Here is a 131593-nt window from a genome sequence, read left to right as displayed (position 1 = left end):
TGTTAGAGTCCCTACTATCATATCGTCAACTATCTTCACCTCACTAGGGGCCTTTTGGAAAGTGATAAATGCCTCCCATAATGGAAGATAGGAAAAGAGTTTATTTATGCAACTCCTCTAGCCATCAGCACACACATCACTTTGGAGGTAGGGACAATGGCTTTTGGGAGCCCACAGGAATGAAGTGTGTACATTAGTCCATTTCATCTGCACTACAGAATGGTATTTTCCTTTCTGACATGAACTAGGAACCTCAGACAAGTTGGCACCCTTAGGTCTTTCCTTCTTGTGCCCAAGGGCAGAGTGGTTCCATCTAGACTGTGTGTTTGTATGTGTGTATATACATACCCTGGTATATCTGTAGTAGTACGTAAAGATAGTTGTAATATGTAAAGTACATATAAAAAATGTGCTTGTGTACATTCACTACATAGAGTGTCAAAATAACCAGGAAGCCTCTTCTTTCACAGAGGTCCAGTGATGACATACCTTCAGTTTCTAGGTTGTGTAATTTGGCTACTTCACAATGACATCAAAGATGCATGATCTCTCAACTTTCTGCTCTGCTGCTTTTAATGTATTGGCTCTTGCCCTCGGTGTTGCACGGAATACCCATGATGGACTTAGACTAGTAAAGGTTTGTGCACCCTGGTCGGCAATGAACAGAGAGGGTAGATGAAGGTTCCTGCCACTTACTAGCTTATTTGCAAAATATGGGCAATGACAGTAAACACTTCATAGAGTTGCTGGGAGGACTTAGTGGGCTGAAGTGCTTACAGTCCTGCCTGGACATAATAAGTGCTCAGTAAATGCTATTATCAAATAGCGTTTGTTATTAAATAGCCGTTTGTTCTACAGATGAGAAAACGCATTCAGAAGGCTTAAGTGCCCGCCTGTCAGATCTGAGACTAGAATTAATGCTTGATTGACTCCAGAGCCCACACTTTCCACCGCACCAGTTTCCCAAGTCCAAAGTGGGCAGGGATGACACCCCCTGTTCTCTTTGACAGGGTAAATGGGATGATCTGTCTGATGTGATTAAATCAGCCTTGCTTTCCAGAATTGCCCCTCTGCATGAAAATTCGGAAGCCCAAGAAAGTAGAACCTGGAACCCCTAGGATCCCGGCCTCTTACCATCTCTGCTCCTCCCAGAATGCGACGTCAGCCTTTCTCACAGGGCTGTAAGTAAAACCTCTCACAGCTGGCATTAGATTGAGGGCTCCTGTCTAGCACAGTTTGTACTGTAAGCTGATGAGCAGCTCCAGGACCCCCAGGCGCGGCTGTAGGACCCGCCCCGCAGCTGTGGCAAAGGCAGCGGGCTGGCAGGCGAGCAGAGTGGGTGGGCCAGCTGGTGTGGAGCAGTTGTGATTGACAGCAGTAGGAGTCTCTTGAGCCTCCTCCGTCTCTTGCTTCCTCAACCCAAGGAAAAGTCAGACCTCGGGAAATGTGCCCCCCAAACTGCTAACTAACCCTGGAACTTGGTTAGGTCAGCACCATGACATTCAGCTGCAAGGCCTTTCTTATACCTTTCTCTCCTCCACCCTGGGTCCTGGGCCCTCAAAGACGCTCCCTTCTCTTGGGGCCCTGCCTGGACCCCACAAAACCGCTCATAGCTGCCGCAGGTGGGCCCCAGCCCCTCCAGCTGTTGGGTGTCCTGGGATTAGTTGGCTGATGGGAGGGTCTGAGATGTGTGGGTGGGAGTGGATTCTGCTCTGTCTCAGCTCCTTAAAGCCAGGCCCCCCAGAGCCCCAGAGATTGCTGCAGCAGCCAGAACAGCAGGAGGTAAGAGAGGACTGATGTGCTGGGATGGCAGGGGAGGTTCATAGTGGGCCAGCTGGGGGCGAAAATCATAGCGGACAGAGCCGAGAGGGAGGGGGAGAAGAGAATACCCTCAGGGTTCCAGAAAGGACTGCAGCCTCAGAGGTTCAAAGTATAAATTTTGGTATCGGAGGAACTGAGTTTTGGGACACCCTAGGAGGGTGACAATGCCAAAAATAGGGATAGGACCTTGGCTTGCGCACTTACCCCCCTTGGGGGAAAGAAGAGGAATATGCCCAGATGTCTCTGTGTTGTTTTGTTTGCTCCGGGTGCCTGTGTGGGTGGTGTACACATTCATCTGCCTGCTGCCTGGAGGGGAAGGGAGCTAATGGTTATGAAGTGTCTCCCCAGTGTCAGCCACAGCGCTCAGAGTTTTACTTATGTTTCCTCATAATCCTCCCAACAACACTGTGAGGGAGGTATTTTAATCTCCACTTTAAGAGCAGAGAAGCCTGGCTCAGTGAAGCGGAGTAATTTGCCCAAGGTCATATGACAAATAAATGTGTGTATCTAAATCTGCCTGATTCCTGGGCCTGTGCTCTTTTTCACTCTGCTGTCCAAAGTTTTGAATCAGACCCAGGACCTCTTTGTGGTCAATTCTGGACCCAGAGGAAGGGAACAGGCTGGAAAGCCCGAGAGTTGTAGTAAGTTTTCAGCCCTGTCCCAGGGGATCCGGGCAACCGCCAGGAGAGGACCTTCAGCTACCCAAGTCCAGGGTCACTGTGCAGGGGCCTGTCCTCAGGGTCCCTGCATCATAACCCTGTTCCTCCATCCACGCTTTGTGGAGCCAGGAGGATTGGGCTTTTTCTGGGAAGGATTCTATAGTCCAGTCTGGTTTCTCCAGGACTCTGTTGTCTCAGCCTTGCTTGGGCTTACTGCAGATGCCCGTGCCTCCATATTATCCGAACCATCCTCCATCTGTGAGGGGCGCTTCTACCCTCTCAGTCACCAAGGCTGGAAATTTCCAAGCTATCTAGGACTAAGCCTCTTCCTCATTTCCCCGCAGCTTGTCAGCAAGCCTATTCTACTCGAAATGACTCTGGAGTTCATCCCTTAATTCTCCATTCTCGGGGCTGCCGGCTCAGCTCAGCCCTAAGCCTCTTTCACGCGGACTTCCTTGCTTCTAGAATCTCCTCCCTGCAAGGACTGAGGCCGAGGAGGCCGGGGCCGAGGGAAGGTGGTATGGAGGGCTGCTTCTGTGGCTTGCCTCCGCCCTGACCTCTCTTCCGCCCAAGGTCTGAGATGAACGGCAGTGTTGGGGACCCGGGTATCCGTGGCTGCAGGCCCTGGGATGACCCTGCTCGCTTCATCGTGGTGCCCGCGGCCTACACCTTGGCTCTGGGCCTGGGGCTGCCGGCCAATGTGGCCACCCTGGCGGTGTTCGTCCGCAGCAGCCGGCGTCTGGGTCAGGCCCTGCGGCTCTACCTGCTCAACTTGGCCCTGGCCGACGTGCTCTTCACGCTCACGCTGCCGCTCTGGCTCACCTACTACCTGGGCCCGGTCCACTGGCCCTTCCCTGACGCCGCCTGCCGCGCGGCTGGAGCCGCCTACTACGTGGCCACCGACGCGGCCGTGGCCTTCGCCGCGCTCCTCAGCTTGTGCCGCTGCGGCTCCGTCCGCGGGCCCCGGCCCAGGGCCGCCTGCCGCCTCGCGCTGCGCCGCCGAGGACCCGCGCGCGCCGCCTGCGCCGCTGCCTGGCTGGCGGGCCTGGCCAGTGCCGCGCGCTCGCTGGCCGCGCCGCACGCGCTGCACCCCGGGCCAGGGGGCGCCGCTCGGTGCCTGGGGCACGGCTGGGCGCGCGCCGGCCTGGCCTACGCCACCGTGGCCTTCTTCGCCGCCGCCTTCCTGCTGGTGCTCGCGGCCTACGTGAGCCTGGCGCGGGCGCTCGGCGCGCCTTCGGGCCCCGGCCCCGTCCCCGCCGGCCCGCACGGGCGCGCGGCCAGGACCATGGTGCTGGGGCTCCTGCTGGTGTTCGCCCTCTGCCTGGCGCCCTACCACCTGCTGCTGGCGCCCTGGGTGGCCGGGCGGGAGGGCGGGGCGAGCAGCGACGGCTTTGGGTACCGCGCCGCGTCCACCCTCGACGTCCTGCACGCCCTCAGCCTGGCGCTGTTGAGCCTCAACAGCTGCCTGGACCCGCTCATCTACTGCATCTCGGTGTGCCGCTTCGGGCAGGACTGCTGCGCGCTGGGCTCTAGTCCGGGGCTGGGAGCGCGCGGCGCGCACGCCGCCTCGCTGGCCGCCTCCTCGCGAGGCCCTGGCCTCCCACGCCTGCGGCACCCCTGCCACCCTGCGCGCAGGACACTGGATGGAGGAAGCCCTCGAAAGGACCCAGATTCCCGATCCTGACTCAACCACCGGCTAGCTGCCTCGCCGAAGGCTCCGGGCTCCCTGATGACAAGGAGATAGAACAGTCTTTGCCACGCGAATATTCCCTAGACGTTGGCATCTTTTGGATAGAGATAATATGCGGTGATCTGGCTCCTGTGTCCCGCTCAGCATTCTCGCATCTCCCTCTCTTCGTCCTCTGCCACCTCTGCCCCTCTCCGTGCGTTTAGTCACCTTCTCAGTCCCTGCAACAGACCAGTTTCCCTCCTTCAAGGCCTTTGTGCCCGACTTTCCCAGGAATGACACCCATCTCTCTCCTTCACCAAGTTAATTCCTCTTCATCCCCACGTCCACAAAAGTAACGCTTTATAGGGAAACCCTTCTTGACCAGCAACACACATGCGAGCACACACAAGATTTTTGGGTTAGATCTGATTGTTCCTTCATAGCTATTTTCACAATTGTAATCAAGCAATTAAATTTTTTAAAGACTTTTTAAAAATTTATTTGATAGACAGAGATCACAAGTAGGCAGAGAGGCACGCAGAGAGAGAGAGGAAGGGAAACAGGCTCCCCACCGAGCAGAAAGCCCGATGCGGGGCTCTATCCTAGAACCCTGGGATCATGACCCAAGCCCAAGGCAGAGGCTTTAACCCACTGAGCCACCCAGGGGCCCCTGTAATCAAGCAATTAGGTGGGGTAATTCATTTTTTCCCCCTTCTAACTTGCCAGAATTTATTTATGTTGATCCAGAAGAAGGTGCCATTTTTGTAGAGCCAGAAAGGTTGAATATTGGCCGTTGTTCTTCCAGCCCAACTTAATAAATTCTGTGTTTACCTTAGTCACTACTGTATCCCCTCTGCTTGCTACTGTGTCTTGCACACAGTAAGCCCTCAGTATATAAGGTGAATGAATGAAACCTGGAAATTATTAGCTTAAAATGCTCAAGGACTCACTCAGAAATTCCAGATTGCTAGATTTTCCTCAAGTTTTTTGGGGATTTTCCAAGCTTGTATTATCTGGATTCATTCTTAACTCAGTCTTGATGATTGCTTCCTTTTTTCTGTTGTTGAATACCTGCAATTCTGCTATCACCTCCACTGTGCCAAGACTCCTGTGCCAAGACTGGTGGTAACCAAGCTGGAGATCTATCCTGCTATTAGCTGGGACAAGGATCGGCCAGAATTGCTGCCTTCTGCTTCAGCTGAACAGGGACTTTGTTAATGTGTGCAAATCCCTGCCAATGTCACCAGCCACCAGTGTTTTCCCTTCACATGCCTTGCGGACTCAGCAGTTGGCTTCAGTTGGGGAAGGGAGCCACCTCTACTTCTCAGCCATGTTACTAGAGGCCCCCCAGCAGGACTGCTTGGCTCTCAAGGAGTTTAGAACCATGATCGGGAGCAGCATGTTCATGTTGCCAAGTGGCTGGGTTAGGAAGGGCCCCCTAATGAGCTACCGGGTCTTACTTCTGAATTTGTCTTCTAATAATAACATTTGATAAATTCCTTCTTTTCTTTTGATAAGTTACCTTTTGTTGGTCCCTTACTCCTTCTTTACATTTTTTTCTTTTACATTTTAAAAGTAATACATGTTTGAAAATAAATTCAAAGCATAGAAAAATGTGAAATAGAAAGTAAAGTTCCCCTAGTGGTAGCCATTGTTCATTTTTTTCTTCTGTGGATCTTTCTAGATTATATATTAATAGTCTTCACAAACCAACAAATGAGATAGTGTTATAAGACTCTTCTGCATTTTTTCCTCATTTAATAATTTTGTACATCTTTTTATATTTTTTTACAATAATTATATTTTGTACATCTACCTCATTCTTTTTGATAGAGACAGAGTATTCATTTTACTCAATTGGTTCACTGTGCTGGACACTTGTTTTCATTGTTGCTTCTGTAAATGAGGCAAGTGTCCACAAATCTTTGCATACTTGTAAATCTATAGAATAAATACCTGGCAATGAAATTGCTGGGTTAAGGAGCATGTGTGCACTTAAGCTGTTTAATTACATCATCTAATTACCACCAGAAATGCCGCACCAATTACACACCCATCAATAGTTCGTTGTAGTCCCTGTTTTACCACACCCTTACCGGAACTGGGTATTGTTACTGGCACTCTCTGAAATCTGGACACCTGTTTGCATAACAACTATGAGCATGGGTACTTTTTTCTCTTTTTCCTAGAAGGATGCTCAGTCTCCTCCATATTTATTTGAAACCTGGTGGGGGTGGGAGTGCAAAGGAAAGGGTGTCACCTAAGACATCATACCAGCCAAATCTTAGCCTGTCTTGCTTTTTGGAAGAATTAAACAGAAGAACAAATGAGACCCCAAAAGCACACTGGTAGGTCTGTAATTATTAGAGAGATCTCCTTTGGGGATTACGTTGGTTCAGTCCATGCAATGGGGACCAGCATCTGGGCCAAGGTCAGGAGGCACCATTAGCCCACGTCATGAATTCACTTGCTCTGGTGGGATGAATTGCTCAGCTTGGGGGTCCATGAGAAACGATCTGGTGTCCCACATTAGGGCTGGCTGAGTCTCCTAAGGCTGAATTTGATTCTGTCCAAGTAAAACATGAATCTCTATGGCCTCACCCATCCTTGTGATCTTGTACTACCTTGCTTTTAATGTGACTTTTCCTGTAGTAAAGTAGTCAGTTTCCTTTGGGAAATGTCTAACTCAGTCTTCTGTGTCTGACCTGGGGAAAAACAACTTGAGACTTCATTGCCTCTGGGAGGTCAGACCTGATGGAAAGAAAGCCACTGTCTAGAGTTACAGTGTGTGGGGATCATCTTCTTTCCTCCTTTTCCTCCTTCTGTTGACTCAGGAGAGTGGGACGTGGGGTGAGGACCCAAAGGGAAAGAGCTGGAGGGATGAAGAACAGACTGCAGTCCGTTTGGATTATTAATCCCCTTACTTATTCCAGATCTTCAAGGATTTGACCTAAGACCCTCCCTCAACCCAGGACTGAGAAGAAGGGAGCCCAGGTTGGTTCGTCCTTGATTAGATGCTAGACATCCCCTTTCTCCAGGATCTGGGGAAAACTCATCTGCCAGGTGTTTTCAATAGCTATTAATTAATATGCCCTAGACTCCCTCTACCTCTTGCAGGCCAGGAATGCCCTATCCCTGGCCCTACCCACCTAGGCCCTTTGGTGTGGCAGTCCAAACATGGTTCCAAGAAGTTGCTGCTGACACAGAAAGAATCAATCTCCTCTTCTCTGCTGGACCCCACTCCCTCAGCTTAATAACAGTCTAGATCTCTGAACCCAGCCTAAACATATTCCTGTCCTTGGCCAGGGCTGGTCCAGGTTCTTGGCTCTGCATACACCTGGCTGGGCCCCTTAACCAGCTCTGCAGTCTCTGTGACCTTACCTGTTCCCACTTGAGTCCTTACCTCCAACCCAGCTCCTTTGGCCTCTGTGGGGAAGCCCATTAGGTTTTACCTTAATTTCTCTCTCTGTCTTCAGGCCTCAAAGTGCTCTCTCTGGAACTGATGCTTTTCCCTGACATCTATTTCCCTTTCCTCGAACTCTAGAAGGATAGTCTTTTCCCCTCTGTGGCTGCAGCTATCCTTAAAAAAAATAATTAATTAATTAATTTATTTATTTGCAGTGTTTCAAGATTTATTGTTTAGGTACAACACCTAGTGCTCCATGCCCTCCTTAATACCCACCACCAGGGTCACCCATCCCCCCACCTCCCTCCCCTCCAAAACCCTCAGTTTGTTTCTTGGAGTCCATAGTCTCTCATGGTTCATCTCCGCCTCTGATTTGCTCCAATTCACTTTTCCTTTCCTTCTCCCAATGTCCTTCATGTTATTCCTTATGCTCCACAAGGAAGTGAAACCATATGGTAATTGGTTTCTCTGCTTGACTTATTTCACTCAGCATAATCTCCTCCAGTCCCGCTCATGTTGATGCAAAAGTTGGGTATTCATCCTTTTTGATGGCTGAGTTATATTCCATTGTATATATGGGCCACATCTTCTTTATCCATTGGTCTGTTGAAGGGCATCTTGGCTCTTTCCAGTTTGGCGATTGTGGCCATTGCTGCTATGAAAATTGGGGTACATATGGCTCTTCTTTTCACTACATCTGTATCTTTGGGGAAAATACCAAGTAGTGCAGTGGCTGCAACTATCCTTTACTGATCCTGAAACCACCTCCTGGACTTCATTCCAGCTTTAGAAACTACAACCCTCTTCCTCCAACAAGCACCTGTAGGGTTTTCCCAGCTCTGCCTTTACTGCTGTTGGTGTGGCATATGCCTACCACCTACACATAATAGAGACATATTGACATAAAATCTGCTTCCTCACCCCTAATTCTTAGCGAGCACTAGTCTAGTTCTGAAATGTACTTGTGGTTGGGGTGTTGGGTTCACATTGGTCCTTGGCATTTGTGGAGTGCTGGGCAAAAGTACAAATAGGGACTCATATATTATTACATCTAAATATTTAAAAGTTGTGAATTAGGTAATCTCTACACCCAATGTGAGGCTTGAACTTACACAACCCTGAAATCAAGAGTCACATTCTGTTCCGACTGAGCCAACCAAAGCTAATGCATTGTTAAATAAAATGTGTTCCATTCTCCTATTTTAACAAATATAACTTCATAATGACAGGATAGGAAAATATGTGTAAAATTGTAGTTTTTAAGAACTGAAAGTCAACAAATTATAAAAAGTGAATGAATTAAATTTGACATATTATATTTAAACACTGTGTTTGAATCTTGTATAAGACATTATTGTCATAGAAAATGTAAAATTTTTAATTTAATTTCTTGCTTGGAGTTCTTTCAGCTTTTTGGATCAATGGCTTTGTAGAGCTCATCATATTGGGACAAGTTTTGGTCATTGTTTCTTAAAATCATTTTGTGTCCTTTTCCCATTTTTCAGGTGTATTTAATAACTTTAAATTGTTCTATTGAGTCTGTTTATTTTTCCCAGTCTCTTTTTTTCCCCCTCTCTGTTCTTCATTTTGAATAATTTTTATTGTGTGTCTTCAACTTCACTGATCTTTTTTCTCCAGTGTCTAACTTGCTATTAATCTCATCCTTTTTCACATTGTAGTTTTATGTCTAGAAATTCCATTTGGTTATTTTAAAATCTTGACTTTCATTTCTCATTATGTTCATACTTTTCTCCAAGTTACTAAGTATATTTAACATAGTATGACAGTTATTTAAAGTCCTTCTTTGCTAATTCTATCATGTTTCTTATTTATGACCTTTGTTTCGATTTACTAATTTTTTTTCTTTTTATTCCTAAGATTTTTAGAATTTATTTTACAAAGAGAGCACAAGTAGGGGTAGTGGCAGGCAGAGGGAGAGGGAGAAGCAGGGTCCCAAAGTGGAGCTTGATCCCAGGACTCCAGGATCATGACCTGAGCCGAAGGCAGATGCTTAATCAACTGAGCCACCCGGGTGCCCCTAATTTTTTTTCCTTTGATTATATGTCACATTTTCCTGATTATTGTTATGTCTGTTATTTTTTGTTGGACTTGGGCATTGTGAAAGTTATGCTATTGGGTTTTGGTGTCTTCCTCTAAAAACTGTGGATTTTGTTTTATAAGATAGCTAAGTAACTTTCAGATTATATTGATCCTTTTGAGTATTATATTTATAAGTTTTATCAGGGCTAGTTTGAAGTAGCCTTTACTCTAGGGATAATTGAGCCATACTACCAGTGTATAATCCTCCTGAAATCTTAGTGAATACCATGAGTGTTCAATGATGACTCTCCACTCTGGTTTGTCAGAGCTCAAATATTCTCCCAACCTTGTGGAACTTTGATGAATTTTCAGCTTGCCAACTACTTACTTGTTCTTTGCCCTGTCTTTTGGTGTTCATCTTTGTGTGAAAGGCTTGGATGTCAGCATAAACTGAAGGAGACCCTAAGCAGATTTCTAAAGCTCTTTTCCAACAGAATTCCTCTTATTTGCAGCTACCTCAGGTTCCATGAATCCCAATTTTTGTTCTCTTCAACTAAACAAGATTTCCACACTCTGCTTGGGATCTTCTATTCTTCATTATGGTCCAGAGTGTATCCCCAGGCAGATAGCTGATGAATTTACTGGGCTCACTAGGCTTGTTTTCCTCTTTTCAGATTCACAGTGTACTATTTGTTAATGTATTTGTTAAAAAGCAGTTGTTTCTTAGTTATTTTGGTGGAAAGGTGAGCATAATCCCTATTACTCTGTCATTTTCAGAAGAAAAAGTTGAGACAGACACTGCTTTAAGATAGTGTGTAACTGGGCCAAAAATAGACAACTAGCTTGGTGGAATAGAATAGAGTGGGAGAGACAGGTCCAGACATATACAGTTCCTGATTTATATTTAAAATAATTCAGTGGAGGTAAAGGGAGGGCTTTTAAATAGATGATATAGGAGAAAATTAATCTTGATTCCTACCTCACACCATACCTAAAATTTAATTGGAGATGAAGCACAGACATACATGTGAAAGGCAAAATTATGAAGCTTCTAAAATAAGTAGGGTGAGAATATCTTCCCAGCCTTAAGGTAGGCAAAGATTTCTTAAATAAGGCATAAGAATAACTATAAAAGAAATAACGATGATTCTTTTTTTTAAAGATTTATTTATATATTTCATACAAAGAGAGAGTGTGAGTGGGGAGAGGGCAAAATGAGAGGGAGAGAATCACAAGCACACTCCCCACTGAGCATGGAGCCTAATGTGGGACTCAATCCGGATGCTGAGATCATGAGCAGATCAAGACCAAGAGTCCAGTGCTTAACTGATTGAGCCACCCAGACACCTCAGTAATATATTTTTTTACGTTTTTATTTGAGTTAAGTTGATATACAAAATTACATTAGTTTCAGAAGTACAACAGTAATTCAACAAGTCTATATGTTGTTCTCTGTTCACAAGTGTAGCTACCATCTGTCACCATATAACCCTATTGCAGCATCATTGACTATATTCCCTATGTCGTGCCTTTTTCTCCCATGACACATCCATCCCATAACTGGAAGCCTATATCTTCCTCTCTTCTTCACCCATTTTTGCTCATCCCCCACCTCCTTACCTCTGGTAACCATCAGTTTGTTCTCTGTATTTATAGGTTTGCCTGTGCTTTTTGTTTGTTTATTAATTTGTTGTTGTTGTTGTTTTTTAGATCCCAAATATGTGTGAAATCATATGGTATTTGTCTTTCTCAGTCTGACTTATTTCACTTAGCGTAATACCCACTAGGTTCACCCATGTTGTTACAAATGGCATGATCTCATCCTTTTCCATGGCTGCGTGAAAGGATGGTAATTTGACTTCATTATAATTACAAACTTCTCTTCAACAAATGACAAAATTAAGAAAGTGTGAAGACAAACCACAGATTTTTAGAGAATATTTGCAATACATAATTTGGAAAAAGCACTCTTAACGAATACATAATGAATCCCTTCAAATCAATAATTTAAAAAAAAGACAGACAACTCAAGTTTTAAAAAGACAAAAATATCAAACAGGCTGTTCACAAAAGAGGATATCCAAGTGGCTAATAAACCTTTGTAAAAGTGTTTGACATCATTATCTTTCAGGTGAAGTCAAATTAAGGCTCCAATGAGATACCATCTCCTACTTACACAATTTTAGAATGGCTAAAATTAAAAAAAACTGACAAGTTCAAGTTGTTGAAGATGTAGAGAAACTAGACGTCTTATACATTGCTCATTGGTAGTATAACTTTATATAAACATTTAGAAAACTGTTTGGCAGCATATACTAAAGCTAAACAAACATGTGCTGCGTGATTATAAACTCAGCTCCTCCGTATATGCCCAAGAGAAATGCCTGCATATGTCCACTAAAAGATATACATGTAGCACATTCATAGCAGCATTTTCTTTGCCCCAGATTGGAAGCAAAACAAATGTTAGTTAAGAGTAGAATAAACTATGATGTAGTCATATCTGGGATATTAAATAGCTATGAAAAAGATTTAACCACATTCAATAACATGGATGAATCTTACAGTTATAATGTTGAGCAAAATAGTCAGATACAGGGCCGCTTGGGTGGCTCAGTGGGTTAAGCCTCTGCCTTCAGCTTGGGTCATGGTCTTGGGGTCCTGGGATCGAGCCCCACATAGGGCTCTGCTCAGCAGGGAGCCTGCTTCCATTTCTCTCTGCCTGCCTCTCTACCTATTTGTGATATCTGTCTGTCAAATAAATAAATAAAATCTTTTAAAAAAAGAGTCAGATACAAAAAATTACACTCTGTATGGTTCTATTTTTATTTAAAGTACAGGCAAAGCTGCCTATTTTTAATCAGATTATTTGTGTTTTTTTGGTGTTGAACTGCATTAAGTTCTTTATATATTTTGGATAATATTTTGGATATTAACCCCTTATCAGATATGTCACTCGCAGATATCTTCTCCCATTCAGTAGGTTGTATTTTTGTTTTGTTCATTGTTTCCTTAGCTGCACAGAAACTTTTCATTTGTGATAATTATTTTTGACTTCCCTCATCTCGTAGTTCCCAACAAGTAATACAAGCTTGAGGATTCTGAGAAGATGGCAGAGGAAGAATCACCAGGAATCTGTCTCCCCTCTGAGAAGACAATTGCACTGGTAAAATCTGTCTGATGTAACTGTTTTGGAACTCTGGAGTCTATTGAAGCTTTGTAACATCTGGGGGGGAACTTAGGATGGTTAATTATGGTTAATTTTTGTCACTTCCAGCACTTAGTACAATAACACCATCCCTTCCCCCTCAGCTATAAGGCAGACAGCTGTGCACATGTTCTTGGAGCAAGTTGCACACAGTACATGGGAGATAGGGTAGGCAACAATGATCCTGTAACCCAAATATATCTGTGCTTTGATCCCTAATTGTTGCTTCTGATCAAAGAGGTGCAGACAAAGAGATGGGAAGTTATTGTTGTTGGACCTGTTCACCCCCTCCCACCAGCCCTACTGTTGTTGAAAACACATCTCTTCTACTGAAGTGATTTGCAGGTGAGTTAAAGGCCTGAGTTGCTTTTTCCTCTTTCACTTTTTGCTTTTCCCTTATTGGGAGCCAGACATTAAACATTAGACATTCAAAAGCAACTACATATACAGAGAAAATTAGAAAGTGACCACACTTGCCCAGAGAAAGGATCAGTAAAAACCTAAGAAGACATTAAGCTTACACCACATTCTGATCCTCAGCACTGAGACAGCCTAAAACAACAACAACAACAAAAAAAAAACACAACCCCCAGTAAACAAAAGCATAATAAAACCCAGCAAACCCTGGGGAAGAGGGAGACTCTGATTTCTTGAGTTACCACGATATTAGATTCAAATTTCTTGTGTTAAACAAAAACTGCCAAAGCACACAAAGAAACAGTGAAGTGTGGCCCTTTCAAAGAAAGAAAAATAAGCCACCACAAACTGTCCCTGAAAAACACCTAATGGCAGATCTACTAGACAAAGACTTTAAAGTAACTGTCTTAAAGTTGCTCAAAGAACTAGAGAAATATGTAGAGAAAATAAAGAAAAAGATGTATGAACAAATGAAATAACAATAAAGAGATAGAAGACCTAAAAGAAACCCAGAAGAAATTCTGGAGATGAAAAGTACACTAACTGAAATGAAAAAGTCACTAGAGGGATTCAAAGGAAGACATAAGAAGGCAGAAAAAAGAATTGAAAACTTGAAGATAGGACATTTGGAAATCATTATTATTTTTAAAGATTTTTTTTTGACAGATAAATACATAGTAAGAGAGGGAACACAAGCAGAAGGAGTGGGAGAGGGAGAAGCAGGCTTCCCACTGAGCAGGGAGCCCATGCAGGTCTCTATCCCAGGACCCTGGGATCATGACCTGAGCCAAAGGCAGACACTTAACTGACTGAACCACCCAGGCACACTGGACAATGGGGATTACTGAGGATGAGAAACAGAAAAAAGAGATAAAAGAAAAGTGAACAGAATTTCAGGGATCTGTGGGATATAAACAGGTGGACCAACATAGGTATCCTGGGAATCTTAGAAAGACTAGAGAGAGAGAAATGAGCAGAGAGAGTATTTGAGGAAATAATGGGTGAAAAATTCCCAAATTTGCTGAAAGACATGAATATAAATATCCTGGAAGCTCAATGAATCCAAGTAAAATGAATCCACGTAAAATGAATTCACAGAGACCTACACTAAGGCATATTGTAATCAAACATTTAGAAGACAGACATTCTTGAAAGCGGCAAGAGAGTTGTAAATCATCACATATAAAGAATTGTCAATAAGATTATCAGATTTTGCAGAAGATTTGCAGTCTGGAAAGTGGCCAATATATTCAAAGGGATAAAAGAAAAAAAAACTCTGTCAGTCAAGAACCCTATATTGACAAAACTGTCCTTCAAAAATGAGGGAGAAATTAAGAGATTCTCAGATAAAAGCTGAGGGTATTGGTGGCCACTAGGCCTGTCCTACAAGACAGGTGGCGTCCTGCAAGGTGAAATGAAAGACACAGTAGACAGTAACTTATTTAAAGTTGTATGAAGAAATAAAGATGCCAGGAAATGTAAATACATAGGCAATTATAAGCACTAGTATTATTGATACAATGGTTTGTAATTGTATTTTTTATTAATTTTCTACATGGTTTAAAACACTAATACACTTATTTATTTTTTAAAAAAAGACTTTTAATATTTTAGAGAGAGGAAGAGAGAGCAGGGGGAGGGGCAGAGGGAGAGACAGAACCTTAAGCAACTCTGTGTTGAGCATGGAGCCCATGTGGGGCTTGACCCCATGACACTGAGATTGTGACCTGAGCCCAAACCAAGAGTTGGATGCTCAACTGGCTGAGCCACCTGGGTGCCCCCAAACACTAATACATTTAAAGAAAAGAATTATTAATGTAAATCTTGTATTACTATAACTTTGGTTTATAACTCCAATTCTTGTTTTTTACATAATTTCGGGTACTAATGCACTCATTCGTTTATGTTTTAGGGCACATAATGTATAAAAAAACAATTTTGTGACCTCAGCAACCAAAAGGGGTGGGGGACAGAACTATAAAGGAGCAGTTTTTGTGTGTTATTGAAAATAAGCTGGTATAAATACAAATTAGAGTGTTATAACTTCAGGATGTTAAATGTAATCCCCATGGTAACCACAAAGAAAATAGCTCTAGAATATACACAAAAGGAAATGAAAAAGAAATCTAAATGTTTCCCTAAAAAAAAAAAAAATCATCTAACGAAAAGGAACATAGTAATGTAGGAAATGAGGAACCAAAAAGCTAAGAGGCATGTAGAAAACAAATAGCACAATGACATAAGTAAGTCTCATTAGCAGTCATTACTTTAAATGTAAAGAGATGAAACTCCAATCAAAAGACAGAGCTTGGTAGAATGGATAAAAACACATGACTCAATGATACAGCATCTACAAGAGACTCAGTTGAGATCCAAAGGCATAAACAGTTTGTAGGTGAAAGGAAATGGTTCCATGCCTTGCCATCCAAAATTAGCAGGAGTGGCTATACTAATATCAGATAACATCGTATTTAAATAAAATAAGTTTGCAGGAGACATAGAAGGACAGTATATGGTAGTAAATGGTTTAATGCAGTAGGAAGATATAATGATTAAAGGCATACCTCATTTTAGTGCACTTTGCTTTTCTGCACTTGAGGATCCTGTTTCTCCTGATTGAAGACTTATAGTAACCCTGCATTGAGCAAGTCTATCAGTGATATTTTTTTCCAAGCCCAGATGGTAAATAGCATTTTTTTTTAGCAATAAAGTATTTTTTTAAAAAGATTTATTTATTTTAGAGAGAGAGTATGAACAGGAGGGCTAGAGGGTGAGGGAGAGAGCATCTCAAGCAAACTCTGCACTGAGCATGGAGCCCAATGTGGGGCTGGATCCTATGACCCTGAGATCATGACCTGAGTTGAAATCAGGAGTCTGACAGTTAACTGACTGAGCCACCCAGGAGCCCCTAAATATAAATTTAATATTCACTGGGAAACCAAAAAATTTGTTTAACTCACTTTGTTGTGATATTTGTTGTATTGTGGTGGTCTGGAACATTAGCCGCATTATCTCTGAGGTGTGCCTATAAAAACTTTTCACATATAGTGACAGACGATCAAAATATATGAAGCAGAAAAGGATAGAATTGAAGGGAGAAATAGACAGTTCTACAGTCATACTGGAAATAGAAGGCTTAAATAACACAACACACCAACTGGATCCAACAGATGTATACAGAGCACTCTACCCACCAGCAGCATACAGATTCTTCTCAAGTGCATGTGCAACATTTTCCCAGACAGACTATATGTTAGGTCATACATGAAATCTCAATAGAGTTTAGGGGGCACCTGCGTGGCTCAGTGGGTTAAAGTTTCTGCCTTCGGCTTAGGTCATGATCCCAGGGTCCTGGGATCGAGCCCCACATCGGGCTCTCTGCTCAACAGGGAGCCTGCTTCTTCCTCTCTCTGTCTCTGCCTGCCTCTCTGCCTACTTCTGATCTCTGTCTGTCAAATAAATAAATAAAATATTTTTAAAAAATCTCAATAGAGTTTAAAAGATAGATATCAACAAAGTATCTCTCTAACCACCATGAGATAAGGTGAAAAAAATTTTTTTTAAAGAGTTTATTTATTTATTTGACAGACAAAGATCACAAGCAGGCAGAGGCAGGCAGAGAGTGAGAGGGAGACAGGCTCCCCACTGAGCAGAGAGTCCAATGCGGGTATTGATCTCAGGACCCTGGAATCATGACCCGAGCCAAAAGCAGAAGCTTTAACCCACTGAGCCACCCAGGGGTCCCTGATAAGGTGAAAATTAAGAAAAAACCAAAACAAAAATCTCAGGATTATGGAAATTAAATATATTTTTCAAATAATCAATGGCTCGAAGAAGAAATCACAAGGGAAATTAGAAAATACTGAGTTGAGTGAAAATAAAAATGCAATATGTTGAAAATTATGAGACAGCAAAAACAGTGGTAAGGGGAAAATTAATAGTTATAAATGCTTATTAAAAACAGGAAGGATCTCGGGGTGCCTGAGTGTTTCAGTCAGTTAAGTGTCTGACTCTTGGTTTTGGCTCAGGTCATGATTTCATGGGTTGTGGGTTAGAGCCCTGCATCGGGCTTCTCATTCAGCAAGGAGTCTGCTTGAAACCTACTCTCCCTCTGCCCCTCCCCCTGCTTATGCTTCCTCTCTCAACAATCTGTGTCTCTCTCTAAAAATAAATAAATAAATAAATAAATAAATAAATCTTTAAAAGAAAAGGCAGGAATGATCTCTCAAATCCACAACATAACTTTACAACTTAAGGAACTAGAAAAAGAAGAATGAACTAAACCCAAAGCAACCAGAAGTAAGGACACCATAAAAATTAAAGCAGAGATAAATGAAATAGAGAATAGAAAACAATAGAGAATATCAGTGAAACCAAGAGTTGTTTCTTTGAAAAGATTAACAAAAATGACAAATCTTTAGCTACATGGACTAAGAAAAAAAGAGAAATACTTGAATTACTAAAATCAGAAACAAAAGTGGGGGCATTCCTGCTGATTCTACAGAGATAAAAAAAGGTTATTGAAGAGTACTATGACCAGGGCACCTGAGTGGCTCAGTGAACTAAGCCTCTGCCTTCGGCTCAGGTCATGATCTCGGGGTCCTGGAATCAAGCCCCTCATCGGGCTCTCTGCTCGGCAGGGAGACTGCTTCCCCCTACTCTCTCTGCCTGCCTCTCTGCTTACTTGTGATTTCTCTTTCTGTCAAACAAATAAATTAAATCCTAAAAGAAAAAAGGGTACTATGAGAAAATGCATGTCAAAAAATTAGGTAGCCTAGATGAAATGGACAAATACCTAGAAACACAAAACCTACCAAGACTACATCATAAAGAAATAGAAAAATCTGAAATGTAACTATTACAGTAAGGAGATTGAATCAATAATCAAAAATCTCCCAATGAAGAAAAGTCCTGGATGTGGTGGGTTCATTGAGGAATTCCACCAAAAATTACAGAATTAGTATTATTTCTGCTCAAATTCTTCTAAAAAATTTAAGACATAACACTTCTTAATTCATTCTATGAGGCTAGAGTGACCCTGATATCAACCCAAAGGCACCAAGACAAGAAAACTACAGACCAATATCTCATATGCAAAAATTCTCAACAAAATACTAGCAAACAGTTTTCAGGACCGTATTAAAGGATTATACACCATGACCAGGTGGAATTTATTCCTGAAATGCAAGGATTGTTCAACATATGAAAATGGATCACTGTAATACTCAACATCAACACGATGAAGGGAAAAAATCCACATAATCATCTCAATTGATGCATTTGACAAAATGCAACACCTTTTCATGATAAAAATACCCAACAAACTAGGAATAGAAGGGAACAACTTCAAGGTAATAAAAGCCATAATGAAAAAACCACAGCAAACATCACGCTCAATGATGGAATACTGAAAGTTTTCCTCTAAGACTAGGAACAAGGCAAGGATGCCTAATTTCACCAGTTCTCTTCAGTATAGTACTGGAATTCTTAGAGCAATTAGGCAAGAAAAAGAATAAAAAGGCAACCTAGAGAATGGGAGAAAATATTTGCAAATCATATATCTGATAAGGGATTAATATTCAGAATATAAATAGAACTCCTAAAACCTAACCACAAAAAGCCAAGCTGATTCAAAAGTTAGGAAAGGAAGGGGGTGCCTGGCTTACTCAGTTGGAAGAATGTGAGGCTCTTGATTTCATGGTGGAGAGTTCAAGCCCCATGTTGGGTATAGAGATTATTTAAATAAATAAGTGAAATTTAGGGGTTCCTGGGTGGCTCAGTGGGTTAAGCCTCTGCCTTTGGCTCAGGTCATGATCTCAGGGTCCTGGAATCGAGCCCCACACCCGGCTCTCTGCTCAGCAGGGAGGCTGCTTCCCCATCTCTCTCTGCCTACTTGTGATCTCTGTATGTTGAATAAATAAATAAAATCTTAAAAAAAAAGTGAAATTAAAAAAAAAAAGAAACTTAGGAAAGGACTTGAATAGACATTTTCCCAAAGAACATATAGGGATGGTTAATAAGCACATGAAAAGATGCTCCACATCACTAATTCCTAGGGAAATGCAAATCAAAATTACAACGAGATACCACCCCACACCCATTAGGACGGCTACTATCAAAAAACAATAATAGCAATAAAAAATAACAAGTGTTGGCAAGTATGTGGTAAAATTGGAAGCTTTGTACACAGTTGATAGGAATATGAAATGATACAGTGCTTGCAGAAGACAACATGGAGGTTTCTCAAAAAATTAAAAATAGAATGACCATATGATCCAGCAATTTCACTCTTGGATGTATAATCAGGAGAACTGAAAGGAGGGTCTTCAAAGGATAGCTGTACGCTCATGTTCATGGCAGTGTTAGTAATAATAGCTAAAATATGGAGCGACCCATGTGTCCATCAACAGATGAAAGGATAAGCAAAATGTGACATATACATATATTATACATATGTAATAATGGACTATTACGCAGCCTTGAAAACTAGAGAAATTCTGCAGTATGCTGCAACATGAGTAAAACTTGAGGATGTTATGCTAAGTGAAAGAAGCCAGTCACAAAAAGGCAAATACTGTGAGACTCTATTTAAATGAGGTACAAAGAATAGTCAAAATCTTAGAAACAGAATGTGTAATGGTGGTTTCCAGGGACCATCCAGAAGGCAGAATAAGAACTTATTGTTTAATAGGTATAGTGTTTCAGGGCGCCTGGGTGGCTCAGTCGTTAAGTGTCTGCCTTTAGCTCAGGTCATGATCCCAGGGTCCCGGAGTGGAGCCTGACATCGGGCTCCCCACTCAAAGGGAAGCCTGCTTCTCCCTCACCCACTCCCCCTGCTTGTGTTTCCTGTCTCACTGTGTCTCTCTCTGTGATATAAATAAATAAATAAATAAATAAATCATTAAAAAAATAGGTATAGAGTTTCAGTTTTATAAGATGAAAAGAGTTATAGGGATGTATAGTGGTGAAGGTTTCCCAGCAAAGTGAATATATTTAATATCTATGAAATGTACACTAAAAATGGTTAAGATGGCAAAGTTTGTACTATGTGTGTTTTATTATAAAAAAGGAAAAAGTTTGTTGTTCAATGTGACTTTTGTTCCTGTACAATCTAGTTGAATGAAATAATATTTACTTTTTGAAATTTTCTATGTAATTTCTTCTCTCACAATATTGCCCATTATATTACTAATCTCATTTTGAACTCTGTATCAGAAGTGATTATTCATTTTGTCATTACTATTTTTTTTCCATCATACGTGTTTGCCCATTCTATAATCAAATTTCAAAATCATCTCTACTATACCCAGAAAATATCTATTAATTTCTGGAAATAATAATAATTAATTGATGTTAGTAACATATCTAAATATAGTATTATTTTTTTAAGAATATCATGCCAACATTCTTTATCAACATTCATATTTGGTTTGTGCTATCAATTGTTGCTCCTTTTTTCCTTTTTAAAAGATTTTATTTATGTATTTCACAGAGAGAGAGAGATCACAGGTAGGCAGAGAGGCAGGCAGAGAGAGGGGGAAGCAGGCTCCCCGCTGAGCAGAGAACCCATGTGGGACTCGATCCCAGGACCCTGAGATCACGACCCGAGTGGAAGGCAGATGCCCACCTGACTGAGCCACCCAGGCGCCCCAGTTGCTCCTTTGTTCAAGACATCTTATTAGATATAATTTCAACAGTTCTCAACCCAGAGTGACTGAGGTACACATGTGTTATTTAATAAATTGTGTGTGTGTGTGTGTGTGTGTGTGTGTGGTGTGTAAGACTCTCCAAAACACAGGGACCAGAAATGGACTTATTTTTCTTCAATTTAAGGAGGGTTCTCTCTGAATCTGTGTTGTCTTTCCTAACATTTGGTCTGTCATAAGAAATTTTAAGTGTCCCAATACAGACAACAGTCCTCATTTCAAATATTTAGACCTATTGTCCCCATAAGTGGGAATAGCCAGAATTTACTAAGTGTTTCCTATAACTCAGGCACTGTTCCATACATTTTATACTTATGTCTTAGCAAGAACTCTATAAAAGTAGGTACTGCGATTAGCCCTATTTTAAGAGGAGGAGACTAAGGATAGAGAGGCTACACAAATTGCTTAAAACATTAAAGTATCTCAAGAATGTCAACACTCTGGTATTAAAATTTTCTCTCTTGAATCTAGGAGAAGCACGAAAACTCTTAGCATGGTTCCCAGTTCTTGTTTCAAAAAGTAAATCGAATTGATCTATCTCCAATATTTCCCTGGAGTTTTCCTACCGCGGGTCCACCTGAGTACTAGAGACAGTCTCCTGGGAGTCCCATGGGTATCTCCAACTCAATATGTTTAAAATCATACCAATAGTTTTCTCCTCCAGTTTTGATTTTCCTCCTGTGATTTTTATTTCAGGGAATGGCCCTGCTCAGTCATCTGAGTCATATCCTGGGGTGATCTCAGGCTCTTCCTTTCTTCTCCAAGTCCTCCTTATTTAAACATATACTTTAGTGCTGTTAATGTGCTGTTTCTTGATTAGGACTGGTTATAGGCATGTTTACTTTGTGACGTATTTGTCAAGTGAACCACTTACAATTTCTTCATTGTATATAGGTATTACATATGCATGCACATTATCTATAACTCAGTTGCAATTCAATAGAATCATTTTATAAATTTGAAGATGTAATTTATTTAACATTTAATAAAGAAAAATTTACTTTTCTTTTTAGAGAGGGAGAGACAGAGGGAAAGGGACAGAGAGGATCCTAGGCAGATTACATGCCAAGGATGGAGCTAGACGCACGTCTCGAACCCACAACCCTGAGATCATGATCTGAACTGAAACCAAGAGTCAGGCACTTAACCGAATGAACCACCCAGGTGCCCCAAGAAAAATTTGCTTTTGAAAAATATCTTATAGGGCGCCTGGGTGGCTCAGTGGGTTAAGCTGCTGCCTTCGGCTCAGGTCATGATCTCAGGGTCTTGGGATCGAGTCCCGCATCGGGCTCTCTGCTCAGCAGGGAGCCTGCTTCCTCCTCTCTCTCTCTGCCTGCCTCTCTGCCTACTTGTGATCTCTCTCTGTCAAATAAATAAATAAAATCTTTAAAAAAATATATCTTATAAACTGCCCTAAAGTGATATAAGTGTCACCGAATGTCATGGTTGGGTATGAACTGGGGCTCAGGTGTTTCTGAGAAAGGTTAGGCAAATCCTAATCTCTTTGTAACCATTCACATCTAGCGATTTACACAAGGCCTGAGGAGCCCCTTGGAGAGAAGCCCTGAATTCTTTTCAGAGATATACAAATATGGCCAATGGGAGACGTGACCCTAACAGAAGCCAGATGATAGGGAAGGAGACTGGAAGACACGGAGGGAAAACTCCCTATAAAAATGGGAAAAGTTGTTGAGCACATATGTAAACCAACTCCAACAATAGGTCACAAGTACAGAGAGGAGTTCTGGTTCCAGGCAGAGAACAGTGGCTGAGATCGTGAGACAGTGGCTCGCAGATCAGAGACAGTGGCTGAGCCAGTCCAACGGCTCTCGTGGCAGGTGTGCATCCTGGGAAACATGGATTATGAGTTTGAATTGGAAGAGTTAGAGCATTGATCTCTAAAACACCAGGGGGCTCCATCCACCTTGCTGTGGCTCCCCTTTTCTCTTCCCCTGAGCATTTCTCAGCAGAGTCTCTTACTTCCGAGGAGTGAAGACATGGACTTTCTGCCTCGAGTGGCAATGCAGTGTCTAAGTTTCATGAGCTTCTGATTATAACTGAATTCTAGCTCTGCCAGCATGTGGCACAGCCGAGTTCCTGCTCCACTGGTTCCTAGGGGTGATGGTGGAGATAATATCCATAGGAAAGGAGTTTCAGTAGAAGTATGACTCTTGTGGAGACATTAGGTCCTGAGGTTATGGAGTCCCTGCCTGGATGTCTGTGGCAGTAAGTGAAAGGATAGGACGAACAGCTCAAGCAATTTCACTGCAGGACCTCGCCAGCGGAGCATGACATAGAAAGAGCATTCTCTCTGTTTCACAAGAGATAACTTTAATCTCAAGCAACAAGCCAAAGCAGCAGCATTTCAGCCCCACTCACAATGGTTCATGGCAATGATGGGAGCCAGTTGCCACTGTGGAGTGGCACTTCCAGGAATGACTGAGCCTTGAGCGTGCGGGTTTCTGGCTTGGCTCACCATGGGCTGATGCTCCCACATTTTGTTTGCTTGCAGAAATTCTGGGTTTTAATAAAGTGACCAGGATATAGTCATGAATGTTGATGGGTGACATTTGTATTCACCAACTGGCAAAAGTTGAGATTTCTGATTATCTTTGTGCATTACGTATGTGTTTGCACGTGCATGTGTGTGTGTATTAAATTTGGTCTATACCCACGCTCTTGTTAGCGTGTTGTTTCTTAAAACAAATTTGATCATTTCAGTCTTGCTTACATAAAAACTCTTCACTGACTCCTTTTTGCTTAGTAGTTCAGCTCCTCAGCGAGGGTCACTGGACCCTCCGTAATCTTTACTCTTGCTTGTATCATTAATCTTATCTCTTGTGGGTATCCCCACGCAGTCCAATTAGCCTGAAACTTGGATTCCCACTTTCATTGAAGGTCTCTTATTTAAATTTTTCTACAACTATTTTGGAAGTTACATACTCTCTTTCTGTCCTTTTGTAGATTACTCTTGAAATTTTTAGGTATTTATTTATCCAGGTCTGAAGTTAATCTCCTTATCCTCCTTCTCCCAAATACAAGGACCTTCGACACTTGAACCCTACCTTTTCCTTTTCAAAGATATAGGTTACTGTTGTATGTTTTTTTTTTTTAAAGATTTTATTTATTTATGTGACAGAGAGAGAGATCACAAGTAGGCAGAGAGGCAGGCAGAGAGGGGGGGGCAGACTCCCTGCCGAGCAGAGAGCCTGATGAGGGGCTTGACCCCAGGACCCTGAGATCATGACCTGAGCTGAAGGCAGAGGCTTAACCCACTGAGCTACCCAGGCACCCCCTGTCGTATGTCTTAATCCCATCTTTGAAAACTCACCGGAGCATGTTATTACTATTTTATAAAGTTATAGTTTCTTTATGTGTACCCACATATTTGCCATTGCTTTGTTCTTTTTTTTTTTTAAGATTTTATTTATTTATTTGACAGACAGAGATTACAAGTAGGCAGAGAAGCAGACAGAGAGAGAGGAGGAAGAAGGCTCCCTGCTGAGTAGAGAGCTCGATGAGGGGCTCGATCCCAGGACACTGGGATCATGACCTGAGCCGAAGGCAGAGGCTTTAACCCACTGAGCCACCCAGGCGCCCCTGCGTTGTTCTTTATTACTTCTTGCATCCTAGACCTTCCATCTGAGATCACTTCTTACACATGGAATCATATTTTGTCCAAAGAACTTCCTTTATAATTTTCTTTAGGGAGGGTGAGCTAATGGCAGTCTTTTGAATTTTTTCTTTGGTGCAGTCTCTTTATTTCACCACAATTCCTGAAAAGTCTTTTTAACTGTGCATAGATCTCTAGGCTGACTGCTCTGTTCCCTCAGCACATTGGACATACCATTCCACTGTCCTTGGGGTGTCTGTTGTTGCTTCGTGAAGTCAGTTGTCAGTTTATCTATTGTTTGTTTGAAGGCAAACTTTCTTTTCTTTGGCTGCTTTTAAATTCTTCTCTGTATCCTTGATTTTGCAGTTTTCAAAAAAAGATTTTATTTATTTATTTGAGAGAGAGAATGAGACAATGAGTGGGGTGAGGGGGAGAGGGAAAGGGAGAAGCAGACTCCCCATTGAGCACGGAGTCTGACGTGGGACTTAATCCCAGGACCCTGAGATCATGACCTAAGCCCAAAACTGACTGAATAACTATATTCAGGCTATAACTTGATTTTGCAGTTTTAACATGATGTCATAGATGTGGATTTATTTTTTATTTATCCTATTTGAAATTTGTTGGGCATCTGTTGTTTATCTTTATCAATTCTGTAAAGTCATCGGCTGCTAGCTCTTCACATTTTGCCTCTGTTCCATTGTCTACCTCTTTTGGGGAGGCTTCTGACTTTATGCATGTTTGTCCATCTCATATTACCCTTCCTGTTTTGTGACCTTTCTCGGAGCTTTCTCTTTCTATAATCCCTTGCACATATATTCAACTCTTTCTGTTCACGGATTCTATTAGCACCTGCATCCAGTTGGCTGTAAAAACCCATTTATTGAGTTTCTAATTATAGTTATTATATTTTTCATTTCTAGAAGTTATATTTAGTTCCTTTTCCTATCTACTTGATCATTCGTTAAAATTCCAGTTCTTTGCTCATATTTCAAAATTGTCTTTTATTTTTTAATGAGTCTGAGACACACAGAATCAGATGGATCTTAATTCTAGGTTCATGGTCACTCACGGTCATCATTGGACATAGACCTCTTATTTTGAATATGAATGTATGTATGTATGTATGTGTATATATTTATAAAAGAAGGTAATGAATGCTTGTAATCCCACCATCCAACCTAAAAACTAGAAGAGTGACCTATTTTCTTCTTCCCACCCTATAATTCTGCTTCCCCCTTCTGAAGTTTGTGATTATCATTCACTTTTTAAAAAATGGTTTTATCAGGGCACCTGGGTGGCTCAGTGGGTTAAGCCGCTGCCTTCGGCTCAGGTCATGATCTCAGGGTCTTGGGATCGAGTCCCACATCAGACTCTCTGCTCAGCAGGGAGCCTGCTTCCTCCTCTCTCTCTGCCTGCCTCTCTGCCTACTTGTGATCTCTCTCTGTCAAATAAATAAATAAAATCTTTAAAAAATATATAAAAAAATAAAAAATGGTTTTATCAAATATATGTGTGACCTAAATATATTGTTCAGTTTGAATAGTTTCTGAATTTTGTGAAAAGAGTATTATGGCGGGTTGCCTGGGTGGCTCAGTCATTATGCGTCTGCCTTCAGCTCAGGTCATGATCCCAGAGTCCTGGAATCCAGGCCCGCAGTGGGCTCGCTGCTCAGAGGGAAGCCTGCTTCTCCCTTTCCCACTCCCCTGCTTGTGTTCCTTCTCTCACTGTGTCTCTCTCAGTCAAATAAATAAATTAAATCTTTAAAAAAAGAGTATTATGGCATATATAATCTTCTGGGACTTTAAAAAATATCTACATTATATTAACCAAGACTTTTCCATATTTTTGCATACTCTATGTAATTTTCCATCGTGTGACTATTCCATGGTTATTTTATCCATTCTTCTCTTTGTGAGCATTTTGGTTGTTTCTACTTTTTTTTTCTATTACCAACAGTCATGCTATGAATATTCCTGTATCTATGTCTTGATAAACATGACCAGAAGTTTCCACCAGGCACATAACTAGGGGTGGAATGTCGAATTGTAGTATGTGAGACAAATAGCCGATACACATCAGTAGAGCTACTGGCTAATATCCAGTCTGGTTGGCCAGGCATCTGCTCTGACTGGTCAGTATCCATGTGGTATTGGTTATGAATACTTAGAATATTATCCCTAAGGGTCTATGAATGGCAAGCGTCATGATCTAATGCCCACTTATTTTAAATGGTTATTCTAATTAATACTTCTACTAAAAATATATGAGATCCTATTGATCCACATGATCGCCAACATTTGGAATTGTAAGATATCTCAATTCTTGCCACCCGATGGATATGGATTGGTATTTCATTCTGGTCTTGATTTGCATTTTGTTTACTGGTAATTTCATGCATCTCTTTGGTTCTATGCATTTCCTCTGAGAATTCCCTGCTCATATATCTTTCTCATGTATCTTACTCATATATCATGTACTTTTCTATTCGATTGTCTTTTTCTTATTAATTGGAAGGGGGGTTTATATGAAGACATTTAAAAATCCTTGGTGCCAATTCTTTGCCAGTTATTTATGTTATGAATATCTCTGCCCCCTTTGTATTTTTTCACTTTCTTTAAGATGATTTATGAAATAAAAAAGTAATCAAAAATAAAAAATTTATTTATGAATAGAAATTCTTCACTTTAATATAGTCAAATGTATCAATCTTTTCTAGATAGTACTTTCTGTATGTCTTGCTTAAGAAAATCTTCCGGGGGTGCCTGGGTGGCTCAGTCAGCTGGGTGACTGACTCTTGATTACAGCCTAGGCCATGATTTCCAGATCGTGAGACTGAGCCTACACTGGGCTCCACACTGAGTATGAAGCCTGCTTGGGATTCTCTCTCTCCCTCTCCCTCTGTTCTCTCCCTGCTCCCCCTGCCTTAGCCTGTGCATATTTGTGAGCATATGTGCACACACTCTCTCTCTCTTTCTCAAAAACAAACAAACAAACAAACAAACAAAAAACAAAAAAAAAACCTTCCCAATCCAAGTTCAGAAAGATATTTACCTATATTTCTGTGAGTTGTTACATTGATTTTATGGGTCAACATGACTGGATCATGTGCTACTCAGGTATTTGGTTAAATATTACTTCTGGGTGTGTCTGTGAAGGTGTTTCGGGATGAGATTAACATTTCAGTAAAGCAAATTGCCTTCCCCAATCTGCTTTACTGAAATGTAAATGTACCCCAAACTCAATGACGTGAGTCCACCTCATCCAGTACATTGAAGCCTGAACAGAATGAAAAGGCTGAATAAGAAAGAATGGTCCGTGTCTGCTTGTCTTCAAGCTAGGACATGAGATTTTTGCCTTTGGACTTGGACTACAACTGGAACTTATGCCATCCACTCTCCTGGTTTTCAGACCTTTGGACTTGGACTAGAACTATACCATTAGTTTTCTTGGGTCTCCGTTTGTCTACAGTAGATCTTGGGACCTTTAGGTCTCCATAATTGCATGTGCCAATTACTTATAATAAATTTATATATATGTATATGCTTAATAAATATGTAAATTATATAATTATATATTCATAGCTAGATACTTATATAACTCATAAACATATATATTTGAATATTTAAAACATATTGAAATATATTTTGATATGTTGAATATATTTTTATATTATTTGAAGATCTTTTTGTTTTTAAGTAATCTCTACATCCAATGTGGGGCTTGAACTCACTACACTGAGATCAAGAGTCTCATGCTCTACCAATTTAACCAGCTAGGTTTACTGGTCTCATATATTTATGTATCTTTAATAAATTTAGTAAATGCACTTTAAAATAAGAAAAATATATATATAAGAATATATATCTATATATCTACATATATCTATATATCTCCTATGGATTCTGTGTCTTTGGAGAACCCTGACTAATACAACTTCTATTAAGACATTTGAGTTTGTTTGACATGTAAGTCTTTAATCTAACTGGAGTTGAATTTTGTGTATTAGGTAGAGTAGGGATCTAATTAAATTATTTTTCTAAATAGATCATCAGGTCTCTTCCTTTTCCTACTTATCTGCTTTGTCACCTCTGTTATACATCTAAATGCTATATAGAAATCTGTTTTGAACAGTCCGATCATTTTGTCTCTCTGAGCCAGCACCACATGGTCTTGATGTTATACCTTCTTAATAAGTCCTGGTATCTGATAGGGCAAATCACAGCTCTTTATTCTCTTCTTTAGAAGTGTTTAAAGTAATTAACTAAATCTCTTAGTACCCAGTTTGGAGCTTTTAATACATTTTAATATTAAAAGAACCCTGGATTCTTGGAAAAATGGCTATTTTTCATATCTGAATAGAAAAATGTACAAAAGGAGTTGAAACACTTTCTAATAATAGAAAATGAGGAAATTACAAATATCTCTGGAATTGCAAATGACCCAGTAGCCAACTTGAACCTTGGTCAAAGATGGGGAAAATAAAGCATAAATAAAATAACTTTAACAGATTAAAATACATCAAATATGTTTAAATCCACAAGCATGTAATGACCCTAAAAAACCCTTTGGAATATGCTAATGAACCATTACTTTTATTTGGTTATCTTAACTTTGTATTGGGCTAAAAAAGACACAGTAAAATGCATCTTATATATATAGCTCTTAATATATATAATCTAAATGTATCATCTAAAGTGGATAGCTTGATAAAATTTACATTTATATGCATCTATTTAACTATCACTCAAAAGAAGGTAAAGAGTTATTCTTCTCAGCTCCTAATATGCGTATGAATCAACTGATGATTTTCAAATTCTGATTCAGTGGGACTACTGTGAGACCTTGGATCTTGCATTTTTAAAAAACATTTAATTTATTTATTTATTTGAGGGAAAGAGCATAAGAGAGAACAGAGAGCACAAGCAGGATCGGGGAGGCAGAGGGAGAGGAAGAAGCAGCCCCCCCACACACATTGAGTGGGAAGCCCAATGCAGGGTTCGATTCCAGGACCCTGAGATCATGACCTGAGCTGAAGCAGATGCTCCACCGACTGAGTCACCCAGATGCACACAAATCCCACAATTTTAACAAGTGCTCAGGTGATGCCAATACTGCTGATCTGTGGACCACATTTGAGAAGTCAGGATATAAATTCTCCTAGTTGTAGTTTGTAGTAGTAGTAGTTTGTTTTTTGGTGAATGATATTCATCTGTTAATAGAATTCATATCCTTACATTTATTAATTTATTTTCCATTGATGGTCAATTTGTTTCCAGTCTTAGGCCATTATGAATTAAACTGCCATGAACATTCTTGTACATGTATTTAGGTGGACATATACACTTATTTGGTCGGGAGTATATATCTAGGAGTAGAATTGCTGGGTCATAGGGTCTACATATATTTTTCTTTAGTAGATGTTGTCAAACAGTTTTCCAAAATGGCTGTAACATTTCACTCTTATCAGCAAGGTACCAGAAGTCTTGTTGGTCTACAATTCACCAACAGTTGGTGTTGTTCTTGTTAAAATATAGTCTTTCTGTTGAGTGTGTGGTGGTATCCAGTTGAGGTTTTTTTTGGTTAGTGGGAGATCCTCTTTTGAAGTTCCCACTCAAGTTTTTTTTTTCCCATTAAAATTATTGGCTTTTTTGTTTTATATTGATTCATAGGGATTCTCCATATATTCTGGATTTGAGTTCTTAATTGAATACATGTATTGTAAATATCTTTTCCCAGTCTATGGTTTGTTTCATCACTATCTTTAAAGACCTTTTAATGAACATAAATTTAATTTTAACAATAGCTAATTTGTCAGTATTTTTTTCTTCAACCTTGGAAAGTTATGGTAAAATTCATATAACATAAAAAGTACCATCTTCACCATTTTTAAAAAAGATTTTATTTATTTATTTGACAGACATTACAAGTAGACAGAGAGGATGAGAGAGAGAAGTGGGGGGAAGCAGGCTCCCTGCTGAGCAGAGAGCCTGACGTGGCACTTTATCCCAGGACCCTGAGATCATTACCTGAGCTAAAAGCAGAGGCTTAGCCCACTGAGCCACCCAGGCGCCCCCATCTTCACCATTTATAAGTGTACAATCAGTGGTGTTAAGTACATTCATACTGTTGTGTAATCATCACTACCATCCATTTCCAGGACTCTTTTCCCCTTGCAAAACTGAAATTTCATACCCATTAAACAACTACTTCCCATTCCCTTCTTCCCTCAGTCTCTCGTAATCACCATTCTACTTTCTGTCTCTATGATTTTGATTACTCTTAGTACCTCATGTAAGTGGAATCAGACACTTACACTTATGGAATAATGCAGTATTTGTCTTTCTATGACCAGCTTATTTCACTTAGCATAATGTTTTTCTTTGTCTCTTGTAAGGATTTTTTTTCTTTTAAAGCTTTTATTTATTTGTTTGTGTGTGTGTGTGGGAGAGAGAGAGAGTGAGCACAAGTAGGAGGAGTGAGAGACAGAGGGAGAAGCAGGCTCCCCGCTGAGGAAGGAGCCCGATGTGGGACTCAATCCCAGGACCCTGAGATCATGAGCCAAAGGCCGATGCTCAACCAACTGAGCCACCCGGGATCCCTTCTTGTAATGTTTTTTGGATTTAAAGTTCATTTTGTTTAATATTAACATAGCCATTCCTGCTCTTATATTTACTGTCCTCTCTTGTGTTTAGTTGTTTTTTGTAGTGAAATGCTTACATTCCTTTCTCACTTTCTATTGTGTAAATTTTGGAGCTCCTTTCTTTGTGATTACTATGGGGATTTCATTTAAAAATTTAAAGTTATAGCACTCTAATTAGAATTTATACCAGCTTAACTTTAATGACACACAGAAAGCTCTGTCACCACAATTTTGGTTGTTGACATCACAAAATTATATCTTGATATATGGTGTGTCCCCAAGCAAGAACTAATAATTATTTTAAATGCATTAGTCTTCTAAATTATGTAGAAAACAAGACTTGAAGTTACAAACTAAAGTTACAGTAATACAAGCTTTTACACCACTATGTCTTTCTTGAAGTGTATTAGTCTCCAAAGTCAAGTAGAAAACAAACAGAAAATGCAGTTACAAACCACTGTCACAATAATACCAGCTTTTATGATTGCTCATGTTTTTACCTTTATTGAGACCTTTATTTCTCCACACAGCTTTGAGCTCCTATCTAGTATCCTTTCATTTCAATCTGCAGGACTCCCTCAAGCATTTTTTTGTAGGGAAGGTCTACTGGTTAAAAACTTCCTCAGCTTTTGTTTATCTGGGAGTGTTTTAATTTCCGCCTCACTTTAATTTAATTTATTAAAAAAAAGTTTTAAAAAATTTATTTAGAGAGAGGGGGTGGAGGGACAGGGACAAGCAGGCTCTGTGCTGAGCATGGAGCCCACTAGGGGGCTCAGTCTCATGACCTTGAGATCATGACCTAAGCTGAAAACAAAAGTTGGACGTTTAACGAACTAAGTCACTCAGGTGCCCCTACCTCCTCACTTTTAAAAAACAGTTTTGTTAAGGGTGAGCTTTTAAACTGACAGTTTTTTAAAAAAGATTTTATTTATTTATATGACAGACAGAGATCACAGGTAGGCAGAGAGGCAGGCAGAGAGAGGAGGAAGCAGGCTCCCTGCTGAGCAGAAAGCCCAATGCAGGACTCCATCCCAGGACCCTGGGATCATGACCTGAGCTGAAGGCAGAGGCTTTAACCCACTGAGCCACCCAGGTGCCCTAACAGTTTTTTTTTCTTTTAACACTTTTGATATATTGACTACTCTATTCTCATTTCCGGAGTTTCTGATAAGGAGTCTGCTTATGATCTTATTGAGGACTCCTTGGAATGTGACAGGTTACTTCTTTCTTGTGCCTTCAGAATTATTTCTTTTTTGTCTTTTGGCAGTGTGAATATAATGTGTCTCAGTGTGGGTCTCTTTGAGTTCCTCTTAGATTCATTGAGCATCTTGAATATTTATATTCATGGCTTTCACCAAATTTGGGAAGTTTTCAGCCAATATTTCTTCAAATATTCTCTCTGCCCTTTTCTTTTTTTTTTTTTTTATCTCCTTCTGTGACTCCCACAATATATATGTTGGTCCCTTTGATGGTATCCCACAGGTTCCTTAGACTCTGTTAAAATAGCTTTTCAGGTTTTCTGTTTATGATATTTCCATTTTGTCCATGCATAATTTTTTAAAAACTTTCTCCACATATTTCTTTAGTTTTTTGAGCATCTTTAAAATAGTTGTTTTAAAGTCTTTGTCTAGTAGAGCTTCCATTAGGACTTTTTCAGGAACAGTTTCTGTTGGTTTATTATTTTTCTTTGAATGAGTCATACTTTTCTGTTTCTTTGTATGCTTTGTGATATATTGTTGAAAACTTGACATTTGTATCTAATAATGTGGTAACTCTGGAAATCAGAGTTGTCCCCTATTCCCAGGGTTTGCTCCTTCCTTCTTTCCTTTCCAGAGAGCATGCAAGTGGGGGCAGAGGGAGACGGAGAGAATTTTTTTTTTTTAAATTTTCAAACACTGTATTTATTCCCAGCAACATCCACCTGAATTAGGTCTATTATTTTTAAAAATTAAATTAATTTATTTATTTTCAGAAAACCAGTATTCATTATTTTTTTTACCACACCCAGTGCTCCATGAAATCTGTGCCCTCTAAAATACCCACCACCTGTTACCCCAACCTCCCACACCCCCTGCCACTTCAAACCCCTCAGTTGTTTTTCAGAGTCCATAGTGTCTCATGATTCACCTCCCCTTCCAATTTACCCCAACTCCCTTCTCCTCTCTAAGACCACTGGTCCTCCATGATATTTGTTATGCTCCACAAATAAGTGAAACCATATGATAGTTGACTCTCTCTGCTTGACTTATTTCACTCAGCATAATCTCTTCCAGTCCTGTCCATGTTGCTACAAAAGTTGGGTATTCTTCCTTTCTGGTGGAGGCATAATACTCCATAGTGTATATGGACCACATCTTCCTTATCCATTCATCCATTGAAGGGCATCTTGTTTTTTTCCACAGTTTGGCGACCATGGCCATTGCTGCTATAAACATTGGGGTACAGATGGCCCTTCTTTTCACGACATCTGTATCTTTGGGGTAAATACCCAGGAGTGCAATGGCAGGGTCATAGGGAAGTTGTATTTTTAATTTCTTGAGGCATCTCCACACTGTTCTCCAAAGAGGCTGCACCAACTTGCATTCCCACCAACAGTGGAAGAGGGTTCCCCTTTTTCCACATCCTCTCCAATACATGTTGTTTCCTGTTTTGCTGATTTTGGCCATTCTAACTGGTGTAAGGTGATATCTCAATGTGGCTTTAATTTGAATCTCCCTGAGGGCTAGTGATGATGAACATTTTTTCATGTGTCTGATAGCCATTTGTATGTCTTCACTGGAGAAGTATCTCTTCATATCTTCTGTCCATTTTTTGATATGTTTGCCCGTTTTGTGTGTGTTGAGTTTGAGGAGTTCATTATAGATCCTGGATATCAACCTTTTGTCTGTACTGTCATTTGCAAATATCTTCTCCCATTCCGTGGGTTGCCTCTTTGTTTTTTTGACTGTTTCCTTTGCTGTGCAGAAGCTTTTGATTTTGATGAAGTCCCAAAAGTTTATTTTTGCTTTTGTTTCCTTTGCCTTTGGAGACATATCTTGAAAGAATTTGCTGTGGCTGATATCGAAGAGATTACTGCCTATGTTCTCCTCTAGGATTCTGATGGATTCCTATTTCGCATTGAGGTCTTTTATCCATTTTGAGTTTATCTTTGTGTACAGTGTAAGAGAATGGTCGAGTTTCATTCTTCTACTTATAGCTGTCCAGTTTTCCCAGCACCATTTATTGAAGAGACTGTCTTTTTTCCACTGTATATATATTTTTAAAGATTTTATTTATTTATTTGACAGAGAGAGATCACAAGTAGGCAGAGAGGCAGGAAGAGAGAGAGAGGAGGAAGCAGGATCCCTGCTGAGCAGAGAGCCCGATGCAGGACTCGATCCCAGGACCCTGAGATCATGACCTGAGCCGAAGGCAGTGGCTTAACCCACTGAGCCACCCAGGCGCCCCTTCCACTGTATATTTTATCCTGTTTTGTCAAAGATTAATTGACCATAGAGTTGAGGGTCCATTTCTGGGCTCTCTACTCTAGAGACGGAGAGAATCTTAAGCAGACTCCATGCTGAGCACAGAGCTCAATGGGGCTCAATCTCATGACCTCAATCTCAGGTCATGACCTGAGCCATAATCAAGAGTCAGACACCCAACCAACTCAGCCACCCAGCAGTACCCTCCCCCTTTTCTTTAAACATAAATTCTTGTAAGCTGTTTCTGTGCCAAGGATCAACCTGAGGTCTAAACTTTAGGTCCTCTCAGCTGTTTTCTGAAGGTGTGTCTCTTTCTGGACACACACAGTGGTAGTCTAATTTCTCTTGTATATGTAGTTGCTTTTGAATAGCGTAGTCTTTAATATCTGGTTCCCAAAAAAGGAAAAAAGAAAAATGAAGGGAGAAAAAAGGCTCTAGACACTTAAATCCCCTGGAAGTCACTTTAGCCAGGGTTTAGGAGGGTGTCTTGCAACAATGGGACGAAGCCCAAAAACAATGGCCACCTCCTCTTTGTCTATATCCTGTTATTAGAAGTAACTTTCAGTGGTTGAGCATAGATTCCTGATATTTGAAAAAAGGGTCCTTTTGGCACTTTGGCTTCTGCAAGATGCTCCAAGAACATATGTATAGCTGCCTGTCACTCTTCTGGAGGTGGGGGATAGGCAAATGCTACTGTGCTAAAATTGCTGAATTTGACCAAAGTTAATAGCAATTCACTGTCAAAGTTTTTCATGGAAGCTGCAAACCTTTCAATAAACGCCAGAGTTCCAAAAATAGTTACATCAGACAGATTCACCTATGCAATTGTTTCCTAGTTGAGAAGACAGGTTCTCTCTCTCTTTTTAAAGATTTTATTTATTTGAGAGAGAGAAATTGAGAGAAGGGGCAGACAGAGAAGCAGATTTCTCTGATGCAGGACTTGATCCCAGAACCCTGGCATCATGACCTGAGCTGAAGGCAGACGTTTAACCAACTGAGCCACCCAGGCGCCTGAGGAAGCAGGTTCTTGGTGCTTTCTACTCTATCATCTTCCTAGAATCCTCTGTCAATATTTTATTATATAGTTATCATCTTTTTTATCCTGCTTAAGACTTTCCCACTCCAAGCTCATAAAGATATTTGCTTATATTTTCACCCAGAAATTTTAACATTTTACCATTTGTATTTAGTTCTATAATCCATTTTGAATTGATTTTTTGTACTCAAGGTTTTTTTTTTGTTTTTTTGTTTTTCATATGTTTTGAGGTCAAGGTTAATTTTTAACCAACTTATTATTTTTCAAACTTAAAACTAAAGGAAACAAATCAACTGCTTTCTTGTTTTTCCTATATGAATATACATTAAGGTAATAAAATAATTGAGGAGAGAAGTTTCTCTTCACAGAAGTGTTGCAGCTAATAATTGATGAGGGAATTAAATAATTAGTATACCACCATTTTGCAAACTTTAATTCATAGAAGAGAGACATCATAAAAGAAAAGATTTCCAGATACAGTCCACCTACTGATGGAAATATACAACATTACCTATAAAGAACTGTTGCCCCTGAATTGAACTTGAATCTAATCAAACCTCTAGATCTATTTACTAAATTATAAGAAATATGGAGGTTAGAGAAATGTGACAACTCTGCAAACAAAACTCATCAACTATAGGAAATTCTCAAGATAAACAATCTTCTTTCTGCAACAAATACATTTGCTGAAAAAAAAATAGACGGAATCTGTAGATTAAAAGACTTAAGTGACATCAATCATTTACAATGTATGAAAATCAGAGAAATTTGACTGCATATTTTACTAAATATTTGATTATATTTGATGAGTAAGGGATTATTGTTAAAGTTTTAGGTATGATGATCATATTATATTGAACAAAAAAGCTTGTATTTTAGAGATACATACTAAAATATTTGTTGAAAAGATACTATGGGGGCACCTGGGTGGCTCAGTGGGTTAAAGCCTCTGCCTCTGGCTCGGGTCATGGTCCCAGGGTCCTGGGATCGAGCCCCGCGTTGGGCTCTCTGCCTACCTGTGATCTCTCTCTGTCAAATAAATAAATAAAATCTTAAAAAAAAAAAGAAAAGAAAAGATACTATGTCTAGGACTTGCTTCAAAATAATACAAAGAGAGGGAAGAGTGGAAGATATAAATTAAACAAGATTGGCCAGGAATTTATTATAAACGAATTGGATAATTGAATAGATAAATGGGGGGGGGTATTGTATTATTCTTGCTTCTACATTTTTGGTATTGTGTGTTTGTGTTTGAATTTTATTGTGATAAAAAGTTTAAAAATTATGCCTCAGTCATTCTTGTTTGTTAACTTTTTCATATTGATTTTACAACCAGCTTATCAAATTACATGGTTTTTTTATTGAAATTGCATCGAATCTAGGGATCAATACAAAAAGAACTGACATCATTATAAAGTTATAATTTTTTAATTCATGTATGTGAATTATCTTTCCATTGATTAGGTCTTTTTAAATGACTTTCAATAAATATTTATACTTTCATATATCTTAGATTTTTTTTTTAAGATTTTATTTATTTATTTTTATTATTATTTATTTGACAGAGAGAAATCACAAGTAGATGGAGAGGCAGGCAGAGAGAGAGAAAGAGGGAAGCAGGCTCCCTGCCGAGCAGAGAGCCCGATGCGGGACTCGATCCCAGGACCCTGAGATCATGACCTGAGCCGAAGGCAGCGGCTTAACCCACTGAGCCACCCAGGCACCCTCATATATCTTAGATTTATTATTAAATATCTAACATCATGTAGATATTGTAAATGATGTACTTTTGCAAATTACATGTTTTACTATTGTGCTAATGGAAAAACATGCAAATGACTTTTTTATACTTATCTTCTATCCAGGCATCTTGTTAAATAGAGTTGCATCTAAAAATTTGTCTTTAGATTTAAAAATAAAATGATTTTATTTGTTTATTTGACAGAGAGAGACACAGCGAGAGAGGGAACTCAAGCAGGGGGAGTGTGAGGGAGAAGCAGGCTTCCCGCTGAAAAGGCAGCCGGGTGTGGAGCTATCCCAGGACCCTGGGATCATGACCTGAGCCAAAGACAGATGCTTAACAACTGAGCCACCCAAGAGCCCTGTCTTTAGATTTTTTTTGTATTACCTAGGTAAACAATTATGTCATCTGAGAATAATGTTAGTTTTATTTTCCCTCTTTAATCCTAGCATGCGTGTGCCTAACAAACTGCCCTAGAATACGTAAAGGAAATTTGAAAGGGCTACAATAGATATGAAATAAACAAATCCACCATCACACTGAGAGATTTCAATACATTTCCTTAGATCATTGATAAGTCAAGTAGATAAAAATTTACTATGTTGAAGACATGAACAATAAAACTGAATAGCAGAGACTTGACATAAACATAATTCTGCTTCTTATGATTAGTACAAAATATTCTCCAGAACTCTCTTATTAGCTATTGTTGCACAAATTCAGTAGTGTAAAAAAAAAAAAGCATAAAAAAAAATCTCAATGTCTGTGGGTCAGGAATTCAGAAGAAGATTGACTGGGTAGTTTTGGCTCAATATTTCTCATGAGATTCACAGAGATATTGTTAGTGACTGCAGTAATCTGATAGCTTGACTGAAGCAGGAGTATCTCCTTTCAAACTGATTCACCCAAATAATTAGTAAGTTGGTGCTAGTGGTTTGAAGAAGCCTCATTTCCTCATCATGTAAGTCTTTTCACAGTCTTACTGGAATATCTTCATGACATGGCAGCTGGTTTCCCTTAGGGTGAGCAAACTCAGACAGCAAGGTGGAAGCTGCCAGGTGTTTTATGACTTAGCCTCAGAAGCCACATGCTATCATTTCTTCTATGTCCTATTGCTTGTACATATCAGCCTTATTATTCAATGTGGGAGGGGACTACCCAAAATATCTTGAGATGAGAATAATAAATAATTGAGAATAATAATAACTTGAAAACTGATAACCATAAACACACGGATTAGATTTACAAACACTGATTATATATTAGCCACAGAGCAAGTTTCAACAAATTTCAAAGAATAAGTATCATAAAGGCAAGGTTCTTTGATCACAATGCAATTAAATTATAATTTAGTGACAAAAATATACACTAAATACTGCTATTTGTAAATGAAAAATACACTTTCAACTAACTCATGTATTAAAGAAGAAATCATAATGGAAATTTTAAAATACTCAGAACTGAATGATAATAAAACATGTGAGGTACAGTGCAAATAGTTCTTCAAGGATAACTTGTAGCATTACATATTTACACAAAAAAAGGAGAAAAGCTGAAGATTAAGAAACCAAGTTTCCAGTTTAAGTGGTAAGTTAAAGAATGAGTAAATCCAAAGAAAGTAGAAGTAAGTAGGTAAGAAAAATCAGAGCAGAAATCAAGAAATTAGAAGAGATTAGCAAAACTAACAAATCTTTACAATGATTAAAATATGGACAAATCTCTGTCAAAGAGAATCACAAAAATACAGAATCACAAATAAATATTATAAGGTGGGCACAATTACAGGGGAAGCAGAGATTCAAATGATAATGAGAGAATTTTGTCAACAACTTTATGGGAATATATTTGAAAACCTAGACAAAATAGACATAGTATTAGAAAAAATAACTTATTAAAACTGACTCAAAAAGAAATAGAAAACCTGAAATAGTCCTTAAATAGTCCTGTTAAAGAAACAGAAACAATAGTAAAACAAAACAAAAAACTTCCATAAAGAAATCACTAGTTCCAGGTGGTTCTGCCAATGTGTTTCACCAAACTTAGAAATATCAGATCATTCTAACCTTACATAAACTTTTTCAGAGAAAAGAAAAATAAAGATAGTACTCTTCCAACTCATTCTATAAAGCTTAGCTACCAAATAACTTAGATACCAAATCCTAATAACAAAAAAATGAAAGCATCAGACTTGTTTTATTCATTAACACAGATGCAACAATCCAAAACAAATATTACCTGATCAAATCCAATGATATATGTACAATATATAACAAAATTCCTTGAGTAAGTTGAGTTTACTTCAGGAAACAAAATTTAAATATTGGGAAAATCTCTAAATGTAATTGGTCACAACAGATTACAGGAGAAAAAAAATATGGTCACGTCAAAAGATGCAGAAAAAGCCCTTGATAAAATTCAATGTCCATTCAATTAAAATTATATAAATTAGAACTAAAATTGAACTTCCTTTACTTGATCAAGAGGTTTCTCCAAAAACTCTACAATAAATACCATCCTAAAGAAGAAATGTCAGAGCATTAAAATTAGAAACAAGACAAACATACTCACCATTACCACTTCTTTCTAACATTGTGCTTTAGGATCTGGCCAGAACATTAAGAAAAGGAAAATAAGCCAAAGGCAACAAGATTATTTTAATTTTCTAAGTATATTAAACATGATTATTTTGTATTCCAGGTCTTATAGTTTTAATTTGAATTATTTGCAGATGTCTTTCTGCTATTTGTTGTTTTAGCTGGTTCTTGTTCTCTATGTCATGTTTTCTTGTGTGTTTGGTGATCTTTGATTGTGTTCATTCATTTCCTTTGGAACTTTATCTGTGGAATTTATTTGAAACCTTAGATTTATATTGGCTTCTGCCAGGTACATGGGACACTACCAGTTTGGGACCATTGTATACTAAATTCTTGGTCTGAGGTTTTTCAGATCTTCTATATTTGATCGCATATGGATTGAGGTTTAAGTTGTAGTTACGGAGTCTTAGAAGGTGATTCTTCTTTCCTATACTCATTGCTATTGCTGAGGCTTAAAACAGTAATTTTGGAGGCACCTGGGTGGCTCAATTATTTAAATGTAAGACTCTTTATTTTGGCTTAGGTCATGATCTCAGAGTTGGAGGATAGAGCCCTGCCTCGGGCTCCCTGCTCTCTATCAAATAGATAAATAAATAAATAAATAAATAAACAAACAGACAAAATCTGGAGAAAAAACCCAATAGTAATTTTCTTGCAATTTCCTGGATATGGGTATAGGGCAAGTTTTTTGTACTTCACCTGTACCTTAGAGTAGAGAGAGCCCTTTGGGATTCTAAATTAATGCAGGGGAGTGTTTGCCCAAGTTGGGAAGACCCTGTGCTTTATCTTCTTTCCCATATGCCCTGAGAGATCATGAAAACTGAAGTTCAATTTCATCTGTTAGCAAGTACCCCTATATCAGTTATTTATTGTCACAAAGTTATGGCATAACATACCATCAAAAAATTCAGTGGCTTAAATTAATAAGCATTTATTATTGCTCAAGAGTCCTCAAATTCATGGATGGTTCTTCTCATTCAGCAGGTCTCACTTAAGTGTCTGTAGTCAGCTATAGTCAGCTATATACCTCTGTTGCTCTTGGCTGGGCCCTCTCATGTTTGCAGGTCAGCCAGCTATACATGATCAAGAGATGGTTGTTCAGGGCACCTGGGTGGCTCAGTGGGTTAAAGCCTCTGCCTTTTGCTCAGGTCATGGTCCCAGGGTCCTGGGATTGAGCCCCACATCGGGCTCTCTGCTTGGTAGGAAGCCTGCTTCCTCCTCTCTCTCTCTCTCTCTGCCTGCCTCTCTGCCTACTTGTGATCTCTGTCAAATAAATAAATAAAATCTTAAAAAAAAAAAAAAAAGAAATGGTTGTTCTGATGGTCTCTTCAAGGAAAGCATGACTCTCTTGCACTTTGTCTCTTATCTCCAGCAGACTATCCCAGGCTTATACCTATAGTGGAGGCAAGACTTCAAGAGAAAGACTAGAAGTTTGCAAGCTCTAAAGCTTAGGCTTAGAACTGGCACACCATGACATCCTCTCCATTCAATTGGCCAAAGCAAGTCACAAGTCAGATTCAAGGTGTGGAAAAGTAGAGTCCATCTCTTGATGCAGGGAGTTCCAAGTCATATGGCAAGGGACATGGATTCAAGGAGAGGTGAACTGGTGTCATTTTTGTAACCAATGGATCACAGCCCCCAAGACCAAAGTTGGCTTCAGTGCTCTGCATACTTCTCTGATTCTGCCTTCACTTAGATTTTGGCTGGGGTGTTTTTTATTTTCTTGCCAGCTCATTGATGCATTTAAGAAGATTAAAACTTTTTTTTTTAATCTACCATTTTTTAACACTTAACATGTTTCTGGTGGGAAGATCAGCTAAGCACTTAGTCTGCCATACTGCTTGAATGACAGACAGTTTGATGAGTTCTTGTCTCTGCACCTGTGTGGTTCTCTCCCCTAATTCTCTCTCCCAACTTGGAAATCTCCAAGGCCTCCTTTATGCTTCTTTGCTTCTCTTCACTGAGGCAGAGCTGACTGTTGCCTCTAGACTCCAAGTATTTTGTGCCCATCTCTATTAAGACATGGGATCCCTAACACAGCAATCATAATTTGTGAAGTTCAGGGCCCGTTGTTAAGAAATTATTAAGAATCTCAAGAAAGTGACAGCACAGCATTAAACCAAGAGCGGAGCCTTTTTAAGTGTGGGGTTTTATGTGACTACATAGCTCACACTCCTACGAAGCTGGTTCTGAAAGTAATTATTGGTTACATCTCCATCTCCTTATACATTACTGGATGGCTGTGAAAGAACACTGCCCAGGATAAGCCTGTTTGATTAATCTTAATCAGTAAATGGTTGTTGAATTAACAAATGAGAACTACACCATGTTCTCAATTCTAAAACACGTCAACCCTTGCTTGGGTAACGGCTTTTAGAGGAGAAATAGAAAACCGTATTAAATGTCCCTATCCATTGTAAGATGTGTTCTAATTTCAGAATAGTTAGCAAAATGTACATCTTGGAACTCAGAAAACGTGGTGGTGCTTCTGGTGTCCTACCTGATGGCTGGTCTTACACTTCATGGGAAGCAAAATGGTTTTTTCAGTGCTAAAGTGGGTTCCTGGGACCAAGTTTCTACTTTATTTTCTGTCATATGTGTTCTTGCCTGGTCCCTGGGCTGGAAATGATCTGTAACCTTAGCTCATGATTGAAAAGCCTTGTTGGAACCAGTCTTGTGGGCAGCAAGATAGGTAACCGTTCTGCCAGCGCCCCCCACACCGACTTCTAGATTTCCTTGGGGGAAGGGCTTCCCAAACTCCTTTATGTCATTTATGTCATGTGGCATTTTTAAACATTTCTCTGGGGAGGGGGATAGGGCTTAGCTCCCAGCTTTAACTCCTTTGAGCCTGTGACTTCTACTTTCCTTGCCTCAGTTTCCTCCTTTAAACAAGGAAGAGATCCAGCAACCCCAAAGGGTTACAGGGAAAAGGGAGTTGTTGGGTGAATGTTGAATCATAACTACTTCAAAGGTCTGTTCCTGGAGAGAAGGACAGTTGGTCTCCCAAGGCTCCCAAGCCCTCAATTCACCATCCCAAAGCTTTCAAGACCAGAAAACGTGGAGGAGGAAAGAGGGCTTTAAGGATACAGTCCTCTCCACCCCAACTTTCAGCGCCTGAGGCAATGTTCCCTCACACCCACCCTGGAAAATCGGAATCCAGGACCAGCCCTTTCCCCTCCATTTTCAGCCCCTCCCCCTGCGGCTTCCCCAATGCGCCCCCCCCCCCCCAACCATTACAGCATCGCTTTGGGCGCCAAGACGGATTCCAGCCAGGAACTGCTGCAGTCAGCTTTCCTCCGCCTCTCCTGGCTCCTGCAGCCTGTGTCCTGGCTCTGCAGCCTCGGGCTGTGCTTCGGACAGTCCTCTTTCCCTTGCCCACCAACCCCGCCCCCGCCATGGCACAAACCCTGGCTCAGGGCCTAGAGGTGGGCGGGCACAGTGGGAACGGGTGGGGGCCCCAGCAAAGTCGGCAGGTATAGCGGGGTTCTCCCTCCACACTGGGAATGCCTGGGCTCTGCGGACTGTGGGTGGGGGACTCCTGTCTGTGGCTCTGAGGCCAGGCACAGCGACCCATTCTGGCGGGAGCTGGGGCAGAGAAAGGGGGCTCCTTGAACCCAGGCCAGGAGCCGAAGTCGGGTAGCTGACCGGGAAAACCCGAAGAGTCTCCTAAGGGGATGTGTATAGGGCGCTGTGTGTGACATTCAGGGTGTGACTGTGCCTCGGTGGGCGCGAGCCCGTGCCTGTGAGGCTGTGCGACTGTCTCCCCAACCGCCCGCCGCTGGGCTTGGGTCCCTGTGCCCAGGTCCGGCTGTGCGTGGTCGTGACACCGTGCGCCTGTTCCTGAGTCCGGCGGACGCGGACTTGGTGGTCCCCGGGGAGGGGAGCTGGTTGGCACCCCGGAGCTGGGCCTCCCCAGCGCTATCGCTCAGCCCGGCGGGCGCTCCTCGGAGACCCCGGCGGCCGTCGGCCGGCTGCGACCTCGGCCCTACTGGGTCCGGTGCGGGGGCAGGGAGCTCGGTCCCCCTCCCTCTCCCGGGCTCCGAGCTCGGCAGCCCTGCGCGGGGGCGGGGGCGGGGGCGGAGCGCGCGGGCGGGATCCCCCCGCCTCCCCTTCCTGGTCCCCGGGAAATCCAGCCTCCGTGGCTTGGCCGCCTCCCGCTCCCGCGCCCGCTGCCGCTCGGCGCTCGCTCGGGGCTCCGCAGCCGGCGCGGCCCCTCCGCTGGGGGCTCCGCAGTGCCGGGCCCCGTCCCTGGCCGCCCACCCGCCGCCGCAGCGCCCCCGGCCCGGGCCGCCGGCACCATGTAACCCGGCCGGAGCCCGAGCCGGGCCAGGTAAGCCGCGGGGAGGGGTGGGGACGGGGCCGCGCTCGCGGCGCCCTCTGCAGCGCCCCCCAGCCTCGGCCTGGATGCGGCCCCGGCGCCGCCCACGCCCCGGGCTCCCGCGGCCTCGGCTCCGGGCCCCGGGAGGGTGGGGGTGGCTGGGCCTCCTCCGCCGCCCCCGCCCCCGCCCCGGCCTGGCGGCCCCCGGCCTGACCCCGAGCACCCGCGGGAGGACCACGCGGAGCACGGACCGGCTCTCCCGGGTAGAGCCGCGGGGGCCGGCCAGCCCCGGCCCAGTTTTGGCCGGGGCTGGAGGCTCGGTTTTGGGAGGAGTAGCCAGCCGGTTTGTGGGGGGAAGTGATAGTGCTGGGGAGATCCGGAGAGAAGTTTCCTTTGCAGGTGTGTGAGTGTGAGTGCGTGTCACTGTGCCTGTGATGAGTGTGTGAGTGTGTCACCGTGTGGGTCTCTGGGTGATTGTGTATGCTAGTGAGTGTATGCAGTGTGTGCGTGTGTCATTGTGGGTGGGTGTGCGTGTCAGTGGGTGTATGCAGTGTGAGTATGGAGTGTGTTACTGTGAATGTATCTGTAGACATGTGTGTGAATTAGTGTGTGTGTTGTCACCGTATGTGCCTGTGTATGTCTCTGTGAGTGTGTGTGTGTGAATAGGATGTGTGTGGGTCAGTGTGACTGTGAGTGGGTCCAGGTATCTGTGGCCTCTGTGTGTGTGTGTGTGTTGGCTGTGTGAGAATGTATCTGAGCAGGGTTCACTCTGAATCACTGACACCTAGGCTTTGTCCCTCCTTCCCCCCAGGGGATTCCTGGTGGTGGTCCTGGAGTCAAGGGACGGGGAGATCAGACTTTCTGAAGTCAGATCATCCCTCCTCCCCGGGGACTCCTCACCCCCAACTCAGGCAAAATCTGCATTGATCTCCCCCCCGCCTTGATCCTCACCTTCACCTACCTCCAGGGGTACCCTCTGTGATGCTATTCCTCTGTGCTTCCTGCCTGCTGGGGCCCCTGGTGGTCGTAGGGCCAGGGGTGAGCTGGAGTGTGTGTGCTGCTTCTTGGGGCCTAGGAACTTGTGTCATCCCAGTAATGTTCACCAAGGGCCCTTTAGTGCCAGTAGCTGAGGAGGCCAGGTGCAAGCTTCTGTCCTGCTGTTAGTCATCAGAGCAGGTGGCTGTCTCCCAGACTTCCAAGTCCTAAATTTCCAAGTTCTGGGTCATTTGTTCAGTCCCTGGGCTCCAGGTGGGTCTGGGCTAAAGCTCTTTGAAGTAATAATAGTAAGAAGACAATGCCCTTGTATCAGTCCATGGCTTTTGAAAAATACTCCACTCTCACCTCCTTCTTATCGCCCCAGTAGCCTCGGAAGCAAGCAGGACAGGGTAAGGCATATGAAATTGCCAGTATTCAACTGTTTTTCTTTTTTACCTACCAAAACAGCAATTTCATGTAGTTCAACTTAATATAACGCCAATTTACAGATGAGGATGTTGAGGCTCAAGAGGGAAGTTGTGTTTCTCATGATTTCACCCTCGCTCATCAGTAAGACAGAAAGACTCCAACCCAGGTCTTTGGGTGATTCAGAGTTGGGCTGAGCCAAGGTGAAAGAGTGGTGTGTTCTCTCTGACCCTAGGGGCACTGATTTCCCACTTCCACCCAGCTTTTCCTGAGTGCTGGGGCTACTTCTGCACCCAGCTGCCAAGGCCTAAAAGGGAGAGAGGGGGAGAAGAGAGGAGGGAGGGAAGGGAGAGAGGCTTCGTGAGTTGGCAGTGAATCAGGGTCTAAAAAGGGAGCTGGGAGGGCTAGGGTGGCAGGTGTTTCTAAAAGGAACATGAACATAGGATGAACAGCGTCAGATTAAAAACCCTGCAACCCCACCCCCACTGCCCCACTGATCTAGCAGGCAGTGCCCACTGCATTTTATGCCAGGGGGCTCACGTCCAAGGAGTGAGCTTGTATATAGGAGAGGAATCTTATAATTGACTTGGCCTAATCCTTTCATTATAAAGTGAGGACACTGAAGCCCAGAGAAGGGAGGGGACTTGCCCAAGGTCACACAGCAAACTTGTGTGCTCCTGGCTAGTCTTAGCCCAGGAACTTTCCAACCCTCCATGTTACTTTCCATTCCTGGAACTCCCACCCCGCACCCCCGCCTCCATCCATGCCCATCAGAGCTGAGAAGAGGGGATTTGAGGAGAAGAATCAAAGACTCAATAAGCCTAAGGCTCTAAATCTTCTAACCTGGGACCCTTTTTAAAGAGAGAGCTAGATGTTATTAGGGATGGGGATTCATAACCATACCCACCACTGACTAAGCCATGGGTTTGTCTTGATTTCTGCCAGTGAGGGGTTGGAGCTGCTAAAGGCCAGACTCCCAGACTTTCTTCTGGGCAGTGCCTGCTTTCAGCTGCTGCCTGGCATCTCACATCATCTTTCTCCAGCTTTTGTTGGGGCTTGAGCTGGCTGAGCTCCATTTTCCTTCATCCCACCCAGTTTCTGATGCATTTTGCCTCTAGTTGGACCGACAATTCCTTATTTCATGGGTTCCCATTGGGTGGAGAAACTTCTGGGGCTTTTCTGGGTTTGGAAGGGTCTGTAATTGCCCTTAAACCCTTTCTAATCAAACTTCCAGGAGTCTAGGGTAAATGATGAGATAATTGTCCCCATTTTACAGATGGGAACACTGAAATTCAGAGAGGGGTCTTCTATCGGGTTGTTTTTTTTTCCTCTTAATTCACTAAGATCAGTAGAAGTTCTTGGAGGGAGGGGATGAAGGAGGAAAACGACAACAGAACCTTTTGTCTAGAGGGGCTTCTATAGACTCTTTCTAGTGTATTATACATCTCCACAGTCAGGAAACCTTTCCCTAGTCTGATTTTATTCCCACTTGGTGGATTCAACGTGTTATCTCAGTGGGAGTTGGAAGAACAGCTGTGTACCCTCCACTATACAAGCATTATGTCTTGATTCCTTCTTTACCCACCTGCCCCCCCCCCCCCCAGTCTGAAGACTGCTGGCTCAGCGGGCCTCCTGCTGTCTGGGGAGTCTGGGTTTGAGCTGGGGTGAGGCAGTGGCACCATCGTTATGGTAACGAGCTGCCAGCTCATTGTTGCTAATAACTTGTCAAGTCCCTGGGCTCAGATGCAGCATGCCCTCCCACCAGCCCTTCTCCCCATGTCACAGAAAGAAAAAGTGAGGCTGTGAGGGAGGGGCCGACAAATAAGGGTGTGTGTGGGGGCAGTGGAAGGCCTTGTCCTTGGGTTACAGCTTGAGAGCGAGGGGTAGGTCCCTTAGGGGCTGATTTGCACATTTGATTACATAAGTTTGTGTATGATTGCAGGGGCTGTTATGGTGAATACATCCAGAACATACTTGTATAGACCTGTACATGCTAGCTGACATGTTCATGTGCTTTTACACAGCAACCCACATGTAAACATACTTCCAAGCATCAGAACATGCTTGTGCATGAATACTGCCTCTACCATCTGCACATAAGGCACCCAAGCAATCTGGGTTTGTGGGGGTGTCCAGGTATGTGGGTGGGGATCTGATCTTTTTCTGAGGCAGCTTCAAAGTGTCTTGTTAACAAAGGGACAGAATGGTACCAGGGTTCCTTCTTCCTTCCAGTCAAGAGCTCAGAATGGGAGTGGGCTGGGAATGATGTGAGGGGCTCAAGCATCTAGCTCCTGAAGGCCCCTGCCTCTGTGTCCTTTGAGCTCAGGTATCCCCTGCTCTCCCTCCCGCCCCCCACTCTCTGTTCTTTCTCATCCTCTCCTCTTTCTATGTGTAAATATTAAAGAGCTGAGCCTGCAGGGCTGATGTAGACATGGGGAGAGAATGAAATTAAAAAGGATTCCCTTGCCCCCATCCCGACACCCCCACCCTCCAGTCCCCCGCTCCTGCCTCCTCCCCTTTCCCTTCTCCCCTCCCCTCAATCAGTGCTTCCACATGTCTCTCCTCCCCCCAGTCCAGATGGGAGCTGGCTCCTTCAGAAAGGGGGCTCAGATCAGGGTGTGGGGAGCTACCTCTCTCTGCCTCCCCCCACCACATCTGCCTCCAGGGCTGGGAGCCCCCACGTGAGTATTTCTCTTATCTTTGGGGTGCTGGTTAAGAAGGAAAAGTGGTTTTTAGGACCAGCTGTGAGTGGCGTTGAGAGGCTCTGGGCTTAAAGGAGGTGGGTGGGGTCCTCTCTCTAGGCTCCCTCAGGGAAGCCTCGTGTCTGGGTTTCTTTTCTCTCTTTGGACACAGGCAAGGGAGCAACACCAGGTGCTCCGGTGGATGGGCGCGAATGTGGGACGGGCAGGGGAGAGGGGCTTCTGTTCTGAAGAGCACCGGTGTGTGGTTGGGTAAATCTGGCATCCTGGGTTTCTGGCAGTGCCGCCAGGGCAGTGGCGACAGGAGTGGCGCTGGGAGCTGTCCCGAGTGCTGAACGGGACACTGCAGGGATTTGCTCCTTCCGAACTGTCTTGGGTCTTGAATGGAGCTGCATTGGGACCCGATGATGGAAATGTGATTAGGCAGTGCTGAGGGCTCACTAGAAAAAATTCTCCCAGATGACCCATTTTCCAAGGACGGAGTCCCTGGATGGAAAGATAGATTTTGGGATCCTCCTTCTGGCTTTAGGCCTCACAGTTAGTTATTAGTGGTATTTGAAAACAAACAAACAAACAAACAAACAAAACTCTTTTCCTGTTTCAGTCCCCCCCCCTTCCCCCAATCAGCTTTCTGTTAGTGTGGGGGTAGGAATGTGGCTGTAAGCTCTCTTCTCCTGGATAGTTTTTAGTGCAACAAGCTTAGGAGTACGGCCACCAGCTTTTCTCCTACTGGGTCCCACAAGTTCAGGCTCAAGGCAGTTCTGGATTAGGAGAGTTTAGGTTTTGCTATTTAGGCCTCGGGTAGATAGGGCTCAGGAGTTCAGGACAATTTGATTGACTTTGTGGCACCCCTCTGCCCTCTGCCCAGCATACTTTGGAGTTGAGGACAAGGGACAGTGAAATATTCTGCAAGCCTGTCTCATTCTCTGCCCACCCAAGCCACAGCTCAGAGCAGCATTTGGGAGAGACTTTTGTTGGGGAGGAAGATTTTCAAGCAAAGGATTCAAGGAGTGGGTGGGGTTGTTCAATGCCATGGAGCAGAGAAGGAGGAGGCTAGTGGAGACAGGGCAATGGGAAAAGAGGAAGATCTGGGGAAGAAAAAAAAAAACCTTGCAAATTAGGGGATGGGGTCTAGGTTTCAATCTTCAACTTCTTTGGAAATCTTTTCCTCACTAACCTAATATCATCTTAATTTTCTGGATTCTTGTGCTTTGTCTTTGTAACTCTGAAAGGAATAGAGCAAGGAGTTATTTCTCTCAGGCCCTTCCCTTGTCATCTCAGGGGGATGAGAGCCAAATGTCAGGATATGCAGATGAGACTGTGGGGAACAACAGGCAGGAAGGGTTGATGGCAGCTTCACCTCCCATCCCAAGAGCACAATCAAATATTCAAATGGGTTCCTTCTTGAGTGTAGAGCAGAGAGGATTTCCAGATGATGCTGGGCAAAAATTGGGTGTGGCAGGGAGTTCAAGGAAAGGGGGAAGTATCTGGGGACCCCAAACCAAGCCACTTCATTCTTTCCCAGATGTTTCCTTCTAGTTAATAAGGAGCCCATCACCCATCTTGTTTTTGATGTAACTCATGAAGACGATTCTTCTCTCCTCTAGCTGCTGGGGAGGAGCTGAGTTTTCCTATGCTGTGGGTGCTGGGAGGTGGTGGGTGTGGGTGTGGGTGCCTGTTTGGGGAGGGGAGGTGTTTGTGCTCCACTAAGCTCCTTTGGTTATATAACAGCTTTGATAAGACTTTACTTTGGAGCTGCTACTGCCTGAAGCAGTCACCCCTCCACCCCCACATGGAATACTGGATGTCCACCCCCCTGTCCCTGGCCCCTTGGAGAGTCCTGCTCTTCATGATCCAATGTTCCAGCCGCCACTTTCCTGCTGGGAGTTGCCTTCAGTTCCCCTCTCTGCTCCCTGCCCAGCTTCTGTCTTTTAAACCTTGCTTCTTTTGTTATCTTGAGCCAAGGTCATCACCTTTACATTTTTAAGCCTTATGGTCTGGCCTCTCTTTGACAGGGTCTTTGGACTGGGATAGAAGGGGTACACTGGACCTCATGAAGTTGTCCTCTAGGGAAGAAGAGAGGCATCCCAGGAGGTTTTAGGGCCCAGAGATAATTTTCTGACTGTTCCCTCCTGTGCCCCAGTAACTGTTTTGGAGCCTGGGAGCAGTGGACTATACCCAGAGGTACTGGGAGGAAAAACTCTGGTCTTGATATTTTCTTTTGATTTCTCCTTGTTGGATTAAAGACTTGCAAATATTTGTGGGGGGTGGGGGTGGGGGTTGCCTCTTGGGTGGAGAAGAAGTGCACTTATTCCAAGGTGCACCTGTTTCGTTGCTGCAGATGCCCCAGGTTGTCTGAGGAAATATTGGTTACTACAGGCGTGGGACAAGGGGATAACAGCCCATTTTTAGAATGACTTTTTTTTTTTTTTCCCTGAGAGTGGGTGGGAATGGGGTGTGTCCAGGAGTGGGGCATATCCTATTGATAGTAGGAACAACTTTCCAAATGGAGAAGTGGGAGCCTGGCAAGAAAAAGAGAAAGTGCAAACTTGCGATGCCGCTTGGAAAGAATATGGACTCCTGGCTTTGTGCGCAGGATAGGAACCAGGGGAGGAGCTGGATAGCTCTGCTATTCTGGTGCAGATGCATGTGTATTGCTGCCCATGAGTGGGTCCGTGACTGTGCATATGTACACACATATGCATGAGTAAGCTGTGTGAATGTGTTCAGACACATTTATGATTTTGTGTAGAAGGTGGTCATGTGTATACATATAACTTTATGTGTGCGTCCATGTATTTATGGGACTTTGGAGGCAATGGCTTAATTAAACCTGTGTGTGTGTGTGTGTGTGTGTGTGCGCGCGCGCATGTGTGTGTTGGGGTGCTCACCCAACAATGCATATAGGTGAGTGTTTACATGTGATCATATCTGTGGGGACACATATGTGCACCCATGAATTAATAGCATGTGAATATATCTCCATAAGCTAGGTCATGTGAATTAATGTGGCAGAGAGAAAGAATGAGAGAGAGAGAGTGAGCGATTTGGGCTGAATATTGGAGCTGTCCAAAAGCTGTTTTCCCACACACTTGAATTTGATCCACTCTGATGCCTGTGGCTCTTCTCCAGAAAGCAGTCTCCTGAGGTGTCTCAAATTCTCATGTCACAGGGACCCAGCGGTTCCTCACTGCCATCCATGTGATGGGGATTTGTTGAGGAGAAACCCATCCAGGCCTTGAGGACAGTGCAGTGAGGGAACCCAACCCAAGGCTGATCAGATGCCATGGTACTGAGGAGCGTATGTGGGGAGAGGGTCTGGGAACTTAAACGTTAACATGATGACAAACACTTTAAGAATCAAGCAGAACAAGGGGGAGCTTCATGGGTGAAGGGAGCAGGAATATTAGAGAGGCCTAAATGTGCGTATGAGTCTCACACCTGGCAGGGCATGTGTTGATACATATGTACAATGAATGGTATTTGTCTAGGCTTTAATATGTTTATCTTGACATGAATGCACTTTCTAACATGTACACGCATGAACGAATCCATAGGAATGTATATATCAACAGAGGGCTTGTCTACAGGTCATGCAGGCTAACAAACATATACATATGAAGGGAGTGTGCTGAAATACGTAGGTATATGCTAATGTTGGCCTGATGGCAACTGGTGAGCGCACACCTGTGACCTCACTCACCCACTCACATGTTAACAGTCTGCAAATTGTCCCTTTTCTACCACCTGTACCTCACCCAATGCCTCCATTCATTCAGCCAGTGTTTATTTTATGCCTGTGATCTGCTACATTGTGTGCTGGCCACTGGGGATGGTCCTCGACCTCAGGTAACTTATAATCTAGAGAGGGTAAAAGACCTACAACCAATTAAGAGAGTGTTAAGGAAAGTAGGAGGACATAAGTGTTCACTGGGGGGTGCCGGGGACCTATAGAGAGGTTGGTCAGTTCTGGAGCCTGGAAAGGAGGGGTTTGGAAAAGGATCCATGGGAAAGGAGGCCTTTGAGCCACAGCTTGAATTTGGAACAGGAGTCCCCCGGGTGGACAACTGCAGGAAAAGGTGTTTCAGTGACAGGAAATGGCCCAACTGGTCTCCCTACTCCCACCGTTGTCGGCCCCTCCTCCACAGATTCTCCCCTGCAAAAGCAGCCTGAGTACGATGAAGTCATGCCTTTCCAATGGCTTTTCATCTCAGAGGGAAATCCAGAATGTTTAGTGGGGCGTGAGGAACAGAAGTACTGTGTGTGAAGTAGCCTCCAGTGACCTCCCTGATCTCAGGTGCAGCCCCTACAAGGGCTTCCTTTTGGTTCCAGAAAGATGGTAAGCACAGTCCCCCCCCCCCCAAGGCCATTGTACTCATTTTTGCCTCAGCTTGAAATGTTCTTCCCCCAGGTAGCCATATGATTTGCTCTCTCACTTTATTCATCTTTGCTCAAAAGTCACTTTTTTTTTTTTTTTTTTTTTGGAGAGGCCTCACCCATGGTCTTAGATATCCCCTTGTCTTTCTGTCCCCTCACCCCACTCCATTACTAAATATATTTGAGTCGAGCCCAAGGCTGATCAGATGCTGTGGTGCTCAGGGATGTATGTAAGGAATATACGTCCTCTACAGTCTAATACATGTTCTGTACTAGAAAATGAACTTCTTCAGAATGGGGCTTTGTCCGTCGTGTTCACTGCTCTACTCCTGTGTCCAGAGGAGTGCGTGGCTCCGCTCATACTCAATACGTATTTGTCGAATCAACACTTTTTAGGGAGATGAGGCTAGCAGCCCACGAGGAGAACAGGTGGGTTTGGACCAAGATGCGGGGCAGGGAGACCAGTGAGGAACCCTCTGACATAGCTTTGGTGAGAACTCGGGAGGAGGGCCGCTTTGATGTCAAACACTGGAGGTGGAGAAAAGGAGATGGAACGTGAGCGCTCTCACACACACGTGTGCACACGTATGATTTTTAGCCAGATCTGTTGTCTTAGCTGGAGAAGGCTAAGGAAGAAAGTAAAAATGTCTTTATGTGTGTGCAGTGTGTATGTCAGGAACACCCCAGGGCAAGCTGGACAGCCTCCAGCTAACCTTGGCTGACCACTCTCCCATCCTTTTGGATCTTGGCACCACCACCACACCTATGCCCACCCCTACCAGCCAGGCGGCAGAGGGCTGCCGTGTAGGGGTCCCTCTGGTTCCATTTGGTCAGTGATACAGGGCTCCTGCCTTAGGGAACAACGTCCTGAACAGTGGGAGGGGTCTTAGGAAGACTTAGGTACACTGGGACAGAGGCATGCGGACCCCCAGAGGAGTGCTCAGAGCCCTTGAGCTCAGGCGTGGTCCACACTTTCTGAGGCGGGATGTGGAGGGAGGAAGGGCAGCCTGTTCAGACAGCATTTTCCCTCCTCTCTTCCTCTCCCTGCTCCATTAGGGGCCCTCACTCCTGGTGGGGTGGGTGCCTTGGCCAAGTATGGGCTCAGGAGTGAGTGCCCCCCCGCCCCGGCTGTGATGTGAATTCAGGTGTGTGGGGGTACCCGCGGAAAAGGGAGACGATTTCCAGAGCACAGGCCAGGGGTTTGGGGGTAGGGGAGGAATATCTCTTAGAGTCTCAACTTTGGCCGTTATCCTCTCTCCCAAGAGACATGGGGACTCGCGCTCGCGTAGCACAGTGAGGGACTGAGGTTAGACCTCAGGCGGGGCCAATAGGCGGCTAGCGGGAAGGGACAGAGACTTGAGGCGCGGGGAAAGCTGGGAGGAGGGCCGGCTGAGAAAGGGAAGAAATGGGAGTGGTGGGTCAGCCCCGCCCGGCGCGGCTCCCCGACCTGGGGTGGGGGCGGTGGAGGCCTTAAATCCTCTTTGAGGGTTCCTCCCCCAGACCTCCAGGCTTGCGCCGGCGTTGCCTCATTGCCCCAGAGGCCAGGGCTAGAGCTCCTCGCAGGTTTTAGGTGTCTGGGGGCCTTCTGCCGGTCTCCTCTCCATCTGGACCAGGGGCGGGGGCGCTGCCGCCGCTCCCCTCCCACCTGGGCTCGGAGCTTGGGGGTTGGGCCGGAGCTGCCGCCAGAGCCGCCCACCTGCCCGCGGTGTCATGGCAACGACTCTGCCCACGTGGACGAAGAGGAAAGGGAGAAGAGAGGAGAGGAGGTATCACGACAGACAGGAGGATGGGAGGAGGCTCCTCGGGGTCCTGCGTGCTGGAGCCCCCACCCTGCCAGTGGTCCGGTCCTAGCTGCTTTCACCCCAGGGCCCCCAGGGCAGGGTGGGGCTTGAGCTCCAGCCCCGGCCTCAGAGCGCGCATGTCCTTGGGAGTCCTGAGTAATGCTGATGACCTTGGCCTCCTGTGCTGGGGGCCTCCCCGGGCAGCCTCCTGGGGGAGATGGGGCTCTGGCATGTGCAGATCTCTCCTCTCCCTACCCTGCAAGTCGGGGATGGGGCCTGGGGCTGAGGGGATGAGAGCCCGACCTACTTCTCCATTTTCTCACTATTTTTCAAAAGGAAAATGACCCACTTTTCAGCCAATGGGACTGGGGCCTGCTCCCAGGCTGATTCCCTGAGCCCCCCTGCCCGGGCCTCTGCCCCATCCTCAGCCTATTAGCCACGTGCTGGACCCACTTCTGAAGGAAGCAGGTGCACCTGTGTGGAGGGGTCCTTCTCTGCCATCTGCACCAGGGTGGGGAGGGGCCTGCTCTGAGTGAGGCAGGGGTGTGCCAGGGCCCTACTGATCCTATGTCAGCTCCACTTTGGGTGGACCCCATTGGCAGCCACAGTTCTGTGCAGTTTGAGAGTCCTGCCTGCCATCTCCATACACTCCCAGGATGCATCTCCGGAGGGGCAGGAAGGCTCTGGGAGGGTTAGAGGAGGGCCACTCTGTATTAGTGGATGGCAGTATGCTCTTTTCTCAAGCGTGGACAGGAAAGGCCTGCGGCCCTTGAGAGCCATGTCTGTCTGTCTCTCTGCCTGCCTGCTAGAGCTCCTCCCAGAGAACACTCCTAGAGGGTTATGTCTGTGCTTTTCTTCCTAAGCCCCTCCCCCTTTCTAGGATATTGGTCTGGGCCTCAGAGCCCCCTCCCTCCCTCAGCTATATTGGCCTGGGCTGGCTTGGGGGGTGATTAGGGATTTAATTATTTAGTTTCTCCAGCTCAATAGATTAATTCCATCCATCACAGGCAGGCTGAATCTTCTCCCCCTTTCATGGCTGCCTGGCCAACCCCAGAAGGAGGGAGCATCATTGCTCACCTGGGCCTAGTACTGGATCTGGGAACGATGGATAACGTTCTTGTTGGGGGAGGCTTTGGTGTATGACGTTGAGCAGATGTGGGTGCCTACATGATGCGAAATGGACATGTATATTTGTTGTATGGGGATAAACACACGAATGAACAGGTATGCAAGGTTTGTATCTGGGCAGCTTCTGTGCGTACAAAGCATCAACATCCACTGGATGAAAGTGCAGAAGTTTGTGAACCCTTGTGGGCATGTGTTCGTGTGTATCTTTGCATGTTACGTGGTGATGACTGTACATATGACAAGTGCCACGTGAGTTGTGTCGGATGATCTGCATGGCTTTGTAATCTGACATATGTTCAACTGTGAATAAGCAGCACATGCCGGTGTGCGAGGGAGGGACGGCAGGGATGGAGGTTTTCTGAGGCTGAGTGATGAGTCGGCACCCTGGGGGTCCACTGGGGGGCCCTCATCAAACCATGCCGGTCAGAGAGCCATACTACTTTTGACCTGCCAGGGCTTGGTCTCTCCGTGGTTGAGAATGTTGGGCCTGGTCTCAGACCAGATTCCCATCCTTCTTCCACTACCTTGGTGACCTTGGGCAATTTTCTTTGCATTTCTAAGCCTCAGTGCCTCATCTGTAAAATGGAAATAAAAATGCTAGCTCCTACAAAGGAGAGTTTGTGAGGGCGACACGAAGAAGTCCAACAAAAGTGCTTGACCCCATGCCTTTTTAGTTGTAGGCACTCAAAGAGCTGTACCTCAGACTCCAGAGTTGAAAGGCTCCAGGGATTGTCTGTCTGAGATGTGGTCAGCGCTTGAGTTCATTCTATAGCATCCACCAAAGCAGCCCTCCCTCCAGCCTCTGCTTGCATGCCTCACTAGATAGGACATGCCCAGTTCTTCTGGAAGCCCACTACCCTGGAGCAGCTCTGCCTGCTGGGGAGTTCTGGTGCAGCCATACACAGTCATTTCCCCCTGCCTTCTTCTGTTGCTCTTCTACTCCTGTGCCCCAGCTGAGGATTATTCCTTCTTGATAGCGCAATCACAGATCCTGAACTTATTGAGCACCTACTGTATGCCAGGTCTTGTCCATACCAAGACAGATCAGATGGATTTGGTTTTCAAGGAGCTCACAATCTGCAGACAGTGTTTTGCAGGTTAAAGTAGGTGTTGAAGTATGGATCTTAAGATGAGGTAGCAACTGCTGTGTCCTGGGATTGATGGCAGGGTGGAGGGGATTCACTCATCGGTAAGTTTTCTTGGAAGAGCACCTCAGAGGGCAAATTGGGGAGGACAGGCCATCCATACAGAAGGCTCTCTTCTCTCCATGCTGTCTCCCCCTGTGGTCCTGGCTCCTGCTAAGCCCAGAAGTCCGGAGAGGAGAGCAGAGGCTAAGATAACCTGGAGGCTGGGACAGGATCAAGCAGAGCTGAGAGAAGTGGGAGGTGTTACCCCATGAACCTGGCAGCCTGCCAACCAACCAGCATTCATGGGGCCCTGCAGGGCCTAGCCCTGTGTGTGACTCCCCTGTAGGAGAGGCCCAGAGGCGGAACCAGGCCCTGACGCAGGCAGGCCTTGTCTAAGTTCACACAGATTGCCTACGGGATGGTGTGTTAACCCCAGAGGCAGACCTAAACTCTGGTCTCCCATCAGACAGCTGGGCCAGAGTGTAGGAAAGGCCATGGACCTGCCTGAGAAGCTGCTGCCCAGGGGATCGTTGCCATGGCCTTGGGATCCTACCTGTTGTTCTCTGATGGCTCTGGCAGGAGGAAATCTGGAGGCCAGAGCAGCAGTGGCAGCCCAAATTTCATCAAACACATACAAATCACAGAAGGCTGTAGGGTGCCAAAGTCAGGAGAAGCCAACATATGGAAACCTATGTGTCCATTGCCTTGGATGGATCAGCTTATTTTCTTATTGCCACAACCTCAGAAGGTACATATCCCTGTACAGATGAGCCCACTGAGACTCAGATAAACAAGTATTTCAGGGTCACGCACATAGGCTGCAATACAATAGTTGGAGACAGATGACTGTCTTTCCAATACCCAGCAATAGGGTCACTGGGCTTTCCCTTCTGGATCCCAGCCGGAGGAGACACCACCATCCCTGGCTGCAGGAATCGGTGGGGCCTGCAAATCAAGGGCCTCTAGTTGTCTCAGGTGCCACTACCTTGGACCACCAGGGCTGCTGTGTTATCTTCAGCATGCTTAAGGTGCAGAGGGTCTTCAAAAGGAGCTCAGGCATGGGTGAAACATGAAACAATTGAGTGTTCAGAGCACCCATTTTTTTTTTTAAGATTTTATTTATTTATTTGACAGAGAGAAATCACAAGTAGATGGAGAGGCAGGCAGAGAGAGAGAGAGAGAGAGGGAAGCAGGCTCCCCGCTGAGCAGGGAGCCCGATGTGGGACTCGATCCCAGGACCCTGAGATCATGACCTGAGCCGAAGGCAGCGGCTTAACCCACTGAGCCACCCTGGCGCCCCAGAACACCCATTTTTGATCTAAACCCAAGTCAGGCATGGCTATAGCCTCTGCCCAAGGCCATTTGAGAAATCCTCTTAGAGACCCTGCTTCCGGACCTCACACATTTTAGCGACCCTCCCCCCTCCATTGTTAATAGCACTGATGGACATTTTACCTGCACTATATCAATCCTCGTGATGTCTTGATGAGAAGGGAACCCTTCTTGCTCCCATGTGGAACTTGAAGAACCTGAACTCAAGAAGATAAAGGGCCTTTCCTTAAGCCCCATGTCTAGTAAGTTGTGGACCCAGGACAGGAACCCACATAGTTAAACTTGAGACCCACAGTCTCTCTCACTCACTGCCCCTGACGAGGGTCCTATAGGAGTCTGGTCCTGGGAGTCCTGCTTTGCAGCTGTGGGCAGGGATGATTTCCCCAAGAAGACTTCTGGAGACCTTCAGGAGGGAGAACGTGGACATGACAAGAAGAGCTGGAGAATTGGTTCATTTGGCAGAAAGGGAAGAACAGGCCAAAAGCAGTTGGCCATGGCTGCAATTAGGGAGCATGAGATGGTGTTGGGGTTCAGGCTGAATTGTGCCTTGTGGGGCCTTTGGCAGCCCTGGAGGAGGAGGAGGAAGCCTGAACTTTGCTTCTGGTATCTCTTGGCTATGTGGCCTTGGCTGGGAGAGGAGCTGGGGCCCAGAGAGTCTGAATGAAGGGACCTACTTTGGGATGACTGGTAGACCCCAAACCCTGGGATTCCCTCCACAGAGTCTCATTCTTCTTTGTTGTGTGGGGAGAGTCATTTCCCCGACTCTTCCTCTTTCCCCCAAACGCCTTCCTTGAACTATGCAAAGGGGCACATCTAGAGAGACCCAGGTGCAGCTGGAAAACAAACCATCAGTATCTGCCCAGTCGAGAGGGGCTAGATAAGTAAGATGAGCAGGGCTGGGTTTGGAGGCTGGGTTTCTATTACCAAATCCTTCAGGGGCTCTCTAGAGCATTTAGAGGGAAAGGAATAGAGGTCCATTCTGTGGGCTGTTGGGCCCACAGGAGACAAGTGGATGAAGGTGGCAAGTGAGACTTTCACTCCTGCAAATATAGATAACTTAAAAAAAAAATTACGTGAGAGAGAGAGAGAGAGAGAGAGAGAGCGAGCGTGTGTGCAGGAGTTGGGGGAGGGTCAGAGGGAGAGAGAATCCCAAGGAGACTCCTCTCTAGGTGTGAAGCCTGATGTGGGCTTCAGACCCTTGAGATCAGGACCTGAGCCAAAATCAAGACCCAGCCACTTAACTGGTAAGCCACCCTGGTGCCTTCAAAATAGATAATTTTTGAGCACTGATTAATGCCAGGCATTGTTTGAGACACGCAGAATCCTGTAGCCCCTGAGACAGACATAGTCCGTGTCCTGGTGGGACTTATGTTGGACTTTCAGCAGACATACTATAAACATGCAAAAGAGAAAGAAAATAATTTCAAAGAGGAGTAAGTGCTAGGAAGACAATGAAACAGGGTGATGTAGAGTGTACCTGGGGGATGGGGTTCAGCTTCTGTTAGTGAGTGGTCAGGGAAGGCCTCTCTGAGCTGAGACCTGAAAGATGAGGCAGAGGAAGCCATGGGAATATCTGGGGCAGAGCGTTCCAGCAGAGGGAACATCAAGTGCAAAGCCCCCTGACGTGGGATTTTCAAAGAGATTGTAGGTAGTGCAGCTTATTCACAGACGGAGCACTGTCCAGTGGGTCAGGAGATGGATTTAGACTTGGCTCTGCCTAAATGTCTCGAGTGTTTTGGAGCAGTAAGCCCATTTTCTGTAAAATTCCTACCCTCACACCCCCCCCCCCCCAGGAAGAGTTGATGAAATAAAGTAATAAAAGGGAATGAAAAAGACCCTGCTTCTGTCCCTCCTGCCTTCTTCTCCATCTTCTGGGGGCGGTAAGGGTAGAGGAGCTGTTTTCTGGGGTCTAAAGTCTGGGGTTGGGTACAAGACATACTGAATCTTCAGCAACAGGGCTGCTCGTGGGATTGAGAGAGGCCAGGGACAAGGGCACCAGACCAGCTACTAGAGAGCCGGCTGAAGGCAGCTGGGCCAAGCCAGGACTGGAAGGGCTCAAGGGGGCTCAGGCAGAGCTGGATGCAGAAGGAGGCAGGCAGCCGGGAGGAGGAATGCCTGGCCATGTGCAGAGGAGTATGGGCTACAGGTCCTCGGCTTTGTGTTAAGGCTCCCCAGCAGCTAGCCCTATTATAGTGGACCTAAAACCCCCACCACATATGCTGCTGTCAGGATAGGGGGTGGTGGAGAACTGGACGGGGAAACTGAGGCAGAGTCCTGGCCATTCCGGTTGGCACAGGGAAAGGTGATGGGCAGCCAAAGCCGGAAACTTTGGGGTCCCTAGAGTACACATGGCTGATGGAGGAGGCCAGGCCTGCAGCAGCAGAATGATTTCTAGGCTTCACTTGCTGCAAGTTCTGCTGTGTTGGAACTGGTATGGGAATGATCTCACAGGTTCCAGTGTGAGGGGACCAGATGGGGCTGATCCCCAGCAAGAGAGCCACTGTGCCCCTTTGCTGCCATCTGGACTATTGTGTCCAGCTTGTAGCTTGCCCGGACGCTTTGTGGGGAAGGCATAAATGGGTTAATATTCGATTTTTGGAATCTTTGTCTGCTTTGCCCAGGACATGGCCTTGTGTTAGCCTCTGAGACGTTGGCTGCCACACACTCCTGGTTCCCTGGTGCTTAGTTAGGTGTGGACAGTCTTGACTAAGACTTGCCTTTTTCCTAGCAGAATACCTTTGGTCTTACATGGTTGTCCAGGAGAGATTAAGTGACCCACCCAAGGGTCACACAGTAAGCCAATGGAGAAGTAAAAAAATAAAAAATAGGAAAGCACAGATAACGAGAAGTCCTTTCCTTAAGCATCCACCAGGTGCCCGGTACAGTACTAAGGGCTTTATGTGGTTTATCTGGTTAACGAGCACACTGTGGTTAATCGCTTTCTGTTTTGTGTGTGTTTTTTTTTTTAAATAAGTTTTTATTTATTTATTTGACAGAGATCACAAGTAGGCAGAGAGGCAGGCAGAGAGAGAGGGGGAAGCAGGCTCCCTGCTGAGCAGAGAGCCCGATGCGGGGCTCGATCCCAGGACCCTGAGATCATGACCTGAGCTGAAGGCAGAGGCTTTAACCCACTGAGCCACCCAGGTGCCCCCGTTAATTGCTTTCTGATAGCTCTAATATCACCACCATTTTACAGATGAAAAAATAGGCTAAGAGAGGAGAATCGCCTGCCCAGGTACACAGAGCTAGTGAGTGAGTGGAAACGGACTGGAACCCCGACAGTCTGACCAACAAAGGCAGCACCCATAACTGCTTTGATTCAGGGAGTTTGTGAGTTGCCAGAGTCTCAAGAAAGGAAAAGCACCTGAGTTGGCTGGACAGGGCCCTGGGGGAGAGAAGAGGAAGACACACGGACTCGATCCTCTGCAGCCCCTTTCCTTTCTCCATGTTCCATTCTTTTTCTGGAAGGTAATTGCTTGGGGCAGTGACAGCCTCCTGGCGAATTACACAGCTGGTTTCCCAGTGAGATTTGTAACAACAACCCCGCCAGCCTGGCAGCCCCCAGCAAGTTCCGGTTTAAGAAACTAATTGCTGGATTGTGTAGTTGGTGCTAAATTGGGTAATTTCTTGGTGACGGCATGCGTGCCAGTTCTTCCATTCCCAGATAGATTCGAGCTGCATCAGAGAATTTGTCATACACAGCACCCTCCCAGACTCCTCCTTCCCAGCTAGCTTAGGCTGCTTCTCTGGACCCAGAGGTTTACCATCTGGGCAGCTCTCTGTGTCCTGGGATGGTAGACAGATGCCTTGGTGCAGGAAAATGGGGGAAAATAGCACCAGCCCCCAGAGTTATCATAGGGCTTTAGGGAGCTTCCTTTATTCTGTACTTATCTGACCTTGGACTTAGAACAGACTCAGCACTCCCCTGCACAGGGGAGAAAGGGAAGCCACACTCTGGTTAACTCTGGAAGGGTATGGGTCTGGGTGAGGTTCTGTTTTTTGTTTTTTGTTTTTTTTTTCCCCTCTTTTTTCTTCTTTTAACAGATTCACTGTCATTACTGTGTTTACTTCAGAATGGCGTTTAGTAAGGTTGGCTTCTGTGGGCTAGCAGCACAAGTCAGAGGGAAGCTAAAGCTTGGGGGCGGGGGGGCAGCACTGGGTTTGACGTTGGGTTTTGCCACCACCTCTAGGACCTGGGCCTCTCTCAGCCTCAGTTTCTTTTTCTATAAAATGGAAGTGGGGGAAGGTGATATTAGGTATCTTTTGGAATAGTTGTGGGAGTTACGTAAGATGCCGTAAGTGAAAGGCTTGCATTCACCCAACAAACACCTGCCCTTGTGCTAAGCATCTTTCTAGGGGTTGGGGTGATGCGGTATGATGGATGAAACCCCTGCACTTCCCTGGAGCTTCCATTCTAGTGGGAAGGCGGACAATCTCGAAATCATGCCAAATGAAAATGGTAACAGTATAAGAGCTATACAGGGACCTTGTGCCTTGAGAGCAAACAGCAGGGAGATCTGACCTAGTCAGGGAGGCCAGAGAAAGCTGCCCCCGAGGAAGCAACAACAAGGCTGAGATCTGAAGGGTGTGTAGGAGTTAACAAGGCAGGGGTGGGCCGGCAAAGCTTTCTGGGGGGGGGGGTGTGTGGGAACAGGTCCCTGATGGGAGGGATCATGGGACTGCAGAAAGACTGGCCTGGGTGGAGCAGAGGAAGCAAGAGGGAGCATGTGATGAGAGGGTTGTTGGAAACGTAGGAAGGGCCGGACCCTGCAGGCCTTGGTGGACAGGTTATGGCGTTTTATCTTAAGAACATCAATAAACCATTGATGAGTTTTAAACAGAGAAGTGACATGATTGGATTTCTGGGACCATTTGGATTGGAAGCGGAGTAGGAAAGGGAGACTAGGTAGGAGACGGTGTTCTGAGTTAATTGGATTAGTTAGCAGTGCTCTCTACTTACAAACACAGGAAATCTGGCCAACAATGGTTTAAAGAGTTCATTCCTTACCACATTTAGGCCCAGAGGAATGCAACTGCTTGTGTTGGTTTCAGAGCTCAGTGATTCCAGGACTAGCATTTCTGTGACTCTCTAGGCCTTTCTCTCATGTTGGCAAGATAGCTGCCTTAGCTCCAGGCATCATGGTTGTATTCAAGCCTAGAAGAAAGGGGCGGAAGGATGGTACTAGCAGGCTCCACCTCTTTATCATAAAGGCGACCTATTTCCCAGAAACCATCAGATTTTTATGTGTATATGTGTGTGTGTGTGTGTGTGTGTATTTAGCCAAAAGTGAATTGTGTGGTCTCCAGTTACTGGGGGTGTTGGGAAAGGGGAAAGAAGGTTGAAAATGAGTTTTAGCTAGTCATATAGTGGATACAGCTAGTGGATATGGAAATAAGTGGGCAGATCTATTTTTAGGAAGCAAAGTCCATAGGACTTGGTGATGGGTGGAATTCTGAGTCCCATTCTTGCTTGTTTTGCCTCCCTATCGATTAGTAACAGGGAGGGAGCAGGAGAATTGGCGGCAAAGCGTACTATATAGGAGGAAGACTATATAATTCAGTCTACGTCAATGAAATGTTTTCTTTAGAAAATCAATAACCTGGGTATCTCCTTCCCTCAGTAATTTTTGTATTTGATTACAGTTTAGTATTTGGACATTGGGGATTTTGGAAATCCAGAATAAAGTCTTCACATGAGAGATTATATTGTGTAATCTTTTAGAGTTTATAAAATGGCTTGATATACATTTTATTATTTGATATGAAGATCCTGGGAGAGAGATGAGCAGGCATCATTAAGTTACTTTTCTAGTGTCACATGCCTTCTGGTGTCAGAACGTGCACTTTTTCCACCAGACACTGCTGCCCTATAGGACACGGGTAAGGGAGGTGAGAATAACTCATCTGGAGAGGAGCAATTACAGGGGCCTGTCTCCCCTGAGACTAGAGCTGGGAGAACATGGATTGATGCTAAAGAGACTGAAGTTTGATAAGATCTTGACGGCGGCTCAGAGACTTGGCAGCAGCACCTGTGTGTTGGCGGGGGACCATGGCGGGGGGGAAGCCTGGGAATGTCGACCATTGGGAAGCTCCGAGTGAGACTCCAGGTCGATGTGACCACGAACAAAGCAAATGAGATGGTCTGGGCTTCTGCCAAAGTGGCCTTTTATGCTGTGAGTCTCGAACGTGGGTTCTGCCTGGGGCAAGAGGAGGAGGACCATGATGTGGGTGAAGGACAAGCTATCAAAATTTCTTTCCAAAGCAGGGAGATGCCTTCAAGATCTTTTCCAGCAACTGCTTGTGAGGCTCTCTTGGTCTGAAGTTGCCTCTGCTTCCCCAGAGAAGGCAAGTGGAAGAGAAGAACTATTGTCTAGAGTCAGGCAGATGATGCCTCTGAGGTCACCTCCGGTTCCCTGCAGGCAAGGTAACCAATAGCTCCTTCAGTCCAGGCCACAGGGTGGGCCAGGGACAGGGTATGCCTCATCCTCTCCTCTATGGAAGATTTCCAGGACAGTCCACAATTCTCCTCATTGTCTCACATCCTTCAGGGTCAGGAAGTTCTTCCTGATGTCTGACTGTCTCTTCCACTACTATTAATCACGCCTGCAAAGCTAGCTCTTCTTCCTGACATCCTTGTGTCTAATAATGGCATCATTAGTCTTCCAGTCACGGCTGCTGCAAACTTCAGAGTCGTCTTCCTTCCTGACTCTCTCTCCCCCACTTCATCCCAGTATTTTCCAAACCCTAAGTGTCTGCTGGAACTCTCACAGCCCACCCCTAAGAATTCCTTATTTGCCCACCTCTTCTGCCTTTGTGCCTTCTGTTTCTTTCTCTGGGAATTCTCTCTCCCCCGTCGCTTTGTCTTTGGAATACACAGCCATCTTGTTCTCCATCCTGAACACATTCTTCTCTGGGAAGTCCTCCTCAATTTCCCTCCATTGGGTCTGGTCTTGTTTTCATCTGAACTAGTGTAATGTTTTGCTACCCCTTTCCAGTCCATTTATTCATCTACTTGGTGAACGTTTATTAAGGACCTGTTCTAGTCAAAGCCCTAAGTTAGGTGTTGGAGATTCAGAGATAATTAGGATATGGTTCCTACCCTGAAGAAGACCACATTCTTGCTGGGGAGACAGAAACTGAAACAGACAACTTCAGTGCAGTATTATGGTTTCTTTCATGGGGGAACCAAGGGTGTTATGAAAGCCTAATAGTGAGACATAATCCAGAATGAGAATACAGAAAGTCTTTGAGGGTAGGTGGGGTTTCATCTGAGGAAGGGTTAGCCAAGGGAAAGAGATGAGGGGAGTAGATGGAAGGAGATTCTAGGAGGAGGGTGCTGCTTGTGCAAAAATACAAGGACCTAAAATAACCCTGTCGTGTAGGATTGTTCCCTTGTTGGACTATAAGCCTCTCGATGACAGAGACCACACTTAGATCACCTCTATACACTTCTCACTCAGTCTTGCTTATGATAGCTGCTCAACAAATTTTGTGGAATGGAATGGTATTTGAGGGCAATGAAAAAGAATTGCAGTGGCTCAGCACCACGGACAGATCACACAGACACCTGCTGTTGGAGGTAGTCCAACCTGTGAGCTCATTTGCATGTATTTGCATAATGAAGCCGACTTCATTTCCCTGGGGGTCCAAAGGCTCTGCATCATGGGGGATCCAATCAGTCCTGGTTTGGGGGGTTGGGAAGGGAAACTGTCAAGGCCAGAGACTGGTCCTCTGAGGACTCTGGGACAATCTCTTCCTTCCTTGGCTCACTGCCCTTTTCTTTTCCATCAGGTGCTGGTGATCCTGAGGCCTTCTGAAGTTAGGATTTTGTCTGGGGATCCTGACACTGAGGATGGGAAGCCCCGGATGGTGAGTGGTAGGAGTCTGGGAGATGGGGAGTAGATTGAGGTTCTGAAATCAGAATCACTTGGGGCATTCTGGAAGCAGCCCGACATAGTGGGTATGGAGAGGTGGTGGTGGAGAAGAAGGGAGGCCAGGTCTTGGAGGTGCTGCTGTCTGGAGTCTTTGAGGCTGTCATCCCCTCCTAGTCAGCAGATGGCCCAGGAGCCTGGTCTGGGATGAGGGAGGGCACCGTCTGCCAGCTCCTCAGTCCCTGTCCCTCCTGCTGACACCCCCCCTGCTGTAGCTCCTGTCCTGGCAACTCTGCGGACCTGATTGGAGGCGGTTCTTGCTGAGAGTTGACCTCTCTGTCCTGTAGCCTTGGCAAGCCTGGGATGGTGGCCAGGGGCACGGGTTTCAATGCTTTCTCTCCGTCACCTCCCTGTCTTGCCAGCCCACTGTTCCTGGGAGGAGGAACTCCTGAGTTCCAATCCCAGCGTACTGTTTAGATGCTGCTTTGGAAAGCTAGTGTTCCTCCTCTTTGGGGTTTCTCCTCCCTTGGTGACTCCCCTACCGTGGAATGGGGGTGGCCGATGGGGGTAAAAGGCAGAAGGGGAACTTTCACTGGGGAACACTTGGAACCCAGAAGACGAAGAAGCAGTCATCTTAGGTTATTTCTTCCTGTCTCAGCCCTGGAGTGGGTGGGTGGGGGGTTGTGGGAGGGAGGAGAATGAGCCTGCAGCCAGATGGAAGGAACAGGGTGTGGAAGGAAGGGGAGGGGGTGGATACGTAAATGTGGGTCCAGTATTCTGTTTGGTTACTGCTGCTGGAGGCTGTGACCCTGGGGCCTGACTCTTCACAGCGGTAGATATGGCTGGGATTGGGGCAGACGTGTGGCTCTGGATCAATTTGCTCAAAGCCAGCTTGTTTTTTTTTTTTTAAAGGTGATTTTTTATTTTTTTTATTCATTTAAAAAATATTTATTTATTTATTTATTTGGCACAGAGAGAGATCACAAGTAGGCAGAGAAGCAGGCAGAGAGAGAGAGAGGAAGGGAAGCAGGCTCCCTGCTGAGCAGAGAGCCCGATGCGGGGCTCGATCCCAGGACCCTGAGATCATGACCTGAGCTGAAGGCAGAGGCTTCAGCCCACTGAGCCACCCAGTCACCCCCCAAAGCCAGCTTGTTAAAAGCCAGTTTACCTAATGACTGGTTTCTTTAGGGAGGAAAAAAAAATGTGTGTGTGTATGTGTATATATATATATATATCTATCTATCTATCTGTATATGTGTATGTATGTATGTATATATATATATTATGTCTTTTTGGTGTCCTTTTATTTTTGGTAACCTAAGAATTTTTATAAACCCGTTTGGCTGAGGGCATTTTATCTTGTGAATAAGTACTTATCAAATTTGCAGCATTTGAGGAATGATGGCATTATTTTGTGTCCTTGTGAGTGTCTTTGTCTAGTATGACTGTTTTAAGGCATTTTAAGCTCATGTGGGGAAAGATAGTACAATTTAATCACAATAAATTGGTATGCATTACCTTTTAAAGGGATACCAGATACCTAAGAATGGAGTTTTAGGGGAAGTGACCTGTTCAGTCTGAATCTTTTTTCTCCTTATTTTCCCAGGAGGTTTCTGGGGCCTGGCCCCCAGCACTATGAAGAGCCCTTGCTGAGGCCATGAGGGGTTACCATGGCGACCGCGGTAGCCATCCCCGCCCAGCCCGCTTTGCCGACCAGCAGCATATGGACGTGGGCCCAGCTGCCAGGGCCCCGTACCTGCTGGGCTCCGGGGAGGCCTTCTCCACTGAGCCCCGCTTCTGTGCCCCGAGAGCTGGCCTGGGACACCTTTCTCCGGAAGGGCCCCTGAGCCTGAGTGAGGGGCCATCAGTAGGCCCCGAGGGAGGGCCTGGGGGGGCCGGGGTTGGGGGGGGTAGCAGCACCTTCCCCAGGATGTACCCTGGCCAGGGCCCCTTCGACACCTGTGAAGACTGTGTGGGCCACCCTCAGGGCAAGGGTGCCCCCCGCCTGCCTTCTACACTCCTGGACCAGTTTGAAAAGCAGTTGCCAGTTCAACAAGATGGCTTCCACACGCTCCCATACCAGCGAGGTCCGGCAGGGGCTGGGCCTGGGCCAGGGCCAGCATCCGGCAGTGCCCCGGAGGCCCGCAGCGAGAGCCCCAGCCGCATACGGCACCTGGTTCACTCTGTGCAGAAGCTCTTTGCCAAGTCCCACTCTTTGGAAGCCCCAGGGAAGCGGGACTATAACGGGCCCAAGGCTGAGGGAAGAGGTGGCTCTGGAGGAGACAGCTACCCTGGCCTGGGCTCTGGAGGCCCCCACACCTCCCACCACCACCATCACCACCACCACCACCACCACCACCAGTCCAGGCATGGCAAGAGGAGCAAGAGCAAGGACCGCAAGGGGGATGGGCGGCACCAGTCCAAGTCTGCTGGCTGGTGGAGCTCCGATGACAACTTGGACAGCGATAGTGGCTTCCTGGCGGGTGGGCGGCCCCCTGGGGAGCCTGGTGGTCCCTTCTGCCTGGAGGCTCCAGATGGGTCCTACCGGGACTTGAGCTTCAAGGGGCGCTCAGGCGGGTCGGAAGGCCGCTGTCTTGCCTGCACTGGCATGTCCATGTCACTGGATGGACAATCGGTCAAGCGAAGTGCCTGGCATACCATGATGGTCAACCAGGGCCGGGATGGATACCCAGGGGCCGGGCCAGGCAAGGGGCTCCTGGGTCCGGAGGCCAAGGCCAAAGCCAGGACTTATCATTATCTGCAGGTGAGGCTTTGGTGAGGGTAGGGCACAGGGTCCTCAACCTTCTGCAGTGCTGTCACCCAGTAGTTACCAAAAGGGTTGGATGGGAGTCAGTTGTCCCTGTGGTGGAGGCCTGGAGGTGGGGAGGTTCTGCCCTGCCTCACTGTGTCTCCTGGAGCCCCTTTTGGGATCTCGCTTTCCCCATTTGTACAAGGGAGGGGCCCTTCTATTCTGACATTATCTGTCACTGCCAGGAAGACTTCCCTTCGACCTACTGCTTGGACAAGCTGTGCTGGCCTCTGTCTCATGACCTCGGAGGCAGAATGAGGTTGAGGGTAGGCAGTGGACAGGACAGTGTGGCACTCCCTGGCTGTAGCTTTCCTTGAGATTGGAGGTCAGCAGTTGGAAAGCAGTTCTCCTGCCCCTAGGCCTTCTCCAGACCTCTTTTCTGCTCTGATCTGGGTGGTCCAGATACTGTTTGACTATGAAGGTCAGTTATTTCCAGAATCTGCCTCTGCTGAGGTTTGTCATGCTGGGGTGCCTGAGGTAGGACGCCATGAGGCCATGGAAGAGCTCTGGGAGCCTGTCCTGTGGGTTTTCCTGGGCTGGGGACACACCAAAGTCTGAGGCCAAGATACAACACCAGGGCGGGGCTTCCAGGGAGTGGATGGAGCAGGTGATGGATGGCATGCTGTCCCCCTCCTTTCTCGCCACTTGTTCGGTGTCTGCAGATTAGGTGAGGAGCCCCGACTCCTCCTCCTCATGGTATCCTTATCCATCCCACGCTGTCCCCTCTCCTCCTCCTTACTGAGGTGGGGTCAGGGCCCTTCTCACCATCAACCTTTCTCTTCTCTTCCTCTGGCCCCTCTCCTATTCCCCCTGGCTTGCCTTTTTTTTTTTTTTAAAGTTTTATTTATTTAAGCAATCTCTGAACCCAACATAGGGCTCAAACTCATGAACCCAGCATCAAGAGTGGCATGCTCTTCTGTCTAAGCCAGCCAGGCACCCGCTGGCTTGCTTTTTGAGGCCTCCCATAGGTTTAGGAGGAAAAGCCAACACAAGTTCTGGAAGTCCAGCAGACTTAAGAGTTGCCCCCCAAACCCCCATGCCACATATTTAATCCACAGTCATTCCCTCGGGGAGCATTTCCTGGGGGCTGAGGATGCAGAGATGACGACACAGAGGCTGCTTGTGAAGAGCTTACAGGGTTGGGGTGGGGTAGACAAGGAGGCAGGTAGAACAGAGCGATGAGGCTGTGATAGGAGAGAGCCCTCAGCGCCATGGGAGCATAGAGAAGGCACCGCACCCACCGGGGGTGGCGGCGGCTGGGGGCTGCTCAGAGCAGCTTGCGGGGGAGGAGGACGCTGGAGCTGAATCCCAGTGGAGCTGGAGTTGGTCGAGCACAGACTTGGATCAAGGGACTTCCAGAAAGAGACTACAGCATGTTCAGAGGTACAGAGAATTGACCTTGCATGTACCTTTTGGGTGTCCCTGGCCTTGTCAGTAAGTTCTTCACATGTTAGAGCTCTTCCGGGTGCAGAACTTCCGAGAGAGCTCAAGGGAAAAAACAGGGCCACGTGGAAGCAGACAGTAGGGAAGTTGGGAGACTTCTAGGATTCAGGACTTCCGGATTGCCCCCTCCCTGGGTAGAGAGGTTCTCTAAGCTGGGAATTGAAGGGTCCAGCAGAACGGGCCGAGCAGAGGACATGAACTGTCCTTCTCCCAGATCTGAGCCCTGGCCATCCCCGGAGCCTCCCTGCCACACCGCTGCTCCCTGCTGCTTCTCCAGGGCTGCCCTGACCTCTCTAGGGGCTTCCTTTTTAACATGCACCTCACAGTGTCCTGCAGAAGAGCGAGCAGCCGCAGTGGCTGTGGAGCGGGAGCCCTGCAGTGTGGCAGAGTGTGCCCTGGCTGTCCCATCTGCTGGCCTGCCTCTCTGCTCACCCAGGGCTCCTCTTTGGAGAGAGGCAGGGAAGGGAATGATCCCTCAGGGCACGGGGGTTCAAGGTATTTTAGGATTGCAAAGTCAGAGCCCTGGGTGGGGGAAGGAACGGATTTCAGGGGCCGTGCCCCAAAGCAGGGGAAGTTGCCCCCATCAGATTAGGTGTCTTTGTTGGATCCTTAACCTCTTTGTTTTGAGACCCTATTTCTCCCATTGGACCCCAGCTCTCCCTCAACCCTCTGCTGAACCCCTCCTTCTACCAGAGTCCTTGTTTCTTTATGGAGTCTTATCTCCTCCCTGTGTTCCCATCTTCTAACTGAGCTCCAGCCTCCTTGCTGAGTCATGCCCCTCTCTGTGGGTTCTGTCCATCTTGGGACCCCATTCAATCCCTGGGTCACTGATCTCATCTTGATTTCTGTCCCCTCACCTAGTTCCCCCCCCCCCCCATAGTCACTGTCCCTCCCTGAACTCTATGCTCTCTCTGGCTCTTGACCGTCTTAAAGTCTCCATCCTCACCCCATTCAACCTGTTCCTTACAACAGGTGTTTGAAATCTTCCCTACCTGCCCCAGCCCTCTCCCCATGCCTCTGCTTGTACGTCATTCTTCCTAGTGTGGGCCAACCATCACAGCCTCCCTCGCCTTCCTGTCAGCCCACCTACAGACTCATCTAGATCCCCAGCCACCCCCTTTCCCTTCCTTCTTGGCTCAGAGAAAAAGCCAGGGCCACTCATCACCATCCCATGCTGAGTCCTCCAGCAGGACTTGAGCGCATCTCCTCAGGATCCCCTCTACCCCTGAGCTGACCATTCCCTACCTCCATCCCTTTCCGCATTTAAAGACTGTCTTGGTCTTCGCTGGCTCTTTCTCTTATCCTGGAAATATGCTCAGGTCTCTCATCCTAAAAAGTCCTTCCTTCCCTCCATAGCCCCTGCCATCTCCTGTCTTCCTTTCATACCCAAGCTCTTAGAGCATAGATTCTTCATCTTCATTTCCTTTCATTCTCCCCTTGATGACAGTGTGACATCCACATCCCCTGCCCTCTAAAATGTTCTGGCAGTAGTCTCCAGTGGTCTTTTGAGGGGTCTCCTTGAAAGGCACCTTTCAATGCTTATAATAATAATAATAATAGCTAACATTTACTGGGGACTTACTATGTGCTGGGCACACTATGTTGGCTTACTTATCCTTCCCACCAGCTCTGGGGCGTTGGCATAATTGCCATTACCAGTTTGCAGACGAGGAAACTGAGAGAGTCATCATTTTTGCTCAAGTTCACCTAGGAAGTGATGGGGTGAAAATCTGAACATGGATCTAGCTCCTGAGCCCGAATTACTAACCTCTGAATGTACTGTGGCATTTGACATTATCAACTCCTTTTATTCTGGAACTGTCTCCTGTTTCCATGACATGGCATTCTCCTGACTTCCCTCCTACCCCTCTGCCCACTCTTTCTCAGGTGACTTCATAGGCTTTTCTTCCTTTCTTTGCAGTCCCCTTTTTAAATGTCAGTGGATCCCTCCCCAGCGCTCTCTCTTTCCCCTGGGCTGTTTCATTCACCCCTGTGGATTCAGCTGCTGCCCATGACTCCCACGTGTCTGCCTCCAGCCCAGATCTCTCCGCCGCTGAACTCCAGAACCGAACACCCAACCACCTGCTCAGTATTTCACTGCCAAACTTAAGATGCTCAACCCTAACCTATCACCTCTCCCCCAAACCTGTTTCTCTGGGATTCTGTGGCTCAGTGAGCGACAGCACCATCCCCCGGGTCCTCAGCCAGCAGCCTCCCAGTCATCTGCGGCTCCTCCCCGCCCCCTCGCCCCCTCGCCCCCTACGTCTAATCAGACTCACTGATGCTCCTTAACACCTCATTTCCATCTCCTCGTCCCCCTCATTGTCATGGTCTTAATTTAGGCTCATCATCTCTTGCTTGGCTAACAGCATCAGCCTCCTAATTGGTCTCCCTCCTGCCATTCCATCCCTTGCCCTGCTCCGGGCCCTACACAGTGCATCCACCCTCTGGACCGTCAGAGCACTCTTTCTGAAACAAATCTGATGGCACTTGCCTGCTTAGAGCCCTCTGTGGCTCCTCAGACAGGGAAGGGGGGAAGGGCTGGAGGATTTGGGATGTCGGCAGGTTAAGAGGAGGAAGGAGGAAGAGAGGTGAAAGGTGGGGGCTCGTGATACTTCGCTGCTGGGCTGGGTCAACAGAGGTCACTTTGGCCTCTGATCTCCATCCTCTTGGCTCCTGGCATATCACCTTAATTAAGTAGTAAGCAGTCCATGAAAGATGATGAGGCATCTCCTGTAAGGGAGAAGGGAGGGGACAGTCTGAAACCTTACCTCTGGCTCTGCTTCTGCCAGTCCCTGGGCCAGCCCTGCTCCAGCTAGCAGAGCGCCTCCTGCTGGCAGTGGGGACAGAGGGTTCTGGCTTCTAGATGTAGTAGGGACACATCCGAGAGACAGAAGCCCCTGTCCCCGCAGGTGCCGCAAGATGACTGGGGGGGTTACCCCACTGGGGGCAAGGACGGGGAGATCCCCTGCCGCAGGATGAGGAGCGGCAGCTACATCAAGGCCATGGGGGATGAGGAGAGTGGAGACTCGGATGGCAGCCCCAAGACGTCTCCCAAAGCAATGGCCCGGCGCTTCACCGCCCGCCGCTCCTCCAGCGTGGACCAGGCCCGGATCAAGTAAGGACAGGGAGGGCCAGGGCTTGGGCTGGGAAGCTGATCCTGGTGGGGGGAGGTTCCCTCCTTAGGGTTCAAGTGGGGAGTCTCACTCTGCTCCACATAAAGGGGGGGGTCCCTGGTGATCGCTCCAATCTGAGTGCCTCTTTGGGACAGTACCTTTACCCAAAAGTCTCCTGGGAGGATCCCTTTCCGAGGGATGGAACCTGCTCAGGGACCCCAATGCTGTTATTCCCGTTTCTCTCAGACCCCTGTACTGAATATGGAATTTTGTTCTCTCCCAGCTGCTGTGTCCCACCCCGGATCCATCCCCGGAGCTCCATCCCTGGCTACAGCCGTTCCCTCACCACCGGACAGGTAGAGACCATCCAGCACGACTGAAGGAAAGGGTGGGAAGTGGGCTTCACTCTCATACTCAGCCTATGCCTTAAAATCAGAGGTCCAGCCCCTGGACAGAGCACAGGTCTGGTTCTGGGGGAGCTGGGAAGCCTGCCTTGGGATTTCTGGAGCTGATTCGGACTGTGTGTGTGTGTGTGTGGGGGGGTTGTCTCAGTCACATCCTTCAAAACCACCAAGGATCCTCAAAGTGATGAGTTTGTAGGGGTGACATCAGGTCTCTGGGGTTCCCCAGCCATGTCCTGGCCTGAATAGTCTCAGCTCGCCCAGTGCAAAGGGCAGGCCTGTGGTACAGACGAGGGATAGGCAGAGATGCAGTCTGAGAAATGCCCACACTTGAGCTCTTTCCCCACCAGTCACCACCCCTGTGGGACCATTAGTGAGACCCAGCAGAGCCTCTGGTTTTTCACCTTTAAAATGACAGTAGTAATGATATTTATCTCAGGGCCTTTGCGAGAGTTCAGTGAGAACATGTATACAAACACAAGATGCCTGGCCCTCAATTGGTACTTTATAAATGTGAGTTCCTTCCCTAAGTGTGGTCTTTCCCCTTAACTAAGCAGAGGCATGCATGATTACATGCATGACATGGACTGGGATTCTAGCTCAGCCACTTACCAGCTGAGTGACCCGGGACAGATTATTTGACTTTTTTGAGCCCCACTTTCTCTATTTAAAAATAGGCATCGTAATAGCGTTCTTGGCACATAGCCAGCACTCAGGAAAGGTTAGCTATTTTTACTGTTTGCTGGGGGAAAAAAAAAAAGCAATGCAAAAAAGCAATGCAGAAGTCTGTCCGGATTGGCTTCTCTTGTTTGCTGCTGCGGTCTTTGTTACATTTCCTGAATCAGGGAATCTGACGGGCGCAGCTGTCTTTTCACATCAGACTAGCCTGTTGGCTAAACCCAATGCTCAGTCCTCGTTTTACTTGACCCATCAGCAACATCTAACATAGATGATGGCTCTCTTCTTCTTGAAACACCATACTCCGTTTGCTTCGAAGACTCCATACCTTTTAGATTCTCTTAGATTCTCACTCTGGATGTTTATGGTTCGTCTTGCTATAGGTGTCTCTCCAACTCTCCAGGATCTGAACACTGGATTTTTCTAGGGCTTAATTCCTGGACTTCTCTGGACACTCCCTCCTTAGGTGAGCTCACTCGGGCTCATGGCTTTGAATATTATTGAGGGCCTGATGACTTCCAAATGTGTATCTCCAGCCCCAGATCCTTCCATAATTGCCAGGCGTGCGTGTCTAACTGTGTATTGAAATTCATCCTTTTAGGAGCTCAGATCCAAAAGCCTGAAGTCAGTCTTGACTCCTTTCTCTTTTTCACCTCTCCCCATCCAGTCCTTCAGCAAATCCTGTTGGTCCCACCTTCCAAGCATATCCAGGATCCAAGCACTTCTCACCACCTCCATTGTCATTACTCCAGTCTAGATCACCATGGCTTCTTTCCAAGCTATTGCCCTGCCCACTAAGTGGTCTCCTGCGTGTGCCTTTGCTCCCATTCATTCTCTCTCAGCACAGCCCTGAGCGATCATTTCAAAATAGAATTGCATTCACTCAAAGCCCTCGCCTTACACAGAGGACTTTGCTATGACTTATGAAGCCCTACGTGACCTAACCCTTGCTCCCTGTTAGTCCCTCTCCTAACGCTGTTCCCTCCCTTCGTCCACTCCAGCCACGCTAGTTACCCTCTGACACCACAGGTGTGCTCCAGCTTTTTGTCTCCTTCTGTTTGAGCTTCGTCTTTCGTAAATAGTTTAAGGAATTTATCTTAAATCTACTTTGACAATTGCTTGAGGGCTTAGTACATTTATATTTATTGTGATTACTGATATGCCCGGATGTGTTGTGTTGTTTTATTTTGTACCCTATTTCTCCTGCTTTTTGGATGATGCTTTTCTACTCCTTTGCTACCTTCTTTTGTATTAGTTTCTTCGTTTTTCTTAATACCAAATCCCACACTGCTTTGTTTGGCAGTTCTGTATTCTAGTTTCATTCTTGTAGTTCCTCTTGTAATTTTCATGTGCACATCTGACTTAGCAAAGTCTAAATTTGACAATTTCTTCTATCCTTAGGACACTTCTGTTTTGACCACCTCTTCCCTTCTTACCTGTACGTGTTGTCTGGTATCTTAGTTCCACCTTCTTTTTACCTCTCCAAGTTAGTCTTTATTATTTTTGCTACATTTTATGCTCTTAGTACTTGATTACATAGACTCACATTTGTACCTCCCCCATATCTTCTCACAGGTCATTCCTTCCTTTGAAATATTCCTTAGTGATTTTTTCAGTCAGTTTCTGTTAGTATCAAACTTTGTTTTTAACAAAAAAAAAATGGAGTCTACCCTCATTATTTAACATAAATCAGCTTATTTTAGAATCTTAGGTCAACATTTATTTTCTCTCAGTGTTTTGAAGATATTCTTTTGTCATCTGTCTTCTGCTGTTGCCTTTGGGAAGTCTGCAATCAATCTAATTGTCTTTGTGGATAGTTTTCATTTCTTTCTGATTGCTGTTGAGATCTTGTGTTTGATTTTGGTGTTCTGCAGTTTCACTATGATATGTGTGTATGTTCCCTGAATCTGAAGATTAATGCTGTTCATCAAATCTGCAAAATTCTCTCATGGTTAGTGTTTGCTGGTACATCTTTTTTCTTCATTTTAATTTCAACCTACTTGCACTTTTTCAAAAAATCCAATCTAACAATTTCTGCCTTCTGAATGAGTCTTTTTTGTTCATTCACATTTAATGTGATTATTGATATGATTGGATTGTATCATGTCATTGTTTTTCCTCTGTTCGTTCTTTGCTGTCTTTTGTATCAAATAAATGTTTTAGTGTACCATTTGAATTTCTTTATTATTAATTCCTTTTTACTATATTATTTGAGTTATTAGAGTTGCTCTAGGAATTATAATATGTATCATAACCGATTAAATCTAATTAATTCTGATAAAATATAGAAACCCTGCTCCAATGTATCTCTTTTTTTTTTCTCTCCCCATTTGTGCTATTATTGTCATGTACCTTTCCTGTGTATATGTTCTAAATCTAACAATTATTATAAAAAGTAATGATGATGTTATAATAATAATTTTGTAAAATTTTGTGCCTTTCAAAGAAGTTGAGAGAAAAAAAGGAGAAGAGTATATTTACAGAGTCTTTTATGTTTGTCATTTTTTGTCCCTTTCATCTCTTCCTGTGGATTTGAGTTACCATTAAGTATCCGTTCCTTTTAGCCTGAAGAACTTCCGTGAATATTTCTTGTAAGATAGGTCTGTAACAAATTCTTCAGTCTATATGTATTTGGAAACATCTTTAATTTTACTTCATTTTTGAAGAACAGTTTTGCTGAATATAGAATTCCTGGTTGGCAGTTTTTACTTTCAGCATTTTGAATATACCATTCTACTCCCTTGATGCTTATTGTTCTGGTGAGAAGCCGGTTGTTAATCATATTACTGTCTTTTTGTGTGTGATGAATTGTTTTTCCCTTGCGCTGTTAAGATTTTCTCTTTGTCTATGGCTTTCAACATTTTGATTGCAATGTATCTGGCTATGAATCTCTTTGTATTTAACCTTGAGCTTCTTTAATCTGTAGATTAATGTTTTTTGTCACATTTGGAAAGTTTTGAGCTGTTATTTCTTCAAGTATCTTTTTCTCCCCCTTTCTCTCTTCTTCCTTTGGGATTTCTATCACATGTATACTGCCTTGCTTGTTATTGTCCCATAGGTCTCTGAGGTTCTGTTTATTTGTATTCTTTTTTTCTCTCCATTCTTCACATTGGATAATTTATACTGATCAAGTTTACTGATCATTTTTGATGCTGAGCCCTTCTAGTGAAAAAGAAGGGCACTTCAGTTGTTGTACTTTTCAGCTCCAAAATTTCCATTTGGCTCTTAAAAAAATTCTTTTTGTTGTGATTTCTTTTTAATCCATGTAGTCATTGCTGTGCTTTCTTTTAAACCTTTAAACATTTCCCTTAGTTCTTTTAACATATTTGTAATAGCTGCTTTGCAGATTTTGTCTGATAAATCAAACGTTTCAGGACATTCACATTTTCTTGTTTATTCGCATGTCTCATGATTTTTTTTGTTGTATATCGAATATTTTAAGTAATATATTGCAGTGACTTTGGATTCATATTTTACCTTTTTAAAACTTTAAAAATTTATATTCTAGTTCATTAACATACAGTGCAATATTGGTTTCAGGAGTAGAATTCAGTGATTTATCACTTACATATAACAGCTAGGACTCATCACAACAATTGCCCTCCTTAATTCCCAACACTCCTCTAGCCCATCCTCCACCCGCCTCCCTCCATTAACCCTCAGTTTGTTCTCTACTGTTAAGAGTCTCTTATTTTTTTTCTCTCTCCCTCTTTCCCCTTCCCGCCACTGTTATGTTCATCTGTTTTGCTTCTTAAATTCCACATATGAGTGAAGTCATATGGTATTTATCTTTCTCTGGTTGAATTCTTTCACTTAGCATAATACACTGTAGCTCCATCCACATAGTTGAAAATGGCAAGATTTCATTCTTTTGATGGCTGTGTAATATTCCATAGTTTATATATATACATTTGTGTGTGTGTACACACACACACGTCTTCTTTACTGATTTTTGTCAGTCAGTGGACATTTGGGCTCTCTCCATAGTTTGGCTATTGTTGACAATGCTGCTGTAAACATTAGGGTCCATGTACACCTTCAGATCTGTATTTTTTTTTTAATCCTTTGGGTAAATCCCTAGTAATGCATTTGCTAGATTGTAGGGTAGTTCTATTTTTAACTTTTTGAGGAGCCTCCAAATATTCTCGAGTGGCTGCACCAGTTTGCATTCCCACCAACAGTGCAAGAGGGTTCCTCTTTCTCCACATCCTTGCCAACACCTGTTGTTTCTTGTGTTGTTAATTTTAGCCATTCTGACTGGTGTGAGGTGGTATCTCAGCATGGTTTTGATTTGTATTTCCCTGATGATGAGTGATGTTGAGCATCTTTTCATGTGTCTATTAGCCATCTGGATGTCTTTTTTGGAAAAGTGTCTCTTCATTTCTTCTGCCCATTTCTTAACTGTATTATTTGTTTCTTGGATGTTGAGTTGGTAAGTTTTTATAGATTTTGGATACTAATCCTTGAGCATATTTGTCATTTGCAAATATCTTCTCCTATTCTGTAGGATGCCTTTTAGTTTTGTTGATTGTTTCCTTTGCTGTGCAGAAACTTTTTTTCTTGAAGAAGTCCCAGTAGTTTATTTTTGCTTTTGTTTCCCTTGCCTCTGGCAACATGTCTAGTAAGAAGTTGCTATTATGGCTGGGTGCCTGGGTGGCTCAGATGGTTAAGTGTCTTCCTTCTGCTCAGGTCATAATCCCAGGGTCCTGGGATTGAGCCCCAAGTCAGGCTCCCCGCTCAGCAGAGAGCCTGTTTCTCCTTCTCCTTTTGCTTGCTTCTCCCCCTTCTTGAGCTCACGCTCTCTCGCTGGCAAATAAATAAATAAATAAATCTTTAAAAAAAAGTTACTGTGGCCAAGGTCAAAGAGGTTGATGCCTATGTTCTCCTCTAGGATTTTGATGGTTTCCTGTCTCACGTTTCAGTCTTTCATCCATTTTGAATTTATTTCTGTGTATGGTGTAAGAAAGTGGTCTGGTTTCATTCTTCTGCATGGGGCTGTCCAGTTTTCCCAGCACCATTTGTTGGAGAGATTGCCTTTTTTCCATTGGATATCACTTCCTGTTTTGTCGAAGATCAGTTGGCCATAGAGTTGTGAGTTCTTACTTTACCTCTTGAAGATTGCTATTGCTTTGTTTATGTGTTTGTTGATCCCTGGACTAAATCTGTGAAATCGGTCTTCTTTGCTAACTGTGGCCTCTGATAGATTCACCATTTTTTTTCTTTCTTGTTTTTATTTTTAAGCCTGGTTTCCTAGGGGGTTTGCCCTTGTGTCTGCATAGCTTAGTGTTCAGCCAGAGCTTGGGTCCCAAAACCTTGAGCCAGAAAGTCTTCTCTCTGCTTATGGTTCTATGTGTGGACTAGGGAGTACAAACTTCAGACTGTTTTTCAGCCTACCCTGGATTTTAGTTTTTTCCAGGCTCTCTCTTGTCACTGCTACACATGGACACAAGCTCCACTGGCCAGAGAGGTGTTGGCAGTTCGAGGCCTCTCTGTCTCTGTTGGGCATGCACTCACCTCTGCTCAACGCAGCATATGTGGAACGCTCATCAAATCTTCTCTGGTTATCTCATGTCCTGGAACGCCTCTGTTACATCCCTGCCTAGTCTGCCAGTCCATTTCTTGCCCCAAACAGTGCTGCAATCTCAGCTTTGCCTTGCTGTGTTCCTGTTCTCCCCCTAGTTTTCCCTCTGTCCCCCACCCCCTGTGTAGTTCTTGATACCATACAACTATGTTCCAAATTAAGTGAGCCCCTTTTGGCAATGGCAGTGAAGCAGCTGGTTTTCACAGCCTGTCTCACCCTGGCTGAACTATTGCAAGGGATGGAACTGGGAATTTGAGTAATGGGAGCAGCCTCAGGCAAGGACGCCACGGACTCCTGCTGTTCCGTCACTTTCAGGTCTACGCTTCTTTGTTGTATACCTTTGATTGATTTTCAGAGTGATGAAGTGGTTGTCTTTGACAGTTTTGTCAGCTTTATAGCTGCCTTGCCTGTCACTCTGTCATGCGTGAAGTCAGAAGTCTGCAAAGTTCTCCATCAGTCTAATTAACTCTTCAGATATTGCAGCTTCTGTGTTCTATCTAGCCTCTCACCTGGAGCTCCTATTAGTTGTATGTGGGACCTTCTTACTCTTTCCTATGTGCATCTTAACCTGTTGTTCATAATTTCCATCTCTTTGCCTCTCTGTGCTGCCTTCTGGGTGAGTTCCTCAGATGTATCATCTGATTTACCAATTTTCTCTTCAGTTGTGTGTCATCTCCTATTTAGCTCATTCACTGTGCTTTTAATTTGACTTTGTTTCAGTTCTAGAAATCTGGTTTGGTTCCTTTTAAATCTTTCTAAGCTTCTTTTCAAAACTTTTATTCTCTCCTTATGTTTTCAGTTTTATCTTTTAAGTTTTAGAAGTTTTAAACATAGTTTATTTTATTTTTAAAAAGAATTTTATTTATTTATTCAGGAGAGACAGAGAGAGAGGGAGGCAGAGACAGAGGGAGAAGCAGGCTCCCCGTGGAACAGGGAGCTTGATGCAGGACTCGATTCCAGGACACTGGGATCATGACCGGAGCCAAAGGCAGAAGCTTAACCAACCAACTGAACCACCCAGGTGCCTCAGAAATTTTAAACATAGTTTAAAAGCTAATCTATTTTAGCTAAGGAAACACTAGCTGCAGTAACAGATAAAGCTTGCATTCTCAATGACTTCACTTAATAAAGCTTAGTTTTTGTTTCTATCTCAGTTTGCGTTAGTTGTCTATTGCTACACAATCTATTACTCTCAAATGTAGTGTCTTAACACAACAAATACTTATTATCTAAGCATTTCTGTGGGCCAGGAATCTGAGAGCAGCTTAGGCAGGTGCCTTCTGGGTCAGGTGACTCACATGGCTTCAGTCAAGGCGTTGGCCAGGGCTTTAGTCGTCTCAAGGCTTGACTGGGAGGAGTATCTCCTAACTCACTCACTCAAATGGCTGTTGGCAGGCCTCAGATGCTCACTGGCTATTGGCCAGGGTCATCAGTTTTTTTTGACATGTGGGACTCACCATAGGGCTACTCATAACATAGTAGCTTGCTTCTCCCAGAGCAGACTCTGAGAGAGAGTGTTCAAGGTGGAAGCCATAGTCTTTTTGTAATATAACCTCAGAAGTGACAGTCCATGTTCTATTCGTTATAGTAAGTCTAGTTCATAGTCAAGATGAGGGCCTACATGAGGGTGTTAATGGCATTAACACCCTCATGTAGGCCCTCATCTTGACTACAGTTAAGGCGAGTACACTTTACTCGCCTTAACTGTAGAGGTGGAGATCTTTAGGGGCCATGTCAGACATAGTGTACCACATGGTCTGGTGTGAACTCATTTTCAGTGGAACTTTTTTTTTTTAAATTTTTTTATTTATTTGACAGACAGAGATCACAAGTAGGCAGAGAGGCAGGCAAAGAGAGAGGGGGAAGCAGTTTTCCTGCTGAGCAGAGAGCAGGATGTGGGGCTCGATCCCAGGACTCTGGGATCATGATCTGAGCTGAAGGCAGAGGCTTTAACCCACTGAGCCATCCAGGTGCCCCTTCAGTGGAACTTTATCTGTGAGAATCTTGAACAGTCTGGGTTAGGAGTGGGTCCCTCAGAAAATATTTTGCAGTTGTTTCTGCTAGACTGTTCTTGGTTTGGGACAATTTCATGTTCATTTTTAATTTACAGGGAGGTGTCTGGGCCGTGTAGGCCCACAGGCCCACAGAGTCCCGTGTCTGTGTGAAGACCAGCTTGTGGGTACAAAAATCTTAGGAGATTAGCCTATTTTTCCCTCCCTCCAATGCTTAGACTACAGACTGGCTTCTTGTCATCAGCCTGTGCTGCTAATTGATTTCTTTTTTTTTCTTAGTCTACCATTCATGAAAGATTTTCCCTTTCCCACATTTATGGAGGTTCTCATTCCTAATGCTGTGTTTCATGTGGACCCAATGCCTTCCTCCTACACCCAAGTGGTTGTTAATACCTAAGCCCTTTGGTCCCTCAGACCAGCAAACAGTGCCCCCACCTCCCACCACCACTGGACTGTTTGCAGTACTGACTCACACAGTTAATATTCTGATTTTCTAGTCTCCTCTTTGCTTTTGTCCCCTGGGGACATATCTTTCTTTCTTGTAAGCTCAGCTATGCATATAAAACATTCCTTATGTTTTATCCAGTATTTCAGAGTGTTTTGAAATGGGAGTGCTTTCCAAGGTTAGCTAGATTATGGCATGGGTAAAGTGTACAGGACACTGTCTAGCCCCCAGAGGACCCCACTGGCTCTAGCACAGACAGTTTACAATTAGACCCAAGCCAAGTATTTTCCTCTATATGTCCCACATTCTTGGAAATGCTTACTGATCCAAAGTCTGGTTTGGACAGAGGCTAATGTTCCCATTTTCTAAGAGGATACTTTGACTTTGACTCTACTGAAAGTGGGTCTGAGGGTAGCAAGTTGGAAGGCAGTGCAGGGATAACAGGAGAATTCACAGCACAATGTTACAGTTTTAAGATCAACATGGGTGCAGTATTCCTCTGGGAGTCTATACAAGTCTGTGTTTTCCTGGGGTCCTGGTCCCTTGTGGGAACTTCAGAATCTTGTCTTCACCAATAGAGGTGGAAAGGATGTGGTCCCAGGGAGTTTCTCATCCCCTCCCTCTGTCTGCTTTGGATGGAGTTGGCCACAGGAATAGCATATGGTTGGGATTTCAAGAGCTTCAGAAATGCTGGGAAGGAGAGGCCTCTCAAAGGTATTGTCAGTGTGATTTAAGAACCTCTTACTACTACTAATAGTCTATTATGTTTATTGAGCATCTGCTATATGTCAGATATTACGCCTAACACTTCACACACAGAAGAGGCTTGGAGATACAGATACAAGCTGCAGAATGAGATTCCTTCCATTTGTGGGGTCCAAAATTGAGACCAGAATATTCTCTACTGGGTTTAGACCAACTATCATGTGCCCCAGAAGCAATCCTCTGAGCTGGATTGGTTCTGGTTGGGGAATATCTTGAGCATGACCTAGAAATAGCAGGAGTTAGATCAGCTTCTGAGCTTCAGGAAATACCCAGGCACTGCTAGTTCTTTGTACCCCAGAGGTCCAGAGATAGGAAACTGAGAGGTGGACTTGCAGAGGGTCACGATGAAAGCCATGGCTGCCCCAGGAGTGTGGCTTGTGCCACACATAGTGCAACTTCACTTCTACAGGATCTTGAATGGATTTTTCCGTGACCTGTGATTTCTCTACACTTGTAATGAAGTTCCTTTAGAATGGGGGAGCTGCAGAAAGAAGTCCATACACTCCTTTTTGATATCTGGGCCCACACTGGAACCACTGAATCTGAATTTCCAGTAAATTGTGTCCCTGAGCTTCAAGGTAGCCAAAGTGAAGAGAGGTATATAGTTAGAGAGCCCAGGGTTCAGGTCCTTGGGATGGAGCTTGAGTTAACATAGGTTTAAAAGGTCCCCAGGAGATTCTGATTCAGCCTGGCAAAAGAGCCAGAGAACCTGGCATTTGACTTCAGTTAATCACTTACAAGCTGGGCATCGTTGTCAACTCATCTGCCCCGTCTGAGCCTTAGTTTGCCCCTTGGTAGAACTGGATGGGAATTTCTACTCAGTTGGGAGTAGAATTTAGTGATATCATGTTATGCTTTGGAGGTGGAGTTATGGAAACATTGAGCTGCATTTTATACGTGGACCAAACCACTACGTTATCTGTTGATTTCACACAAATATGATGTTACGAATCCTTCCTTGGAGATGTCACAAGATGCAGCCAGGTGACATTTGCTATCGCATTTACCGTGTGGATACTGCTGAGGACCTTGTCCGAGACTTCATCCAATGCCCTCTGCACAATCACTTGGTGAGGGGAGGAGATTTCTCTCGGCCTCTGTAACAGGAATGGTTGTGGTTGTAATGAGTGGTGGCCTATTTCCAGGTAGACCCTGAGACCTTCACATGCCATTGACCAAGGGCTCGGTGTGTACCAGTACCTGCACCAAGTGCCCATGTTTTTCTTTGAGTCCCTTAGGTAGTAGCGCCCCCCATGAAGATGGTACCATTATCATTCCCATTGGGCAGGTGACTCAACAGCCCCAAAGCTTTAAGTAGTTTTCCCAGGCCACACTACTGGGTGGTAGTAGAGCCAACTCTTGAGTCTAGGTTGGTCTCCCTCCATAGGCTCTGCAGACAACCTGCAGGCTATACTCCTTGATGCTTTTGAAGCTCAGGGTCAAGTGTGCTCATATCCTGTGCTCTGGAGGTAGGGCTTCTCCCTGGGACCACCCACCTTTATTTTTCCTTTGTGCCACTTTTCTCGTATAATAGGAAAAGAAGCTGCAAACTCCATAGTACATTTAGTCTTAGTGCAGTGCTGTGGGACATGGTTCCATGAACAGAGTTTTTGTTTTGCATTTTCCTTAGTTGCTTTAATTTTTTTTTACACACCATAGATTCTGTACCACAAAATATCAAGATGAAAACAAGAACCTCAGTCAGCAATGGCTGAACTTGCCTTAGAGGATGAGCGTAGGGAAGGAACCAGTAGGCCAAATCAGAACCCTAGTCAGTGGGAGAAGGCTGGGAACACTTGAAGGTTAATAATTTTTGCTCTATCACTTACCCACTGATTTCTGTGCAGTCCCATGGTATGTGTCTCTATAGGTTGCTGTCAAGCAATTTTGTAATGGAATAGATCATAAATAATAAAATAAAAGGTGACTTTCCCTGCATTTCCCCACCTCCAGATTGGGCTGGAGGGGGACATCCCTGGTCCTCTCCCTCATGATTAGGTGAGAGAAATGTGAGGGGCTGGACTTGGTGAAGAGGAAGATGGGATGGTCCCAGGAGTATAGGAGAGGCACAGATGGAATGGAGGGAGGAGTATTTAAAGGAAAGACTAGACCCTAAGATGAGCCCCAAGGCAGGCCTGGACAGCAGCACACGGCAGTGGTGCCTCCGTCTTTCTTTGCACGGAGTGGGGGTTTCTGAGACCATACCTTACTAAGGCAAAGCGCCTCACAGATACTTGCTTCCATCCCAGCACCCCAGTAACTCTTCTCCCTACCCCTGTCCCCAGCTCAGCGACGAGCTGAACCAGCAGCTGGAGGCCGTGTGCGGGTCCGTGTTCGGGGAGCTGGAGTCCCAGGCGGTGGATGCCCTGGACCTGCCCGGCTGTTTCCGCATGCGGAGCCACAGCTACCTCCGGGCCATCCAGGCCGGCTGCTCTCAAGACGACGACTGCCTGCCCCTCCTTGCTGCCCCTGCCTCTGTCTCAGGGAGGCCCGGCTCCTGTGAGTGTGCCTTCTCTGCCCCTGGCCCGCCCCTAGCTTGGAGAGCGAGCCGACGTGCTGGTGCGGGCCCAGGCTACAGCTGTGCTGCGTGACCTTGGGCAGCCGGCTGGCCTGTCTGGGCCGGGCTCTGGGGAGAGCGAGCCTCGGCACGTGGAGTCCGCGTGCCTGCTGGGTCCTCCGGCGCCGTGGGTGTGTGTGTGTGAGGGGTCGGTCGGTGGGTGGGTGGGCCACAGACACCAGCCGGGCGCGTTTCTCACCCGCTGCGTTTCTGCGTTCACCGCCACAGCCTTCAACTTCAGAAAGGCCCCGTCCCCCATCCCGCCGGGGAGCCAGGCCCCGCCCCGCATCTCCATCACCGCCCAGAGCAGCACCGACTCCGCCCACGAGAGCTTCACGGCGGCCGAGGGCCCCGCCCGGCGCTGCAGCTCCGCGGACGGGCTGGACGGCCCGGCCATGGGCGCGCGCACCCTGGAGTTGACGCCGGTGCCACCCCGGGCCAGCCCCAAGCCCCCTACACTCATCATCAAGACCATTCCCGGCAGGGAGGAGCTGCGGAGCCTGGCGCGGCAGCGGAAGTGGCGGCCGTCCATAGGGGTGCAGGTATGGCAGCAGGAGGTGGCGAAGCAAGGTCAGGCCCTGGCCTGTGGGGGGGCGCACTGAAGGGGTTGGGGCGGTTTCTCTGAGCTGCACGTAGCCCCCGTGTCTGGCCATCAACAGGACTGTTAAAACCAGTGCCAGCCCCACTCCATTGTCTCTTGTCCTGGAGACATCACCTCTACTGGGGTTGGGGACTGGTGGCCATTTTGACGCCTCTTACCTCCTGGGTCACTTTTCTTGTTCGGGCAGACTGTCTTGGCAGAAGCTGCCCCCTGGCTTGGGGCTTAGCTTCAGCTCCCCCCGCTCCCCCATCGAGGGCTTGTATCCCAGGTCTAGTCCTGGCCACTGACTCTCGCAATCCTGCCGCCAGGTGGAGACGATCTCAGACTCAGACACTGAGAACAGGAGTCGAAGGGAGTTCCATTCCATCGGAGTCCAGGTGGAAGAGGACAAGAGGTAGGTCTGGGTGGGGCCATCTCAGCCTTCCCCGGGGAGAAGAGAGAGGACCGCCTAAGGCCCTCTGCATAAGGTCCAGCCTGCCTGCACGCCCTCTCATTCTGGAGGGGAAACCAAGCCCTTCTGATGGCGAGCAGCCACACAATATCCTCAGACCTGTTACCAGGGCAGTATTCAGACCTAAAGTGAGTTCTCCTTGTATGCATGCCTGTCCCGGCTGCTCCGAGGTGACAGGAGTGGTTGGAGGAAGGGGGAAGTAGGGAGAGGTAACAGGTAGGTGCTGAGCAGGCCTGCAACAACTGTCGTTTATGGGGGATAACAGGATTTTTCCAGTCCCTCGTTGCTTCCTGTGGTGTACAAGTATGTGAGCTCTCAAAGAAACAAATAAACATGGGGCCCCTGGCAAATGTCAGGGGCCCCTGGCAAATGTCACACTCCTCCTCACTGTGCTCCCTCAAGCATTTAACCAGACAGGGGTACCTATTATATGCCTGAGTCTGTGGTGTGCCTGAGATGGTAGAATTACTAGCAGCCACTCTTCTGGCATTACGTGGCCTCCAGAAACATGGTTTCCTTAATTTCCAGCTGAAAAATCAGCATTTTCAGCTCTGGAAGGGTTACTGGGAGGAGGCCCTTGGTCTTTGGCTTCCTGTGGGAAGACACTTGGTCTAATGGCCATGTGGCATTGCCACTGTGGCCCATCTGTCCTCGGGTGGCAGTGTCCCCAGGCCAGTGGCTCTAAGTAGGGTGTCTGTAAGGGTTTCATGGTCATCTGGACATCTGGAAAACTAGACTCCTAGCAGCAGCCCCTCATAGGTCTGTTCCCAGTTGCCATCGTTGGGTCTTTTGTCTTCCACTCAAGTTCCCCTAGCTATTTCTGGGAGTCCCTGGGAGTATGGATTGTGTGTGCCCCTGATCAAGTCTTTTTGGGGTTCCCATGGGCTTCACTATTTTTCTCCATGCATACTCCAGCTCCTTGCAGTTCCGTATGCTCCTGAGGCTGTGAATGCCTCCATCAAACGTGAAAATAGTTGCCTTGTTGGCCCTATCATTCCTGAAGGCTAGTGTCCTCCAAACTCTTTTTTTTTTTTTTAAGATTTATTTACTGAGGCACCTGGGTACTTCAGTCGGTTAAGTGTCCAACTCTCAGTTTCAGTTCAGATCGTGATCTCAGGTTCATGAGATTGAGCCCTGTGTGGGGCTCTGTGATCATCAGTGAGTCTGCCTGGCTCTCTCCCTCCCCTCCTACCCCTCCCCCATCAAATAAATAAATAAATATAAGTCTTTGAAGATCTTATTTACTTATTTAAGAGAGAGAGAGAGAATCTTCAAGCAGACTCCCTGCTGAGCCAGGAGCCCTATGCAGGGCTTGAACACATGACCCATGAGATCATGTCCTGAGCTAAAACCAAGAGTCAGATGCTCAACCGACTGAGACACCCAGGCACCCCTCTTTCAAACTCTTAATATCCCACAAAGATCTCAGAAAATTAGCACTTCATGGCAAACGCAATTCACAAGTCCATGACCTGTGTTCTTGTGAGGTGGGGTGGGAGGCATGGAGGGATGTAACTCTGTGTTGAGAACTCTTCTCCCAACTCTGGTGCTGCACCAGGGACCATCAACCAAACCCATTGCCCCCACTTAGTCTCTTATAAGGTTTCTTGGTCCTTCATCCAGTTAGGCCCCTGGGGGTCCAGGGCTTCCTCTTAACAAGCCTGAATCCTGGGAGGAGTGCAGTAGGCATTCTACTGAGATTCAGGCTAAATCAGCAAACTCTGTCATTTGTTCATTCATTCATTCAGAAAAATACTTATTGCGCATCTGTTATATGGCTGTTCCTGTTAAAGGCTCAGGGAAACATCAAAGAAATGAGTCTGTCTCTCATTAGAAGTCATGGTCTAGAAGGGAATCGAGGCAATGAATAAAGGTTTCACAACTAAAAATATGATTATACATTATGGTATAATATGTCATGGGATATTATTATATGTTATGGTAGACTATGAAAGCAGAAAGCTCAGAGAGAAGGGATCTTCTTTAGGGTGAGCGGGTGACATTTAAGCTGAGACTCGAGGATTGACAAGGAACACTTAGGTGGAGGTTGGGGGTGGAAGCGTTGCAGAAAGAGGGAATAGCATATGTGAAGGCGCTAGAGAAGGACAGAATTTGACACGCAGCAGGAACCGAAAGAAGGTTCTGGGGTGGTGTGAAATGGATGGGGCAGCGGTGAGGGAGTGGATCAGAGAAGAGGCAGGCGGTAGGTCGTGCAGAGCACGGGAGTGATAAAGAACTGGAATTTAATTATAACTGATGAGTAGCCATTAAAAGGTGAAAGGAGCATGACAGGATCTAATTTATGTTTACAAAAGATCACTAGCTGCTAAGTGGAGAATGAATTTGAGGGAAATAATAGTGAGTGTGTGGGGAGGCTAGTAAGCAGGAATGTTTCCTGATCCAGAAGAAAGGTGACAGCCTTTTGCATTATGGGGGATCTCTCTTTCTATTGTATTTTATAATTGGGCACTACTGGGGTATGGGAAGATCATAAAGCTTTATACAGCGATTTTGTATTTAACAACATTGCTGCTGTCTCTTAGTGGGACTCATAGTTTACCCGAAAATCATGATGGGTTTTAGTTAGTCATGTTTTCTGTAAATGAGGATATTTCTGTCTTTTACTTTCTAAATTTAAATTCAATTAATTAACATATCATGTATTAGTGGTTCAGAGGTAGAGGTCAGTGATTCATCAGTCTTCTATAATAATACCCAGTTCTCATTACATTACGTGCCCTCCTTAATGTCCATGACCTTGTTACCGGGGTGGGAGGGGTGGGAGACCCCTCTTCCCTCCAGCAATCCTCAGTTTGTTTCCTATGTTTAAGAGTGTTTAAGAGTCTCTTATAGTTTCTCTCCCTCTCTGATTTAGTCTTCTTTTATTTTTTCAAATGAGGATATTTCTTTCTTTCTTTCGACAGAGAGAGCATATGCACGAGTCGGGGAAAGGGCAGGAGAGGGAGAGAGAGAATCTTAAGCAGGCTCTGAGCTGGTTGTGACAGGGGTCTTGATCTCATGACCCTGAGATCATGACCTGAGCTGAAATCAAGAGTTAGATGCTTAATTGCCTGAATCACACAGGTGCCACTAGAATGATATTTCTTTTAATATCCTTTTCTTACAATAATGCATTGAATAGGACTTCTAGTTCACCGTTGAGTGGAACAGTCTTGTCCCATTCCTGACATTAGTGGATAACTTCTCAAATCCTACTCATAAGTAAAATGATGTTTGGTACAGATTTTGATGGATACTATTTATCACGTTAAGGATACTATTTATCACATTAAGTTCCTAGCAGGTTAAGAGGTTTCGCTTTTATTTCTTTTTAAACAGAAAACAAGAGTGGCATTTTATTGAATGTTTTTTCAGAATCTACTTAGATGATAATAGATTTTCTCCTTTCGTCTGTAATGTGAATTTTATTAATAGATTTTCCATGTTGATCTGTTATTTCATTCCTGGGATGAACCCTGCTTGATGCTGTTATCAGTTTGGATGAAGTTTGGCTGGAACAGGACCTCAGTAGTCTCTTCAGTGCGTTTGTCTCTCACTTAGAAAAAAAGAAGAAGCATGGATGTTGAAGTGCAGTGTCAGAATCCAGGCTTTTTCCGTCTTGCTGCCCTTTTACTCTGTGTATCATGTCCTGGGAGCTGAAGTTCAGGCTCCAGCCATCCTGTCTGCATTCTGACAAGTACCAAGGAGGAAGATTTCCTGAAAGTTACACCCTACATTCTCACTTACATGGCACTGGCTGAAACCTCATCTGGTGGTCCCATCTAGCTGCAAGGGAGTCTGTGGCATGGAGTCTTAGTTGGGAAGCAAGGCACAATGAGCAGAGCACATAGCTGAAAATCAGGGTCCTTATGGCTAAAGACAAAGAGAAGAATGGGCATATGGAATTCTAGCAGTTCTTGCCACAGTCTTGCTGTGTTATTTTTTATATATGTTAGTAGAGTTTTGAATAGCCATTACTTTGAGATTTTTGTAATCTGTGTTCATAAGTGATATTAGCTAACGATTTTGCTTTATTGTGGTTATTCAGTTCAGGTATTTAGGGGATGCTGGACTCCTGAAATGAATTTGGTAGCATTCTCTGTGTTTCTGTTCCTTGGAACAATTTGTGTAAATGAAGAATTATCTAGTTCTTAAAGGTTGAGTAAAGGTTGCCTGTAAAACTATCTAGGCCTGATGCCTTTTGGGAATAGGAGGAGCTTTTAGAATTACAGCTTCAGTTTCTTGCGTGGTTATTGACTTGCTCTTGTTTTCCTTTTCTTTTTGAGTCAATTTTGGTGATTTATATTTTTCTAAAAGATGGACCATTTTACAAAAATTGAGTTTTCAAAAATTTTTGGCACAAATATTCTTTCAGTGTTATAGTGTTATAATTTCATATGTTTTATTGTATCTGTAGCTCATGTCCCCTCTTTTCATTCCTAGTACTATATATGTATGTCTTACCTCTATTTCTTAATTAGTCTTGTCTGAGGTTTTATTATTTTATCATTTTAATATATTCTTATTTATTTATGAAAAATTATTTTATTTTTTTTAAAGAGAGAGAGTGAGTACATGTGCAAGTGGGTGGGGGATGGGTAGAGGGAGAGGGAGAAAGAGAATCTTAAGCAGGCTCTTTACCTACCATGGAGCCTGTTGTGGGGCTCAGTCTCACCACCCTGAGATCATGACCTGGGGATCATGACCCCAGCTGAAATCAAGAGTCTGGTGCTTAGCTGACTGAGCCACTGAGGCATCCCTTAATATATTTTTTAAAGTTATATTTTATCAGTCTTTAAAAACTCACCTTTGGATTTGGTTGGTGTCTCTATTGTTTCTCTGTCTTTTATCTTTTTCTTTTTCCTACTATCTTTGTCTTTTTTTTTTTTAACAGCATCTTGAACACTGTTTCTTATTTTCCACCATGTGTTTTTAAGGCTATAAATTCCCTTTTAACTATACTGCTAAGCTGATAAGTTTTGAGATGCAGTATTTCCATTGTTCAGTTCTAAATAGCTTGTAGCTATTATCATAATTTCCTTTTACACCAAGGAATTATTTTGAAGATTTTTTTTTTAAGTTTCCAAATTTTGTTGGGAGGGAGGGTTTGGGAGCTCCCTTTTCACTACTGACTTCTAAATTTGCTGCAGAATACAATGCATTCTGCATAATATTTTTATTACTTAGAATTTGTTGAGGCTTCTTCTGTTTTTTATATATATAATATATATATATGATATATAAATATATAATCTCTCTCTCTTATATAGATGGTCAGACTTAATGTATTATATTTTTCAAGTGTTTGAATTTATTTATTTATTTATTTTTGGATGTTTGATCTGCCAGTTCTGAGAGAGTTGTAAAAAATGTCTCACCATGTGGTGCCTGGGTTGCTCAGTTCATTAAGCGTCTGACTCTTGATTTTGGCTCAGGTCATGATCTCAGGGCTGTGGAGACCCAGAACAGGCTCTGGGCTGGGCATGGTGGGGCCTGCTTAAGATTCTCTCTCTCCCTCTCTGCCCCCACCCCTTTCTCTTAAAAAAAAAAAAAGTCTCACTCTGATTGTGGATATGTCATTTCCCCTGGTAATTTTATTAATTTTTTCTTTAGTTTGAAGATACTATTCATAAGTATTCAGGTTTATGATTGTTATATCTTCTTTGTGGGTTGGTTCTTTTATCATAAATAGGCTCCTTTTCATCCTTGCTCTGGGTTTTTGCCTCTAAGTCTATTTTGCTTGATTTTACTAGTATGGCTGCTTTTTTTGGTTAATTTGCCAAAATACCTTTTCCCATTTTTTGATTATCATCCTCCCCCATATCCTTATGTTGTAGATCTGTTGCTTGTAAGCCAAATGGAGCTAAAGTTCAGTAGACATATTTAATCTATTTATATATCTCTTTATTACTGATTTATTTGGACTTATTTTTATTATCTCTTTAAAAATTTTCTATTTGATATGCTCTTTCTTCCCTTTTTTTTTTTTTTCCCTTCAAGTAATCTCTATGTCCAACATGGGGCTTGAACTCACCATTCCAAGATCAAGAGTCACATGCTTCACCAACTGAGCCAGTCAAGTGTCCGGTCATGGGTTTTCTTTGCTTTCCTCCTCCCTTACTTTTCTGTCTTCTATTGAACTGACCAAAATTACTTTATTTCTCTTTGTCCTCCTCCTGGTTTGGAAGCTTACAGTTTCTATCGTGATTTTCCTCAAAATTTTAGCAAATGTACTTAATTTAATGTTTTTCTAATAAAGTCTAAAATTAGTGAGTATATCTGTCCTTCGTAGGCAAACGCCAAGAGCCTTGGAACACTTTAATTTCCTTCTTAACTTCCTCCTCCCATCTCCCATGTTGTATTTGTCTAGTATTTGGATTATACCTCTTTAAAAAAAAAAACAAAACTGCTAAATCAGTTGTTTTTATATCTTTTATGGTTTAATGGTTTAGATTTACAAACATGTCTTAACAATTTATGTGTTCACTATTACTTGTCACTGCCCACTCCTTCCTCATGGGTTCTGTGTTTTTTAAAGTACTGCTTGAGCCTGGGACCAGTTTTAGAGTTCCTGTCTCAGCTTGAGGTTTCTGCATGTCAGTGGTGGTACCCATTGGAACCCACACCCACACACAAAGCAGCCTTAATGTTCTTATTCTCAGCATCCTACTTCCTGGCCACATTCCTGGAGCATGACCCGAGTCCACGTTGTGAGTGAAATTGACCCTTCTTGGCTGCTGGCTTTATGCACAGGGTCTCCTTCCAGCGTCCCTGGATGCATGGATTTGGGGGCTCTCCTCTTATCCTCTGGGCACTACCATCTAACATATGTCTGGCCCAATATTCCTATGGCTCACTTGGCTTAGATTCCTGCTCACGTCTTAGGTTTTGATTTTCCTTTTTGTCTCTAGTACCTGAAGATATTTCTCTTCCTATATTCAAGCGTGGCCTTATAGCAGAAACACCTTTTGACTTCATTTTATCTGGCATTTCTGTGTGTTTGCGGGTGTGTGTGTGTGTGTGTGTGTGAGTGGGAGTTTCTTAAGTTAGCTCAGTCTACTGTACTGATCAGTTGTCTGGACCAGGCTGATAGCTGCAGATACAGAGAGAAGCGGACCAATTTGAGAAGCATTTTGGAGCAAAGTCACAGAAGGGTGGAGACAGGCAGAGAGTGAGGTCTTCCTTGCTCCTGTGTAGGTATTTGTGAGGTCTTGGTGGAGTGAACTGGGGAGGGGCATGTCTGAAGAACTGAATTGCCCGGCACAGGTGATCATACTGGGAAACCAAGGGGGTGACAGGTGGGTAGAGGAGAAATCTGGCACGTGTCTCTGGCCAGGCTCCCTTGCCTGTCTGCTGCAGGCATCCTAGTTATACACCTGCACTGTCCTTTCTGTCCCTTATGTCCCTGGCACTTTAAGTCTGACTTACCACACACCATGCCCCAAATGGTACATAAAAGCGAGCCATGACTACCAGCAGCCTCTCTGGGCAAATATCCAGGAGGCCCCACCTGCCGCCGCCCCATTTTCTTGGACTTTCTTATCCTGACTCCCGTCTCACTGCTCCCCGGATCTGTTGTCTGTCTCTGCACATGGGGTTTTAGAAATTGCCGGGGAGGGGGCGCCTGGTGGCTCAGTTGTTAGGTGTCTGCCTTTGGTTAAGGTTGTGATCCCAGAGTTCTGGGATCGAGCCCCACATTGGGCTCTCTGCTCGGTGGGGAACATACTTCTCCCTCTCCCACTCCCTCTGCTGTGTTCCCTCTCTTGCTGTGTCTCTCTCTGTCAAATAAATAAATAAAACCCTAAAAGGAAAAAAAAGAAATTGCCGGGGAGGAAAGATCTCTCCTTTTCTACCTTTCAGTATGTTCCCTGCCAGTCTGTTGGGTGAAGAATTCAGATTTATTGCTCCTGATAACTGTCTTTGGTGGGTTTTTGCAGTTGCCCCACCATCAGTGGTAACTTGGTTTGGAAATACACAGGGGTGGGTGTTGGTGCTTTTTTACTTCCATCTCTGCTGCACTCCCACCAAAGATTCATTTGCCCACAGATATTTATTGGGTCCCTATTATTTGTCAGGTACTTTGCTGGGCTCTGTGGATACAAAGGTACGTGGAACTAGGGGCGCCTGGGTGGCTCAGTGGGCTAGCCTCTGCCTTCGGTTCAGGTCACGATCTCAGAGTCCTGGGATCTAGCCCCACATCAGGCTCTCTGCTCAGCGAGGAGCCTACTCCCTGGCCCCCTGTCTGCCTCTCTTCCTACTTATGATCTCTGTCTGTCAAGTAAATAAAAAAAAATCTTTAAAACAAAAAAACAAACAAACAAAAAAACCCCAAAAACAAAGGTACGTGGAACCAGACAGCCCTTGCCCTGTAAAGCATACTGCCATGTTAATCTGAGGAGCTCATAAATGGTGTAGAAGTATGTCTTGGGTGGTGCTACAAAGGAGAGGTTTGTGCGCAGTGAGGGTGTATCACAGGAGACTTTGACCTATCAGAGGGGTTTGGTGTGACTTCCCTGAGGAAGTGACATTTGGGCAGAGATCTCCGTGAACAATTAATGCAATCTAACAAGGTGAACAAAAATTAACTAGGTGGAAGTGGGAGATAAGAGTGTGGCAGGTGGAGGGAATAGCATGTGCTAAGGCCCCGTGGTGGGAGGGAGCATACTTAAGGAACAGTTATCAGCACTGTCACATCCTACAGCATCTGTCTATGTAGACCCAGCATTTTATTCTGACTCTGGGTCAGAATAAAAGAATGCATCAAATATCCTTGCTAAACATTAGGAGACTATTCCTGGGGTCCTTGAAGAACATAGAAACCATGTCATTTTTGCCTCAAACTCTTAACTATAGGGATTCCCTTGTATCTTTTACCTCTAGAGCCTTCCTATTAAGACCTTATCTTAAATTCCATATTTAACAAAAACAAACAACTTAAGCAAACACCAGAATGCTCAGTTAAATTTGGGTATTAGATATGAATGTTGAAAAATTTTTTTGTAAGTAGTTCCCAAGTATTGCATGAAATATGCTAAAAAATTGTTATTTATCTGAAATTCAAATTTAAAAGGGAGTCCTGTATTTTATCTAGCAACCCTACTTATAACCAATTAAGCCCAAACAGGGCCAGCAGGAGAACTCTATGTAGGAAGGCCACCCCCTTCCCATCACTCTTTCCTTAGCATCATGATAATTTCTGGCTTTGGGCTGAAAGAAAAGGGCCCCTTGAGGCTCGGGAAGGAAGCTTCCATCCTCATGAATATTTTTTGAAAATATTTTATTTATTTGTCAGAGAGAAAGGGAGAGAGAGAGAGAGAGCATGTGCGCACACAAGGCGGGGGCCAGGAGGGTGGCAGGCAGAGGGAGAAGCAGGCTCCCTGCTGAGCAAGGACGCAAGTCCCTACTTGCAAGGATGCAAGTCCCTCAGGGCATCATGACCTGAGCCACAGGTAGACGCTTGACTGACTGAGCCACCCAGGCGCCCCTTCATGAGTTTGTACTCCCAGAACAGTCATGTGAAAGCAATGCCCTGTGGACTGACCACAAGCCGTGGGTGTGGATACTGCCTCCATTCCTCAGACTTCTACTGAAGAACAGTTCCTGACTCACTCACTCTTCCTAAATCTCCCACCCTGACCCCATCTTGGCATCACTCTCACAGACTGGGGTGACAGACTCAGGACTTGATTGATTGATCATATGTTTAAACCCTTAGATGCTTTCTCATGTAGTACTCAGCTAGTACAATGGCTGTGCCTTGCTGCAATGCTACCGCCCTTCCCCCTCCCTGCCCAGTGCCTCCTCCCTATTCCCTGCCAGCTTGCTGCCAAATACTCCTGGTAAAGCCGTTTGACAACTCCTGGATGTGGAACATTCTCTGGACACTGTGTCTCTTGGGATAAACCAGTTTTTTCCCAGAGCCCTTTGTGTTATCCCTTAGAGAATCACAGTAGAAATATCATCCTGAAATAACCAGATAAGAACTTCCAGAATCATCAGGAATGTGATCATTGTCACCCCCAAAGAGCTCGAAGGCGGGGGGGGGGACCTCCTCAACCTTGTTAAAAAGCTCGGGGAGAAAATATTGTGACAGGCCTTGTTGTGAATTAGGGATGACTCACCACGGAGGCCGGTTTCTGTCCTGTGTTTACAGCTGTTGGGAAGACCACAGCAAATACTGCCAAATCCAGAACTAGATAGGGACATAAGCTCTGGACTTCACTACCCTGAAAATTCATCTGATATCATTAGGATTAGATTTGGCTGTGAGTTACAGAAAGCTCCCAAATAAACAGAAGTTTATTTTTCTCCTGCTTAGAAGTCCAGAGATTCATTCAGAGCTGGTAGGTGCTGTGCAGTGTCAGGACCCAGCTTCCTTCTATCTTGTTCCTTCTCCATCCTCAGCACTTGGCTTCCAACTCATATTCCCAGATGGCTGCTTGAGTCCAGCCATCGTGTCTGCATTCTGGTCAGCAGGGAGGAGGAAGGAACAAAAAATGGCACATTTTCCTTTTAAGAACGTTTCCTGGAAGTTGCACATACCCTTCTGTTTATAACCTGTGAGCGAGGACTTAGCCATATGGCTATACCAGGGAAACTGGTAACAGAGTCATTACTCGAAGTGGCCATGTGTCCAGCTTCAAACTGTGGGATCCTATTACTGAGGAAAAAAGGGAGAAGGGATATTGCGGGATGAGTAGTGGTCTCTACCATCCTTCCTTCCAGCCAGCCAGTCCCACCAACCAACTCACCAACCGACCCCCACCACCCCCATCAACCAACCACTCAGCCAACATTTATGTGAGGAATGGCTCTATTTATAAGGGAGACAAATGCAAATTACTAACTATAATACAGTGTGCTTTGGAGTATAAAAGAGGTTTTATTCCGAAAGCTGTGTGAGAACAGATGGAAGTGATCAGCGGCAATCACAATAATTAATAACCACAGTGCCCTCGTTGGGTTCTCAGTGCTACATTCCCATCATTGTGTTTGTCCAGCCCCCTTTCTTTTCAGGGAGAGCTACGAACCTCCGGGCCTTTCCATATAATAGCTAACATTTACAATGGATAGGCCAGGTGCTGGTCTCCATTCTTTACAATATATTATCTCATGAGAATTCTGTGATCATTCTCCTGGGTAGACAAGGAAACCGAGGCACAAGCCGTGGAGCTGAGTTTTCACTCCAGGCAGTGCCTGTGCTTAGCTACTTTGCGGGGCGACTTCCCACCAAGCTGCTCATTCTCATTTTTCCCCTGACCCTCCCCCACTCCCACATCTCCGGCAGACCACACCTCCCCACTCACTTCACTGTAATGGTTGGAGTCATCCGGTGGGAGCTCTCTCCACTTCTGGACCAACCGCCAACTTCCTTGCCTCCCTTCCCTCGCCTCTGCCTCTGCCACCCATCCTGCCTGAGGTTTAGGCATCGTCCCCCCGGTTTCAGCCGCCCCTCTCCCTCAGTCCTGGGGAGGCAATGGAGTGAACTGGAGTGGCGAAAGCACTGGCCTCCGTAGCCGGACTGGACTAAATTGGTAACTGTCGGATCGTAAGAATCCACTTTTCCTCGTTCGCCTCTGTTCTCCCATCTGTAAATAGGGATGATACTAACACTCTTACTGTGAAACCACTTCTGAGTTTTGAGCATATGTTTATGCAAAATACTTAGTTGGACGCATACTAAGTGCTCAAAGGATGTTGGTTATTCTTTATACTCCTTATGGTTGGTCCTTGGACGACCGCCTCTTTCTTCTCCATCTTTAATCAATTTCTCTTTACAGTGCTGTGTTGGTTTCCTATTGCTACTGTAACTATCACAAGTTTGGCATCATCAAATAATACATTTTTGTTATCTTGCATTTCTAGGGGTCAGAAGTCTGAACTGTGTTTCACTGAATTAAACTCAGGTTGTTGGCAGGACTGATGCCTTTTGGAGCTCTGGGAAAAATCCGTTTTGTCACTTTTTCCTGTTTATAGAGGTTATCCACATTCCTTGGCTCGAAGCCCACTTCTTTCTTCAGAGCCCCAGTGGCAGACTGAGTCCCCACACTCCATCATTCCAACCTTGATTCTGTCATCCCATCTCCTCTGATTTGGACATACCTGTCTCCCTCTTTCACTCAAAAGAACCTTGGTGATTAAATTGGACACACCTGGAAAATCCAGACTCTTCTTGTCATGGAAAGATCCTTAACATAATCATATCTGCAGGGTCCATTTTGCCGTGGAAAGTAACCTACTCAGAGCCTCCAGGAGCTAGGATGTGGACCTCTTCAATCATTATTCTGCATACCCTGCAGTTTCTCTCCTCTCGAGATATGGAATGGGAGCACCATCCTAAATAAAACATCCCTCTCTTTCCCTCCCTCCCCCCAGCTTTATTGAGATATGATTGAAAAATAACGAAAATATTCCTCCCTTACAGGTACACTGTCTTTTCTTTTCCTCCTTTCTCAACCAAGCTCTTTGAAAGAATTGTCTTGCCTAGTTTTCTAGACCTCCTGCCAACCTCCTCCATCTGTGTCAGCCCCGTACCCCACCAAACGGACTCTTGCCTTGGTCCCCAGTGGCTTCCATTTTGCTAAATCAACGGACACCATTTTCCATGTTGATTACTTATTCCTTCTTCAGACTCTCTGTCTCTGTTCTGCTTTTAGGTGACTTTGCCCTGGTTTCCTTTCTCTTCCTCTCTGGCTTAAACGCCTGTGGGGCTACATTGTCTCCACCAGCCCCTGAAATGTCCACGTTCCCCAGGGCTTTATATCTTTGTTACATTGCTCTTTTCTTGGGTGACCACATTCCACACTGCTGGTTTTATTATTTATTTTTAATTCTGATTTTTTAAAATACTTTATTTTTAAAATAAATAACATGGGGCTCGATCCTATGACCCTGAGATCAAGAGCTGCATGCTCCACTGACTGAGCCAGCCAGGTGCTTCTCACTACTGGTTTTATTATTTTATTTTATTTTTCTTCCAAATTTTTATTTAAATTCAAGTTGGTTAACATATAGTGTAGAATTGGCTTCAGGAGTAGATTTTTCTTTTTTTAAGGTTTTTATATATTTGAGATAGAAGCACGTGACTAGGAGGGGCAGAGGGGGATGGAGAAAGAATCTGAAATTGACTCCTCGCTGAGCGGGGAGCCTGATGTGGGGTTCGATCCCACAGCCTTGAGATCATAACCTGAGCTGAAACCAAGAGACGGACACTTAACTAAGCCACACATGCATCCTTAGGAGTAGAATTTAGTGATGGATCTTTTACATACGACACCTAGTTCCCATTACCTCAAACCCTCTGTAATGCCCATCACCCATTTAGCTCATGTCCCCACCTGCACCCCCCTCCAGTGACCCTCAGTTTGTTCTCTCTAGTTAAGGGGCTCTTATGGTTTGCCTCACACTGCTGGTTTTAAATACCACTTGACAAACTCCTATTGGGACCGTGCCGATCTCTGGCCATCAGTTGGGAGTATTGGTGAAGACTGTGTTTCTAGGCATCCCATGAGCTCCTCAACTCTTTTGGTCTTCCTTGAGGTAGATATGGTGAGGAGATCTCATGGAAGTCGTGACTTGAGAACCATGAAGCGTGGGATACTTAGGCATGCTTCTGTTCCAGACCATGTGGCCTGTCACCATCCAGACCGGATGTGATCTTCTCAGGACTCTGAGAGGCTAGGTGGAAGGCAGCACATGCAGTGGGGCTGAGAGACAGATCCATGTTTTGTGAGGGAGACCAGGGAAGCAGACAGGGAAGGCAGGCCTTCGATGACATCTTCACTGGGGCAAGCCCCACCTTTACGTGTGTGGTTTGCACCTGCTGGAGCTCTGAAGGAGCCAAAGGCGTACCGGAGCTCAGAGGCATGAAAACATTGGCGGTAGCGCCAACGTGTCAGAACATTTCAGTTAGACACATGAGACTCTCACTGGAGACAGAGAACAAATTAAGCAGAAAAGTTGGGGCTCCTTGCACACCCAAGAAGGCTGCTGAGGGTGGTACAGTGCTAAGGACGAAATGACTTGAGTTGGAAATGGCCAGAGAGGGAGGAGGAGGAAGGCCATTCTAGAAAAAGGAATAGCACGTGCAAAGGCACCGAGTCAGGGCCAATATCATCTACTTGAGGAACAAGAAGAATGTAGCGGGGGCGCCTGGGTGGCTCAGTGGGTTAAGCCGCTGCCTTCGGCTCAGGTCATGATCTCAGGGTCCTGGGATCGAGTCCCGCATCGGGCTCTCTGCTCAGCAGGGAGCCTGCTTCCTCCTCTCTCTCTCTGCCTGCCTCTCTGCCTACTTGTGATCTCTCTCTGTCAAATAAATAAATAAATCTTTAAAAAAAAAAAAAAAGAAGAATGTAGCGAGGGGCCGGGGGGCGTTAAGGTTGGAGAGGAGGACTGCTTCCAGACTAGATGTCAGCATTGGGTGAATGCCAGCAGAGGGAGATTGAACTTTTTCTTTTGGCAGCAGGGAGCTGGGGAAAAGTTTTGGGCTGGGGAATGCCCTGGGCAAAGGGCAGCTTTAGGAAGACTGCTCTGGATTGGTGGGGGAATGTTGGGCCCCTGATCTGCAAATATGAAAAGGATAATTTTTGAGAGAGGTAATACTTTGGTGATTACTGGTCCATTTCTATCATTTTAGGTAGTATGTATGTGTGCGTGTGTATTTATACATAGTCATATCTCATGTAATATATTTTACACACACACACACACAGACACACACACACTAGATGGAAGGTGAGCGACTTCCCAAAGGCGCACAGCAACAGAGCCAGCATTAGAACTCAGATCTCACTCCTCGTCCGGTGCTTTCCTTTTGTGCTGAGTGGAGGCAGAAGTGTCTTGAAAGGAGGCTGATTCCATGGCAAGGCAGAGAGTGGAACTAATCCTGACCAGGGCAGGACAGGGTGGATGCCGGGGTGAAGACCATGTGGGAGGCAGTGAGGATATGTTCTCGCTTTCTCTCTCTCTCTCTCTCTGGGTGGGGGTGGGGACACAGGGCTTGTTGGAGACTGCACATGAGTGCATCTCTCTTTCCTGGGTCCTGCAGCATCCTTCTGGGCCTGGTTTCTATGACAACAGGCTCCCAGCAGGCAGCCCGCCAGCTGGAGGGAAGCAGGCAGGCAAGGCAGGCAGGGAGAGAAGGCCTGGGCAGCAGGAGGAAGGCTGAAGTTGTGGGGGTTGGAGGACACTCCAGGGAAGCTAGAGGGGTCCCCCAAGACCGCCTCACTCCCTCTCTTTTCAGACCATAATGGGATGGAGGTGGCTTAGGACAGATGGGTCTGTCTTTTATGCTCCTGAAATTTCCAGATGTCCAACTTTTGTTTACCTCTCCCCACCACCCCCACATCTCCTGACTCCCACTTCTTCAAGGATTGTCTGACCCCAGCTCCATGGCTTCAGGGACCATGGGCTTCCGCATAGGAAAGAACTCTGAACTGGGGGGGGGGGGGTGACATAGAACAAGGCCAACTGACATTCTGTTTTGCAGAGGATTTGCATATTAACTCAAAGACAAGAAATTTCCAGGCCCCATGTCATTCCTGCCAACAACTTAATTCACCTCCACTGGCTCTGGCTGACTGTGTCTGGCCAGGCTCTGGGCTGGGCTGTGGGGGTCCCTAGAGGAGCAGTCCTTTCAGCTGCGAGCTCTTCCCACTCTCGAGCCTCTCCCAGGCAGTTCTTCCTGATGTTCTAGCAGCTGGTGTGGTGGGAAGTGCTTGGGCTGTGAAGTCAGCCACGCTGGGTAGCTACTCTGTAGCGAGGTGACCACAGTCCTCTCCCCGTTCTAGTTTACCCATTTCTGAAGACAAACTCCTGCCGTTGGTGCAAACTAGCAAAGGGTTACTGTTTGTTAAAATGCTGAAATCCTTCTGTGGTCACTGGGAAAGAGCTGCTAACCAGGCCCTTCTCTCGCCTCTTGGCTCTGCCCCACAGTCCAGCTTCTGGAGGTCCTGCTCCGTCCCTCTGGGTGTGTCCATTCTGATTTGGTCGGTGGTGCCAGCATCTCTTCTGCCCCTGGAGTACAGATCGTTAGATATTTTAAATATCAGCCCTGTCCAGAGGCAGTGCAGCAGGAATTCTGTACCCCCCCTGCAGGGACTCTGTATTTAAAGGTCAAGAGTTAATGTCCATCCCACTGTAGGTTTCTTTTCTCATTCCTTTTCCTTTTGGCCTGGGGCGGGGCGAGGGGAGGTTGCCAGGGGTGGGGGGCGGGGATGTGACTGGGCAGGAGCAGCGATGACAGCCACTTCTCTCACCAGGCGGGCAAGGTTCAAGCGCTCCAACAGTGTGACCGCGGGTGTGCAGGCGGACCTGGAGCTGGAGGGCCTGGCCGGCCTGGCCACAGTGGCCACAGAAGACAAGGCCCTGCAGTTTGGACGCTCCTTCCAGAGGCACGCTTCTGAGCCCCAGCCCGGGCCCCGGGCCCCCACCTACTCAGTCTTCCGCACGGTCCACACGCAGGGCCAGTGGGCCTACCGCGAGGGCTACCCACTGCCGTATGAGCCGCCGGCCACTGATGGGTCGCCAGGCCCTGCCCCTGCCCCCACCCCCGGCCCTGGGTCCAGCCGCCGTGACTCCTGGATGGAGCGCGGCTCACGTAGCCTCCCCGACTCAGGCCGCACGTCCCCTTGCCCGCGGGACGGCGAGTGGTTCATCAAGATGCTGAGGGCGGAGGTGGAGAAGCTGGAGCACTGGTGCCAGCAGATGGAGCGGGAGGCGGAGGACTATGAGCTGCCCGAGGAGAGTGAGTGAGGGGCTCTGCGTGCGCGAAGGGATCGTGGCTGGGGCTGCGTGGTGAGCAGTGGACCGGGAGAGCCCTCCGCCTGGGCTTGAGTGTCGTCCTCGCGTTTTGCTTCTTTGACCTGGATCTCCGTGGGTCCTCCTTGGCCGCAGGGCGTGCTGGGAGCTCTTGGAAGGAAGCGGGGAAACAGATTCAGAGAACAGGGTGGGACTGGGCAAGGGACCAGGTGGAAGGGCACGGCAGGGCCAAGTCACCCAGCCCATGGAGGTCAAGGGGACTCTGTTCCCATCTCGCTGGTGTGGGAATCCAGGACTGACCCAGGGAGAGGGACCACACTATAAGGTGGAGGGCGAGGCAGTGCACAAGGTCAGATCACTGTCTGAGGCCTAGGTGAAGGACATTCTGCCCCAAGACATAGCTCTGGACTGAGGGAGGCCACAGCCCTTGCCTGCAAGTCCATCTGAGGGGAGACACAGCCATACCTCAGAATCCCTAAGTTGATGGGATGGTGACTACGAAGATGAGAGTCATGCACATGAAATTTTCAGTAACTCTTGATGAGTCAAAGAGTCACCTACTGATGAGTGACGAAGTTCTGCCAATGGGTGGTCATTGAGCTGGTGCCTGGGTAAGCCTGGAGGGCCAGGTGGGGGCTGGTTTCCCTCGGTTCCATGACACAGGAGGAAGGGAGGACACAGGAAGCTAAGTGCTTACAAATGGAGGTTGTCTGAAGAAACGCTGGTGTCCGAGGATCCAGCCTTCTTGGTGCCGTGGGTTAGGAGCCAATTGTTAGGGACTTGGGGATGGGATGGGGAGGGGGTGGGAGGGGATAGACAAACAGAGAGTGCCAGATAAGGCAAGGTTGAGTCATTCTGGGCAGACTTCTCAGAGGCTGGGAAATGAGAGGTATCCGTTCCTCCTCTGAATCTGCTTCTGCTCCCCAGTCCTGGAGAAGATCCGCAGTGCCGTGGGCAGCACACAGCTTCTCCTGTCCCAGAAGGTTCAGCAGTTCTTCCGGCTGTGTCAGCAAAGCATGGTGAGTGCCCATGGGCTGGAGCCCCCAAGGAAGGTATATGCCTGGAGGTGAGACCAGGTGTTTGTGCCCAAGACAGAGTGGCCTGGGTTCTTTCTTGTTTCCCTACCTCCCCCTCCCCTAGACCCCATTCTCCCAGGCTGAACTTCCTGGTGGGGATGGATGGGGCTTTCTCTGGACCTGGCTGGGGTGCAGACCTTCCTGACCAGCTGTCTCTCCTCTGTCTCCCTCTGTTGAAGGACCCCACTGCGTTCCCCGTGCCCACCTTCCAGGACCTGGCGGGTTTTTGGGACCTCCTGCAGCTCTCTATAGAGGATGTGACCCTCAAGTTCCTGGAGCTACAGCAACTCAAGGCCAACAGCTGGAAACTCCTGGAGCCCAAGGTAGGGGGAGAGTCCCTTCAAGCCAAGAGGCCAGACCCTGGAAAATGCCCTTCCCCACAGAGGGCCTGTGTGGGGAGAGGAAGGGAGCCAAGGGCATTCACAGGCAGCAAAGGCAGTCCTGGATCAGTGATGGTGACCGTCTGCTTCTAATAGGACCACACTCTTGGTCATGGCCATCTGCTTGGCCTTGTGCCCATCACTGCTGAGCTGCCAGAACCCTATAGCCACCTCCGACCAGCTGTAGTCTGAGGAAGCAGAACTAAAGCTTCCAGAAGAGGGGACTGCCCTTATTTTGGACCTAGGCACGAGGAGATCTTGGGGGGCCCCTCAGCACTCACTGCACTAGACATTGTCTGTGATGAGGCCCAGATGCCTGGCAGCGAACCCCCATTGCCCTGCGTGAGTCGGGGCCAATGCATTCCTCTCGACTGGAGGGAAATCGCCACTTCCCACCCAAGTCCCTGGAGGAGCCCGGGAGGAACGTGCGCTCGGATGCGAGTTGTCGCGAACGGCGCCACCAGGGGGCGCCCGGATTCGTACTTTTTAATGAAAAGTGGCTTTTGACCTTGTCCCAGACCCACCTGGGGCTTCGGGCCGCCCTCCCGCGTCGGAGCCGCGCGGTGTCAGTCCCCTCGGGCGGCGGGGGCGCGAGCGGGGGATGGGGGGGGCCCGCCCGCAGACTGAGCCGCCAACCCCCTCTCCCGGCAGGAGGAGAAGAAGGTCCCTCCGCCGATACCAAAGAAGCCCTCGCGGGGCCGGGGCGTGCCGGTGAAGGAGCGCTCCCTGGACTCGGTGGACCGGCAGCGGCAGGAAGCGCGCAAGCGGCTCCTGGCGGCCAAGCGCGCCGCCTCCTTCCGCCACAGCTCGGCCACCGAGAGTGCGGACAGCATCGAGATCTACATCCCCGAGGCCCAGACCAGGCTGTGACCGACCCGGCCCGCCCGGCCCGGGCCCGGGCCCGCGGTTTTCTACCCGTACTGTACACCCAGCGTCGAGGTCACTGTGAACGCGGGCCGCCCCGTGCGCCCGCCCCGCCGGCACCGCACGCCCCGGCTCCTCCTGCCCGTCACACTCTCGTGGGTTTTTTACCTTCCTGACCCCACGCGAAGGCGCCCGGGCTGGGCTGGGGGCCGTGCCTCTCCGCCCTGCGCCCCCACCTGGACCCCCTTCTCTCCTGGTCCGACGCTTCGTCCCCACCTCCTCCCCACGGGCACCATCTCTGCCATTACCCCCCTTCCCCCACGGGCCAGGCCGGGCCGGGTCCCCCATCTGGGCTCTGCGTCCCCTCTCCCCACCCCGCGGGGCTGGGCTTCGTGGGGATCAAGCTTCGTGGCTTTTTATGAAGAATCCCGAACCCCACCTAGGAGCCTGCCCCACCCTCCCAGGGGCTCACCCTCAGCCCTCAGCCCATCGGGCCCAGGGACCACAGTGGCTGGACCAACCCAGGACCAGGGCGCCTGGGCCTCTCCCCTTTCCCAGCTGCTGGGGAGGGGAGATGGGGCTTCCCCTCACCACACCTGTGGCTGTTCCCACATCCCCTTGAGTATCCCAGGAAAAATAAAACGGCAGAACTGCACTCGAGCCGGCTGCTCTCTCCAGAAGGAGCCACCTCTGCCCCGTGTGTGGAAGCCAGGAGTGTGTGTGGGGTGGGTAGGAGAACGGCGGGAGGGGGGGGGGGTGGGGGGGGAGGCAGGGGGCGGGGGAATGGAGGGAAGGCAGGCCCGGAGCCACTCTCTCTGTTTGGGGAGGGCTTGGTAGCCTGGGCCAGCTGGGCAAAGGGGATTTGGCCCCCTGGAGGCCGCAGAAGGACCTGAGCCCTCCTGGAGGGACCCAAGGGCCGAGGAGGGAAGGGTTTTCTCTCTACCACTCCTAGTTCAATCCATTTCTCTTTCTGCTCCCCACTGCTCGCAGGCTTCCTCCTCCTGCCACAGGCAGCCCAGAGCCCTGGCCAACCTGCCTGTGCTCCATAAACAGGGAGTGCTGTTATTCTTAGATGCTGATGGATGCTGGTTTCCCTTCCCCTAAGCGTCTGGTGTTGCCTCTGCTCCACCCCACCTGATCAGCAGCAGAAACGCTGTTCGATTTAGTGTTATCACCTTTTTTGATAACTCCTCTGGGTGGGCACTTTGGTGGGGGTTCCCAGGGGAGAAGGAGCTTTCCTGGGAAGTTAAGTGATAACCCTGAGCTAGTAGTGCAGGCTAATGTTTTTGGGATGTTTGCTCTGGGCCAGGTGGTGGGGTGGAGGGGGGAGGGCTTTACATGAATGTAGCTCATCCTTAGGACAGGTGAGAAAGCTGCTCAGGAGGGGTTCTGTGACCTGTCCAATGTCACAGGGAGGGCTAGGAGTGGTGGACCAGGTCTGTCTCACGCCCAACCGGGAGCTTTTAGTTCTACAGCTTTCCAAGCCCAGAAGGGTTTGATGGCAGCCCCCACCTGGTCTGGCAGCCCCATCCAGTGCTTGGGGTTGATGTGTCACCCTGAGGCAGGAAGAAGAGCCACCCAAGGCTTTGACTGCCCTTCTGGGCCACACTGGACTAGGCCATTCTCATTCATTTATTCAGCAGGCGTTTATCAAGGACCACTGTTGGCACTGGCTAGCACCTGGGAGATGGCCCTGAACAAGTGTAGTTTCTACACTTATGGTGCTAACAGACAAGTAAACAAGCAGTTACAGAATAAGGGTGAGTGCTGGAAAGAGCGACTGGAGGAGGGCCAGCTCTGGGAAGAATGCTCCAAGATCAGACAACAGTTGTGCAAAGGCCAGGAGAAGAAAGCATCGGGAGTGCAGAGGCGTGACCATGCTGGGCTTTTGGGTCAACTTGAGACAGGTGGGCCTGGGTCCTCAGAGCCACGGGGAGCCATGCAGGGAAGGGTTTTGAATAGGTTTTTATGGGCCAGTGTGGGAGGCCACCTGAAAAGCAAGAAATCTTACACACACACTTATATGAGATCGCCAGAAGGTGGAGTGAACCCCATATGATCCAAATTCCCGCAAGTGAGTCAGCTTGGAGCTGCTCTCACACAGATTCCTGGGCCCTGTCTAACACTGGTAATAGACTCTCTGCCCCCAAGTGAGTTTTTAACAGGTGTGCAAGGTGGTTTTGATGGGCAGCCAGGTTTGAGACACTTAGGTTGGATGACTGTCCCAGAGTTTCCACCGGAAATGCCCATTTGTCTATTTCCCCTGGACTTGCCAAGGGAGCCTTTAGCTGGGTCACGTCACCTCTCTGAGACTGAGTTTTCCCATCTCTAAAACTGGGACATGGGCAAGGTTTGCACTAGATGTTACTCAGAGTAATCCTTGAAGCCGATATTGTTGTTACCATCATTTACAGGTGAGAAAACTAAGGCTTCGAGAGTTTAAACAACTTACCCCAAATCACAAAGCCGAGAACTGGCTGACTCTGTGTTTAACCTTCTACACTCTACAGCTCTTTATGGGTCTATGTCTTTTTGCAGAATTTGGGCTCGGTTTCCCAGGACGATGAAGTATAAATGGGATGGGGACAGAGGAGCAACGCAACCCTGAACAAGTATAGTTAACATCTTGCTATAGACATGGCATCTTTATCTCCCCATGTGGGAGTCTCCCCTGGGGAGCCCAGCAAGTGAAGGATTAGGACAGGTGAAGGATTAGGTCCAGTCCCTGTGCTTTCGATTGGTCCCAGCTGGCCAAAGCCAGGCGCATAAACAGAATGGCATGTACAGAGGGAGCTTCTCCCAGAGATGCTGAGGAGACCAGAGGAGGAAACCTCTAGCAGCTGGTTGAGTCTGGGAAACCTTCCTGCAAGAGGGTCTTTTGAACTCGGTCTTGCAGGTTGAGTTAGAGTTTTGCAGCCGAGGAAGAGAGGGAGGACATTCATTTCAGGCAAAGGGATCAGCTTGGGCAAGTGCACGGTAGGGTCTGTGTGTGTAGGATCGTGGGAGGAGCAGAGACTGGAGGGAGGTGACAGGCTTGGATCCGGTGGAGAGGGTATAGAGGAGACGTGGCCAGAGGGGACCCATGGGAAGAGAGGCGGTTTAAACTGGAGATTTCATTTTTTTTTTTTAAAGATTTTATTTATTTGAAAGACAGAGATCACAAATAGGCAGAGAGAGAGATGGGGAAGCAGGCTTCTCGCTGAGCAAAGAGCCCGACTCGGGGCTAGATCCCAGGACCTTGGGATCATGACCTGAGCTTGAAGGCAGAGGCTTTAACCCACTGAGCCACCCAGGCACCCCGGAGATTTAATTTTTTTAAAAAAGATTTTATTTACTTATTTGAGAGAAAGAGAGAGAGAGAGAGAGAGAGAGCAAGCATGCACAAGCAAGGGGAGTAGAAGAGGAAGGAGCAGGCTCCCCACGGAGCAGGGAGGCCAACACAGGGCTCAATCCCAGGACCCTGGGATTATGACCTGAGCTGAAGGTCAATGCTTAACCAACCGAACCACCCAGGCTCCTTGGAAATTTCATGGTTTTATGGAAGTTTTGGAAAGACCCCTTTGGCTAAGAATGGAAATGGACTGGAGGGAGCCACGGAAGGTGGAAGGTGGAAGGAGACCATTGAGGGAGTCGCTAAGGTCGTTCATGTAAGAGATGAGTGATGAAGAACTTGAGAGATGTCCAGGAGAGACAGGTGCTCTGAACTGAGTTTGGGAAATAGTGCAAAGATGAGATTTTGAAAATGTTAGTTAGGGTTTTGGCTTAGTGAATAAGTAAAACCATAAGTGAACATGGGACATTACAGAAGGATGAATCAATTTGGGGAATACTAAACATACCAGTGACCATTTGTTGAACACTCAGGAGGCGCCAAGTATCGTGCCAAGCTTTGTATACACATTAGGTCGCTAGGACTCAGAACCATCCTTGGGGACAGGTACTCTCATTGCATTTGTTGAAACGAAGAGTGTAAACCGCCTTTCTGAGATTAGCAGGCAGTAGGGGTAGGATTTGAACCCACTTTTGATTCCTAGGTCTGTGCTCTCAAGCCCCACTCCATTCTGCCTGACCGAACTGCTAGCTCTCACTTGAGACTCAGCTCAAGGGCAGGTTCCTCTGGTGAGCCCTCCCTGATTCTTCCTGGGTGTCTCCTCTGCGAGACCTATGCATGCTTCTGTGGTCACATTTCTTACAATCCCTTGGCAGTTTGTAGAGCCCTCTGCTTCCCCAGCAGTTGGTCCGAGAACTGCTGAAGGCAAGGGTGGTTCATTTTTGCATCCTCAGTGTCTAGCACGTGTCCATTGGCTGGCTGAATGCTAATTGTTCTGGGCAATTGTGTTCCCTTCTCTTTTCTACACATTCATTTAGGGAACAAGTTCTGCTAGTAATAGTTTCTTACATATATCTCTGTGCTGTTCCTTTCTATCTCCGCTGCCAGAGCTTAGCACTGACCTCTTTGAGATCATAGAAGAAGGGCATCTAACGTATGATGGAATCTAGGAGGCTTCCTCTGGAGGTATCCCTTAAGCTTGAAAAATGAGCCAGAGCTATTTTGGTAAAGAAAGTCACTCCAGGTAGATGAAAACACATCATAAATGAAGGCACAGAGGTGTGAAACAGTCTGCATGGGGGACTATGAGGGGTTTAGCCTGTGTTACTAAAGATAAAGAAATATGCTTGGCTGAGACTTGTGGAAGAGAGGTGAGAAGGCAGGGCTAGTGGAGGTGTTATTTCTCTATACAGTTGACCCCTGAACAATGACAGCACTAAGGGCACCCACCCCCCCAACAGTGGAAAATCCATGTATAACTTTGACACCCCCCAAACTTAACTACTAATAGCCTACTGTTGACCAGATTCCTTCCTGATAAAATAAACAGTTGATTAACATGTATTTTGTATGTTATATGTATCATGTACTGTATTCCTACAATATAATAAACTGGAGAAAAGAAAATATTATTAAGAAAATCATAACAAAGAATGTATTTCTAGTACTATTCTGCATTTATTGGAAAAAAAAAAAAAAACCAAACTAAAAACCACCTACGTGTAAATGGAGCCACACAGTTTTAAGCCCCTGTTGTTCAGAGGTCAACTGTACCTGATGAAATAGATGTCTGTACAGGGCATAGGGGGGACACAGGAGGAGTGAATACTTGTATCTGAGGGGTAAGGCAAGACTTAGGTTTCACTGTATTTCAGTTCTTTGTATACTGACAACAGAACCATTTTATTTCCTGTGGCTATGTACCTGGCGCAGCACTTAACATGCATTATCTCATCAAACCCTCACAACATCCTGTGAAATAGGTGTTATTACCTTCATGCATAAGAGGGAAAGGAGGCTCTGGCCGATTAATAGTGTTCCCAAGGTCACGTGGCTAGAAAACTGGCCTACATCGAAGAGTTCTTAGAGTCTAGACTATATCCTGCTAAGGAGATCTTCTTGGAATCCACGAACGTGTCTTTTATTTTTGTGTGTCTAGACCTAGGACTTAGAGACGACCAATAAACATCAGTTTAATAAATGAATGGATGACGTTCCACTTTTCTCCACGCGGAAAGCACGTGCTGACGTCATTGGGAAACCCTCCAAGCCACGAGGGGGCGCAGTCCCCATCTCCAGGCAGCGGAGCCCGGGGCGTACGCTCAGCTCCCTCCAGCCCTTTGACTGGAGCTCAGCCTATCAGAGCGCTCGGAGAGAGCTGGCGCCGGTGGGCGGGGTCCCGGGGCCAAGCCCAGCGGGCCGCTGGGAGGGGCGACGTCGGTGCTCCCCGCGAGCGTCCTAGCGAGAAGGCGGGCGGAGGGCGGGGGCAGGACCGTGGAGTGCGGGCTGCGGCGCAGGTGAGCGCGAGGTCCCAGCGGGCAGTTCCCTCTCCCCGAGCGGCCGCCGGGGCCGCCCGTTGTCAGGTGACGGCTCCTGGCAGTGAGTGACCTCTGAGTTAGGAAGGGTGTCGGCTCCGGCCCTGGCTGGGCCTGACATCTTCCCAGGGCTCGGGGGGCCGAGTCTGGGAGCCCAGCAGACCCCCGGCGGCCAGCGCTTCTCGGGGTCAGGCACGGGGTGAGAACGGAGGCTGCCGAGGCCACGAGGTGGTGAGATACGGGCAGGGGACCGGGAACCCAGAAGAGGGAGAAAGCCAGATACTTGGGACGCGGACCTCAGTTGCGCTCGCATCCCTGGGCCGGGCTCGAGTGACGGTCAGGGCCAGTCCTTCCACCCTGTCGGGTCTCCTCTGTCCCTCGGACTGCGGCTTCGGGTCTCATTGGGCTCAGGGGCTCCCGCACAAGGGCAGGTCTCCTAGTAACCCACTTGACCTTTACCGGACACTCAGGCTTCCTCTGTGCGGGGTTGGAAAGACGTTCGAGTATTTGCGGGACGCTTTTGCCGCCTTCATTTTGATACCCTGGGGATGACTTGTTAGGGAGTGTTTAACTTCTTGCATCAGCAAAGTAGCCTGCTGTATTCCTGCCGCCCTGTGAGGGCGAGGGGTTGGGCGTCTGCTGAGGTTTTACACTGGTGCGTTGTTAGAGCTGTCATTCATTCACTTAGCAAACTTTTCTGGGAGCACTTTATGGCAGACAGGGCAGGAAGGTGGGGCATGGATAGGTCACAGTGAGGGCCGTAGAGACATGGTCGTTGCCCTTTTGGAGCTTTGGTATTTTGAGAAATGCAGACAGGTGGGGTAGGCCTCCAGCGTAAGGTCTCACAAGGAGAAAGTGGTTCTGACTGTTGAATAAGTGAATGCATTGACTTATTTGGGAATGATTAGAATGTGGGCGGGACATCAGAGAGAGCCCTTTGCTGCATGTGGGAGATGCTGTGAATTATGGACTCATGTTTGGTTTGTTTTACAACAAATTGGGGATCTGAATGTAGGATTGCTGTTTAGGGTACATATTTACTTATGCATAGCTTGCATAAAAGGTAGAAAAGAAAATGAAGTATTAGGTTTGAGGTTCTTCAGGGGTGTTTCTTTTAATATTGTCTGAGTCCTATAATCTCACATATCTCTGAGTAATCTTAGAGTTTGCCAAAAGGGAGACTCTTCCATGTAGTGACATGCCAAGTTGATGGAGAAAAATTGCAGGAAGCACTCCCCAAGTCCAATATTTGGACAGAAACAGTACACCTATCTGCAGTGTGTTCTTGCCACTAGAAAGAGAGCAAGCGTTGAAGTTTGGAGAGACTTGGAATCAGAAGTAGTGGTTCTGTCACTTCTAGTGATCTTGGACAAGTTCGCATAATGTCCCTGAGCCTTTGTGGCCTTAGACGCAAACCTGGGCTAATAATTCCTACCTCATAGAGATGTTGTTAAGATCAGATAATGAACAGCGGGTGACTTGTCCAGCATAGGCCTGGTGCTGAGACAAAGGACCCAGGGGGGAACATTGGAGCTGCTACAAGCTTTTCCCTGATAATGGTCTGTGACAGTCTTGGGTCCACAGAATGCTGGGATTTCTTCGAAGAGAATTGGAACCAAAGAAAGAGCATCATTCTGTTCTTGGTGAGATTTCAGTTGTACACTTTAGAGATAGCCAAGTTGGAGAAACACCTACGTAGGTGCAAATGGAGTGAGTGATCTTTTGTTTGAAACTTTGGGGCAAGTTACTTAACCTTCTGATAATACTATCTACCTCATAGAGTGGACATGAGGGTAAAAGGAGATACTGTATTTAAAGTGCTTAGCCCAAGGACTGGCACATAGGTCCTCAGTAAATGGTAGCTATCATTATTATGATAATGTGAGTAATCTTTTTTTTTTTTTTTAAGAGACTTTATTAGTGAGCAAGAGAGAGCAAGTAGGGGGAGGAATAGAAGGAGAGGAACAAGCAGACTCTACTCTGAGCATGGAGCTGGGCTCGGGACTCTATCTGATAACCTTGAAATCATGACCTGAGCTTAAATCAAGAGTCAGAGGCTTAACCAACTGAGCCACCCAGGTGGCCCGTGAATAATCTTTGATAATTGGTAATGGTAATAGTCTTGAGACTAAATGGCCATTAGAGTGAACCAGTTTGTGTATTTCTGTATTTTTTTTTTTTGGTAATGTCTTCATTTCAGGGCACTCCAGAGCCATTCCACTCTCCCCTGCACCCTGCCATGGCTTTTACAATGTGTGTGTGTGTGTGTATGTGTGTGTGTGTGTTTTAAAACAGAATAATTCAAGGCCTATCATGTTCAGAGTATGTATAATGTATTGGTGATATATTTAGGAGGTTATTATGCAAATATGAGGGTATGGGTTTGGTTGGAGGGAATGTATTTTGAAAGGGGTTTGGACAGCAGTTTTGCAAAGTGTAGGTAGGTCTCATTTTTAGAAAGATCAAGTTCAGAATAGGAAAAAATAATTATCTAAAATCCAGAATGGCTGAGTAATGGATTAGGGTTTTGGCCATTCTTTGTGTGAGGTAAAGGAACTACTTCTCATTATCTGGGAGCCAGGAGAGTCACAGTGGGACTATACACAGTGGGAAAAGTGTGGCTGGCTCTGTTCATGGAGAAATTGCTTAGAGCAGAGGAAGGCTCTTTTCCATTCCTGAAATGTCGGTAAAGTGTGGAGGGAGGGCCTGGGGCTTGAATTTTTGTTAGGTAAGCTCAGAGGTTCTCTTGTGGGGAACACTGTCAAACACGGTTGCATAATGGTCAAAGAGTATAGTACATAAAATAGAGATTCTTGACCTCTTCCTCAACAATCATGTCTTTCAGAATTTTCTAGATTGTTTTGGGGCCCTAACTGTTGCCCAAGCAAGGTACCCTCTTGCATGACTGTGTGGTAGATGCTCAGTCAGTTGTGCCAGGCTGCCTAGCGAAAGGAGAGCCCTGGTGGGTTGTCTGTATTCGGTGGGAAGGGGGATGCTGGTTTCTCCCTAATGCTGCCTTGTGCTCTTCTGCAGATGTCATGTGGCCTGTGCTTTGGACCGTGGTGCGTACCTATGCTCCCTATGTCACATTTCCTGTGGCCTTTGTGGTCGGGGCTGTGGGTTACCACCTGGAATGGTTCATCCGGGGAAAGGATCCCCAGCCTGTGGAGGAGGAGAAGAGCATCTCTGAGCGCCGGGAGGACCGCAAGCTGGATGAACTGCTAGGCAAGGACCATACCCAGGTGGTGAGCCTTAAGGACAAGCTGGAATTTGCCCCTAAAGCTGTCCTGAACAGAAACCGCCCGGAGAAGAATTAACGAAGGACACAGAGCCCTATGGGTCCTTGTGTGGGCCATGACTGGCCCTGCCACCATGTCTACCCTGCTCCAGAACCCACATGGGATTTGCTGTGTTGTTCATTCTTGCCCCTCCCATACCACCCAGCCCCGCATACACTGGCCGCTCTTCTGTTGCCAGGCGGACACGTGAACAGCTGAGGGGCCGGGGAGAGGAGGGCCCTTGAGGGTTCTGGCCTGAAGGCTGCATGTGTTGTATGTGGCCGAAACTGCTCAGGCTTCTGTGCTTCTGGGCGCACTTCGGGGAGGAGTGTCATGAAATGAGTGATGGCTGGCTGTTTCTTTGGGGAGGTACTTTGGCTTCAAGTGGGAGTGGCTGGGGTTGGCATGCTGCCTTAAGAGGGATGCCTACATGCCTAGGTCCAGTGTACACTGGGAAGAATTCAAAAAGCTGCCTGACTCCCTTCACTAGTTTGCCCTCTTCTTGTACTCATTCTTCCTGAAATCCTGTCCTGTCAGCTCAGGAATGAGACTCCCTGGGGAGAAAAGCCTTTTACTGTCCTTGGAAGCCCCGGCTGTTTGCCTTGGGACAGATGAATTTGCTTGAAAACAGACACCTCCCCCCCCATCACTGTATGGTACAGAACTTCATTAAAGTTGCACCTGACAACCATATTGATCTAATCTGATCTTCCAGATGGTGTTGGAGTCTCCTTAGGAGTTACGCAAGTGCAGGCATCTCAGGGTTGGATAACATTGACCTTTAACCAAGGGCTTTGGGGCCCAGGCACTGAGTCCTGGAGGTGCAGGTTTCCAGGAACCTTTCTGTCATGATGAGATGAGGTTTATAGGACCTTCAAAAATGTGAATTCAGTGTAGATCAGGGAGCTTAACAGTTGCTATCAAAGTTTTCAACTATACACAGACATACATTTTCTCCTGTAAAAGTAATACATATACATGAAAGAACATTTGGTAGAGATTGAAAAAATGGTTGCCCCTACTCCAGGGCTCCAGTACAACTAAAAAGGTAGCATTTTGTTACCTTTCACTAATTCTTGGCATAGTTTTTTAATTTTTAAAAAAAAATATTTTTATTTACTTGAGAGAGTGCAAATGAGAGAGTGCACAAACAGGGGAGGGGTAGAGGAAGAGAGAAGCAGGGAACTTGACTTGGGGCTCCATCCCAGGACCCTGGGTCCACGACCTGAGCCGAAGGGAGACGCTAAACTAATTGAGCCACCCGGATGCCCTGTTATTTTAAGATTCTTACTGTTACTGTCCCTTTAATTTTATATATTTTTTACATAGTGTTTTATATTGTAATCATTTTTCTGTCTTATCACATGGTCTCCATAATCGTAGTTGTTTTTAATGGCTGCATGATTGCCCATGAAGTGGGAATAAAGCATAGTTTGTTTTTAATAATTTCCCAGTTGCTGGACACTTGGGTTGTTTTTGATTGTTCACTAGTGTAAGTAAACATCACCATGATGTCTTTTTTAAGGCTTCTCCTGCGTTTGCAGTAAATAGCAGGACCAGTAAATGGCATTTTGGATGAAGTGGGATGAGCCATTTCAAGGTACTAAATGTCTTTCCTGCATGGCTGCAGGGGTTTATACTAAATGTTGCCGCTTAGGATGTTACTGGAGCTGTTGGAAGGGCAGTGAGAGCAGAGGGCAGGAAGAGGCAGGAGGACCTTTTGTCTCGTGAAGTCCACTGACATGTAACCTAAGTGAGGAGCAGGAAGGAAGGAGCGCATGATGAAGCATGCACAGTCTTTAAAAACGGGGGAGGGTGTCTGTCCTGCTTCTCTTATCTCAGGATCTGAGGCCTGATGGTGTTAACAGGCAGGCGAAGGTGGGAAGCCTGAAAGAGTAGAGATGCTAGCTGTGGAGTGGGAGTCGCTGGGAAGATGTGGAAGGTGGTAGCCAGAGGAGGAGAGAGTAAGTCGCTAGTGGCTCCTCCTCCGTCCCTGCGGCTAGTGGGCAGGCTGAAATGAGCTGCTGTTGCTTTTAGGGAATAAATCTGATGGGGATTGGAGGGGCGAGCGTCGCCCGCTGAGGTAAGGGTGAGATTTCTGGTTCTGAAAGGATGTGCCAACCTCAGCTTGGTTAGTCACTGGCTGGTGGGCGGGCTTCAGTGACAGCCCAGTGCTGCCCCCCTGTGGCCTTTCTGAGAGTGAAGAAGCCTGGCATCGCTTCCCTGGGCTTCAGGAGGAGTAACAACGACCTGCCCACAGGGGTCAGTCGGGTGACTTCAGTGAGCAGGCCAGGCCGGGAACTAGATGGACAGGCCTGCCTAAAGAGGGTGGTGGCCATATGGCCTTTTCCAATGTATGCTGTTTGCCCACTGATGCTAAAATTTTCAGTTTTTTTCCTAAAAGATGCTGGAAATTTAGATTTTTGTGCATTTTTAAAAAAATTTTGATTTATAAGTGTTGGCATTTTATTTTGTTTCTTTTTAAATTCTAAGCATGCTCACATACCCATGGCATTAATTTGACCCAAGGGCTACCGATTTTATGACCTCCCAAACCGCCTGTCCTTCCAGTGAAGTCTGAGAGGTATCCAATTTACCCCCCCTCCCCAATAATCTAACAACTTGGTGGCAAATATTAGGGCCCAGGAGTGGTTTCTCTTGAAACACTTCTGGGTGTCATGCACGTGTGTTGTTTAATATCTATTTAAGCGGAACACTGGGGGACAGAAAACCTACAGAAATGGCAGCAGCAGAGTTTTCCCACGGCCTGAGGCTTTTCTGGACTTGCAGATATTTCAGAGGAAGCCTGTCATGGCTCCTGTGCCTCCTCCCATGGCCTGGCCACGGGAGCCCCATCTTTGGAAACCCAAGTTGTTCCCTTCCAGCCCTCTCACTTTATGCCCCCTTTTAAGTAATTTCATTTCCTAGGGCTTGCCCTCACTGAATCTCTTCCTCTGGCAAGTCTATTAATATCCGCAGCTGGGTCTCTCTTTCCCACGGCCGCCTGGGACCTGCTGCCGCTGGGGGGGCATGGACATGGTGCGTGATTTCTTGCCTCTGCTTGGGAGAGGCAGGGTAGCAGGGTTTCTGAGGATGTGGGCAAAGGCAGGCTGAGCTTGCTGGGATGCCCCAGGGTACTGGTTTTCTTCCATGCTTGCTGATTCACCTTGGAGGCATGTGTCCCATTGTTGGGCTGGCTCAACAGTCACAATTCACTGAAACACATTAGTGAGTAGAGGCGCTGGGTGCTTTTTGCTTGGTGTCCCCCCCCCCCACCTTGGGTGTTTTCCTGGTCCAGTGATGGTGGCGGCTTTAGAGGGGGGTTATCCTGTCTGAGCTGGGTAGGATTCACTTCTCTCCCCCTCAGCCGCCCAGTGTCTGGTGCTTTTCCACTCTCTAGAGCCTTTCCTGTGCCTGTTGCTGTGTTAGCACAAGTCAGCTGGGCAGCCGCCAGGATAAGCCTGCCAGGGAGCCCTTTGACCCTTGTCGGCCTCCCAGGGTTCCAGGCTGCTGGGGCTGGTGGCTGGGTGAAACGCTCTGGCATGGGCCTCCCTGGAGCTGCCTGGGAGCTGGGCAGCAGAGATGGAACAGCTCCTGTCTTGCCTCCCTTTTCCTTTGCAATGTTGGTGTGGCTGCCTGTGCACTGGCAGAGTGGCAAGCCAGGCTGTGCGGCAGAGGAGAATAGAGTGTGCTCTGCAGTTGGACAGACCAGAGTTATGAACGCTGCCTCAAGGACTAGCTGACCCTGGGCTAGTTACTTGGCCTTTCTGAGCCTCACTGTTCTCATCTGTCAAATGGGCATATGAATACCTATTTTCTGCTGGGTCATAGCAAGTCTAAGGTAACTTATGTGAGGTTTTTAGCAGAGTCCATGGCAACCAGTAGGTGTCGATGTTAGCTGCTTTCATTTGACTGTAGGAAAAGCCTCCACTTCCTGCAGTAGTGGCGTGTATCCTTGTGATCCCGGTGAAGTGGGGATCCGGAGGCAAGAGCAGCCTTGGCTGGGAGACTGATGATGGGGACCCTCATGAGCCTGGCAGTGGAAGGGGCTTAGGAAAGCTTTACAGAAAGGACCATGTTGCATAAGAACCCAGCTGGCCAGACCTGTGTTGCTTAGTAGGCAGCCCACTGGTGCTGTCTGCGGGGTCAGAGATGGAAAGTGGGGAGCAGAATGCCCAGGAGTCATGGATCAGGAGCACAGGTAGAGGAAAGAGCCATGGATTTGAGGGCAAGGAAACTGGGTGACCTGGGACATGACCTTTCACTTCTGGCCTTGGCTTCTCTGCCTGTAAACTGGGGATGTGAGTGTGTTCCCTGCTGATGGTGTAAAAAGAGGGGGAAACTAGATCCGAGAGTGTTTGGGAAATGTGCAAGTGCTAGGCTCTAGCCCAGTGAAGCCTCACTGCGCACCAGGGTGGTAGCCAGGCTGGGTAATGAAATCAAAATAAATGCTCTTTATTTCCTTTTCTGTCCACAGTCTTTCCAAGTATCTGCTAAAAAGCAGTCTTTGGTATATCAGCTTTTAAGAAAAAAGAAGAGTATTTGAATGGCCGTCCCATATTGTACGATGGGTCTGCAGATAGCTCCGTAATCTAGTGTGTGTCTGGGAGAAGTCCCTTTGCTTCTCCGAGTGTCCTCTTTGGAGTGGGGTTAGTTCTGTCTCCCTCACGGAGCTGGGACGATCGAGGGGATGTTTGGAAAACACCCAGCATGGTGTTTGGTGTGGAGCCTATCCCCCCTGTCCTGTTTCTCAGGCTATCTGTGACTCCCCTGTCCCCTTGGGGGTTCCCTCCACAGCCTGCGGCCACCCTCCTCTCCCTGGCCCATCTCTCCTGTCCCTGCATCAGGGCCGCATTATCTTGCCTCAATGTTCAGTCTCTCCCTGGAAACTTCCTGTTCCTCCTGGCATCTTCTTTCTCCCGTACATCTTTGATGAGGTCACTGCTTGAAGACCTCCATGGCTCCTTTGAGCCTCTTGCCCCAGCCTCCCTCCCGCCATCCCCGGGACAGAAGCCAGCCTTTACCTCTTCCTGAATGCATTGTGCTTGTTTAAACCTGGGTGCTTCCATGTGCACCATGCGTTGTGCCTCCTTGGCTCTTTGGTGAACTACTGTTACGTGCTAAGATTTGTCAGGTGTAGGTCTGTACCCGCTTTCCGAAGCAGGGGCTGCACCTCCCTTCCTGCTTCTCCAGCCCTGGGGTCATGCTACTGTGGCATTTATGACAAGGCACTGTAACAGGTGTGTGTCTGTCCCCCCTGCCCCCGCCCAAGACTGTGAGTTTCTCCAGGGCAGGGGCCTCGTCTTAGTCACCTCTCTGCCCTTTGCAGAGGGCCTGGCACAGAGTCCTTTCAAATCAATGTGGAGTGAATGCAGAGGTCCTCGAGTTTGATTTGGGGTTGGAGCAGGTACTGGGCTGGGCGTGGAGAAGAGCCCCTCTGGAAGACAGGGAGCAGGGCTGCCCACAGCCTTGAGCTCATGGCAGCAGTGTTCTGCTTCTTCTTTGCCTGCCCCGCGACTGGTAATAAGCTAAACCCAAAGAGACCTCCGGTTTAAATTTCCCAGGGGAAGAGGGGCTTGGGCAGAGGGCAGGCTTTCCCCACTGGGTGGGACCTGGCCTGGTAGAGCCCATGATGAATTTGACCCTGATGACTCTGTAGTGGGGAACAATGTCCTCAGGAAAGCATTCAGGAAACCCTTCGTGTAGTAGTGATCAAAGCTCTGCGGCGGCTCAGCAGGGTGCATAGGACGCTCCAAGGAGCCAGCAGGGCTCTGGGTCGGAGCCCAGGGAGTCACTTAATGCCCTTCCCAGGTGGGGAGCTCCCTCAGCCTTCGCAGAACTGTGGGCCAGTCTGGGGGGACACGGAAATCCTGGGGAGGCCTGGGAATGCCTGGGAGTCTGAGGGAGCCCCTGCTTCTGGAGTGTCCCTGCTTCATCTGCCTTTATCCCTTAGGCCTGGGGTGGGGTGGGGGTGAGCTGATGGGTGAGGCGCCCTTTAGCTTCCTCGTTTCACCTCACAGCTGATGCAAACCTTCCTGTGTTCACAGGAGGCCGTTTTCACTTGTCCCTCATACCCAAGGACTTCAGTCAGAAGGGAGAAGAGCAGTGGTTCTCCTCATGCTAACAAAGGGCATTGGAGGCTCCAAGCCGGGAAATGGCTCACCCCAGATAACACCAGGAATTCTTGGCAGAGCTGGGCTTGTAGCCACCCTGTGCCCCCTCCCCTTCCCAGTTTACGTATTGTCATCACACCAGACTGAGGTCAGGTGGCCTGCAGACCTTTGACTTGAGGAAAGCACCCTTTGAGTGCCTGTTGGCCAGAGGGCACAGCTCGGGTGCAGCTCAGGCCCTCCCTTTGCGGGCGGCTCCAGGGACTTAGCTGGGATGGAGGCTGCCGCCTGCCTCGCCTACCCCTCCCCGTACATACACAGCCCAGAGATAAACCTTTAGGGGTAGTGCTGCCTCTTTGATGCTCTCCAGATTGTTTTCCCCACGTGCGAGAGGGTAGGAGGTCACAGTCTTTCCCACAGATGGAGCCCTGTGTGTTTATAGTTTGGTCAGTCTATGACAAGGTGGATTGTTTATCTGCTGTGGTCCCTAAATTCCTGTCTTTGGCTGGCTCTCATCCCTCTGACTGTGCTGGGGCCTCTGTGGGCTCAGAACCCAGCCCTCCCCTTCCCCTCCAAGAAACGCAGCTCTGCAGTTAGGTTGTTTGGGTTCAAAGCCCACTACTGCCCCCTATAGCTCTGAGGCCTCTGCCAAGCCGCCTGGCTCCTTGGGTTCAGTCCCACTTGTCAGATGGGCTAATGTGTGACTTGGCTCAGAGGGCTTATTGTGAAGACTAAGGGACAATACGCAAGGCATTTGGAACCAAGGCTCACTGATGGTCAGCACTGGGGAAAGGCGGCTATTTTAGTTGGTAGTTTTTACGTTCCATGCAGGTATTCTTGCCTCAAGACCCTGTTCTCCTTCTGGGCTGAAAGGGAGTGCCCGAGGGTAGAGGGAAACAGGTGCAGAGAGGGCCGGCAGGAGGCCGGGGCGTCCTGGTCCTTAGCCCTTTCGCCCTTCGGCTTTGCGCTTTGATGCTTCTTTGCTCCCTGCCACCCTCACCCGCCAGTTCCCTCCGTACTGCCTTGGCATCTCATAGCACCCACGACTCTGGTTGGGTCCCTGATCCCCACACAGTCTTGCCTTGGGTGGCCCACCGATTGGCCTGCAGGCAGATGAGGTTTCTGGAGGAGGCTGTAGAAGCTGGGCATCCGAGGGGTAGGGCCAAGCCGAAGGGCTCCTGCTGGGGTTATTGTGGCTCTCGGAGGGGCAGCCCTGCCAGAACCCTCCTCCTGCTCCGCCAGCCCAGGGGAGGCTCTTAGTTTGCGAGGGCTGCTGCAGTGCCATACCACAGGCTGGGTGGCTTCAACAACCAACATTACCTCCTCTCAGTTCTCAGGGCTGGAAGTCTGAGATCAGGTGTGGCCTCTCTCCTTGACTTGGGGATAGCTGCCCATTTACTACCCTTACATGGTGGTCCCTCTGGGCCCGTGACAACTCCTTGGGTGTCTTTTGTGTCCAAATCTCCTATTCTTAGAAAGACAATAGTCAGGTTGGATTAGGACCCACTCTCATGGCCTCATCTAATTTAATCACCTCGTTAAAGGCCTTATTTCCGAATATAGTCACAGTATGAGGTTGGGGGGGTCACGGCTTTAACATAGGAGTTTTGCAGGAACACAATTGAGCCTGTAACAGGAGAGTAGGGCAGGGGTGGGAAGAGGCTGCCTCAGCCACAGCAGAGAGCCCTGGGCAGGGGGTACCCAGCCCCTTGAGGTGGGGGCCCACTGGTCTCAGGCACTGCCCTGGTCCTGGGGTGAAGCTAGTACTGTCCCCCCAACTCCTCTCCCTAAGGGGCCTAGGATAGGAACTATATGCCTGAGGCCGGAAGACTCTGCGAGCTGATTATCCCTGTGGTCTCTGGGGTGAAGGAACAGTCAGCGGGCCCCAGGCATGGGTCCTGTCCTTCCCCTGCCTTATCAGAGCCTGGACGCCCTTCCGCCTCCAGGCAGCCGCTCCAGGCCTGGCCATGGCCCCAGGCTCTCCCAGTGGGGGCTGGCTTTGCGGGGATAACTCAGCTTCCCTTGTTTTAGCTGAGCTTTGCAACTCACAGCAGTACCGTTTCAGGTTGGGAGTGGTAGAAAGGCACCAAGAATCCGAGTATCGTTTCTATTATTTTTCCAGAAGATATACCTGCCTGATTGGGTAGGTTCATGCTGATATTCTCATATAGAATTTTTCCTTTGAGCTCATGTGTTTTTTTGATAAAAGCAGAGCTGGGTGGGAAAATGACTCAGATGTTTGCTGGGATTCAGAATTGGTCACAGATAACGGGCCAGCACCTTGCCTTGGTCTGGAGCCCACCTCCGTGTCACTTTTCATGCAGTCCCATTAGATAGACTAGCGAACATTTTAGGGGTCTCTGATGGTATGCTGCCTTTCCCCAGTCGTCGGTATGTCCCTCCAGGCCCCGTGGCCCTGGGGCTCAGGTGGGCAGAGCCAGCAGTGCGGGCAGGGGAACAGGATGCTTTAGGACAGGCTGTTAGCCACCTCTTGCCCATCTAATTCCATGAGTCCCAGGATTGCGATGTTTCTGGCTTCTTGGAGAAGAGCAAGCTGATGGGCACCCTGTTTCTCCTGCGGGCCTCTCTGATCTCAGGCACCCAAGGCAGACAAGTCCCAGCCAAGAAAAGGGAGACGAACTTGCTTGCTGTGCTGCAGGTGAAGCATCCTGGTTGGGCTGGATGCTTCACTGCCTCTCACTTAATCCTCCCAAGCGGCCTGCAGGGTTTGTCTCCATGGAAGGACGTAGGAATCTGAGACTCAGAGGCCAAGCTACCCTCGAAGTCACAGCTGGAGAAGGTGGTGGCACTTAAGGCCAGGTCTGCTGACTTCCGAGTTCTTTCCTACCCCAGGGAGGCTTGGCTGTCCCTCTTGATTTCACTGTGCGCTTGGCCTTTTATCCCCAGAGACAGGAGGGAGCAGGGTGGAGGGGGGAAAATTGATGGGAGCTTTCTCCCCTCCTTTTCATCCCCAGAGACCTCTTTGTTCTCCCTATTCCTGGACACGGTGGGCCTGGGTCTCCTCAGCAGCTGAGCTGCAGCTCTCAGGTCTCCAGCGGCCAGCCGGGAATAAATGGGTTGTCACCCCTTGACCTCTTGTCCTGCCTCCCCGCTGCAGCCCCCACCACCCAGGCAACCACAATGGCCTGAGGCTGATTCAGTGCCTCCTTTATCGACAGTGGAGAACAATACTCAGGGGCAGGCTCCTGGCAGGGTGGGTACAGCCCCCTGCCCTCCCTAGAGTTGCTTCACCAGTGCCAGGAAGCTGGGGAAGGACTTTCAGTGTTGGGGGTCTGGGGTGCAAGTCCCAAGAGGGTGTGTGAGGGGAGGGGATAAAAGGTACCCTCCTGGTTGCCCGAGACCCCAACCCATCTCCCAGTGCCAAGCAAGGCCAGGGCGGTACGGCTCCTCCTCTCAGCTGGGTGACCTGGGGCCAGTGGTTTAACTTCTCGATGCCCTTGTCTTGAGCATGAGGCTCTACCATTAGTGTCCCCAGGTAATAGAAGGAAAAGCTCTTTACTTGCTGCCCGACTCCACAGAAGTTGTTCAGTTGCCTTGGCTCCTAGTTGCCCCAGTCTTGCTCTCCCTAATCAGTCTCTGTGGGGAGCCAAGGTGCATGGTGAGGCACACCCTGGGAAAGGCTTTTCTCGAGTCTAGCTGGAGCCTGGAGGGAGAGGAGGCCTCCCCACTCTCTTGCTGCGCTGGGCTTTTTGAGACGCAGGATGCCAGCGTCATGGTGACCATCCACTCCGGGAAGAGAAGGTCGAAAGGATGACTGAAGGAACATTTGTAAGCCTGTCGAAGGTCATCGTTCAGAGGAGAGCTGTGTTCGGTGTGCACCAGAGGAATGTGAGGAGACATGGGAAAGCCTTTCCCAGCAGAGGCCTGAGATCCTGGAATTGGGGGTGGGGGGTGTTATTGAAGAAGGCCACGCAATCTTTAAAAATAGGTCATTTTGTTCTGCCTGGGCTTGGGTGGGGTTTGGCCAGGAGGTGGAGGAACTGGTCAGAGACCAGCAGGGAATTGACCCTTGCATCAGAAATGAGGTGAGATGGGTACTCTTCTTGGGGTGGGGGGTGGAGAGTTGAATCCTGCCTGGGCCAGGGGGGGCGCAGGCGGGGAAGCCCTGCCAATGCCTCTGCTCTCAGCCCTGCCGAGCTGTATTTTCGGAGACAGCACAGGAAGTGGGCCTTCACAATGTCAGGATACAGGAAGCTATCGGACTATTGAAGGCCACTTCCTGTGAGCTGGTCATTCACATACATTTGTCACCGGCTATCAGGACTTGTGGGCCCTGCCATTGTCTGGAGGGGCTGCAAAAGCCGGGGGGCCGCCAGCGAAGGCTCTTGGACACAGAATGCACTATTGTGCTGAACTGGCAGCACCCCATGGGGTGGGGAGGAAAGCGGTGGGTAAGAAGGGGACGCCTGCCTCTCATTGTCACTGACTGCACAATGGGGTTGGGGGCTGGGGTCTGCCCCTGTTCATGGGAGCCTGAACTTTGGAGAAGGGATGCCTACAGCGGGAGCCTGGCTTCAGGCCCAGTGCCGGGCAGAGCGGGAGAGAAGTTGAAGCCCTTTACTAGCTGGGGTGCGTTTTCTAGACCTCTGCTAAGAGCCAGTGGGATCTAAAATAGGCTGGGAGTCAAGCAGACCTAGATTTTGAAGTCAGACTCTGCCACTGTCACCTGTGTGACTTTGGGCAGGTCGCCTCGCCTGTCTGAGCCTCAGGCCTGCTCCTATAAACCAAGAATTGTCGTCACTACCTCATACGGGTGATCAGACGGTCTGTTGAGGTTCTTAGCTTGGTGCCTGGCACGAAATGAGATGTCTAAGAAATGCTAGTTCCTTCTCCACCCTCATCTCCTTCCCTTCCAGCTCACTTCTGACCCCGCCGTCTGGCCCAGCTGCGAGTGAGCGAATCAGCATGTGCAGGGGGAGGTGGAGAGGGATTTTAATATCAGCCCAGACAAAGCAGAGCTCTACCTTCCCCTATGCCAAGAATATCAAATCCACTGTTAATTATCTGCACTAATGGACGGCACAGAAGCAGATCATTTTTCTTTGGCCATGTGCCTTTGGCCTCATGTGTGAATCTGGGTGTGCCTGAGTTCTACAAATTCACTTCGGGTCATAGCATGAAGTTGTAACAGGGCAGCTGGAGCAGGAAGAGGCAGGTTAGAGAACTGTGGGCAACCCATGGCCTTGCCCTGCTCCACTCTGACCCGTCAGGCCAGGAAGGAGCACTTTGTTCCTCAGCTATGTAATGAAGTGGAAAACTAGAGATTTTGAGGTCAGACACTTAGAGTTCAAACCTTGCCTCTGGCCTTAACTGTGTGACCCGAGGCAGGTTATTAGACCCATCTGAGTCTCAGTGTTTTCATTCCTAAGGTGGGGACGATCATATTTACTTTGCAGACAAAATAAGGTAATGCCTACTATGGCTTTCTTTTCTTTCCTTTTCCCTCTTGTCCCTGTCACTTCAGCCCTACCCCGAACAGAGAGCCATTTGCTCCTGGCACATGGACACGGTGAAATGTTTGGATCTCAGAAGGTTCTGCTCCACCGTGAGTAAGAGCCAAGACTGTGCTCTCCCATATGGTGACCGCTAGCCATGGGTGACAATGACAAGTACAAAGTAATGCATTAAAACTAAACATTTAGTTCCTCACTAGCCTCATGTGGCTGGTAGCACCGTAGTGGACGTCACTGTGGAATGTTCTGTTGGACAGCACTGAGTGGGAGGGTGCGCTATACCACAGAATCTGAGAAGCGGAAGGAGAGAAATAAGCGGCTTGGAGGCAAACATTGGCTCCCTGCTACTGGGATGCTGTAATGCCAGGGACCTCTGAGGCTGGGCGGGGAAAGCTGCCCACGTAGGCCCTGGGCTCCAAAGTTGGGTTATCCCCATGCCCCGTGCGCCGCAGCTGCCATGCAGATGTGAATTTTGGCTGCTTAGGCCCAGGGGAGCCACAACGGCCCTAAGACTCTTTATCCCAAAGCTGCTGCTCTGGACCCTCTTGCCACCCTTGGTGTAGAAAGCAGGGCCATTCACTTGGCCTGTGAGGACACAGCTTTCTCCCAGGCGTCGTCTGCGTGTGACTCAGTCTCTTCTTACTTTGCGCTTAGCTGCAGGGGCCGATCCCACCATGCAGCCTGGACTCGGCAGGCTGCAGGGCTCTGGAATCAGCTTCATTGCCAACAGCCTGATGTGTGTGAGTCCTGGGCACTCCTGGGCCTTGGCTGTCTGACTCCAACTCCACTTTTCCAGTTTATATGGTTTATATGCTCTGCGTTGCTTCCTGACGCCTTGACTGGGCTCATTCGTGTCTCCTTACCTTTCTGCCTCTCTCTTCCAAGAGGCTGGGCTGATTTGCGTGCTCATAAGCAGTGGACTGGGGTCCTGTGCAGAACACAGCCATCTCCTAAAACTCCAGTTCTGGAGTCTGTCTGCTTTGAGCATCAAACTGGCCTAAAGATATCAGCACTGGACTGGATCTTGCCTTGGTGTAGCTCGGCCTCCCTGCTCAGGTCCTGGCTTCCTGTCCTTTCCCTTCAGCCTGCACCAACAGCAGAGTCCCAGCAGGCCTGGCACCTGAGGCCAGCGGTGTTGGCCCTGTGGCCTTGCCTACCTGAGTGGGTACAGTCACAACAATTAGAAATCAGAGGAGCCTGGCAGCTGCTAAGGTCAGGAGTGGGTCTGGTGGGAGGCCAAGTTGGGAGAGGGTTCTCTAGCTCAGCGTCTATCTGGCTCCCATTGCATATTTCATGGTGGGGAGCCTGAGGGAGAGGAAAGAAAGCCGACCGACACTAGGCCACACTGGAGGTCTGAGTGGGGGCCAGGCAGCCATCTTTGCTCCTGTCGATCCCCTTCCCCATCTGGGCCTGGGGTCCCTCCTGCCCCAGCACAGAAGGAGTTGTTTTCCTGTCCCCCGTCTGACTTCACCTCTTTCCCTCTCTGTCCTCATGAAGCGGTAGAGTGGTGGTCCACGGGCTTCAGGTTTCTGAAGACACAGAACTGCCTCTAGCACCCATTCCTGCCTTGGCCTTGTTTGGCCGCTGGCTGAGCAGTGGGGGTATCTGGGGAGGCGTCTCAGGCCAGAAGGAACAATGCGCCGCCCGTGCAGGAGAAGCCCCGGGGACAGCCTGGCTGGGGCCCTCTCCCACTTTCCTTCTTCCTGGTGCTGCTACTTGGTCCTGCCTCTCCTGGGCTAGATGGGAAAGGGCACGTGGGGGCTGGGCAGCACTGTAGACAAGTGACCCAAGTCCAAAGCAAGTCTTTTCAGGCCAAAAGAAGACCTTCCTAGTTTGTAGAGCAGCTTCAGTGGGAGCCACAAAGGTCACCAGTACTTTCTCTGTGCCTCTACCCCTCTGTGTCTCTCTCTGTGGTGGTTCCAACCGCTCTCTGCACACCTGCTTCTTCCACGTGGAGGAACAGGGCTGCCAAGGGCTCCCAAGGCTGATATTGGGCAGGTTCTATCATAGGACCCACCGTGATCCTTGGTTTCCAAACCCCAAAATCCAGAGAGGAGGCCTACTGGCCCCAGGTACCCATCCCTGGAAAGGGCAAGTGTTAGGTGAGAATGTGGCTTCTGCAAGCCCACGGAATGGTGCCAAAGTTCCCAGGGGAGAGGTGGCAGGCAGCTTCATAGGTGGCACAATGAGAGGGCACTGTGATGGTGCATCTAGGGCAGGGCAGGGGTCTGCAAGGTGGCCCCAGGCCTCTCTACTGTGGTGATGGCTCAGCACAGGTGTACCGGCCTTAGGAAGGGAAGTGCAGTGGGATGACTAAGAGGATTTCTGGGACCTTGGCATTGAAGTGGTCATCCGGGGTGCCCAGGTGGACTAGCTCCCTGAAAAGATCATGGCTGTGGAGCTGGAGACCCAGGTGTGGCGCTGGCTCTGCCAGCTCTGCAAGCGACTTGCCTCTTTGAGCTCGATGGACATCCCTAAAAGTTCACGAGAGGTGGCTTTCCCTGGTTTCACCAACCTGTGGCTACAAATGAAATTGCGTTGACATTAAGGCCCCATGCTTTCTGCCTCAGAGCTCCCCGTTGTGAGGACCCCGGGCTTGTCCCTGCTCCCAGAGTCCCCAGGACACATCTCATGTGTTCACAGTCAGCCATTGCATGAGGGGCCCTGGTCTGCAAGCCACAGAAGGGCTACGGGAACCCTGATCCTGAACTCAGGGCTGCCTCAGTGCCCTCAAACCTCTGACAGGGGACCAGGTGGCCTCATGTTTCCCTCAGTCCTGGCTGCACTGGAGCCACGGGAATTGTGTGAAGAAGCAGGGAGAAGGGTCCCCTCACCAAATCCAAATCAAGACAGTGTGGTTTGTGAGCCTTCTGTCACATAATCCACCAGGAGAGGCAGGCCGTTCCCTGGCTCGCAACTCCCCCGACCTTCCTCTTGTGGAGGGACACGAGGAGGAGAGGGCGCGGTCCTTTCCACCTGCCTCTGAATCCTTACTTAGCCTCCTCTGGAAATCCCTTCTTCGCCAGAACAGGAATTCCCTCTTAGAAGGGTTGGTGTGTTACTTACGGGAGGTGCATGATGGGTGCTCTGCAAACGGTAGTTCCCTTTCCTGAAGCCAGGTGTTCATTAGTCTCCTTTTGGGAGGGCAGGGATGATGGCACCTCTTCTCTGCCTGGGGAGCAGGTCCTCTAGGGCCAGGAAGCAGCCTGGCCCGGCCACACGAAGCCAGCATAGGTCCAGCCTAGCAGCTTTTTTGTGGGTTTTTGGGATGAGCTTCACATGTCCCAGTGTGGTGCCATCAAAGGTCCTGGCTGGTTGTGAGATGTGCCAGAGTTTGAGCATAAGGGTCACGGAAGGTAGTCCTGGCCGAGAACTCAGGCCCAAGAGAGTGAGAAACTACCTTGTTTTCCAGGTGACCTCTGCAGTGTGCAGAGCTGCCCAGCTGGAAACCCCAACTCTGCCTCCCTCCCCGGCAGGAACCCTCCCTGTAGTTGCACGGCCAACAGCTGTTCAATGCTTCGGGAAGTGAGGTGTGCTCTCCATTCAGAGACATCTCCCCATGATGTAGTGATAAGTATCTAGCAGAGGTAGAGGGCAACGAAACTGCAAAAAGAGAATGGTTTAAAGAGAGTCTCAGAAACAGCCCTGGGAAGGTGGGTCCGGCACCCAGTGAGGAGGGCGGAAGAAGGGTCTAGGCTGAAGTCACAGGGTGATGTTTGGGTCTCCCCCAGAGGAAGCCCAGAGGTACTCTTTGTTCTGGACCTAGACCTCACTATCCCCTGACCTCTCCCCCTGTTCCCTGGAAAAGGCCCTCTGAGAAGGTTCTAGATGGATCACTCCTTCCCCAGCCAAAGTTGAGACCAGGTCATTGACTCCTGAAGGGAGCACACAGAAGTGGTGCCCTTGGGGAGCAGATGGGACAGAGTCAGCTGGAAGCTGCTTCTCGAACACTGAAGCTGGTGGCTTCCCAGAGGGGATGGCTGTGTCCTCAAGAAGGCTCTCAGAGCTGCCTTCCGCTCTGGGAATGTAAGATGGAGGTGTCCACCAGGACCTACTGTCTGTCTATCCAGCCTTCACTTTCCATGAAGAGACCTAGAGCCCAGGATTGGCCACGTGCACACATGCAAGTGCCTCACCCACACCCTGGGCACCCTTGTGCTTGTGCACAGGCACAGGCACCCCACTTCCTTCCCATCTTCAGCTACTCTTGTCCTGGACAGTTGAAGCAAGCCCAGGACTTCTTGTTCCCTCCTCCTCTGCCCTCACCGCCCTCCTCACAGCCAGCCCCACCCCTGAGAAAGTACAGCTCAGGGGTCCCTAGGGCTACACAGGAAATGCTTTACACACCACGGGTCAGCCAGGCTATTTTCTGTCCCAGAACCAGAGGGAGGCTGGGCTGGGAGCAGCCAGTCACGACACAGTTAGCTCTTCTCAGCCTCTTTCTCCGTGGCTTTTTCTTTGGCTCTACAGTTTGCAGTGTTTCTCTGTCTCTCCTGTCTCTCTTCTGTCTCTGTATTTCTCTTTTGGTCCCACTGTCTTTGGCTTCCTTTCACTTGGCGATTGCCTGCATACCCTTCAAAACTCAGCTCAGTGCTACCTCTTCCAGAAAGCTTTCCCTGAGCCCTCCTGTCCCATCTGGGCTCCCCTCCCCTTTGCTCCCAGAGCTCTGAGCAGGGTGCTCTCAGAGCACTGCACTGTGTGGATGAATGGGTCTCTGCCTCTGGGCCAGATGGTGAAACACGAGAGCCTAGGCTGCTCTGGAGTGAGCCCTCTTGTCGAGGGATATATCCTTGGATAACAATAGACAGCTGCTCATCTGCCTTTTGATGAGTGTGGGTTGGGGCAACTGTAGGCCTTGCACTTAGCTGGGTGAGCTGT

General features: G+C 47.1%; 3 protein-coding genes across 5 annotated transcripts; all 3 read left to right on the top strand.

Annotated features, from left to right (window-relative positions):
- Nucleotides 1-3060: 3060 nt before the first annotated feature.
- Nucleotides 3061-4164, top strand: LOC309842526 (platelet-activating factor receptor-like; the record flags this gene model as incomplete). The annotated part of the gene is made up of 1 exon (XM_082686729.1): nt 3061-4164. One exon carries the CDS (start codon nt 3061-3063, stop codon nt 4162-4164), a length of 1104 nt encoding a protein of 367 aa, XP_082542855.1.
- A 39615-nt stretch (nt 4165-43779) lies between these two features.
- On the top strand, nt 43780-106643 carry DLGAP3 (DLG associated protein 3). 2 transcript variants are annotated; one of them, XM_082686825.1, is made up of 12 exons: nt 43780-44347; nt 65972-66049; nt 67658-68815; nt 73216-73421; nt 73703-73775; nt 85587-85800; nt 86087-86400; nt 86768-86853; nt 103170-103654; nt 104596-104687; nt 104924-105067; nt 105776-106643. In XM_082686825.1, exons 3-12 carry the CDS (start codon nt 67709-67711, stop codon nt 105992-105994), a joined length of 2940 nt encoding a protein of 979 aa, XP_082542951.1. In that variant the 5' UTR covers nt 43780-44347; nt 65972-66049; nt 67658-67708; the 3' UTR covers nt 105995-106643. The 2 variants fall into 2 exon arrangements, with proteins under 2 accessions (XP_082542951.1, XP_082542952.1); XM_082686826.1 differs by lacking the exon at nt 43780-44347 and adding an exon at nt 64448-64604.
- A 5057-nt stretch (nt 106644-111700) lies between these two features.
- SMIM12 (small integral membrane protein 12) lies at nt 111701-115822 on the top strand. Of its 2 annotated transcripts, none has more exons than XM_082688294.1 (2): nt 111701-111835; nt 114887-115822. In XM_082688294.1, exon 2 carries the CDS (start codon nt 114892-114894, stop codon nt 115168-115170), a length of 279 nt encoding a protein of 92 aa, XP_082544420.1. In that variant the 5' UTR covers nt 111701-111835; nt 114887-114891; the 3' UTR covers nt 115171-115822. The 2 variants fall into 2 exon arrangements, with proteins under 2 accessions (XP_082544420.1, XP_082544419.1); XM_082688293.1 differs by lacking the exon at nt 111701-111835 and adding an exon at nt 113343-113496.
- The last annotated feature ends 15771 nt before the right edge of the window (nt 115823-131593 follow it).

This window comes from Mustela nivalis, assembly GCF_964662115.1.
Source record: "Mustela nivalis genome assembly, chromosome: 10".
Classification (NCBI taxonomy): Eukaryota; Metazoa; Chordata; class Mammalia; order Carnivora; family Mustelidae; genus Mustela; species Mustela nivalis.
Note: the sequence above shows the minus strand (reverse complement) of the source record. Positions and strands in the feature narration are given on the sequence as shown.

What these genes read in the sequence shown, in the direction of transcription:
- SMIM12 (XM_082688293.1), top strand. Translation starts at nt 113,439, where the DNA reads ATGCTGGGATTTCTTCGAAGAGAATTGGAACCAAAGAAAGAGCATCAT. An exon ending in AGAGCATCATTCTGTTCTTG is followed by an intron (nt 113,497 to 114,886) that starts GTGAGATTTCAG and finishes GCTCTTCTGCAG; the next exon opens with ATGTCATGTGGCCTGTGCTT.
- DLGAP3 (XM_082686825.1), top strand. Translation starts at nt 67,709, where the DNA reads ATGAGGGGTTACCATGGCGACCGCGGTAGCCATCCCCGCCCAGCCCGC. An exon ending in GGCCGTCCATAGGGGTGCAG is followed by an intron (nt 86,401 to 86,767) that starts GTATGGCAGCAG and finishes TCCTGCCGCCAG; the next exon opens with GTGGAGACGATCTCAGACTC. An exon ending in CAGGTGGAAGAGGACAAGAG is followed by an intron (nt 86,854 to 103,169) that starts GTAGGTCTGGGT and finishes TTCTCTCACCAG; the next exon opens with GCGGGCAAGGTTCAAGCGCT.